This window comes from Pinus tabuliformis, chromosome 1_2 (assembly GCF_031772625.1).
Source record: "Pinus tabuliformis cultivar Carrire ecotype Pingquan chromosome 1_2, CPIR1, whole genome shotgun sequence".
Lineage (NCBI taxonomy): Eukaryota > Viridiplantae > Streptophyta > Pinopsida > Pinales > Pinaceae > Pinus > Pinus tabuliformis.
In genome coordinates, this window is record NC_142298.1 from 1171259221 (window position 1) to 1171403399 (window position 144179).

Genomic DNA, 144179 nt, shown 5'->3' on the forward strand with positions numbered 1-144179 from the left:
AAGCCAGAACCCAGAACACTGCAACAGCAAACAGAAGTAGCTAAAACATATTTTATGAGGTATACGCTACTTCCATGTGTCAAACCTGCGTGCATACACACTTTTCTCAAGGCGAACCTGCGTACAGATCTGCAAATCAAATTTAAGATGTATACGCTATTTTGATATGCAGAACCAGCGTGTATACGTGCCTTTTCTAAAGTGAACCTACGTATAGATCTGTAAATGATGATTTAAACTTTACAATAATTCCAAACTTTAATTATACCCAGATCATCATATTTACAGACTACAACATGCGCCAGTTATTCAGATAAATGATCAAAACCATATAAAGATACTTCACTTCAAGCCTTAAGATCTTGACCCATTATTAGATCTTATCCTTCATCAAGCGCTAAGGTTCATCCTTGGTTCAGATCCAACTATGCACCATAACCCAATAACCTGTATACTAGATCTTCCTCTTCATCAGATATTCAATACTTGAGTACTTTTGCCTAATGATCTTCTCGTCCTTTTATAGTCTTAGGCCTTACTCAATACCATGGACCAAAATTACTTAGGACCAATACCTTGGACCAAATACCTGGGGTCAATACTTCAGACCAGATACCTTGGACCAATACCATGGATCAAAATACCATGGACCAAATACCATGGACCAAAACTTAGTTTTCCAACATGTACGTGCCTTTCCTTCCATGAAAGTGCATGTGTACATTATACGCCCTTTTTGGTATGCAAACCCGCATGTACATGCATCTTGGTCAATGGGGAACCTGCGTATACCTCTCTTTCTTCATTTTGTGAGTCTGAACTGTGATCTGTCATCTAAGTGAGTTTCCATTAAGGACAACACCTGTGTCATAGTGCCAAATTTGTTTCATAATGCCAACAATCTCCCCCTTTGGACTTGATGGCAACCCCAAGTCACTCTCCCCCTTTGTCATCAAGGGAAAAGGGTTATGCTCCCCCTGTGCTCATGCTGAAATCTTTGATATGTTGAAGTGTACTGATTGAGCTCCATGCTCCCCCTAAATATAAGCAAGGTCTGCAAAAAGATGTTCTAAAAGAAGAACATGACTTTATATATACATCATAAATGACCGTCCTATTACCAATGACTCATACATACATCCATCTCCCAACCAAGTGGGGATATACTAAGTTTGACTCATCCACCCAACCAAGTGGGGATATACCAATTGTTTATACATGTTAAGACAAGAACATTACATCAACCATCCCATGCATAGTGGGGTAACAAAATAGGTCATTTCATGACCTTTACATTAAAAGATATACATGACATATATAACAGAGAGAAAATATCTGAAACAAGACCATGATAGTCATCAACAACTATCATTAACAGCATCTGTCAATCAGCATCAACAACCATGTTCTCCCACTGAACCTGTTCCACCTGAATCAAAAACAATTGTGTGAATTTGTACCAAGATGCCAACAATGCATTATTAGAAGTATATGCTCCCCCTGAACCTGAGCCAGATGATCACTGTTAGACCCATATCAGACTCCTTTCATCCTGAGTCTAGCCCATTTCTTTTCTTCAAACCATCATATACGCGACTGTATCCACAGAAACCAGCGTATGTACGTGACTACGCTTCATGAAACTCACGTATAACCATTTTTCTCTGAAATAGATAAGTTTTAACAGCAAGATGATGCATCAATTACTCCCAGCTTCTGTCTGAGATATTCAAATGTCTCTCTGGGCAGTGGTTTGGTGAATATATTAGCAACCTATTCTTTGGAGGGAACATACTCCAATTTGACCTTTTGTTCAAGCACTTGTTCACATAGAAAATGATATTTGATGGGCATGTGCTTGGTCTTGGAATGCATGACTGGATTCGTTGAAATACTTATGGCACTTGTATTATGACATAGAATGGAGATGGGTGGAGTACATGTGATCTGAATGTCTTGTAATGTTTGCATCATCCAAAGGAGTTGTGTGCAACAAGATGCAATAGCCACATATTTTGCTTCAGCTATAGATAATGCAATTGAACTTTGTTTCTTGCTGAACCAAGGCACTGATCTGGAACCCATATAGAATGCACCACCACTAGTGATTTTTCTGTCATCAACGCTTCCTGCCCAATCTGCATCTGTATATGCATGAAGTGTAAGATATGTATCTCTAGGATACCATAAACCAAAATTCTGTGTTCCTTGAAGATATTTGAAAATCCTTTTAACTGCCTAAAGGTGTGATTTCTTTGGATTTGCTTGGAATCTTCCAACTATTCTTACTGTATGCATGATTTCTGGTCAGGTACCTGTTAGATAAAGTAGACTGCCAATCATGGATCTGCAGGTTGGTTGATGTACTGCTGCTGATTCATCATTTGAGATGAGACTGCATCCTGTTACCATTGGGGTACATACTGGTTTAGAATATTCCATGCCGTATTTCTTCAAGATCTTCTTGAGATATTTGGTTTGTGACAGAAAAATACCATCTTTATTTTGTTGAACTTGTAGACCAAGAAAATATGTAAGCTCACCAAGCAGGGACATTTCAAATTCTTGCTACATTACCGAAGCAAAATTCTGACTCATGGCTTCTTCATTGCTACCAAAGATGAAATCATCAACATACACAACAAGTATTAGCAATTTATTATTGTCAATCTTTGTATATAGATTGCTATCAGCTGAACCTTTTGAAAAACCTTGTTGATGGAGATATTTGTCAAGACGGTAATACTAGGCCCTTGGAGCTTGTTTTACACCATAGAGAGCCTTTCTGAGTCTGCATAAAAGTTTTGCATCATTTCCAAGAATGAATCCGTCTAGTTGCTCAATATAGACTTCTTCTTCTAAGTCTCCATTAAGAAAGGTGTATTTTACATCCATTTGGTATACTTTGAATTTCTGAAAACAAGAAAGAGCAAGGAACATTTGTATGGCTTCAAGTCTAGCAACAGGTGCAAAAGTTTCTTCAAAATCTATACCTTTTTCTTGAGCATATCCCTTACAAACAAGTCTGGCCTTGTTTCTAATAACTTCTCCATTTTCATTCAGCTTGTTTTTGAATATCCATTTAGTTCCTATGATATTCTTATCATGAGTTCTAGGAACTAATTCCCAAGTATTATTCTTTTCAATTTGCTCAATTTCTTCATTCATGGCCTTGACCAAACATTCATCTTTGCATGCTTCATTTACATTTTGAGGCTCGGTGGAGGATAGCAATGCTAGATAGCTTGAAACTTCTGTAATAGTTCTTCTTGTCTGCACACCTGCCTCTTTTTGTCCCAAAATTTGAGTCTTAGGATGATTTTTCTAAACATACCTGGATGAAGTCTTTTCTTCTACTGTTATATCTTCTTTTGGTGCTTCATTGGTTTCCTCTTTAGAATTAGTCTGATTTTATGTGGAAGGATAATCCTCATCTTCTTCGCAATCTTCGGTTTTTATTTGCTTTGGATTTTTGCATGCTTCATCAACCACAGCATCAAAACTTTCAATAATTTTCCCAAGTCTTTTATTATAACATTTATATCCTTTACTTTGGGAAGAGTAACCAAGGAGAATGCCTTCATCTGCTCTGAGTTCAAACTTAGCAAGTTTTTCATCAATCCTTTTGATGTAACATTTGCTTCCAAAAACTTTGAAGTATTTTATAGTAGGAGTCTTACCGTACCAAATTTCATGTGGAGTTTGAGTGTTGTTTACCCGAGCATTTGCTTGGTTGAGAATAGTGACGACAACGAATGCAGCTTAACCCCAGAAGGTTGCAGGTGTTCCAGACTCATCTAGCATAGCACGAGCCATTTGTTGAACAGTTCTGTTCATCCTTTTTACCACTCCATTTTGCTGAGGAGTCCTTGGAGTGGAGAATTGCCTTTTTATTCCATGTTCTTCACAAAAGTCAAAGAATTCATCTGAGGTAAATTCCCCTCCTTGATCAGATCTGAGGCATTTGATTTTGTGATCTAATTCATTTCAACCAAAGCTTTGAAGGCTTTGAGTTTTTCAAATGCTTTATCTTTATGCTTTAGAAGTCCTATCCAACACATTTTGGAAAAATCATCAATGAACAATATAAAGTATTCTTCTCCACGAGGTAACTTTTCCTTGATGGTCCACATAAATCAGTATGAACAAGTTCAAGAGGATTACTAGCTGATCCTTCCTTTTCAGGGAAGTGTGCTTTGGTTTGCTTACCAAATTGACATGATTTTCATATTGTATTTTCTGGGATGCTGATATCAGGAAGATCACGAACAACCTGGAATCTCCATGCTTTTCTTATTTGAGAGAAGCTTAGATGACCCAATCCTCTGTGCCATAGCTAGTGTTCATCATTTTTGCTTAGGTAGCACTGTTGTTGTCCTCCCTTGAGTATGTATAAGTTGTTTGGAGTTCTTATACATTTGATCACGGTTTCTCCCGTATCAAGCTCACGAACAACGCATCCATTTGATCGAAATACTACTTCATTTCTTTGATCACACATTTGACTGACACTCAACAGGTTATGCTTTAGACCATCAACATCCATAACATTCCCAGCTTTAACTTTTTCTTTTAAGAGAACATAACATTTACCTTTTATGATAGCAGGAGTGTAATTTCCAAATGAGACCTCTTTTCCTTTTCTAAGGCATTATATGACTGAAGTTTTTCTTTGTCACCTATCATGTGTTTTGAGCATCCATTGTCGATGTACCACTGATTTTCTTGTCCTTCTGCGTACAAGGATATACCACATCTTTATGTTTTCGGTTCTTTATTTCTCCATATTTTGGGACTTAATGAAGTTTTCTCCTTCTGAGATGTTTGCCGAAATTTACTCCTGCATTCAGATTCTTCATAACTAAAATTGTTGCAAATATAGCATTCTATTTCATTTTCAAGAAGAGAAAAGTTATTGTAGGTCCGTTTCTTGATCCCTATCACATTCCTTTGATTTCGTGCTTCTCCAGTCATGATGGTCTTGTAAGCAACACATTGAGCAGCTTTGTGTACAAGTTATGACATGAAAAACATTGGCCATTAAAGAAGTTCTTGTGATTATCAAATCTACTAACCTGGTGATTGTAGTTTCTATTGATATTCATTCTTGAAACAGATTGAGTGTGATTTACCTGATATTGGTTGTAGCTTCTGTTCATTCTTGAAGTAAATTGAGCCAAATTTTCCTGGTGATCTCCTTTGTGCCTTTGCTGACGATTTTCAAACTATTCACTTCTCTTTGTTGCATCAAGATAGCTTTTAGTGGAGGTTGACGACTTCTGTGCTTGAGATGCTTCTTCAGTATATCCAAGACCTGTCTTTATCAGAGGAGAACATTTTACTTTGATAATTTCATTTAAGGTTTGTGATCCTTTAGCAAATCTAAGATTGAGAGCTTTTGTTTTCTCAATATCCTTTCTTAGACCCACAATTTCACATTCTAGTTTTTCATTGTGTTTTTCTCTTTCAGCAAGTTGGAATTTCAGAGTATCTATAATCATATTCTTTTCTTCTAAACAAATTTTGAGTTTAGAGAATTCTTCATAAAGGTCATCTTCATCTAAAGCATCCAAGAAATCATCATCTTCAAAAGCCATCAGAATTCTGTAATCATTATTATTTTCATCTTCATCACTAATTGATAAACCATCACTATCTTCATGCGTATAGTAGCTCTTCTTACTTACACTTTGTTTTCTATTCCATTTTGTTGATTCCTTACCTTTATCAAGTTTATCTTTATGAGGACATTTGGTAGCATAATGGCTGACTCTTCCACAAGCAAAACATTTGAAAGGTAGTTTACCTCTGAATCTTTCGGAACCCCGTTTAAGGTTCTTGACAAAGTTTGCTTCTTCCTCTCCTTCTAAAATATGTCCTGATTCATTGAGTTCTTCTCTTCCTGAAATTTTAAATGCAGCTTCTCTCATATTTGATGCACCTCCTTTTCTCATTTCGAAGGCAGTTAAGATTTCGTGCAGCTGTGTCACAGTAATAATCTGAAGATCCTGCTTTTCTTCTATGGCAAATACTTTTGATTCAAACTTAGTAGACAAGGATATTAAAAACATTTCAACTAAAGTAACTTCATTTATTTCTTAACCCAAATTCTTCATGCAATTAACAATCTCATCTATACATAAGAAGTAACTAGCTATACTTTCATCATTGTGCATTTTGAGAGTTTCATATTGAATTATGAGAGTTTGCAGTTTTGCACGTTTTACCTGATTGTCTCCTTCATATCTTAGAACGATCTTGTCCCATATTTCTTTGGTGGATTTGAGTTGCATAACAGACTCCCCAATAATGTATTGACGGCCTTGGCATTGGTTTCATATTGCTTTTTACCTGCCGCATCTGTAGGAATCGCTGATGGAAATGTATATCCTCCTTCCACGATTTCCCAGACATTTGTTCGAAGAGATTGAAGATAGGTTGTGGTTCTTACCTTCCAATAAACGAATTTGCTCCCATAAAATATTGGTGGTCTGATGGATCCCTCTCTTTCTTGATTACTCATGATGATGGATCTTCCTTCAAGAGATCAAGCTTCTTCTGAAGGACCTAGCTCTGATACCAATTGTTGGAAATAATACTAAGAGGGGGGGGGGGGGGGGGGGGGTGAGTTAGTATTAGCAAGTCAATAATTTTTCATTTCCATAATCAGATTCATATACGCTACTTCAGTTAATGGAAATCGCGTGTATACGCAACTAGTGTATATCCTGCAAACTTATGTTTCAGTTAATTCGTCATATGTTGATCTTTAATCAGTGCATTAGAACCATATAAATAGTAACCAGGTGCAGTAAAAATAGAATAGACAATCACACACATGAACACAAGATATAAGGTGGAAACCCAATGTGGGTGAAAAGCATCTACTGAAATCGTCTCTATCTTCTTTTTAAATTAGAAACTTCTTTTTACAATTTTGTACTGGTGCAGTCTTATACCAGTACGCAGGCTTCTACCTGCAGAAGCCTACAACCTTCTCTCGTTCTCTAGCTTCTCCTGGAAGGGAGCTACAACCCCCTAGCTCTTGTACTAGCTGATATGTTTACTAGTACGTAGGTGCCAGCTTAGAGAATGCTACAACCTTTTCTTTTCTTTCAGGGACCACGTTTCATAAATTTTCAGACTGGATCCATTAACATCATTCAAACATCTGCATCAACCAATCTCCTTTGCACCAACCACAACTGAATCAATCAATCACTTTTTAGAATGCTGTAACCAGAATGGAATAACCAGAACCCAAGCCAGAACCCAGAACACTGCAACAGCAAACAAAATCAGCTAAAACATATTTTATGAGGTATACGCTACTTCCATGTGTCAAACCTGTGTGCATACACACTTTTCTCAAGGCGAACCTGCGTATAGATCTCCAAATCAAATTTAAGATGTATACATTGTTTTGATATGCATAACCAACATGTGTACGCGCCTTTTCTAAATTGAACCTGCGTACAGATCTGTAAATGATTATTTAAACTTTACACTAATTCCAGACTGCAGTTATACCCAGATCATCATATTTACAGACTACAACATGCACCAGTTATTCAAATAAATGATCAAAACCATATAAAGATACTTCACTTCAAGCCTTAAGATCTTATCCTTCATCAAGCGCTAAGGTTCATCCTTGGTTCAGATCTAGCTATGCACCATAATCCAATAACTTGTATACTAGATCTTCCTCTTCATCCAAAATTCAATACTTGAGTACTTTTGCCTAATGATATTTTCCTCCTTTTATAGTCTTAGGCCTTACTCAATACCATGGACGAAAACCACCTAGGACCAAATACCTAGGGTCAATACTTTGGACCAAATGACTTGGACCAATACCATGGATCAAAATACCATGGACCAAATACCATGGGCCAAATACCATGGACGAAAACTTAGTTTTCCAACATGCATGCCCATTTCCTTCCGTGAAAGTGCATGTGTACGTTATACACCCTTTTTGGTCTGCAAACCCACATGTACACATGGCCTGGTCAATGGGGAACCTGCATATACCTCTCTTTCTTCATTATGTGAGTCTGAACTGTGATCTTTCATCTGAGTGAGTTGCCATCAAGGACAACACCTGTGTCATAGTGCCAAATCTGTGTCATAATGTCAACATACCATACTACCTTGGGTGAGACTTCAGTCCGTGCTCCACAGATTGTTTCGGAAAGGGCCAGTAGTATGGGATTTGTTTGGCTAAAACACTTCTGAACCTGGGTCAGGCCTCAATAAGCCAACAATCACACACCGACTGTACCAAGAAATATTAATTCTTATGTCTTTCCACTATTCATGCATGTTCGAGCATGTTGACGATCACATTTATTTCATTCTACTGATGTATCCCTCAACATTACCTGTCCATAATAGAAACATAGACATAATACAAGCATATAATATCAATTCATATCCACATAATATTGAACTTGTAGATCTGTTAGGGCTACTCTTCGCACTTGATTCCTCATAAGACTAGGAACCTCTTCATGTCATTCACCTGCATAAGCAATCATTCCTCCACAAGAATGATTCATGATGACCCTATCATACATACATACATACATACATACATATATATATATATATATATATATATATATATAGATATATATATATATATATAGATATATATATATAGATACATACATACATACATACATACATATATACATACATACATACCTATATATATGTATGTATGTGTATATATATATATATATATATATATATATATATATACATGTGTGTGTGTGTTTGAACACTAGCACAAAGCAATCCTAACGATCCCATGTTAGTCAATGACATACATATATACATATGTAACCATCGGAATAATCATAGCCACAACACTATTACCATATATCGTAAAGTCTAGGGTAAGAGAACTCCCTTTATCCATGCAAAACATGCATAATATTGAGAACAATCGTTCCCAAAATAACCAAGGAATCTGATATCTCAGATCCATTTACTTTACCTTTCCTACAACCTTTCTCATGATTTTCCTGCCCTTGTCCATTTACACCAATGGACATAACCAATCCATTCACTATCATACTCTTTCCTTCAACTATCCTTACTCACGCACCGAGCTTCATCTAAGTCTTGCATCACCTGTTGGGTTTCATTCAGCTCTTCCCGAGCTCCATTAACTTTCCGCTTTCCCAACTAATTCCCAAGACCCTCAAAACATAAAAGAAAAGAACAAGAAACAAAGAAGAGGAGAACCATGAAAAAACAATAGAAATATGACACCACAAACAAAGTGGTACAACCATACACTAGACATAAAAAAAGCCACAATGAAGCACATCAAATCACAAAATACCAATAGCACAAGACTAGCAATAAACACCATGACTAAATCACCATGGCTTCCCAATACTTCCAAAGGAAAGCTCAACCTGAGCCTTCTCCAAGATTCCATGGCAGTCTCTTGCCATGCAATTCCTTGTATCATACTGCCATAAACACATAACTGTTAGCACATAAATAAATATAGCAATATACCAGTTATCTTACCTTCTTGTGCCAAGCACGCTGCCTTGTAACTAAACACACATGTCAGCCACATGATCCAAGGATTAAGATAACATATCTATTAATTGGAAATAAACCTTTACCAAGTCATAATGCATAATGCAACAACTATCACCTACTTACACTCAAGTACATATAAGCTGTCTCAACACATATGTGTTAGTAAAACCATCTCAAAACAAGACCATTCCTTCATGCAATCTTATTGATACAAACTCATATCATGGAACTAATCAAACATTCAAACAAAAAATATATGACATGATAGACACCAAACATTCAAACATTAAATAGATGACATAATCAAAGATTCAAGCACCAAGTAGACGACATAAGCAAACTCATACCTTAATATATCTTAGGGGAGGATATCTTGTCTACAAAATCAGTCTAGATTAGCTCAATATAACTTCATAACATAAACAAGGTCATGATATCCATAACAGTAATTAGCTAACATCTTCACATTATAAACTCATAAACAATTTTCATTCATGCATAACGATCACATCTGCACAATCAGTCTAGATTAATATCACATAATATGACAATATGTTAACTCATACATGAATTTCTTAACCATAATCCTATGCATATGTCAATCAGAATTAGCACAAAACATAATAACATCAAGACCTCAACTTCAATGACCATAATCATAAGGAATACTATTATGCAACCAGCTCACAAAATAGAATAAAGAGATAGATCAACAGCTTAAAACGTAGCCTCTTCAAGGGGGAAACCTCCTTTACATTACACAAATTAACAATTCTTGGATGATACAAATGATAAGACCTCCTTTCTATATATAGGAGTCTAAGGGGTCACAATATAATCAGAGCCGACATAACAATAATAATGTAAGGGCACAACAATAACAATAATGGGCTTCTATGGGGCACAATAATAATAATATGGGGACAACATGGTCACAAAATTAACAATAAGGGGTACAATGAAAATAATAATAAGGGAATACACTAGTAGTATAGGGACCTAACATACCCCTCTCCTTCAAAGAACTGTTGTCCTCAACACTTGAGCAGTTCTAGATGACTATGTATAAAATTCTCTTACTCCCATGTAGAATCTTCAGCGGGTAAGTTCTTCGACTTGATGAGATACTTCGAAATTGAACAATTTCGCAGTTGTCAATCTCTTTTTTCTGTGACTGCTTTAGGTTCCAATATGATTTTTCCTTCCTCATCAAGCTTTGGCAATATTGTTTGAACTGGGAGCTTGTCACCTATAACCTTCTTTAAGCATGAAACATGGAAAATTGGGTGCACTCGGGAAGATGCAGGAAGTTCCAATTTGTATGCCATAGTACCAATCTTTTGCAACACCTTGTACAGACCATAATACTTTGGGGATAAATTATTATCCTTCTTAGTTTGCTTGAGGGACATCTGTTTATATGGTTGTATCCGTCGAAATACGCAGTCACCTACATCAAAACTTCTTTCACTGCGGTGTTAATCCGCCTATTGTTGCATTCTATTCTGTGCCAAAGTGAGGTTATTCTTTAAGAGTTGGAGAACTTTTTGTTGATGCTTGATGTGATATTCCACTACTTGAACCTTATAATTTTCTCTTAAATATGATGTGATGGACAGTGGATGATATCCATAAAGCACCATAAACGGGGTCATTTTTGCTGCTGTATGGAAGGAAGTGTTATACCACCATTCAACAAGAGGCAACCATCTGACCTGTTATGTATGTTTATCAGATATAAAGCAACATAGATATCGTTCCAAACATTTGTTCACTATCTCAGTTTTCCCATCAGATTGAGGATGATAAGATGAGCTATGAGCTAACTGAGTACACAAACAAGAAAATAACTATGTCCAAATATTTCCAGTGAAAATAGGATCTTTGTCACTAGGGAAAATTTTAAGGATGGAAAATTAGATTCAAGTTTAAAAACATTGGCGAATCTCACTAGTCCCTAATATGAAAACTACAAAGTGTTTATTGATATATTTGTAAAATTATTCAAATTTATAATGATTATATATATAGTCTCTATATAATGTTGGCAATTTTTTAGGTAAAGTAATTTTATATTGTAAAATTTGGGCGAATCCCTTTTATAAAAACTGGAAATTAGTGAATCTTTTTTGTGGGAAAATAATGGAAAATTATCCCACAAGCGAATATTAGCCCCTAAAATTTTCCATGTTTGTCACTTACAATAATCTTTGGGTTTCCATGTAGCTTTTGAATTGTTTCCATAAATGTAGTAGCAACTATATTGGATTTAAAAGGATGAGATAATGCACAAAAATGTGCATACTTGGTAAGTCTATCAACTACCACCATGATGACACTCTTTCCTTTGGACTTGGGTAAACCTGTGATAAAATCCATTGAAACCTCCTCCCAATGTTGACTTGGAATGGATAAAGGTTGTAATAGACCTGGGGTATTAATTGCCTCAACTTTATTTTGTTGGAAAACCAAACATTCCGCCACCAACTTTTGAATATCAGATTTAAGGCCATCCCAAAAAGATTCCTTCTTAACCCTATGGTAAGTTTTTAAAAAGACTGAATGCCCTCCTAAGGGAGATGTCTACAATTCCCTAAGAATCTTTTGTTTGATTTGGGAATTCTTACAGAGGTATAAGTGATCTTTGTACCATAACGAATCATTTTTCCAACTAAATGTATAAGATGTACTGGGATCTTGCTGCAACTTTTGAATGAGTGCTCACACTTCTTTGTCATTCTTCCATTCATCCCTTACTTCATTTAACCAATATGGTTGGATAATATAAATGGCACAAAGCAATGCTTCCAAATCCTCATCCTTTATTGAGATTGCATCTGCAACAACATTTTGCTTCCCTTTTTTGTAGATGATTTCTAAGCCATAACCCAACAACTTTGTGACCCATTTTTGCTGCTCTTCTGAAGATAATCTTTGTTCTAAAAAATATTTAAGACTATTATGATCTGTTTTTACCTTCAAGTGTCTTCCCATTAGGTAAGGTCGCCATTTCTTAAGTGTACATTTCCTTCTCATAAATAGCTTTATGTAAATATTTTCCTTTGATTGGATGACTTTCGAAAGAAATGGGTCTTTCTTCTTGAATTAAAACAACAACAATTCCATTTCCTAAGGAATCACATTCCACAATAAGGGTTTTCGTGAAGTCTGGCGCAGCTAAGACCGGTGCTTGGCACATTGCCTCTTTAAGATGTTCAAAGGCCTTCGTTGCTTATGGAGTCCAAGAAAATGCACCTTTCTTCAGTTATGTTGTTAGAGGTGCTGCTATTCTCCCATAATTCTTAACAAAGTTATGATAATACCCTGTCGACCCGAGAAATCCTTGCAGATGCTTTATGGATGTGTGGATTTTTCATTCCTTAATGGCTTTAATTTTTATAGGGTCTACCTTAACACCTTCATGAGATACAATATGACCCAAATATGCCACCTCTTGTACTCCAACGAAACATTTGGAGGTTTTTGCATATAATTGTTTCTCCTCCAATAGTTTGAGCACTCTGTCAACATGTTGAACATGACCCTTCCAAGACTTGTTATAGATTAGTATATCATCAAAAAAATACTAACAAAATTTTTCTAAGGAAGGGTTTGAAAATGGAATTCATCTTGAAACGTAGAAGGTTCATTGGTAAGGCCAAAAGAATGATGAAAAATTCATAATGACCCTCATGAGTTCTAAATGTTGTTTTCGGAATGTCTTCAGTCTTCATTCTAATTTGATGGTATGTTGAATGAAGGTTTAACTTGGTGAATTAAATTGCTCCATGCAATTCATCCAATAATTCATCAATGAAAGGAATGGGGAATTTATCTTTTATAGTGATCTTGTTGAGCTCCCTATAATCTAGACACATGCGTCATGATCCATCCTTCTTGTGCACCAATACCACTGGAGCAGAGAAAGAACTTTGACTAGGTTGAATTATACCAGCATCTAACATTTCTGCAACCATACGTTCAATTTCACTCTTTTGGGCATAGGAATATATGTAAGGCCTGATGTTTGGAGGAACACTTCCTGGAATCAAATGAATAGCATGATCATGATCATGAATAGGTGGGAGGCCTTTGGGAGTCTCAAATACCCTAAAATGATTGTCCAAGACTTTTTGGAGATCTGGAGAAATAAATGATTCCAATGTGGGAACCTCTAGCGAACATAATTGTGGGATTACGCCTCATTTTTCTTTCTTTAGAAGCATTGTCATGCTGCTAGAACTGATTATCTTTCTTGGTTTCCCTATGATACCCTTAATTTAACTTCCTTTCCTTCCGAAACAAATTTCATGAAAAGTTATGAAAATTAAAAGTTATCGTCCCCAAAGATTGTAGCCATTGGACTCCTAGTACAACATCAGCACCACCCATTGGAATGGAAAGCATTGCACTATTCAACATATATTCTCCCATGGATAGCTTGATATTATGGCACTTTCTAGAGCAATTTATGGTTCCTCCATTTGCAACCATCACTTGACACTCTGGTGCTGGATATAGGAAGCAATTCAATTCCTTGGCTATCTTACAATGAATATAATTATGGGTACTGCCTGAATTAATCGACAATATTACCTTTTCCTTCTTGACATGTCCTTCTATCTTGATAGCTTGAGGAGTGGTAATTCTGGGGAATGCCTTACAAGATATGGTCGGATTCATTTCTTATTTCTCTAGGGTTTGTTCCTGGTGTGTATCCTCTTCTTTTGATGTTTCTTGTTCCTTTTCTTCCTCCTCTTAACAATCTATGTAAAATAATTTCTTCTCAGCACACTTATGAATTTTAGTGTATTTTCTATCACAGCTGTAACAAATCCCTTTTGCTCTTTTTTCTTCCAATCGTTGTGGTGTCAACCTTCTAGGTTGTGGAAGGCTAGGAGAAACAACACTTCCATCTTTATAGTTGTGAGTGGTAGGCTTCCTTGTTGCCATAATTTTTCTTTCAATTTTTCTTGCCAACCTAAATGCCTTCTCCAATGAATTAGGTTCCCAGAGGTGAACCTCATGTTGGATGTTGTCCTTTAAAGTCCCTATGAACACATCAATCCTATGCTCCTCTGGAATATATTTTACCCTTATATTCAATTTTTGGAAGTCCTCATTGTGCTCCACCATTGAACCCTTTTGTTTTGGATTTATTAATTGGCTAAAAAAGGTGTTGCTTTTTGTATCCTCATAATGCACTATCATTTCTTCCTATTGAAGCCCCGAAAATCAGGTCTACAACAAGGGGTATACCCACCCGGTCTGGACCTTGGTTAGTAGCTCCTTTTCGGTTTGGTATAGTGGGTCCGACTGGCGATATGGGACTAGTTTCCCAATTTATGTGTGTGTGTGTTGAGAATTGATATTTCCTTCCTAATAATTTTTAAGTAAAATGCTTTTATTATAAATCTAATGCAATTGTATTCTAATGAACAGAAATATCTAATTCTAAAACTAACCTGGGATGTAATATTTTTGTTATGCGATCTAAAATAATTTCAAATGGAAATTGGTAATAAAGATCATTCAATTGCTATGAGAAAAGAATTCAATAAAGATAAACGATTTCGTATAAAAAGTTAGACGAAACAATTGTGAAAAACATATCGCATAATAAGTTACTCATATATTAAGCATAAATAAATAACTATCACCGTACAGAAGTTCCAAATGATAACTCAAGCATTCAAGCATTCATATATAAATAACTGAACATGAATATCACCTTAACACATAAGCAGAAATAGTTAAGAGATAAAAGTACCATTTATAACTAGTTCTACTCATGAGCTCAAGGAATAATGATTTATCTCTTCTTAATCCAACATCTACTAAGATTACAAAAGTGAAACATCAATAGTAGATATTAAATGTAGATATCAATAAATCCTGTTCCATTCATTCATCAAAACCTCCTCGGAGGGTGCAAAAGTGCATGTTCTGAGGACAAGTTTTTGACAAATTTCAGGACCCTTCTCTAAATGCATGAGAAGGGTTTAAATACTACTAGCTAAATCTAAAAATAATTTATTACAAAAATGTAAGATGCGGTTTAAATGACCATCCTCATTTCAGGCAAAAATAAAGCAAAACTAAAACTGAAACTGAATTTAAAACTAAAACTGGCAACTCACTATCTATGTATCTGTTCCTTGTAGTTGCAAGCGTTCAGCATTTGCTTGAGGAGAGTTGGCTGGCCGACTTCCGACTTTAGCTGTCCTGCAAAAACGGAATCGGCAAGTGCTGGCACCATCTTCTTGGCAGAATTAATGATACATTTGAGAGTCATGCACTGGTTGTGTGGTTTTACCAAGTACGTCCAGTAAGAATCCCAATTCAGCTTGGTTAACCTTTTGATGGACTCCACTTTTTCTTGAGCCTTCTATCTCGAGCTTGTCTGTAGATGCTATACATTTGGTAGATATTTACATACCAGTTGAGGATATCCCTGATAAATACCATTGGTTTTAGAGTTCAAGTTTTGCTTTTTGTCTTTAGCACTTTTTCCTACAAATTTACGGGCTTACAGGCGACTAAGCCATTAGAGGCTTTCCTTCTCGAGGGGTTTTTCCTAGGCACTAATCGCGCATCAGAAACTACCTCCATTTCTCGATCCAGGCTTCCTTGGTGCGATTTTTGCCTCTTGCGTGCTTTTTGTTAGAGGATATAAAGCTTAAATTTTGTGAAAATAAAGACTCTGTGAGTTCTTGGTTCTGAGCTTTAAATTCCCTATTCATGATATCAACATTATCCAGTACCCATTTGACCATGTCCGTGTATGGAAGAATCTTGGGCCTCGCCGCTATCCGGTGCAAGAACGAACATGATAGTTCTGTAATCGACGCCTCAGAAGACCCATGTGAGCCTGCAGTTGCTGTAACCTCCATTACTCTAGGATTTTCTTCCTCGAGTAGACTGTACATGCCTTCCTAAGTAGTAATACCAACATCTTTGTTACAGGTGGTGTCTGTGTACAAGGGCGTCATTTCTTTATCTTCATAACTCGGAGCTTTACCCTTCTTTCCCATAATATTTTGAACACTGGTATGTATACTTCTTTATTCTTTGCTCCTGCAGTTTACAAATGAGGCAAGAGTAATGATAAGAAAAAGGTGATGGGAAAGCTTTAAATGCTAAAAACATATAAAATATATCACCTTACGTGAAATGGCTCTTCGATCAGATCAAAACCATATTTCATTAATGATTGCCAACTAACTCATTAATTAACATTAACGCGCATAACTGGGCATCGATTTATGGAAAAAGCTTTTTTGAATGGCGAGCCCTGTAGATCTGCGATGAGGCGATTTTATGATTTGCTTCACAATATTGCAGATCGCAATATCGCTAATTTGTTGCATGTGGCAATCATCCGCTATAATGTGTTTTTTGCGAAATGCGATTTGCGAGATGCGCCATCGCATATCGGCGGTTTGAGGCATTTCAGCTTAAGTGATGTTTGAGGCATGCGATGCGATGAGGGTCTTTTAGTGCATGATTTCACAGTCTTAGGATTCCGCTTGTAGTAAGGCATGTATTACCTTTTTACGATGTGACGCTTTTTATTGAGAGAGTGGTTTTATTCGAATTTTATCATAAAACTTAAGTCTTTTTAGATACTTCGGGTATTCTCCTAGGTTTATGATGGTAAGTTTTATTCAAAAAGGGAATACAAGAACTAATTTATTTTTTTAATTTTTGAATAAGGGTCCCCACTTATTTAGTATTAGTAATAAAACTAAATAAGAAGGGGGGTTGTTGCTGGCCACAACAATTGGCGATTCACTTGGAAGAACCAGTTATCTTTTCTTTTCTTTTGAATTTTATAAACTTCCAAAATAGAAAATTTTCTAGAAAATCAAACTTTATTATGGAAAGATAAAGTACACCATGCTTTTGGCTGTCTATGATAGTTTGTTTCTTCTATGTTAACTTTGGTTATTTACTTCCTCAAGCTAGTCATTGTATCTACATCATTCACTACTTGGTTTATAAATATAAAAACAAAGCCTTCTCTGTAAATCAGTTTTAAATATGCTCATTTGTCATAGGTAGAGCCCCTACTGCCAGCAGGTGTTTATAGCCTCAACAGGGTTACCCATTGCCCATCAATGATCATGTATCCTACTTGGAGAAATATACAATTTTCAAAGAGAAATCCATAACCACACTTATTGCTTTTATTTTCTTTTAATCCTTAAAGAACAATGCCTTGGTTTGGTAGCCAAATTATGACAGTTCCACTCACTTGATTTATAACTTTGCTGAACAAGCTGGCTCGTGATGAGAACCCTTGTCTTTTGATTGTAACAATCTCGAGTCGTTGCCATGTTGTGGTATGCAGTTTTGGCAAAGTCAGCAAGCTATAATATCTATGATCATGATAAGTCGGCTCGTGATGAGACCTCTTATTCTTTAAGTTAAAGTGTATCGCTGGATTATTCCTTGAAGCTCGTAATTCCCTAGGTGGGGAGGAAGTCATTGTTTCCTTAAGAATAGCTTTGGACGACAATGGTAGAGTTTTTGGAAAGAGCTTTTCTACAAAGAATCTTCGTTTTGTTATTGATACTTTTCATTTGACTGATATAAAACAAATTCCCACTAAAGGTCGCTTTTTATCAAAATTCACAAGGTTGAAACTAGTATCATTTTCAGACTTATAGCCTTTGACTGTATCTTTCAATAATAATGACCACTTTTCTAAAACAATTCTATTTATACAAGCGAAAAGCAAAATCTAAAAGAAATACTTGTCTTTTCGTGAATTCCAAATGTAACCATTTACAACTGTTTTTATTAAATAAAGGAAAAAACTAATTTACAAAAATAGAAGAATGATCTCCTATGGAAAGTATTTTTTGAGGATCTGTCCGTTAACAGGTAAAGGCTCTCTTTTTCCTATTAAATCTTGTAACATAAAAGTAGATGGACCTATGATTTCTGTAATTTGGAAAGGGCCAAGCCACATTCGTTGAAATTTCGTATGTTTTCCCTTTTCCTCATGAGCCTTATCCCATTTTAAAACTAGATATCCTATCTGAAAGTCTTTTCTAGATATCATGTTTGAATCAAAAGAAGCTTTTACTAATGCTTGGTGATGAGCATGAGTTCTTTTAGCCTGTTCACATTGCTCTTCTAGCTTAAGGATTTGCAGTTGCCTTAGTTGTAAGGAAGAAATTGGTGTTTCGTCAATATATTGAACTAAGGCCAAAGAGGGATTCGCTTGATGAGTTGGAAGGACCACTTCTTTCCCATAAACTAAATTAAAGGGAGAAGTGCCAATGGAGGCTTTCTGGATTATTCGGTCTGCCCATAGAGCATATATTAAGGATTTGTGCCAATTCTTATGAGTTTGATCAATGGTTCGCTTAATGATTCTGATTAAGTTTTTATTCGTTGATTCAGCTAATCCATTCCCTTGTGGGTAATAATTGGCAGAGTATTTAAGCTTAAAACCTCTTTTGAGTGCAAATTCAGTCATAGCATTGCCAGAAAAATATGATGCATTATCAAACATTAAAGCAGAAGGTAAACCAAACCTGGTGATTATGAACTGATCTATGAAATCAATGATGTGTTTGGCGTTAGCTGTCCTGAGAGGAACTGCTTCTACCCATTTAGTAAAATAATCTGTAGCTATAAGGATATACCTATGTTGTTTAGAAGAGTGAGGAACAATCTCACCTATTATATCCAATCCCCATTGATCAAAAGGCTGCTCAATGTTGACTGGTTGCAAAGGCAATGATGGTTTCTTTTGTCTCCCAGCAGTAGTTTGACAAACTTGACATTTTCTTACATAGCTATGTGCGTCTTTGAATAGTGTAGGCCAATAATAACCTACACGCAGGATTTTATGTGTTGTAGCATCTCCAGCATAATGTCCACCTGTTGGCCCATCGTGGAGTTCCTGCAACACCTTTTCAGCTTCAGATTTCTCAAGACATCTAAGGAGAACAGAATCATAATTCATCCTAAAAAGTACATCATTCATGAGTTGATATTGCTTAGCTTTCAACCTTAGAGCTCTTTTCTTTGTATAATCTAGGTATGAAGGAGCATATCCGTTCTTTAGATAAAATATGATATCAGCGTATAATGATTCAACATCGTTTAGGCTTACCTCGTACATTTGTATTTCTATAGATGGTATTTCGGAAATAAGTGATGCTCTAGCCAGCATTTTGCAAAAGCCTTGACCTTTTACAATATTTTCTGGTTTAATTTCAGCGTCATATTCTTGTAAGGCAGTAACCCAATTGGCTCTTTTCTCACCCACATCTTTCTGTACCAAGAGATTTCTTACCGCTGGAAACGATACTATGATTTTTGTATGGGTTTTAAGTAGAAAGGGTCTGAAATATTAAATCGCTTTGAAAAGAGCATAAGCTTTTTTCTCAAAGTCTGAATAATTTAATTCAACCCCTTGTAGATTTGAACTAAAAAATGCAATTGGGGCTTCTGCCTTGTCTTATTTGCTTGAGTGAGTATCGCAGCATATGATCTATCAGAGGCAAATGTATATAAAATGAAAGGATCGGAAAAATTTGGAGTTGCTAAAGATGGAGCATTAACAATCACTTGTTTAATCAGATTGAATGCTTCATATTTGTCTTGGTCCCATTTGAAGGTTGAGTTCTTTTCAATCATTGCTTGTAAGGGAGACACGATCCTTGAAAAATCTGGAACAAATCTCTTAACAAAATTAATCTGGCCAAGGAAAGATTGCATAGCTTTTTTGTTGAAAGGTAAGGGTATTTTGGAAATCTTCTTGATTCTGTCGGGATCAATATGGATTCCAGATTTTGACACTATAAATCCAAGAAGCTTTTATTCACTTAATTCAAAACAGGACTTTTTTGGATTAAGTGAATTCCATGCCTTTGGCAACGTTGGAAGATCTGTTTTAAGTCTCTGAGATGATTACCTCGTTTTTTTGAGTATACAGTTATATCATCCAAGTAGATTACTACTGATTTGTTTACTAATCCCTTAAATGCGATGTCCATGGCCTTTTGAAAAGTGGCACCAGCATTTATCAGACCGAAAGGCATCTTTTGATATGCATAAGTACCCCATTTGGTTCTGAACATGGTCTTTAATTGATCGTCGGGATGGACCAAAACTTGGTTGTAGCCGGAGAAACCATCTAAAAATGACATTAATTCTGATCCTGCAACTGCTTGTAATATTTTCTCCATGGGAGGCAAAGGAAAATTATCCTTTTGGTAGGCTTTGTTAAGATTTCGAAAGTCAATGCAAATTCTAATGTCTCTGTTCTTCCTTCTTACGGGAACCATATTGGAAACCCATTTGGAATGTCGAACGTGAAAAATGATTTTGGCTTTCAATAATTTATTGAGTTTAGACTTAATCTAGTTTTCTAGATTAGGATGGATCTTTCTCAGCTTTTGCTGGACAGGTTTTTCATCGTTTATCATTAGGATGGTATGTTGAATGATAGAAGTGTCATAAGTCTTAAGTTCATCATAGTTCCAGGCAAAGACACTTTTGTATTGTTTCAAGAGACGAACATACACTAATCTTTCTTCAGGAGTTAGGCCATGACCTAGGTTGATATTCTGCAGCTTGGTATCAGTTCCTAGATTTACTAATTCATAGTTCAGAGTTGAACTTTGAAGTTTTGAATTGGTAGATCTTTTGAATCGATCTTTCAAATCATATAGGTCTTCTAATTTGACTACTGATTTTGGCATAGCATTATTAGTGCTATCTTGTTGCAATTGTCTGTCATGTTGGTCCTCATCAATTATCAGATTGGTGTAAGATCCCTTTCATGTGAGGAAGCTTACAATATCAGGATCATTGTTAAAAATTCTCCAATTGGTAATGTTATCAGGAATCGAAGGTCTAAAGATTAATTCGATTGAAAATCTATCAGGGCTATAGTCTTCTAAGGGAATGAGCTTGGAAGCTACGTTTGCCAAGAGGTCAGCACTAGCATTTTGGAGTGTGGGAATTGATGTAATATTGAACGCTATAAAATGTTCAGTTAGATCTTGTACTAAAGATTGATAATTCTTTAAATGACCTGATAGACAATGTATAGTATTTCGTACTTGTCTGAAAACAATTTTAGAATCTCTAAAGACTTGCAGATATTTGATATCTAATCCAATTGCTTTGTATAATCCTTGGACTAAAGCCTCATATTCTGCAGTATTATTGGTGCAATTGAACTCGAGTCTACAAGTTAGCATAGTTTTGTTTCCCTCTGGACTGATTAATACGCATCCTGCTCCTTCTCCTTCATTAGACTTAGAACCGTAAAAAAATAACTTCCAAAATAAAGATTTATTTACAGGACTATCTATAAAATTAATACATTTAGAACTATCTGTTTGAGAAAAAATTTCTACTTGAGATAAAACAGAATGTTCTAATTAAGGTGAAGTATGAGCATTAAAATTTCCTAAGAAATAATCAACAAAATAGTTGCCAATTATATTGTTGCTGTATGCTACAGGTTCATTTTCTCCTTCCAATTCCGTTACTATGTATTTATGATGTCTTTCTCGCTCAACCTTTATTTGATTTGGTTTACCATTGTAAGGGAGCCACATATGAGACCAATCAGTTGCAAAGTATCCATGAAGTTTTTTAGACCAATCTTTGCTAATAATTAATCCATAAAATTCTGGAATATCTACAACTAAAATGTCGATAACTTGACATATCTTTTGATTAGATGATAGCCTTATGGTAACTTGATTTAGTTCGCTGATCACTTCAACTTGCAACCGATCCAATTGAACTATGCGTACAACAGATTTTTGAGGTTGAACGTTCAACTTTGCACATATTGATTTAGGTAAGATATTAGATGAAGCTCCAGAATCAACTAAACAATTATGCAAATTTTTGTTGAAAACTTCATAAGTAAGAAGAAATGGGGGAGTATGAGATCTTGACCTTCCTCCAATTAAAGCGATATCGTTTGGATCAACTTTATTAATCACATTAGTTGGAGGTCTTCCCATCTCATGAGAAGCTTGCGAGATTACAGCGGCAGGCAGAGGTGCAACTGGTACTGCGTGTAACTCTTTCAAAAGTATCTTTCGCTGATGTTTTAACTTGATCAACTCATGAAAAGTGATGTTAGCCCTAGTCTTCTTCATGTATTCTATGATATTATACTCCATCTCATCAGAAACAATCAACGTTTTAGATGGGGTTGGTGAATCTGTTTGGACTGGGCTTTTTTGAGTCGCTTTGGGTGACGTTTTCTTAGTTGTGACTTTATCCTTAGTCATTGAGCTTGCGCTCTTTGACTTAGGAGTAGGTTGAGGAGGATCGAGTTGATTTCTACTTTTAGTACTGACTGGCGATGCCTCTTGATCCTCTTCATCTGGGAGGATGAAATCCCACATACCTTGTACTTCTACAACTTCTTCTTCATCGGTAGGCTCTTCGGTAGCAATTTCCTCTTCTTCTTCTTCTGATTCAGCATTCATAATAGCATTGGGAGGCTTTGAATCAGTCGAAGGATTTCTTATATAAGGCTTGTAGGGATTTTTAGAAGAATTCTCTGCTACTTTTTTTTTATGTCAACCATTTTGTTAGACATGGTTTTCAAAACTTTCTGCAATCCTTCTAAATCAAATGGGTCTTTTGATTGTTTTTCTTTGGATCTTCCTTAAAAGTAACCTTCTTAGATTTTCGTTCATCGACAATGTTTTTCTTTTCTAAGGCTATGATATGTTTCTCTACCACTATTGCTTCCTTCATATTGTCAGCTAAAGTTGTTTTGTTGGCTCTATCAATGAAGATTGCTATGTTTGAAGGTAGAGTGGATATGTACCATTCACTTCGCACTTGTTCGCTAGGCTTGAAAGCGGTAGGAATTTTGTTCAACAATTTATTGAAACATGAATTGAAATATTTGATAGGTTCCTTTAACTCAGCCCTCAGATTAGACATGTCATTAATCAGTGTCGCAATAGACCTGCCATCACCGAACTTAGTCAAGAATTATTCTTGGAAAATATCCCAACTAGTGATAGATCTGGATGGTAATGAGAAATACCATGATCCGGCTGCTCCTTGCAAAGTGTAAGGAAAGAGCTGGACACCAACGTCTTCATTAGTGTTACACTAAAATTTGTCACCATGACTATTTACAGTCGGTATGGATCCATCAACTGTCATACTATCCTCCTTGCTAAGTCTTATACCTCTGCTCCTCATGTCAAACTCCAAGAAAGAGAGAAAAGTCCTTAAAATCAATAAAACTCTGGTTACGCAGTTTCTCTTATCTTTACCTGCGGGTACGCACCCCAAGTTCATAAGACCTGCGTACTTGTACGCTATGTATATAAAGCCATGGGTGCGTACTCCTGTAAAGATCAAAAGGCGCAAGTTTTACTCCAAAAAGTTACTTGTGGTTGATTCTAGAGCATTCTAGAAGTTTGTTTGACGAGGATGGAGTGCCTCCAGATGGTTCATGCACCCCAATAAAAGAGGAACTTATCCCATGAAGAGGGGAGCTATCCCATTGAAAGAGGGGCTTATCCCATTCATGGTGGACCTGATTAACTTCCTCCCAAGCACTATAAATATAGGTCTTGGGCCAGAGGGAGGGGAGGTTGAAAGCTGAACATTCCTAAGGGTAGATGCTGCTGGAATTAGGACTCCCTTATAGAGCTTGAGAGGAGAGATACCCATCCTTTCTTAGCTTCATTTGGAAGTGGGTGAGCTTATCAAAGTAAAGGAGAACTCTTGCTGGACCCTAGGAGGGACCTGCACAACACCAAGGCCTGGTTGTAATGGTTTCTTTGTTTCCACTTTAATACAATTCAGTCTGTTTTTCTCAACAAGTTATTTCATATAGTTTGTTTCATATACTCCTTGGTCTGTATGATGAATATCTATTGTTTTATGAGTTATTCAGGTATTATTTAATTGTTTGCTTGTTGGTGAATGCAGGCTTCGAAGGGAAGGAGGAGCTCATCTGGATCGACGAGGCTAGACTACAACAACCAAGCGTTGGACTAAAGGTATGTTTCAAAACACCTGATTTCTTGTCTTTTAATGCATATTTAGGGAAAGATAGGATTAAATTGTCCTATTTGTCACTAGAAAGCCTTAGCTTCTAGGGAGGTCGGTTTTGCCCGCAAAATTGACTCTTTCCGCATGACAAAATGGCGACTCCGCTGGGGAATCCATGGATGTGATTGATTTCTCTTTTGATTGATACTTTGATTTGAGAAAAGTCGATTTCTTTCTGATTTTTGGCTGTTTGACTGTGAATTTGGGTGGCATAGCTTAGGGTTAAGTTAGATTTTAGTTTTTCTTGGTTTTGCTAGAAGTACGCACCCTCTGCGTTAAGCACAGTGCATACCTGTATGCACTGCAGCTTTGTGCACAGAGCGGGGCCGCACCTGTCTGAACAGGTCGCCTGCGTACCCTGTCAAAAATTGAGAAAATTCCACTTTTTTCCTCTTAGATTTTGTTTTTAATTTGTTTTTACTGCCCAGATCCACTGGTTACCTGTCAGAGATCTTCATCTAAGCTTGTTTCGTTAGCATCAAGGGTTTTAGTGAAATTCATAGAAGTTCTAGCCCTAGGATTTGATTTTTGCATTGGTCCTGTAGTGACTTTGGCTTTAAAAGTTGTAAAACCTTGGATATCCCTGGTCTTTTCAGTCTTCTTAGGAGTCAGACCTTTCATCAAATCCATCTTTGTGAGAAACCTACCATTGTGTTGTCTCTTTGCAGAATTTCGACAAGGCTTGCTGATTAAGTTGTGAATTTCATTCTTGAGAAAAAGAACAAAAGAGTTTTATTTTTGTTTTTGACTGGTTTATGATTCTGCATGAGCTGGTCCTTGGTTTGATTGTGACTGAGTAAAACAACCTGGAATCATCTTTGTAGGCTTTTGCCTTGTTAGATTTGATTTTAGGTAAATTTCCTTTTGATTTGCTTTTGAGTGAATTTTTTCATAGATTTTATAGATTTTAAGATTGATTTTTGTTAAAATAGGTTTATATGCTTTGTTTAAATAGGAAAAATACAAAAAATCTCCTTTGAAAAGTTTGTTTTAAGTAGCATTTGAAGTCGTTGGAAAGAGAAAGGAATTTTCGTGAAGTAATTAGTGGTCATGTGTTGTATGCTTGGAAAAGATAAAGAGATTGTTTCTTTGATTGTCTGTTAAGAAAGTTGCTTTTATCAATTTTGCATTCTCCAACTCTCTTAGCTAGGGAATTCATTGAAAAAGAAAAGTAGTTTAAATCATCTTAGGTGCATCTTTTTAGTGGATTTGAGTCGGGTCTACACACCATCAGTTTCATCTCCACTACCTTTTGTCCTAAAGAAAAGCCATAAAAATTAACGCTTAAAGTAAAATCGACTTAGTAACTTTTTATTTTACTAGGGCTCTGAAGCACCAATATAGATCAGGCTAGTGTCTTGGAGTAGGAGAGTAATTAACTCTCCAAGACAGCAAAACCAAACAAGTAGCTTATCTTGTGGTAGGATAAATCCAACTGTTGCATTTATACTCTGGGAAAGCTCCTCTTAAAGGAGAAGCACGAGCTCGTGTCCGAACCGGTGAGGGGATCAATCCTCCCTCGTTGGGAACGACGCCAGATACACACGTACTACAAACGGTAAACCTCAGATTAACCATTGTCGAGGAGCCTGGGGTCACTTATCGGTAAACCTTGGATTATTGTCAAGGAGCCGGTAAGGGGATTGAGCTTGATACTCTGCCATTGCGTGCTGTCGGAGCGTAGGCTATTCCCCCAGGTGTATTTGTTGCTGTTGGTGACCTTAGTGACTATTATCTTAGGATTCTACCCAAGGTGACGGTGGAGGGAAGATCCCACTATACCTGGAGCAGATGTCGGCTAGACTCACTTGGATTTTCTGGGGGGTTCACTTCACTCGAGACGGTTAAAGTGGAGGAACTTGGTCCACTCTATTCATTAAGCAGGTTGCCGGGGTAACTGTTCCACCCGCCATTTCTGTACTGAATTCTGTGAGGTTGGACTTCATCACCAACTAGTGTTTTCGGTCCGGAGAGCTTACTGTTTGTGTGTGGTTTGACGCCCTAGATTCTTTAGGCGTGTGTTTCAAATTTGTTTGGTTCTTTAGCGACTTTAGGTGGTTTGCTTTGAGATTTTACTTTGTTTGCATGTGCAGTAGTTAAAAGTTTTTAACTGTGGCTGAATTACCGAGACAGTCCCGTAGACTTCGGGGCCAGTCACCTGAGATTGTAACCGTGGCCGATTTGTTGAGGAAATCCCGTAGATTGCGGGGTGAACCTCCTGAAGACGTCCCGGGTCATTACGAAGGTTTGAAAGTCCTTATAACTCCTAGTGGCAGTAAAGTAGGTTCACCTGAAGAAGGAGAGTCTTCGTTGGTAGTCCATCCAGATTACCAAAGTCTAGAAATAGGTTATAATCCTGAAGCTGTTGCAGTTTCCGAGCTTGCTGGTAGTTTTTCATCTACTAGTGATATAGGCGAAGAACCTGAAATATCTGAACCTGTTACTCCAACTTCTAGTGCTCCTGATTCACCTAGGGTAGAACGAGTCATCACCGAAAATCTTCCTTCTGGTTTGATAGCTATTGAAGAACTTGCTCCAGAAGAAGAAATAGGCGTCCCTATCCCTGAAGATCAACCTACTATTGATCTAAGGGAGCGTGAATCCATTTTTTACAGTCCACCTAGAAGTACTACTTGGTATCTTTCGTTAACTAATTATTTAGACAACTCAGGGTCAAGTTTTTCTCCACCTCGTACTCCTTATCCACCTAGAGGTATTTATACTCCTGTAAATATGTCTGGTCAGTCGTCAATGTTTACTCAATCACCTGAATAATTTTTGTACGGCGGTCCTTCTGTTCCCTCTGGGTATCATTCATTGTCTGGTACTTTTGTGGGAGCATCTCCTCAACCCATTGAACATGGGTTATTAACTGGAAACAATGGTAATAAACCGTTAGGTGTAGGAGACATTTACATGATGTCAGGTTCAATTCCCAGTTCTCAACCTCAAGGTGGCCAGTTACCGCCTGGGGGGTAGCCTCAATTAACGCCTGGGGGGCAACCTCAAGGTACACAAGTTGCGGCTGGGGGGCAACCTCAAGGACAGTATGTACCCATGGTGCAATACATTCCTCAAGGTCAACCCCAATCTCAATATGTACCCCAAGGTCAACCTCAATATAAATTTATGCCTCAAGGTCAACCCCAGTATCAGTATTTACCTCAAGGGTATCTACCCCAAGGTCAGTACTCGAGTGAAGGTTATCAACCACCCCAAGGTCAATCTTATGTTCAAGGTACGGGAAATGTTCCTTTCAATTATCAATCCTACCCTCAATCCGGTTATGGATCTCAATACCCTCAACTTGTTATGGGTCAATACCCCGGAATGAACATAGTGTGGGATCCATCGCAAGGTCAAAAAGTGTTGCAGCCAAGCGTACAGTTGTCATCTCAAACTGGACAACCCTTAGTTTCTGGTTCACCCCAGCAACCAGTCCAGTCAAATGTTCAAACTTCTGTACCTTTGGTAGTTTCTCAGTCTGGGCCTATTGCGCCTAGTACTCCATCTCAAACGACTGCTGCAACTACCACAACATCTATTCCTTATACCACACTTACTTTTGGAGTATCGACAGCTCCGGTTTCTACTGTCTCTGCAACTACTCTTCAGACATCTTTACCACTGACTGGATCTACGATTCAAACTACAGTTCAGATGCCTGTAGGACAACTTGGTTTAAGTACGGTTGTCACTAGTCAACCACAATTCACTTATCAACCGTACCAGGGACAGTAACAATACGGGCCTGCTGTCCAGCAGCCAGTTTACCAGTATCAACCGTATCCTGGGTACACTTATCAACAACCTCAACAACCCCAGTACGGTCTGGTTAATCCTAGTTTTCCAGGAGGATACAATATCCTGAACGCGATTCCTATTCCAAGTTATCCTGGATATCCTCCTCCTGGGGCTGGTATAGTGACCCAGAGTTTTAGGGATCCTAATCGGCAATTACCGTTTATCGTAACTTTGGATTTACCAGACTTGTCGCGCCTAACGAACGATCCAATCAATTATCTTCCGTTTTGGCCGCCAATGCCGAATAAGTTGCCCAGTGACATACCCAAGTTTGAAGGTAAGTCTAGAGAGGACCCGTCGAATCATGTGATGACTTACCACCTCTGGTGTGCCTCTAATTCCATCTCGGATGATTTGATCCGCTTACGTCTTTTCCAGCGTACTCTCATTGGTCTCGCGGCCATGTGGTACATTGAGTTACCACGGGCCTCTTTTTACAATTTTAGCCAGTTAGCTACCTCGTTCTTAACTCATTTTCAGTTACCGGTCAGATATGATAATGGCACGGAGTTACTAACTTCATTAAAACAATCGACGTCCACATATATTTCCGATCATATTCATGAATGGAGACGTCGAAGAAGGTTAGTGAAAGTTTTTATCCCGGACCAAATCTTAGCTGAATGGTTTGTTAAATCATTGTTACCGAAGATTACTAAAGACGTAGCTAAGGCCGGAGTAGTTACTGAGGAGCAAGTCATTGCTCAAGCGCAGTACCTTGACTTAGTTTATACTCAGTCAGGTACGTTACACGAGAAGATCCCAGATCTTCCTAAGTCAAATCAAATCGTTGCTTCTCCTTCGGGATCTCATGCCGCTGATGGTATGATTGGTACGGTGAACACTAAAAGCAAGAAGAAATCCTCCAAGAATTCTTCTCCTATAATCACCTTGCCTGATTCCCCGACAGGAGAATCTTCTCCCGAAATTTCCGCCGATATTCACGCTGTAGAGTCATCTACGGCCAAATCAAAATCTGGTGGAAAAAATAAAGGCAAGAAGAAGAATAAAGCAGACAAAGCTCCAAAGGAGAAAACCGAAAAAGCGGAATCTAATGATGAAAAACGCAAACCTCGTTATCCGTGTCTTATTTGTGAAGAAGATCACTTTACAAGAGACTGCCCTCATCGCGCAGAGGTTGTGAAGATCGTCAAGGGTTCCCAAACTCCTGTTGTTTTGAAAGATCCATTTCCAAAGCAGGAAAGTAAAATGATAGGTTCTTCCTCGAGTGCCAGTGAAGAACCCATATTGATGATGTCACATGTGAGGATTGTGAATCGATCGCAAGATTATGGTAGTAAAAGTCCTGTTGATGGCAAGGAAGCAGAATCTTCTCGTTCTAATCCATCAACCTCAGCTCCCGGTTCCGATCCACTACAGATCGAGAAGCCTAACCCGGACTTAGTAATCAAACCGCCCGCCAAGGGTATACTTCGAAAGTCTGCTTTCAATCCACATGCGAGAGCGGCCCAGAATTATAACATCGTTGAGGACTTAGCTGTTTCACCCTCAGCGATGTCGGCTTTGGAAGTGCTGCAATCATGCCCAGCACAGCGAAAATTACTTTTGTCGGCTATCGGAGCTGTTGATGTTCAAGACCCGAACCTAATAATCTTTGATCTAAAAAATAGTACACCGCGTTTACCTCATCAAATGGCTTTCCAGATCCCAGTGATAGTAAAAAACAAGCCTATTCATCGGACTGTAATTGATGAGGGAGCTTCCACATGTATTATGTCGATTCAGTCTTGGAGATCGCTTGGTTCTCCTTCACTGAACCAATCCCCGACCATCCTTAAGGCCTTTGATGGTCGTGGGTTCCATCCGTTTGGCATTCTACAGGATTTTCCTATAGGGGTTGAAGGAAAAACCGTTAGTCTAGATGTGGAGGTGGTTGATGCCCCTCTGGACTACAACCTTCTCTTGGGTCGAAGTTGGTCTTATGCTATGACAACGGTCATTTCATCGGTCTTCCGAGTAATAAAGTTCCCATATAATGGCGAGATCGTGAAAATAGACCAGCTGGCTTACTTTTCATCTGACCCATCCTCTTCAGAGAGTATCCAGCATGTCGGTAAAATGACTATCCCTTACAGGGACGTTGGCGTAGGATTAGTTAAAGATGCCGGTTTACTGGGAACTTTTCCTTTTCCTCCAATCAACGCATCGTCTTCGTTCGCATCTATTCATATGATTACATCAGACACCATTATTTACGACGATCCTTGGATTGTTCCTTCTGAATCTGAGATAGACTCATTCGGTGATGCTATGCCTTTGAGTCCATATGAAATTGCTTATGAAGCCGTGTAGTCTTTTACCGACCCGTGTTCAACCAAAATCGACCAAATGAATGTGGTCCATGAGGAATCACTTTTCGCGTCAACCTCGAAGTTAATAGCATTTCCCGAAGTTGTGTCATCTGACGAACAACTTTGTGAAGCCCTGTGTGTAGACGATTTACCATGGGAAGATCTCCATCACAGATCTTTGTTTTTACCTGAGGATGATCGTTTTGAAAACAATTTCTCATCAATCTTTACAGCTGAATATGTCAAAGAAGCTCAGAATCCAATGAAACATCCTGATTCAGAGCTGAATTTGGGGAATATTTCTCGAACTATTCCCATTGACATTTCAGTGAAGCCTGGAATTGTTGAGAACATTCATATAGGTGCCTCGTGTACAGATGATGAAATTCAAACTTACAAGGCCCTATTCCAAGAATTCCGAGACGTGTTTGCCTGGTCCTATGAGGAAATGCCAGGAATTGACCCCGCGATTGTTGTCCATGAGATCAAGACTTACCCGGACGCTAAACCCATCCGGCAACGTTTGCATCAGATTCACCCTCGAAAAGCGGCTGCAATTAAAGCAGAAGTCGAAAAGTTGTTGAAAGCAGGTTTCATTTATCCGATCCCGTTAACGGATTGGGTATCGAATATTGTTCCAGTTAACAAGAAACAGGGAACAATAAGAATATGCTTCGACTATAGGGATATTAATCGAGCTTGTCCAAAAGAAAACTACCCAACACCCTATATCGATCAAATCATTGATGATTGTGCCGGAAGTGAAATGTTTTCCTTTATGGACGGTTTTTCGGGTTATAATCAAATCAATATTCTACCTGTCGATCAACCAAAAACGGCATTCATTTGTCCATGGGGGACGTTTGCTTATTGCAAATTACCTTTTGGGCTCAAGAATGCCGGAGCCACTTTTCAAAGGGCGATGTCTTACGCATTTCATGACATCAAACACATTGTGCAACCGTACCTCGATGATTTGCTTGCTCATTCCTTACATCAAGCTGATCACCTTGTCCATTTACGAGCAATCTTTATGAGGTGTAGGCATTATCGTATTCGGTTGAATCCACACAAGTGTGTCTTCTGTATAGAAGCGGGTCGATTGCTGGGATTTGTTGTTTCAAAAGCCAGCATTCGTGTCGATCCCTTGAAGGTCGAAGCTATCATCAAATTGCCTCCTCCTTCAAGTCTTCGCCAACTCCAAAGTTTGCAGGGGAAAGCAAACTTTTTACGTCGATTCATTCCGAACTACGCCGAGGTCACTAAGGGTTTTACCCGGTTGTTGAAACAGAACGCTCAATTCTCTTGGGATGAGATAGCTCAGAAATCTTTTGATGCACTCAAGCACGCGTTGACCCATGCACCGTTGCTGCATCCTCCCAACTACAACCAGGATTACTTCTTATACCTCGCAGCTTCGCATTCCACCATTGGAATGGTGTTAGTCCAGGAAGATGAATTCGGAATGGAACATGTGATATATTATCTTAGTCGAACCTTAAATCCAACTGAGCTCAAATATTCACATGTGGAGAAATTGGCCTTGGCAGCCGTTCAAGTTGTCCAGCGTTTCCGTCACTACATTTTACTTCGTAAAACTACAGTCATTTTGGATTGCAACCCTATGATTTACATTTTGACTAAACAACTGCTAGGGGGCAAGTACTCTAAATGGATCGTTATCCTGCAAGAGTTCGACTTGGAGTTTGAGAAATCCAAGTCTAAGAAATCCTTAGTTTTCGCGGAGTTAATGTGTGATTTCCCGCGTGCTGACACGGAGACTGTGGCAGAGGAGTCCATTGCGGACGAATCTTTGTTTCTCATCAGCACTTTAGATCCGTGGTATGGGGATATAATCATCTATCTCGAGACCCAATCCTTTCGGCCCGAAGTTTCAAAGTCGGAGCGTCGAAAAATTCGATTCCAGTCCCAACAGTTCAAAATTATTGGAGATACTCTTTATCGCCGTGGGGCAGACTTGGTTTTTCGACGTTGCTTAACTCACGAAGAGGCTGAGAGGGTTTTGAATGACTGTCACTCTAGAGCGTGTGGCGGTCATATGTCTGGGTATGCCACAGCTCAAAAGATCTTGCGCGCTGGCTACTTCTGGCCATCTTTGTTTAAAGATTGTATTACTGCGGTCCGAAAATGCCACAACTGTCAGGTGTTTGATCGAAAGATGCGCGCTCCACCTGCTCCTCTCCACCCTATAATTGCCGTTGGTCCTTTTGCCAAATGGGGTATCGATTTTATTACTTGTAACCCTCACTCGGCCGGGGGGCATGCGTATATCATCCTCGCGGTTGATTATTTTACTAAGTGGGCCGAGGCGATGCCTACATTCGAAGCAGACGGAAAGACAGCATCAATTTTCGTATTCAATCACATTATTGCTAGGTTTGGTGTCCCACAAGTGATAATCACTGACCATGGACGCCATTTTCGAAACGTTATGATGACCGAACTTATAGGCCAGCTTGGTTTGCGCCACGATAGCTCAACTTCTTATTATCCACAAGCCAACGGTCTGGTTGAATCCATCAACAAAGTTCTCGTTATCATGATCCGACGAATCATTGGTATTCATCGGTCGAATTGGCACAACATGTTATTTTCAGCGCTTTGGGCATACCGAACCTCAGTGAAAACATCAACAGGGTTCACTCCTTTCCAACTAGTTTATGGTTTGGAAGCTGTGCTACCCATTGAATGTGAAATCCCGTCACTTCAAATGGCTGTCGAATTACTTCCAGCTACTTCCGAAGAGGAAAAGCGTTTATTATACTTAGCTCAATTAGATGAGACTCGACATGATGCTGCATTGGCGATCGAGACTCACGCAAAACGAATGAAAGCTCAGTATGATCGAAATGTGACCCCTCGAAATTTTTCGGAAGGAGACCTAGTGCTATTATATGATCAAGCTAACGATAAATTAGGCACTGGAAAATTCGTTCCTATGTGGCATGGGCCCTACATTGTCAAGCGAAAGCTAGCAAAAGGGGCCTTTGAGCTGGTTGACTTTGACGGGGACTCTTTGGGTAAACCCAGAAATGGACTTTACCTAAAAAGGTATTATGCTTAAATGATGGGTATGGAGAATTCTTAGTTAGGTTAGGTTTTCTTTCTAGCTGGTGTGTTTGTTAGTTTAGACAGTGTGCTTAGCTTAGAAAGTGTGTTTTTGCCGTTATTCTGGCTTATCTTGGTTTTACTCTTGATATTGCAGATGTCGATGCCTCTCCAAACATACATTGGATTTGTTGATGGTGCTTGTCGCAGTACACAGAATATCTCTTCCGCAGCTTGGGTTATCTATTCGCCCTCTGACGAGTTAGTTTCTATGCATGGGGTGAGCCTCGGTCAAACAACAAACAACATTGCAGAATACAGTGCAGTGATTGAGTTATTGTCTGAATCTATTTCATTTGGGATTCGACATTTGATAGTGAGGTTAGATTCTGAACTCATTGTATTACAGCTTAATAGAGTGTATGCCATTAGAAATCCAGTATTATTAAGATTATTTTTGAGAGTGCGTCTCTTGGAACGTGAGTTTGATTACATTGAATATCAACATATTCCAAGGTCTTTAAATACATTGGCAGATGCAATTGCTTCTCGAATGTTAAATAGACATTTGCGATAATCATACATGTAAATTTAAAAACATTTCATCACACATGTTTAACAAGATAAGCCGATAATAATGATATATATAGATAGAAGTGTGTCAAAATACATCGTCTTCGATAATAGGTTGAAAAACACCTTATGATCGGCAAAAATGATAAGTACAAAAAACCAAAATGTCACATGTGTCTACAAAAACGACCATCCAATCACTGGTGATGATCTCTATACGACACCACTGCACGCGCCACCCTGCACAAGAACCTCCTAAAAGGACCTGGGACTCCGACTACAAAGCGCTGAAGTCTGATAGGAATATCATCTATAGTCGTCTCTGGTATGTCTGCTGTAAGGCGCTCTAGGTCATGCTCCAACTCAGCTAAGGTCTCTACGGCCGCGTCTTGTGGGGCTGGTAACGGTGCAACTGGTAGTCTCCTCTCGAAAGGCCAGAGATTGGCCGGTCAGTGTGGGCCTACATCTGCATTTTGGAAATTGTTACTGTCAGTTTTGAGACGATATAAAAACAACAAAAAAAGTAGATAATTTAAAAACTTGTGGAAAATAAAGTACCTGTGTCGTCCCATTGTTCTCCCTGTGGAAGAATCATGTCTGGATCTCCACGAAAATCCACTCCAGCATAAGGAAAATCCTGAATAGAGAAGACCTGGTCCTCCAACCAGTGAAAATACTCTGGCGTAAATCGAACAACCGCCGCTCCCTCGTCAGGATGACGGGCCATCACCGCAACCCATCGTATCAACTTAGGCTCTCGGGGAGCCCCAACACCAACAGTGAGATGCTGCGGGATCAGCATCGGAACCCTCTCTAGGGCAAAACTCACAACTAAAGGCCCATACCCAAAAGTATTCAACTGTCTGTTTTTAACCCTAGTCAGTTGGCCCTTTAAATTGGCTAGCACAACATCGCACCAATTGAAAATGGTGCCCTGATAGCAATCTATCGCCATCCGCATTTGGGACCTGGTGGCAATGTGCAAAGCGGCAGCGCCGCAAAGCCTGGTAACTATAAAGGCAATTACCATAAATTCAGGTTGGGATATGGTTTTGATATCTATCCCCTTCTCTTGGTTCTATGTGTTGCACCACTCTAGTCGGAGACTAGCGATGGACTGGCCACCCGGCCTAGTCCCGAACAGAGTCAAATGTTCGCCCCTCTTGGGAAAACCAGTGAGAAAGTAAATATCTGAGGGCTCTATCTCGAGCTGGTGCCCTCCAATGTAAAAGCATTGATCCTGAACATTCCACCTTTCGACCAGCCACTCTAAGAATCTCACCTGGGCCCTCATGCCAGGTATGGCCCAGTATTTGTAGAGGCCGCATGCCTTCAAAGCATCAATGGAAGGTTGATGATTAATGGCGGCTAAATCGACATCCTCGTGTTCTCTTTCGTGCCAATCAAGCATGGTGGGCAATCTACACACCATAAAACATCTGTTAGAGTTCATGAAATTACAAAATTTTGGTCCAAATTGGAGAATTTGAGTTTTGAAAAACCTTTCCACGGTGTACGCAGCCCACCTTTAGAGACAGAGCGTATGTACGCAGGTTCTCTTAAGGAAAGTTGTGTACGCCCGGAATTTTCCCCACTGAGAAAATGTCGGGGTACGTAGGTCACCAGTGGAGCACCTGTGTACCCCGAAAGGCGGACCTAGAAACCCCAAAGCCTCCAAAAAATGAAACTAGGGCCTAAAAATGAATTCTAAATGGATGAAAATGAAGAGCAGGATGTTGTGGAATACCTGAAAGAGACGGCGTTCGGTTTCGACGGTCGGATTCTCCGCAATGTCCACGGGAAGTTTCTTGCCAAAAGCCCTTTTTCTCTCCTCAACAGTAAAACGGTAAAAATGAATTGGTAAAAACCCTTTTTATAGGTTTTTTTGATAAATGAATGGTAAATTTGTTTATTTTTCACCATGGAAAGGTATTTTTCAACGTATTTTTATCTATCATCAACAGGTATGACTAAAGTGTTGGTTTTTGTGCAGGATAAAGGATTTACAGGGAAAATTGTCATTTTTCACAAACAAAAACATCAGAGTCATCTTTTGAGCCCTTTTCTGACTCCTAAAACATGAAAAGATTTCCGAGCATTTCTTTTACGCTCGTTAAAACGGAATTAAAAGATGGTCCTCTTATAGCCCTTTTCTGACCGTAAAAACATGAAAAGATTGCCGGATTTTTGTCGTTTCAAATTTGATATTGGAAATAAAATAACGTGTCCTTGATCGCTTTTTACTTTTCAGGTCAGAGACACTAATCATGAAAGTACTCCTTGGTCGAAAGATCAAGCGGTTCTCTCAAGTATTATTTTATACTTTTTCGGGCTTGGGAGACACAAATCTACGAAAAAGGTCAACCCTGGAGTCTTCTTAAGTTTTTCAGACTCTCTAAAATTGAAAAACGCTGAGTTTCCCCTATACTGGACTCATTAAAATTTCACAGTAAAGGACCTGTTCGATTACAAACAGGAACGAACCACTCCTTCTTAGGGTTCGAATCTAAACTAAGTTGGACTCATCCGAAGGATGAGCTTATAATCAAGCAAATGTTATCCTCCTCAAGCTTGTCAAAAATAAAGAGGTACTTGCCAGAAATGGTGGGGGAAAAGAGAGAAATATGATCCGAATTGTTATCCTTTGTCTCAGAGAAACCTTATCACCACTCTTGAACACGACACTTTTCATTCACCTGGGTTGGGAAATCTTTTGCCTCACAGTTAATCAAACCACATTGAAAGTCTTCAGCCGGGTTCCGGGTATTAACTTTGAGTCATTCGTCACCAAGCCATCTGTTGTGTCGTTATGTGTTCAAGAGGTCACTGCAAACAAAACATTCATCTGCAAAATACCTGTCATCCATCTTGACCATCCCTGAGTCAGTCCTTACAGCAACATTTCTTCAACTTGATCTGTGATTTCGTGTTGTGGGCTTGCCTGCAATGGGTCGCTTTCTATCGACATCAGCACATTATCTAGAAAGATGACCTAGAAATCGTCAGTACCTTGAAATCCGCATGCATCAATGGCAGATTTCTCGCCTTCGACGACAGTTTACATCATTGACTTTCGATCGAAGGATTCCATGGCATGTTCGACGTCAATACATTCATTCACATCTCATGGATTGTACTGGGTACTTTCAGAACCATTGACATCACTAGTGGTCTCTCTCACACTTGTTAACATTTTACATCATTGATTGGTAATCAAGTGGTTTCTACCATGCTCGACATCAACTCATTTATTCGCGTGGATAGAATCGTACTATTTCGGGAAGTAGAAATGAAGACCCTGGATCTAGTTTCCACCATCCAGGCTGCGAGGAGTTTTGTATTCATTATATAGTAGACCAATTATAAACAGATGGCTGCGTCCATACTGTGTCTACATGAGTCTATGATTATGATGTACTGCGAAATCATTCCTGTATCAGAGCAGTAGTTAGTCTGTTAGTTAAAGTTTTTGATTTGAGTATGGGAATGCCTACCTCAGCGATGATATGATCTCATACATGTATTTTGTGTTGAATACTTGCAGGTTCTGACTGGCCTCTCCACGAGATAATCCTTGAAATGATAAAGCACTTCACCCTTCCTAGATGATATGAAACCCTAATCTACTACAGGCTTCGCACTTTAGGGGGCAATCTGTTACACTAAAATTTGTCACCATGACTATTTACAGTCGGTATGGCTCCATCAACTGTCATACTATCCTCCTTGCTAAGTCTTATACCTCTGCTCCTCATGTCAAACTCCAAGAAAGAGAGAAAAGTCCTTAAAATCAATAAAACTCTGGTTACGCAGTTTCTCTTATCTTTACCTGCGGGTACGCACCCCAAGTTCATAATACCTGCGTACTTGTACGCTCTGTATGTAAAGCCATGGGTGCGTACTCCTGTAAAGATCAAAAGGCGCAAGTTTTACTCCAAAAAGTTACTTGTGGTTGATTCTAGAGCATTCTAGAAGTTTGTTTGACGAGGATGGAGCGCCTCCAGATGGTTCATGCACCCCAATAAAAGAGGAACTTATCCCATGAAGAGGGGAGCTATCCCATTGAAAGAGGGGCTTATCCCATTCATAGTGGACCTGATTAACTTCCTCCCAAGCACTATAAATATAGGTCTTGGGCCAGAGGGAGGGGAGGTTGAAAGCTGAACATTCCTAAGGGTAGATGCTGCTGGAATTAGGACTCCCTTATAGAGCTTGAGAGGAGAGATACCCATCCTTTCTTAGCTTCATTTGGAAGTGGGTGAGCTTATCAAAGTAAAGGAGAACTCTTGCTGGACCCTAGGAGGGACCTGCACAACACCAAGGCCTGGTTGTAATGGTTTCTTTGTTTCCACTTTAATACAATTCAGTCCGTTTTTCTCAACAAGTTATTTCATATAGTTTGTTTCATATGCTCCTTGGTCTGTATGATGAATATGTATTGTTTTATGAGTTATTCAGGTATTATTTAATTGTTTGCTTGTTGGTGAACGCAGGCTTCGAAGGGAAGGAGGAGCTCATCTGGATCGACGAGGCTGGACTACAACAACCAAGCGTTGGACTAAAGGTATGTTTCAAAACACCTGATTGCTTGTCTTTTAATGCATATTTAGGGAAAGATAGGATTAAATTGTCCTGTTTGTCACTAGAAAGCCTTAGCTTCTAGGGAGGTCGGTTTTGTCTGCGAAATTGACTCTTTCCGCATGACAATTAGTAACCCCATTGAGATTTATAGATAGCATAAAGTTGTTTATATGTTCTTCTGCTAGCATGCCTACTTCAGTATTGAACTTAGGCAGCCATTTTTTAGGATGGGCCGGTATTTGACTCAAGGGCGCAGGTATTAAGACTACCCCTGGGTTATTCCATGGAGATTGGGCCATCGCTAAACTACTAATAGAGGAAAGTGTAGAAGATGATCCCTGTGGTTGGGAAGATGAGCATATTACAATTCCAGATGATTGAGAAGGAGATGTGGAAATTCCAGTGGACTGGTGGACAATAATCTGAAGTGGAGGGGTGGATGCTTGACTTTGTGATGGAGAGGTTGAGATGGATGATGATGACGAAAGAGTCTCGCTATCAGACCCTTTAGGTTATTTCCTTGCTCTCTTCCTAGTAGGTAGAGGTAACTCAGTTGGTTCAATACCAAACTTTTCGCTCTTCAATCTGGTAAGAGGATGAGTAGGGTTGTATTGCGAAGTCACACTACCTTGAGATTTTTTAGATCTTTGAGGTGATATAGAAAATTGCTGAAGTTTATGGATCAAAGATTCAACTTCAAGAGGTTTAATAGTAGATTTCTCTAAAATGTTCGGGTTTGTGGCAGTGGTTGTTGTTTTTTCAACTTCTTGCTCAAGATTTAAAGATTATAAATGCGATGGAGAAGTCGGGGAAGATGGTGAGGGCGATTTACTCTCAGAATGGTATTTAGATTTAGATTTACTAGCCATTCACAATTCGGGGCCCTCCTTCTAGTGCCAAATATGTTGAAGCCCCGAAAATCGGGTCTACAACAAGGAGGATACCCACCCAGTTCGGACCTTGGTTAGCAGCTCCTTTTCCGTTTGGTATAGTGGGTCCGACTGGGGATATGGGACCAGTTTCCCAATTTATGTGTGTGTGTGTTGAGAATTGATATTTCCTTCCTAATATTTTCTAAGTAAAATGCTTTTATTCTAAATCTAATGCAATTGTATTCTAATGAACAGAAATATCTAATTCTAAAACTAACATGGGATGTAATCTTTCTGTTAAGCGATCTAAAATAATTTCAAATGGCAATTGGTAATAAAGATCATTCAACTACTATGAGAAAAGAATTCAATAAAGATAAACCATTTCGTATAAAAAGTTAGACGAAACAATTGTGAAAAAAATATCACATAATAAGTTACTCATATATTAAGCATAAATAAATAGATATCACCGTACAGAAGTGCCAAATGATAACTCAAGAATTCAAGCATTCATATATAAATAACTGAACATGAATATCACCTTAACACATAAGCAGAAATAGTTAAGAGATAAAAGTACCATTTATAACTAGTTCTACTCATGAGTTCAAGCAATAATGATTTATCTCTTCTTAATCCAACATCTACTAAGAGTACAAAAGTGCAACATCAGTAGTAGATATTAAATGCAGATATCAATAAATCATGTTCCATTCATTCATCAAAACCTCCTCGGAGGGTGCAAAAGTGCATGTTCTGAGGACAAGTTTTTGACAAATTTCAGGACCCTTCTCTAAATGCATGAGAAGGGTTTAAATACTACTAGCTAAATCTAAAAATAATTTATTACAAAAATGTAGGATGCAGTTTAAATGACCGTCCTCATTTCAGGCAAAAATAAAGCAAAACTAAAACTAAAACTGAATCTAAAACTAAAACTGGCAACTAACTATATATGTATCTATTCCTTGTAGTTGCAAGCGTTCAACATTTGCTTGAGGTGAGTTGGCTAGCTGACTTCTGACTTTATCTGTCCTGCGAAAACGGAATCAACAAGTGCTGGCGCCATCTTCTCGGCAGAATTAATGATACATTTGAGAGTCATGCACTGGCTGTGTGGTTTTACCAAGTACGTCCAGTAAGAATCCCAATTCAACTTGGTTAACCTTTTGAAGGACTCTGCTTTTTCTTGAGCCTTATGTCTCTAGCTTGTCTGTAGATGCTGTAGATTTGGTAGATATTTACATACCACTTGAGGATATCCCTGATAAGTACCACTGGTTTTAGAGTTCAAGTTTTGCTTTTCACCTTTAGCACTTTTTCCTACAAATTTCCTGGTTTATAGGCGACTAAGCGATCAGAGGCTTTCCTTCTCGAGGGTTTTTGCCTAGGCGCTAATCGCGCATCGAAAACTGCCTCCATTTCTCAATCTGAGCTTCCTTGGTGTGATTTTCACCTCTTGCATGCTTTTTGTTAGAGGATATAAAGCTTAAATTTTGTGAAAATAAAGACTCCGTGAGTTCTTGGTTCTGAGCTTTAAATTCCCTATTCGTGACATCAGCATTATCCAGTACCCATTTGACCATGTCCGTGTATGGAAGAATATTGGGCCTCGCCGCTATCCGGTGCAAGAACGAACATGATAGTTCTGTAATTGATGCCTCAGAAGACCCGTGTGAGCCTGCAGTAGCTGTAACCTCCATTACTCTAGGATTTTCTTCCTCGAGTAGACTATACATGCCTTCCCAAGTAGTAATATCGGCATGTTTGTTATAGGTGGTGTCTGTGTACAAGGGCGTCATTTCTTTATCTTCAGAACTCGGAGCTTTACCCTTCTTTCCCATAATATTTTGAACACTACTATGTATACTTCTCTATTCTTCGCTCCTGCAGTTTACAAATGAGGCAAGAGTAATGATAAGAAAAAGGTGATGGGAAAGCTTTAAATGCTGAAAACATATAAAATATATCACCTTACGTGAAATGGCTCTTCGATCAGATCAAAACCATATTTCATTAATGATTGCCAACTAACTCATTAATTAGCATTAATGCGCATAATTGGGCATCGGTTTATGGAAAAAGCTTTTTCGAATGGCGAGCCCTGTAGATCTACGATGAGGCGATTTTGTGATTTGCTTCACAATATCGCAGATCGCAATATTGCTAATCCATTGCATGTGGCAATCATCCACTATAATGTGTTTTTTGTGAAATGCGATTTGCGAGATGCGCCATCGCATATCGGTGGTTTGAGGCATGCGATGCAATGAGGGTCTTTTAGTGCGTGATTTCGCATCGCGATTTCGCAGTCTTAGGATTCCACTTGTAGGAAGGCATGTATTACCTTTTTGCGATACGACGCTTTTTATTGAGAGAGTGGTTTTATTCGAATTTTATCATAAAATTTAAGTCTTTTTAGCTTTTTTGGGTATTCTTCTAAGTTTATGATGGTAAGTTTTATTGAAAAAGGGAATACAAGCACTAATTTATTTTTTTTAATTTTTGAATAAGGGTCCCCACTTATTTAGTATTAGTAATAAAACTAAATAAGAAGGGGGGTTGTTGCTGGCCACAACACTTCCATAAAAATTTCCCAAGTGACAATTTGTTTACGAGAGCAAATCCATCGATGCCATACAAACTGATTGGGTTCCAAGTATAAAGTTTCAATGTGTATCTTTTGTGTGCTTTGCACATTATGGAGATCAAAATAGTGCTCCATCTGTAGTATCCATGTTACGAGATCCTTGCCATCAAACTTCCTCATATCGATCTTTGGAACATGGTGGGTCTTCAATCCAACGTTAGAGTCTATGAAATCATGACTAACATTTATTTTTTTCTCATCACGAGTTTCCTTTACTACCCTTTGGCCATTAGTAATCATTTCCTGTAGCAACTTTGTCAAATCTATCTTCAAATCTTCCATGTTGCCTTTAAGTTTTGCTGCTATACCATCCATCTTAGCTTCCATTACATTCTTTAAACAATCCATCTTATCTTCTGTTACTTTTTGTGAAAGCGAAATTTGTTGCAGTTGGTCTTGTAATTTTGATATATCATGTTGCATTTCTTCCTCTACTTCATGTGTCAGAGATTTTAGGTTGCTTACTAGGTGTTTCCATTTTCTTTCTTTGGGTCATAAATGAATAATAATTATGTTTCAAAATTCCATTTGAATCACTTCAAACTACTTTCTCAAACAAGGCTTATGCAAATTAAAAAAAAAAACTACAAATTTTTATTTATTTACTTATTTATTTTATTTATTTATTTATTTTTATTTATTTATTTATTTATTTTATTTGTTTGTTTGTTTTTGTTTTTTTGTTTGTTTGTTTTTTTATTTTTGTTTTGTTTTGTTTTGTTTTTCTGCTTTGTGTGAGCTCGATCTTGAAATTCCTGTAACTCTATAATTTCCGATCTCCAAGTTCTTAAATTTCGGTCTGTGATAGCCCTATAAGTCTTCTTTCCAACACTGCAAGTTTGATCGCAATTGGATTCCTGAAGAAAGAGTTCTTCCCAATCTCCCACGATGTCGTAATTATAGACTTGTTCGGTAGAGCAAACTTGTACAACGTGCCATGTGTCACTGTTTTGACCTTAGGTTATGAAAACGATACCCAACAAACTATAGTCCATTTGATTTCTGTCACTATTTATGAATTTTGATTCAGATGCTCAGAGAGAAATTTATGACGATTTTCCCTTGGTGACCTGTTTGTGATCCAATTTGGGAGCCTGCAAAAACCCTAACTTCCTCAGTTCATATCTCTGAAAATATAGTGAGACAAGATCTGAAATTTGGTCACGTGCTTCACCATGGTTTCTTCTCAAATGGGTGTTAATTTAAGCTACGGAAGCTTCATAGAAAAAATGTTATAGCGAAAATTCCATGATGACGTGTTTGAAGCAGCGAAACCCTAGAATCCAAAGCTTTAATGCCAATTGTTATGCAACCAGCTCACAAAATAGAAGAAAGAGATAGATCAACAACTTAAAATGTAGCCTCTTCGAGGTGGAAAGCTCCTTTACATTACACAAATTAACAATTCTTGGATGATAAAAATGACAAGGCCTCCTTTATATATATGAGAGTCTAAGGGGTCACAATATAATCAGAGCCGACATAACAATAATAATGTAAGGGCGCAACAATAATGATAGTGGGCTTCTATGGGGCACAGTAATAACAATATGTGGACAACATGGGCACAACAATAAAAATAAGGGGTACAATGACAATAATAATAAGGGAATGCACTAGTATTATAGGGACCTAACAAATATGACCATAATGCATACAACAACAGGTTACTATCATTTGTGACTATCCGATGCGTGTACATATGACTAAATTGATAAATAAGCATTTATCATACATGTAACCACAAAAAGAATAGAATGAAAAGATGCATATAACCCTAATTCATATAAAAATCCATTAACCAACATACCTGCATGCCCACCATACAAACCTGTATGACGAGATGCTCTTACCCTGAATTCTATTGTCGCAACCTCACTCTGATGGCCTGCATCTCCTGCTCTATCTCAGCCAACACATCAACATCATAACATACTAACAACACCATGCCGATCTACAATTCCTACAATGACCCCACAATGGATGTCTTACCTACTATACACGCTTAACTATAACCATGACAATGCATTCCTAACAACATATAAACACTGACATGCATAAAAAATGCATATACAACCGACATGTATTCATGAATAACATATTATGAAAATAAAATCATCAAATTATGATGACATCATAACAAAAACCATGACAACCACCATGCATACACAACAAGCACATAGAACATAAACATAAGGACACATATATGCAACTGACATGTATGCATGACCAACACACCGCCCATCCAGTCCATGGGGTGAACCATACTCTGATACCACTTTGTGGTATCAGATATGACACAAGGATAAAAAAAAAGCAATCATCACCCAAGGAGAATGGAACCATGCTCTGATACCACTCTGTAACACACTCCTCCCACACTTACTCAAGCTTATTGGTCTTGCGGGGTAAATATGTGATGAAAAGTTACTATGATATGCTTCAACTCCCCAAGTATAGTTGAGGAAGTGGAACCAACAAACCAACACTTTACAGGCCTCCCTCAAGTGCTACAGGACCCACATGAGCTAATCTACCACTCTAGGTGCCCAAACCCTGAGTTAACCTAGAATTTCAATGAATTGAACCCTAGATCGATCCCATGAAGAGGCATCCATGCAACTGGAACCCTCAAGTCATTCCCACAATGCTTGCAAGGGAGAGAATGTAGCTTTTTTTCTGCCAATTATGTGCCAAAGACTACGAGATTTAAGCCACTTTTTCAGGGCTAGTCTCCATACCACTACCTGGAACTTGATGAGACTTTCCAAGACAATAAATGAAACCAATACATTTGACCTAACCAAGCCTAACCGTGACATACATTTTGTCGATCACATCATGAACATGTAATTTACTGGTCATAAATACACATATGAACATAGGGGTCTCATACTTATATGAGAATCATCAAGGAGAACCAATATCTCCTCATGATAGCTACCATGTTATCTATTAGGTCATTCACTCATTAAAATTTCATATACTAATCAAAACATGATGATAGCCATAACTCAAGTTTGTCATAAACGATGCTCATAACCAACATATAACCAATAGAATAACAATGATAAAACAACCATCAAGATCACATAAAAATAAGTACATTTAACTATTAATTACAAGCAGAAAGGAGCTCTTACTGACATATGAAAAATGCAACTAGGTCTAGCACTTCTATGTACCACCCGACCATAGATTGGGCTGAACCAAACCTTTCTTTCAACCAATCATCCTCATGCCATATTCCAAGCATGAATGTGGGATCTCATGAAACAAATGCAACAAATCCGAACCAGGGCTTCCAGAGGCTAAACCACCTCAACCCTCAACCAATGATTCCACCTCATGGTTAAACATCACTAACCATCACCAGATTGGTCTCTACCCAAGTTGTCTAGGGCTACAGAGAATTTGTTCCAACCAGGGTTTTCAGGACTAGTAACTCAACCCACAATTAAACCAGGCTCCATAGAATTTATCCAACCAAGGCTTTAGGAATAGTAACTCAACCCACCAATGGCTCCAGAGAATTTTTCCAACCAAGGCTCCAGGACTAGTAACTCAACCCAAGTTTTTATAGGGCTCCAAAGCGTTCTTCCAACCAATTCTCCAAGAACTAATAAGTCAACCCACATCCAACAGAACATGAGAACCAAATAGAAAAACAAAAGGGAAGGACACCCACATCATCATTTTTATCCAAGAAATGGAAAGGCTAGGAAAACCACTGTCAATCTAGGCAATCCTACATGCCAATGACAGATCATGACCAAGAAACCACATGCATGTGCCATGCATGCCAAAACTAGCAAGGAAATCATACATGAAACTCGGTACCTGGAAAAAAACCCGCAGTATCTTCTGATCCCGATGTCCTCTTACGCTTTCCTACTTTTCCTTTGCCTTCTTGCTCCAAATCCCAAGTATTCCACACTCCTCTAAGAGTACTCCAAGGAAAACTCTAAGTGTCCAAGAGTATGAGAGAGAGAGAATAGAGAGAGCTCCAAAACTGACTCTGACAAAAATCTTACACTAAAAAAAGCTACCAATTGATCCTCAGAAGCCTTTTTATTAATGAGGACTCTATTTTCTTCATTTTCCATTATTTTCCTTCTCACATGCAACCTATGACTTTTCACCTTCCTTTTCTCCTAATTTCCAAAATAAAATGCCAATTAATGCTTCTTTTCCTTTCCAAATCCTTTTCCATTGCCTTTGCCAATTTCCTTAGCCATAATAAACCAAAATAAAACCCACTAGGATGTTTTTCCCAACATGCAGCTTAGAATACATGTCCCATGGCCTTGGTCTTATATTTTTTACATGGATTTTTAACCAGGGTTTTATAGTGTTTGGGTGACGAGGTGGAGATGGTAGATGTAATGGAGCTGGTTGAGTTCTCTTTGGTGGGGCATGCTTGAGGTAGGAAATTTGCATTGGTTACTGTTAATAAATGGTGTGATAGGGTTATTAAGCCCATGGTGTCAGTGGTTTTGGAGGTTTTTATTTTGGAAATGGGATGGATCGAACTGTCTTTCAAATAAAAGGAAGATGCAACAAGGGTGGCCGAGGAGGTTTGGTCTATTGACTCTACTTCGGTGATTTTCAAGTTTCAGATTCCCTTGTTCGACACTTGAAAATAGCAATCGTATGAGGTCCCTTTTTTGGTTCACTCTCCAAATCTTCCATCAAATATGTGGCATTTTAAGAGTTTCACTAATCTGTAAAAAAATCTAGGGCGCTTTTTGGATGTTGATTACTCTTTTTTGACAACCCATGATATGTATGTCGCTTGGGTTTTGGTGTTTTTGGACCTTTGAAAACGCTACTATAGACATAAGGAAGGGTATGCCTCATCTTTAGGATTTGTATTATGAGGGTTTATCATTTCAGTGCCAATGTTATCACAGGCTGGGAGATATGGTGGATTCATGTACCCTATCTTTCAGAGGAATTTCTCTTGAGGACTGCACATTAAGAAATTGCATCTGAATGAGTCTCAAAGGGATAGTGCATGGGTGCATCATGTGGTGTCTAATGTTTCAACCATTCCTTCATCTATGTTAGTGTCCAACACTGGCCCTATTTAGGAACATCCTCTTCCTGTGGTGGATGTTTTAGAGGCGTATTCACTCTCGGTCTCTTCTAGAAATGGTAACGTAGATTCCCTTTCTTTTAATCATTTGATCCATAGTAATTCTATTGATTATATGAGTTACCATATGAGTTATATGGATGATAGTAATTATTTCATTTGTGTTGGTGTCCAGTGTTGGCCCTGTTCTAGATCCTCCTCTTCCTGTGGTGGATGTTTCGGAGGTGCATTCACTCTCTATCTCTTTTGGCAATGGTAACTCATATTCCCTCTCTTTTATTCATTTGATCCATAGTAATTATATTGATCATACGAGTTCTAGTTCACTTTATTATGTGGGTATGCCATCGAGTTATCTTCCTGTCGATGCCTCTAAGCCTCATTTTAAATGTGACCCTTGCTATATCCCTAGAGGAACTCTTGGTTATTCTTCTCCTTGTACTTTGGTCTTCTTGGGGGGTTCTGAGGGGTTAGGAGGGAATGGAATCATTCACAATTTATGTTCTACACTTATGGTTGTAGGGGTGGTTTATCTCTGGGTGGGATGGGTTCTGTTTCCATTCTTGCTTATTTTGGGAAGGCACGAAGGAGGAAATTCCATTTTTCATGGGCCAAGGAGAAGGCTTGTTTTGAAATAGCATCGGGGCACTATTTTTCTTTAGATGGGGCACTTGGATTAGTGAAGGCCCTTTCGATGATTACCCAATGAAAATTTTATCGTTAAATTATCGAGGTTTGTTCAATCTGCCCAAAACATTGACTTTAAAATGTTTATTTATGATTGAATGGCCATATTTCATATATATTCAAGAGACCATAGGCCATGGGTCATATGTGGTTCAATATTTAAAAGCAATGCCACCCTCCTGGCATTTTGTTGCTTGTGATGCTCATGGGAAGTCAAGGGATCTCACCTTGGGGTGGGATGGTCGGAAAATTTGCTCACAAAATGTGTGGAGTTTTCATTCGGGTTTGGGGATGGAGTGGTTTTCTACGGAATTAAACAATACCTTTACTTTCGTCAATATATATGGGCCAAATTTGAATAGGGTCCCTTTTTGGGATTCACTTTTTGGAGTTTCCCTTCTTTTTTTTTGAACATCTTCTGCTGGTAGGAAATTTAAATTTGTCAATAGGTGATTCCAAATATTTGGGTGCATGTGTGAGACAAGATGGTGTTTTGGATTATTTTTCACACAAACTTATTTCACTGGAAATGGTAGCTATGGTTCCTATAAAATTGAAGCCTACTTGGTCCAATCAGAGGGTGGGAATGGATTACGTTGTGAAACACATTGATCGCTTCCTATTACATGATCATACCATTCATGTTTTCTTCCTCATTCGTTAATGGATTGGTTCGAAGGCCTTATCAGATCACTGTATGATCTTTCTAGAGACTAAATGAGTGGGTACTAAACCTGCTATTCCTTTCAAGAATAATTCTCACTGGTTAGATAATACTTCTTTTCATGATCTGGGGAGACAAAATTGGCAGCCTTATGGGAGAAATTTGAGCATCTCTGCTACTAGTCACTTTGCTCAAAATATAAATTTTTTAATGAGAGTCATCAAGAAATTAGATAGGATCATACGACTCAAGAAGATTGACGTTTTGTTTGTGGTTGTGAAAGAAAATTCAGACTTTTCCAATCTCAGTGTTAACATCAAGTTTTCACCTTCAGTTCAAGGCAATATTTATCAGTTCATTTTTGCAAAGTCATGGTTATGCAAAGGGGCTATTAAATTTTTTGTGAAATTTTATATCTAAGCCTAGGAAAATATATAACAAAATATTTTCACATAACACTAATATTATTCTAAGTTTGTTGTAGCACAATTAACCTATCACAAACCTACAGCTGGCGCTACAAAATATTTTTGTACTGCTTACCGAAAAAATTGAAAACTTGATTTTCGAGCTATCAACACCATTATTTCAAGTGCCCAACTATTTTCTCATAAAGACTTAGAGATTTTCATCCATTATTTGATAGCTATACATATTTTCAATCCTAAGAGAAACATTAAAAATAAAACCCTAATCTACCATGTTTACCTTAAAACAACATTTTCCAACAAACCCATGAGAATTTTGCATGCTTCGACTAGGGTGTTTCAAGGTTGGGAAAGGTGTTTGAAACATCAAATATTTTACAATATGGGTCGATCCAATCATGTGAAGAGGTTTGAACTTGATGGTATGCATTTTGAGGTCTATCCAAAGATGTTAATTCTTTTTAGAAAGGCAAGATGGGAGCCAGTGTTACAACGCTTCAACAAGTACAATCTCAGTTGGTGCCATGATTTCATGTACTCCTTCAATGGCTACACTACAAGAATCAAGACCCTATAGTTCCCTATCATAGAGGAATCCATTGTTGAAGCAACAGGTTTTCCAACAGAGGTTGCAGAATGTAGACTTGAATTTTTTCCTAAAGGAGGACTGTGAGAATCAAGATTGGAAGGTTGGGGTCTTCCAAAATATGTTGAATCTCGAATGGTCTACCACCCTCAAAATTGTACATCTATTATTCACTTGTAAAGGCATGTATTTTAAAGCCTACTTATATCATATGGGGTTTCTTTGTCATTTAGCAGGTTTTAACAAGATGGATTTACCATATGTCCTTCACCAAAGTTTGTTAAAGATGCGCACCAAAATAAGAACAAGACCTAAGCTACAACCCTATTATATTTTTCATCACTAACTAATTAAAATATTATAGAATCATGAGTTAAATAAGAAGGTAGAGAATTTGAGACAATTGAGACAAAGAAACAGCCAAACCCAAGCTCAGGAAATCAAGGGAGAATCTAGTCACATCCCTATTGAAAAACATTATGAAACCCCTATGAAAGAATCAAAGGTTAAGGTTTATGAAAGGATTCCTAGAAGTCAATAGAAACTGATGGTAGAAGAAGAGGAAGCAAAACAGAGAGAATCACAAATAAAAAAGGAAAATAAAAGATAAAAACAGAGGATGAAGAAGCTGAGATAAAACCTAGGGTTTATGGAAAAAGACCTCACACTCGCCCTACTAACAACCTGAGACTAAATTTCAAGGCTAAAATGAACCCTAGGCTGAAAGAAACAATGATTATTGATGTAGAGGAGGAGACTGTGCAAACTTCAAAGAGCAGAAAGAGACAGAGGAAAACAAAGCATGTTGACAGAAAGAAGGAAAAAACCCTAAAGGATGCCAAAATCACACAGAAACCTACTAGAAGGGTGACAAGGAGTCAGAAAAATCTAGACCTCCTTGCTCAGGCTATAGAATCCATGGAGAAATGATTAGTTTACTTCATGGGGCAGAGAAATACACAAACCCTAGTTTTGTTGCACAAACCCTAATGGTCCCTCAACATTTTGACCTACTAAGTTTAATATTTTTTTATAGTAAATTATTTTTTGATATGTTGTGGTAATATATTAGAGGTTTTTGTGGTTGAGGGAGTATGAGTCAACATGAGGAAATAAATCCTTAAAAGGAGCAAGCAATTACAAAGGTAGTTACACAATTTCAACATAATTTACAGGTTCATGCACCATTTTTCTACAAGGAGGGAAGATGAGTTTCAATTCAAGATATCAAGCCTATAAACAAGTGAACAACTCCAAATAATATAATGCAGCTCTGACCACATCCTTGTTCTAGGATACTAGCAAGACATACACACAACAATTCTATAAATATGTTTTGACCAATGATATGTGCTAGATAGAAATCCGAGTAGCTAAGATGATAGGATTATGATTATTTTTGTTAATTAAACTTTCATATTATGTACATATCTTGTAATTATTGCTACCAAAATTTGAGGAGCTTATCTCTATTGTATTTTTCCTATATATTACATGAGAAATATGGAAAAAATGTTCGTCTTTGAAAAAAGAATAGCCATTGTTCGTGTTGAAAACCTTATTAGCCTACAATTTTTCAAGACCAATAGATTTTGATCAGTGATATAAAGATTCATGTGATAGTATGTCTTAGTATGTATTCTTTGTATGTTTCAATGTTTCCTTCTTTGTAATCTCATTTGAATGTATGGTCTTATGAGTATTTGAATAAGAGTAATTGATTCAAAATTCATCCATGGTTTGATGCTCTGAGTTAAGATATTCAAGTATTCCCATCTTTATCCTCTAAAGCTACTCTAGGATTCATTTTATATGCCCTACTGTAGTGGATTGTTCTCCTATTTTCTCCCTCCAAATATAACAATGACAAAGGTATAGGATGTGCTATCTACCTTTGCTTTATCAATCCCAATCAGATAACCAATATCTTGGTAAATTGACATAAACCCTAGCTGCTTAACTCCATTTCCCAATGGACTATCTCCCTTAGGCCCAACCAAACCCTACATCTACATAACACAATTGAAGATCTAGCCACTGTGTAAAAGTATAGTCAGTTGTTGATTCAATGATTAGACTATCAAAGAAAGCCCTTTGTTATAGACATTTTTGTACCTTACAGCTCTGAGCATGAAATGTCCATAATCCAAGGGATCCAAAGTCCCTAAACATGTTGTTCCTGCCCCTAAAGGAACAAGGTCAGCAAATCACAGCTCCTCCCAGAAGTTCTCCACCAGAAACTACTCAGAAACAGTCAAAACAGGATCATTTCAGAGGCTACACTAGCTGCCTGCGTTGCATAGCACCCCAGTACACTGCCCAGGTGCGTTGCAACGCAGGTGAATGCACTACCAGGGTGCGTTGAGCGGGAAATGACAAGTGGCAAAGTCATCATGCGAGGTGGAAAGACACTGGAAGCTTCCAGAATCTTCTCCAATGACACTTGCCTCACTGAATTCGACCATTGATGAGTAAGAGGCTCTCAGTCTCCAAGTGGAAGGCTCTCACTCTCCAAGTGGAAGCAAGAACTGACAGAGAGAAAGGACACTAGTCAGATGACAAGCTGACTCATCCTCTTTGCAAATAACTATATATGGATCCCTCATCCAAGAGATCCAGAGGCTGGAATTTTGTACTTTGCAGAGAATTGCTGTTGGTTTGTGGATTGAGATTAGAACTATTGGGTGATTGCTTTGAAGGAGGTGAAGAAGGGATTCCTTTGCTAGGAAGGTGATGCTGGATCGGGCCTCATTTGGTTGTATCTCTTCCTGAACCTTTGTTACTCTATCAATAAAACCATTTGAGTTTCTCCTACATACTGGTGTATCTTTGATGTATGTTGCATTAGTGTGTTTTGCTTATTATCTGATCCTAAGCTTTTATGCATATGAACATCTATCTTTGTGTAGTCTCTCTCTTCTTTGATCTTGCAGGTATTGTGCTGCTGGGCCACTGAAGGAGCAAGAGGTTAAAAGCTATCAAAGAGAGAAGGAGTTGGGTCAAGGGAACTAGCGGAAGACAACGGTTAGTTCATCCCTTCCTTCTTTGTTCATCATTCATAAGGAAGAATACTCAAGTAGTTACTTTGTTTGTTGCTAAGGCACTGTCACACCTTAGGTGGATAGGGTCGTCCTGCATAGGCACTTTTCCCCACAACAAAATGGCGACTCCGCTGGGGAGCGTGTCTAGTTAGTTTATTTGTGTTTCTCTTATTGTTTATCTCATAAACTTGGAAGCTGTAAATCGAACTGCATTTGCCATTGTCAAATGCAAAGTAGGCAGCTGCTCCTTCAATCCACTCACTGGATTTGTTTATGATTTGAACAATGGATTCACAAATGATCTGATTACCCTTTGTGATAGCTCTTAGTCCTCCTTTAAATCATCCCTCTAATTGTACCTTACTGCTTGCTTGTACTCGGCCAAAAAGCCATAGATTAAACTGCAAACCGTAACCCAGAACCCGGAGAAAGTCTCGTTTCTGCCCCAGCGCAGGCTCTGTGAAGAGACTCTGCATTTCAACGCAGGTCCCGAAGGGGCTACCTGCGCTGCAATTCAGTTTCTCTGTTCTGCAGGTGCGCTGATCAGCCTTGCCCTGTGCAGCTGAGGTTCTTTGCCTCCTTTTGCTCAGTTTCATCTCTGTTTTTTGCAGCCTGTAACCAGTATAGGTACCTATCTGAAAACCCCTTTTCTCTGCCTTAATTCCACCTCCTTTGTACAAAATAACTGTGAGTGTTCTTGTGTGTTTGTGGCATCATTTACAGTTTTCCATTACAAAAGTGAAATAGTCATACTGTCGTCCTTAGATTCAGATTTGTCGTGAGTATCGACTTTGGTCTTAGGAGAAAGTTTATTTGTTGTAGACAATCGATTATACATTTGCTTTTGTCTTTTGGTTTGGATTTGTGCTTTTCTAAGTGTCGAAACGAGTATTTTCATTGTTTGTGTTAATAACTGAAAAGCGAATTCAAATTTGTACAAGAACTTTCTTTATAGGCATCAATATTAAGAAAGGAAAAAACAAATACATGCATTTGTGCATTTGCATATTGATCGTTTGTGTGGGTTGATTTTGGAAAAGTGCATTTACAGTGTGCTCATTGCTCTTTGAGAAAAGATGTTGTCTTTCTTTTCCCCTTGTAGCTAGGATTTTCATTGTCGAAAAGAGATAAAAGATTTGCTTATCATCTTTAGACTGCATTTAGGAATTTGTATCTACATCTCATGGTGATCCCAAAAGGAAAACTTCTAAGAAAGATCAACCTAAAATAAATTGAATGAATCTAACAACGCTTTGTAACTTAACGCACAACATAGAGGTCTAGGCTAGAGACGTGTTCCGGCGTCGTAAAGCCTGATATCTTACCGTCGAGTGGTTGGGTGATTCCTCCATGGTGAAGCGATAAGTATCAGTATGGATTGTGCTCCCACGTACCGTCGAGTATATATTGGGAGACCCCTATAGGCTTAAAACCTTTTATCCATAGGAAGCCGTGTCGGCCGCCCTACTGATCGCAATGCACCGAACACAGCATTCGGGAAGATCGACTGTCGTACCGTAAAACGTATTCTGCAGTTTTGTGATTGGTTTGGTACACCCTCTGCCTAGATCTCTAGAGCAGTCCCTTTTCGTCATTTTCAGACTCCTTAACGGAAAAGGTCCATCTGAGCATTTGTCACTTCGGCCTCATTAAAAATTCGAAGGAGACTAGAGTCATCTTTTGTTTTTTCTTGACTCTTTAAAATTGAAAAAACAAGTTGTGTCCAAAGCGTCTAAAAAATTATTTTAAACGAAAATCACCCCCTTTTCCTATGTTGATCTTTCGGTTGAGAAAATGGAGCCTACCAACCAAGGAATTCCCCTTGGTGGAAATCCTAGTCCCTTCTCCTCTTGGGGAGATGTTGGTGCGCCCCATATGGCCACATTGTCGCTTCCAGGACTGACAATTGGCTTGCCGGTCTGGCTCTTCTCAACCAATGTCGTTCAGAACACCACTATTCCTGAACAGTCGAATCGACAACTAGACGAGTCTAAAGTTGCCCACCAACCTTCTACCTCTTCTAACTCTTCTTCTCCTCCTTCCTCTTCGCTTGAGGGAACTGGTAAAGCTAAAAGCCAAGTTCCTAAGGAGAAGAAGGAAAAGAAGAAGAAAGAGAAGAAGAAGAAGGAGCCAAAGGCGCATGGGGGCAAACAAGTGTCGTCCAGCAAAAATCCACACACAGCACTGACCAAGCCCAAATCGCCATGTGTCATATGCAGATGAGACCACTTCCATAGAGATTGTCCCTGTATTCCCCGGATACTGAGAGACTGGTCTCCTCGTTTTCACAATCCGGTGTCGTTAACCTCTGGTGATCATGTTGAAAGCACACCGTTAACTAGCGAAAGTGAAGCGCCAGGACAAAAAGGGAAAGCTAGATTTCCCTGCAAACTGTGCGAAGGAGATCACGCCATCCACCGTTCTCCCTTCTTAGACGAAGCAAAAAGAGTTTTGGATGATCGTCCAGTTTCACCGTTACGACTTCCTCCTGGATATAAAAAACTCTTTTCGAGTCCTTCGTTAGTTGAAAATCCAGCTGGCCCGCTCAAGTGGTCGGCTGAAGCGCCTGTCATTGAAGATGAACCAACTGAATCCATACCAAACGAAAGTCAAAAGGTCGAGGCGGCAGTTGACCCGGTATTGCCTTCAGAGGTTTTATCTTCGAATGATACAGTCACTGAGGAGAATAAATATGACACCATCCAAATTCTCTTCATCAACACAGACTCCAATGAACATGAGGTTAATATACCCATCCCTTTACCGCAGGAAGGCAGTTCATCAGGGTCGTACCCGGCCGTCTACTCGGTCCCACCTCCAAGCAACCTAGTTGTCTCCTTTGACTGGAATCAACTAGGCAGACCCCGCTTACCAGCAAGCATACCATTCAGAATTATCGTTCAAATATATAGAATGGTCATGGCTAGTACCATCATTGATGAAGGGGCATCTGTGAGTATCCTTTCCTCGACTGCTTGGAAAGTGCTTGGTTCGCCATCGCTTTTGCCTGAGATGAGAAATCTGACAGGCTTTGATAAAGGAACCAGTCGACCTTTAGGGATTCTTCCCAATGTGCCCATAACATCGAGAAAGAAGACAGTTCAAATGAACGTCATGGTAGTTCAAGGACCCTTGGATTATAGCCTACTCCTTGGACGAGACTATATTTATTGCATGGGAGCCATTGTCTCCTCACTCTTTAGAGTAATGTGTTTTCCGCACGAAGGAAGAGTGGTCAAGCTCGTGGACCAGCTTTCATTTCCCGGATCACGCATAACAAATAGTCACATACCGTCCCTAAATGGTCTCTTCATGCAAGAAATGTCTCCACCCCTAGTCCATCCTCCCGATGAGCGCGAGTGATTCGGAAAGATGTAACTGGAACCCAGGGGGCATGCATCCTGGTCTGCTTCGGGCAGAGAAAACTTCGGGTATAGAGTAGGTTTCCACGGGAGAATATGACTAGTCTGTACCCCGTCCGTGATTGGAAGAGGGGTTATTCTCGAAAAAGATTCTTTTGTCAAAGTTATGTGAGTTGGCGGGCATCGTCACTCACCTTTGTTTATCTCGGTAGACATCGCCGAAGAAGTGTTTTGTTTGAAAGATTAACAGAACAATCTTTGGGTAACCTGTAAGAGGTAGGCCTCTCTTGGTAAAACTTTTGTTTTGGCGGAAGATGAAGTAGAGGTAACCTTGAAATCATATTTTATACCTGGGGGCATGCAAACCTTTTGGAGTGCAAGAAAAGAGCGGTTATTTATCCGTTTTTTGGGTTAGTCATTTCCGAACTTGCATAAAGAAAGGATTCGGGGCAAAGCTTTGTAAGGCGCAAGCTCCATAAAAAATGGAATCTTACATGAGACATTCTTATCATATGACTGGATAATCGAGCAGTTTTAGCGCATAGTTCATGCTCGTTAAAAAATAAACATAATTATCGAGCAGTTTTAGCACATAGTTCATGCTCGTTAAAAAATAAACATAAGATCGAGCAAGTGTTTCAACCCGCATTTAAGCTCGTTAAAAAATGAACTATCCTCCGGTAAATAACCACCGTGAATGTAACCTTATCAGCCATTAAAGCCTTGGTCGTGTTTGCACCGTCACCTCCACTTTTCCATTGGCCGATTATTCACCTCCATTTGATTGTTTACCCATTTTGAGGAACAGCTGCGAAGAGTGATTTCACTAGCCATCCTTGTGACACTGTCGTGATTGGAAAATTCCAAGCCTTACCTAGAATCAGCTGCTACCCTGTTTATCACTCGTTCCTCAAAAGATGAGTCTTCTTTAAGCTCTTTTCATTTGACTCGTAAAATATGAAAAGATTGTCGAGTCCTTGGCCTTCCAGCTCGTTAAAGGGACAGGAAGTGCTATCCCTCCTCTATATTTTAATCTTTTTGGACCTGAGGGATTATTGCACAAAAAGATCGAGCGCTTGTTTAGTTCGGCTGGTTAAAACTATCGAAAATTCATCCCTTCTGTATTGTTTTATACTTTTTCGGACTTAAGGGATTAGATGACGAAAAATGAATTTCGGAGTTGACTTTACGTACCTTTTCAGACTCTCTAAAATTGAAAAGGACCGAGTTATGTTTGTCGTTAGACTCGTTAAAAGCATTAATAGCGACAAACTTGTCTTTAGACGAGAACGAGTTTCACTATCGCTAGGCTCGTTAAAACATAGCGATGGGTTTACCCGAAGGGTAAATTATAGAACAAGCATATGTTATCCTCCTCAAGCTTGACAAAAATAAAGAGGTACTGGTCAGCAATGACTGTGGAAAATTGGGAAAAACTCAAAGAATCTTATTGGTAGCAAGTCGCTCTTGAACATGACACTTCCGCTTCGTGCCCGAGTCGGGTTGGGTTATTTCATTCACCGCTCACATCGCCATGGTCTCGCCATACCATCCACATTTGGGGTAAATGCTACCAATCCATCACACAAGTGTCGCCGATATGTTCAAGAGAAGTCATTCAGAAAGAGTCAACCATGTCCCATCCACTACCATACATTATACTTCATTCTTTCATGATCGCCACCCTGAATCATGTATCATCAGATTGTTTTCACCTCCATCAAAATCATTTGCTCCGTTCCGTGTCATTGATGTGGGATTCATTAAGGCCCTCCTTTGACGGATCACTTCTTGTCGACCTCAGCTCATTATCCAAGAAGTTGATCTAGGAACACCCCCCTTAGTACTTTGAAGCTTGCATGCCTCAATGGCAAGTTTCTCACTTCCGGCGACAGGTATACATCAATGACCTTCGACCGAAAGATTTTGCGTGGTGTTCGACACCAAGTCCTCTATTCACACCACATGAATTGTACTGCAGTACCTTGAGGGTCATCATCATTATCGGTGATTCCTCTCGCGCTTGTTAACAGTTTACATCATTGACTGGTAATCAAGCGATGTCTTTCCATGTTCGACTTCAACACATTTCTCGCATGGATCGACTTGTACTTAGAGTGAAGATCGGACGAGATTGAAGACCCCGGATCTAGTTTCATCCATCCGGGCTACGATATATATTCAGGAAAATAAAGACATTGAAATGTACAGCATTGCAGCACAGATAATCATCCTACCAAAAGGATGATGGCTCTATCAGAATCATCAGTCTACCATCAGACGATTGTCTGTCCTATGTACATGTAAATGAATTTATAAAGCTGAGCATGGGATATGCCTGCCTCAGCTAGATCATGAAAAGTAGTATGAAAATAATGTATTGTATTGTATCTTATTACAGGTCTCCTCCCAGCATCGGAAGAACTTCAGATCCTCCTAATAAAGCATTTCACCCGATAAACGGCCTCATACTTTAGGGGGCAACTGTTATAGACATTTTTGTACCTTACAGCTCTGAGCATGAAATGTCCATAATCCAAGGGATCCAAAGTCCCTAAACATGTTGTTCCTGCCCCTAAAGGAACAAGGTCAGCAAATCACAGCTCCTCCCAGGTGTTCTCCACCAGAAACTACTCAGAAACAGTCAAAACAGGATCATTTCAGAGGCTACACTAGTTTCCTGCGTTGCATAGCACCCTAGTACACTGCCCAGGTGCGTTGCAACGTAGGTGAATGCACTACCAGGGTGCGTTGAGCGGGAAATGACAAGTGGCAAAGTCATCATGCGAGGTGGAAAGACACTGGAAACTTCCAGAATCTTCTCCAATGACACTTGCCTCACTGAATTCGACCATTGATGAGTAAGAGGCTCTCAGTCTCCAAGTGGAAGGCTCTCACTCTCCAAGTGGAAGCAAGAACTGACAGAGAGAAAGGACACTAGTAAGATGACAAGCTGACTCATCCTCTTTCCAAATAACTATATATGGATCCCTCATCCAAGAGATCCGGAGGCTGGAATTTGTACTTTGCAGAGAATTGTTGTTGGTTTGTGGATTGAGATTAGAACTATTGGGTGATTGCTTTGAAGGAGGTGAAGAAGGGATTCCTTTGCTGGGAAGGTGATGCTGGATCGGGCCTCATTTGGTTGTATCTCTTCCTGAACCTTTGTTACTCTATCAATAAAACCATTTGAGTTTCTCCTACATACTGGTGTATCTTTGATGTATGTTGCATTAGTGTGTTTTGCTTATTATTTGATCCTAAGCTTTTATGCATATGAACATCTATCTTTGTGTAGTCTCTCTCTTCTTTGATCTTGCAGGTATTGTGCTGCTGGGCCACTGAAGGAGCGAGAGGTTAAAATCTACCAAAGAGAGAAGGAGTTGGGTCAAGGGAACTAGCGGAAGACAACGGTTAGTTCATCCCTTCCTTCTTTGTTCATCATTCATAAGGAAGAATACTCAAGTAGTTACTTTGTTTGTTGCTAAGGCACTGTCACACCTTAGGTGGATAGGGTCGTCCTGCATAGGCAATTTTCCCCACAACACCCTTTATGGATTGAAGGGCCTATCCTTCAATCTATAAGTTGGATTGCAAAGGTTACCTTAGAAAATTATCTCCTATAGCTAGGAGGACATTTCTAAGTGCTAACACTCATGCATGAAGGTTTTCTCTTACAGGATCATGGGGAACTTTATCAATCTCTTATCACTAGACATAAGGAGATACCTAGTCTTCAAAATACACAATGGAGACTCAAAGTAGGGCCATTTGGTTGGAAAACGGGGATGAAAAGACAATTTTTTTTCATGCATATGAAAAAGTTATAAGACAACATAATCATTAGAGGAAATTTTAGCCTAATAGAACCCATGAAAATTTCACCTAATTTCCATGTCATAATATGTTAACCAATCAAAATCCTTTAAATTCAAAAAGAGGTGCATGTAAATATTTTGGAGGGAAAAGAATAAAAACACATTTTTAATTGTATTTTTGGCTTATCTCCTTATAGGTTTACTCATATTTCAAGTGTAGACTCTCATTGGATGTAGAATTAAATTTCACATCCAACGAGTACCCATTATGCATACTTTTGAGAAGACCCACATTGATAAAAATTGAAGATACATTTAAAAAATGTGTTTCAACACACTTTTTTAATGTATCTTCAATTTTTATCAATTTGGGTCTTCTCAAAATTATGCATAACGGGTACTCGAATGTGGAATTTAACTCCACATCCAACGAGTGCCTACACTTGAAATCGGAGTAAACCTATAAGGAGATAAGCCAACAATACAATTAAAAAATGTAGTTTTCTTCTTTTCCCTCCTAAATTATTAACTCTTATTTTATTATTTTAATATTTCTCCTTAGGAGGAAACTTTTAGGCTGAAATTTCCTCTAATGACTATTTGGGAAATGCAAGGGGAGGGAGGTAAGAAAATATTGTGTTTTGAAGGTTTGAAAACTTTGGGTGTTCAACATTTTCGGAGCATATTCAATAAAGCTCATCGGATTAATATTGTAGAGACTATTAGGGTGGCTCAACTCTTTCCTCGTTTTGTATGGGAGGAAGAAAATGAGATTTTTATGGTGGAGGTATTTGAAACTAAATTATAATATATTCTCACTAGTTTTCAAAGAGACAAAAGCCCTGGCCTCGATGGCTGTTTATGGATTTTTTCAAGATCTTTTATGATTTTATGGGCCCGAATCTACTTAAGGTGGTCAACAAAAGCGAGGAGGGAAGGATTGATTATTACATATTTTAATTACACTTTCATGGTGTTGATTACTAAAGGGAATCAACCTTCATCATTTGAGGACTTTCGACTGATCTCCTTGTGCAACTGTGTATATAAAATGATTTTGAAGGTTGTGGCGGGTCGGATAAAGACCATATTATCTAGGGTGACATCTCATGAGAAATTTGAGTTCTTGGAAGGTCAACAAATTCATGAGGCCATTGGTGTTGCTCAAGAGGGCCTTCAAAGTAGTGAATTTATGAAACTTAAGGGGGTGGTTTTCAAAATTGAACTTTCAAAAGCTTATGATAGAGTGGACTGGTCCTTTATTCATTTGTTGCTTACTCAGGTGGGATTCGATTTCCACTTTATTAATCAGATCATGGGATGTATTACCTCAGTCTCTTTCTCTATTATGATAAGTGATGCAGCCTCACCTTTTTTCATGCGCAGTGGGGTTTGTGACAAGTTTTTCCCTTATCCCCACTTATGTTCATACTTGTCGCTGAGAGCCTAAGCTTAATGATCAAATATGTTTGTTCGACATAGAAATTTTCATGGTATTGAGATCTCCCAAATTTTTTCTATTACTCATCTATTATTTGTGGATTACATTTTAATTTTTTGTAATGGTTCGGGGAGGGACATTGATAAATTGAAGGAGCTTTTGGTGATTTTTGGCACTGCAACGGGTATGGTGGTAAATGTTCAAAAATTTATTGTGGTTGTTCAGAACATGGGTGAAGCTGAAACTTATCATATTCAAGGTGTTTCCCCATATGAGATCTATCAATTGGATGTTGGTATCAAATACCTTGGGTTTCCTTTAACACTGAATAAATATTTAACAGAATATTGGCGCTGGCTATTGGGCAAGCTAGAAAAGAGATTTCGGGTGTGGATTTTTCAATGGTTCTCTAGAATTGGGCATCTGGTTTCAATTAATTCAATGGTGGAGGCTATTCCATTTTGTTGGATGTATTTGGTGTGGATTCCTCATGGTACGTTGGACAAGGTGTGGTATTTATGTTTTTGGTTCTTATGGGCTAGAACAAAGGAACAATATCTACTACCATGGGTTAGTTGGAAATGATTAACCATCCCAAAGCTTCTTGAGGGTTGGGGACTAAAGAACATTTTTATTTTTTCAAAGGCCCTCACAACAAAAAATTCCTAGTGGTTAATCTCATCTCATAATCTTTTGACTTAGGTAATTATATGTAAATATATTGATCCTATATCCATGGAGAATTAGATTCATCTTCTAGATAAACCACATCATAAAATTTAAGTGATTTGGTGGGAAATTATTCACTGTTTTGATTGGGTGGCATCTAGTCTAGTTTGGCAGATTGAGGATGGGATGCATTTTCACATTGGTTTTGACCCAAGGCTGAGGTGCATTTAGGAGCATGTTCTATCGATCCCTATTATTACATACTTATGGGTGATGTGTATAACTTGATTGAATCATATTGCTGCTCTAGAGAGGTCCAACATTTGACGTTAGGGATGGAAATACTCTCAAGGTATTTTCTTTCCTCTCTTCCTTTAGGATGAATGGAATTAGTAAATTGGGGCATTATCTATGGTGTAACACCATCCTCCTACATCTACCCAAGTAATCAGCCAACTGAGGTAAACATGTGATGATATGTTACTATGATATGACTTCACCTCCTAAATCACCTCAAGGAAGTGGAACCGATGGAAGCACACTATACAGACCTTCCACATCAGCAACAAGACTCCCAGGAACCATCCCAACCTCTTAGGTAACTAGCCCCTATGTCCCGCTGATTTTTTAGACCAATTAACCTCTGAAAGCTCCCATGATATGGGAATGCATGTGTTTAGAAGGCTCTGGATGCTCCGATAGCATGGTATGCTAGCATCTAGGGACTTTTTTCTCGGTGTTGTGACAACATCCCCTGGATTTGAGCCATTCTTTTATGGTCAGAGCCTAGGTCATTGCCCATAACTAAATGATACCTTTAGAATAAAAAGATAACAATGGAATGATGATAGAAATGAAATTACTTAAGCAAGCCCTTGACTGGACCCCTACTAGCCATGCCAGACATTTCATCAAACATATAACAAATATGTAATATACAGGTGTAAACAACATATCTAAGCATATGGGTCTCATACTCATATGAGAATCACTAATAAGCATCGATGCCTCAAAAAATTAGTTGCGGTTTCATCCATTAGGCCATAGATACATTTTTCATTCGTTTACAAGTAAAAACATGATGAGAGCCATACATAGCTATTGTCATAATACATGTTCATAACTAGCATAACAAAAACAGAAATATCAAGGAAACAACAACTATATAATCCACATATAAACCAATATAATAATCATGAAATAACAAGGAGAAATAACCTCATATTAATGATGCATGGCCAACCAATTGTGGGACTTCAATGAACCACCAGACCGTAGACCTCACTGAGACAAAACTCTCTTCAACCAGTCACCCACTTGCCATATTCCAAGCATGAATGTGGGATCTCATAAAACTCATTAATCCAAAACCATTCAGCCCTTCTAGAGGCCAACCACCTCAACCCATCAAACAATGATTCCATCTCACGGTTGGACATCAAAAACCATCATCATATTGGCCTCTACCCAAGCATTCTAGGGCTCCACAACGTTTGTTCCAACCAAGGCTTCCAAGACTAGTAACTCAACCCACAACTTACTATGTGTTTCTAGAGTGTTTGTCCAACTAGGGCTTCCAAGAATAGTAACTAAACCCACCAAGGGCTTCCAGATTTCCCTAACCAAGGCTTCTAGGACTAGTAACTCAACCCAATCTATTACACGGATTCCAAAGTGTTTGTCCAACCATGGCTTCCAAGAACTAGTAACCCAACCCAAGCTAAATGAAACATGAGAACCAACCAGAAAAACAAAGAAATGAACCCACAAAACCATGGCTATCTAGAAAATGGATAGGATAGGAAAATCCACTGTCAATCCAGGAAATCCTCCATGCCAGGGAAATATCATGCCCAATAAACCACATGCATATGCCATGCATGCCAAAACTAGTGAGGAAAATAGACATGCAACTCAGTACCTGCAAGCAAAACCCACTGTAGCTCCTGATCTTGATTTTCTCTTATTCTTTCCTATTCTTCCTTTTCCTTCTTGCTCCAAAAATCCAAGTATGCCACACTTCTCGTAGAGTGCTCCAAGAAAACTCTAAGTGCCCAAGAGTATAAGAGAGAGAGATAATAGAGAGAGAGCTCCAAAAATGAATTGACTAAAGTATGTGTAGTGATCCTTAGAAGCATTTTTATGAATGACGCCTCTATTTTCTTCATTTTCCATTATTTTCCTTCATTTTCCTCCTCACATGCAACTTGTGACCTTTCACCTCCATTTTCTCCAAATTTCAATTGTTTTCATAAATAAATTTTTCAAAAATGCCATTTTCCTTCCCAAAGACTTTTCCATTTCCTTTGCCAATTTCCTTAGCCATTAATTAACCACAAGATCCCCATCACTATCTTTTACCAACATTCAACTTGGAATAAGTGTCCCATGAACCGTGGTTATCATTTTCCCTTTATTACTTTTATTACATGGAATTTTCACTAGGGCTGTTACACAACCCTCCCCCTTGTAGGAACAGCATCCTCGGTGTTCAACAACACCTGTAACCATAAGATTTCTGTAAGCAAAATATACTGGCCATGGAGATTTATAACTTAGCTCACTACAATATTTACAATGACCATCCTGCTGCGAATGAAACCAACATGTCAAAATAACAAGTATAACATCATAATGGCATAACATCCATACCGCTCATTAGAGGTTTATAACATAGCTCATGGTGGTATTTACATCCATATACATATGTCAATATACCAAACATCACCAAAACATGTATCAAAAGCATAAACCAAAGACATATACCAAAACATCCTCTCAACCAACGAATAAGGAAGGATACATAGTCCACTTCAAATCTACCATCTCCCATGTAGCTTCATCAGGCCTAATGTTGGGAAAAATACTGAGGGGGGGGGGGGGGGGTGTTGGGGTGAATCAGTATTTTAAAAACTCACAATAATACTTTTATTTTCTGAAATATGTACGCGACTGATGTAAAAGAAACTAGTGTATGCTTAGTAAACTTGTAAAACAACTAATTCTTTATCTGTTAAAATTAAACCAGAATGTAAGAAATTTATCAGGAATTTCATAAGCAGTAAGCAGGTGCAATAAGAAAAAAATAAAGTATCACACATAAGAAACACACATGAACACTAGGATTTAAGGTTGAAACCCAATGTGGGAGAAAACCACCACTGTTGTCATCTCAGTCTTCAAACTTATTAATATAAAAAACTTCTTACATTCTTGTACTGGTGAAAACTCATGCCAGTATGAAGACACCCACCTGGTGAAAGCTACAACCTTCACTCATTCTCCAACTCCTACTAAAAGGGAGCTCCAACCCCCTGATCTGATTACCAACTAATACTGGCGGGAAGCTTCAACTTCCTCACTGAAGGCTCCAACCCTCAACAACATCCTTGGACAACATTTCATAAATTTTCACACTGGATCCACCTAATTTAATACTTCAAAAATTTTAGATCAATTGAAGCAACCACCAACTTAATTCAAACAGAACAGTGAGATCATTATAACCAGAACACAGATGTTATGAAACTAGCTCACAAAAAGATAGAAATGATAGATCAACGACTTTAAAATCAGCCTCTTTTAGGGGGCAACCTCCTTTACATTACACAAATGAAAAATCCTTGGATGACACAAATGACAAACCTCCTTTGTATATATAGGAGTCTAAGGGGTCCCAATACAATCAGAGCCTACATAACAATAATATTGTAGGGGCACAACAATAACAATAGTGGGCTTCTATGGGGCATAATAATAACAACATGGGGACTATATGGGCACAATAATACAATAAGGGGGTTGTACTAATAACAATAAGGGGTTACACTAGTAGTATAGGGACCTAACATGCCCCTCTCCTTCAAAAATGGTTGTCCTCGATGCTTGAGTAGTTCTGGATGCTTCTGTATAAAATTCTTATCTCCCATGTGGAATCTTCAGCAGGTAAGTTCTTCCACTTTCTTAGATACTCTGAAATTGATCGATTTCATAGCTGTCGATTTCTTGTTTTTCCTTCCTCGTTAAGTTCTGAAAATATTGTTTGAATTGGGACCTTGTCACCTATAACCTTATTTAAGCATGAAACATGGGAAACTGGGGGCACTCGGGAAGATGCAGGAAGCTCCAATTTGTATGCCATAGTACCAATATTTTGCAGCACTTTATAAGGACCATAGTACTTTGGTGATAATTTATTATCCTTCTTAGCTTGCTTGAGGGACATTTATTTGTTGGTTGTAGTTGTAAAAATAAATAGTCACCTATGTCAAAACTTCTTTCGCTGCGATGTTTATCTTCTTGTTGTTTCATTCGATTCTGCGCAAAAGTGAGGTTATCCTTTTTCCTCTTGATATCTCCTTCTATCTTGAGAGTTTGAGGAGTGGTAATTCTTGCCAATGAATTACAAGATATGGTTAGATTCATTTCTTCTTTCTCTGGGGTTGGTTCCTGGTGTATATCCTCTTCCATTGACGTTTCTTGATCATTTTCTTCCTCCTCTTCACAATCAATGTAAAATAATTTCTTCTCAGCACACTTATGACTTTTAGTATATTTTCTATTACAACTATAACAAAGGTCATTTTATCCTTTTTCTTCCAATTTTTGTGGTGTCAACCTTGTAGGTTTTGGAAGGCCAGGAGCAACAACACTTCCATCTTTATAATTGTGAGTGGGAGGATTTCTTGTTGCCATAATTTTTCTTTCATTTTTTTTCCAACCTGAATGCCTTCTCCAAGGAATCAGGTTCTCAAAGACGAACCTCATGTTGAATGTTATCCTTTAAAGTCCCTATGAAGACATCAATCCTCTGCTTCTTTGGAATATAATTTACCTTTAATTTTTAATTTTTAGAAGTCCTCAATGTGCTATTCCATTGAACCCTTTTGTTTGAGATCTGTCAATTGGCTAAAGAAGGTGTTTCTCTTTGTACCCTCATAATGTGCTATCTTTTCCTCCGTAAAAATTGACCAGGTGACAAGTGGTTTACGAGAACAAAGCCATTTATACCATAAAAATTGATTCGGTTCTAAATATAAAGATGCAATACATACCTTTTGTAACAGTTGCACATCATGTAGATCAAAATATTTATCCATCTGTAGTATCCATGTTAGGGAATCCTTGCCATCAAACTTCCTCATATTGATCTTTGGAACATGGTGGGTCTTGGATCCATCATTAGAGTCTATAAATCATGATTAACATTTATTTTGTTCTCATCATGAGTTTCCTTTATTACCTTTTCGCCATTAGTAAGCATTTCTTGTAGAAAATTTGTCAAATTTGTCTTTAATTCTTCCATGCTGCCTTTAAGTTTTTATTCTAAACCATCCATATTAGCTTCCACACCATCCATCTTAGATTCCACATCATTCATCTTAGCTTCTACATCTTTCTTTAAATCATCCATCTTAGCTTCTGTTACTTTTTGTGAGAGTGAATTTTGTTGCACTTGGTCTTGTAATTTTGATATATCATGTTGCATTTCTTCCTCTTCTTCATGATTCATGCTAGATATTTCAGGTTGCTTACTAGGTGTTTCCATTTTCTTTATTCGGGCATCAATTAATGATAATTATGCTTCATTATGCCCTTTGAATTCCCTCAAACTAATTTTTCAAACCAAACTTATGCAAAAATTTTAAAAAACTACACACCTTTTTCACTTTGTAGGAGCTCAATATTGTATTTGATGTATCTCTAAAATTTCAAATCTCCAAGGTCTTAAATTACGAACTATGGTAGCCCTCTAATTCTTCTTTCCAATGCCACTAGTCTGATTGAAATCAGATTCTCCAAGAAAACATTATGTCCAGTCTCCCAAGATGACGTGATTATACACTTTTTCAGTAGATCGACCTTGTACGAAGTGCCACGTGTCACTGTGTTGACCTTCAGACCTGACAACAATACACAAAAACTTACAATCTATCCTCTTTGTGTAACGTCTTACAAAATTTTAATATGATGCTCAGAGAGAAAGTTATGATGATTTTCCCAAGGTCACCTGTTTGGGATGTAATTTGGGAGCCTAAAGAAACCCTAAATTTCTTGGACCGTATCTTTGAAAATATAGTGAAACAAGACCTGAAATTTAGGTCCGAGCTTCACCACGATTTTAGCTCAAATGGGTTTTAATTTCAGATTCTGAACCTTCGTAGCAAAAACATTATAGATAAAATTCTATGATGCCCTATTTGAGATGGAATTCTGGAGCTTGTAAAAACCCTAACTTCCTCAGATCATATATCCGAAACTATAGTGAGACAAGATCGACAATTTGGACCCAAGGTTTAGAAATCTTTCGGCTCAAATGGATTTTTTTTTTAGCTTTTGAAACTTTATAGAGAAAACGTTATAGAGAAAATTCCACAATGACATATTTGGAGTAGCGAAACCCTAGAATCCAAAGCTTTAATACCAAATGTTATGAAACCAGCTCACAAAAAGATAGAAAATATTGATCAACGACTTCAAAATTAGCCTCTTCAAGGGGAAACCTCCTTTACATTACACAAATGAACAATTCTTGGATGATACAAATGACAAGGCCTCCTTTCTATATATAGGAGTCTAAGGGGTCCCAATACAATCATAGCCTACATGAAAATAATATTGTAGGGGAACAATAATAGCAATAGTGGGCTTGAATGGGGCATAATAATAACAACATGAGGACTATATGGGAAAAATAATACAATAAGGGGGTTGCACTAATAATAATAAGGGGTTACACTAGTAGTATAGGGACCTAACTACATTATGATGAGCCCCAAAAATGGACAAATATTTGGGCTCATCCAACCTCCTAATTTGACTTAATCCACCATTCTCATTTGTTTATTGCATGTTTTTGATTATTTTTATGTTAATAGAGTGAATTTGGTTAGTCATTATGCCAACAAGTCTAATGGGTGCTTTGTGTAGCCTTGTTGGTCAACTTGGAGACAAAATTGAAGGTCTTAATGAGCACTTGGCAGCCAAATTCGTGGGAGAACAAGCTAGAGGATTTGTAGGAAGGTGTCCCCCTCATTTATGGACCCTTACCTTGAATTCTCCACCATCAGCTCGGAGTTCAAAGGCCACCAAATCAATGAGCTCAAGGGCAGCCAAGAAAGTCAAGTTGGACTGCTGTTAACTCCAAGTCTTGGGCAGCCAAGTCCCTAACTTTTAGGAGGACTGTTGGGTCCTCAAATTGTATAAATAAGAAGGCTTGGGGCCTCATTTTGGTTAGCTAGTTAGTAGACATTTTGTAGCTAGTGGTTGGTCATTTTTGGTAGCTAGTTGGTAGTCAATTCGTTTAGCTAGTTAGTCATTTTGTTTTAGCCATTAGTTAGCCATTTTGTAATTCGATTTTTATGCAATAGACTAGCTTTGCTTTCAGCTCATGTTCAAGCTCTCCTTGTGGACAGTTTTGATGTACTTTTCATTTATTGATTAATAAAGATGGATCCAGCTTTGCACCAGCTCTAAATCGTTCTTGGGAGGCTGTAGTTCTTGGGGTTGGGCCCATCTCAAGCGCCCAGTACCTCCCTTGTTTATCTTTGTGTGTTTGCTGCATTCTCATAATAAAATCTGCTCTTTAGATCTTGCTTTGTTATGGTAGTTGGTTTTGATGGGTAATGTAGCTTTTTATGCTTAGAATCGATTGGTAGGAGTTTGTTATGCATTTAGATCTTTTGGAATGCTCTTTCTCACGTGAAGTACATGGTTCTCTTTCCAAACAAAGCTGTTGTTCATTTATTTCATTGACAATTAGATTAAGTTAGCTAGGACTTGGTTTGTTTGCAAGAATTCATTGATTCGTTCAAATGAGCATTGTGCAGGGCATCTCTATCATCTTCATCACCTCCTCAAGTTCTATTTAACCTCTTTCTCACTCATTTACCCTCCAAACCTCTCATTTCCCACCTAGCTCCATCTCCTTCAACTTTCGTTGACATAGCCCTTTATCTTCCAACCTACTCCCTACACTCATTTCCCATCCTATTCCTTCACTTCTAAAGCCATCACCAGCCTTATTCCTGCCTTACACATCTCCCCCTACCATTCCATTACTCCTCCATCACTCCAAACACTCACGGTAGGTCATCCTGTAGCCATTTGTAAACATCCTGTAGAAAACAGAGTATCCTGTAGGATCCTCCACAGCCATCCTGTAGGAGGCCACTCTCTCGGTTGCTGAGCATTTGAATGCAAGGAACCTCTGTGGATGGATGCTAAGGATCCCTAGGGACCTCTCCTAGCCTCCCCAACCTGTCCCACGCTTTCCTTCCTTCTCCATCCCATCTGCAAAACCAAACCCTAGTTAGCACAAGATCACAATCATTCCATTCCCTTAAAGGAAAAATACAAAAACATAACTTTCATGATGCAAGTAGTTTAGGTCCATGCATTTTCACTTATTAGAGGTAATGACAGCATTGGTAGAAGTTGCATTTACATTCTTTGCATTATAGAGGTTAGACTAGTTAAATTAGGGTTTCCTAGGTTTACATGCTTTGATTTGCTTTCAGTTCATTTTTGTCAAGTAAAGTAGCTTTCCTTTGAGATTAGCTTTCGTCCATCAATTAGCAAGCTTCTTCTGAGAGCCTATAGAAGTTGGCTTGAGCCCTAGCGGACTTGTGCCAGCTGACCAAGTGACAGCTGCGACAAGAGCTAGTACTTGTGCATATAGCACCGCCGCTTCCAAGTTTGTACGAACTACCGGGTTGATAAAATTAAGAGACAGGAAGCCCCAGGAGTTGTAGCATTATTGCTACAATACTGGAGCTCACCATCTTTTTGGCGCCATTGCCGGGGAAGCGGCAGAGTATTGGTGATTGTTGCTATTCTTCTATTTTCCTTTACAACCTTCTGCTAGGTAGTTTATTTCATTTCCCTTATGCAATTTCATTTATGCAAAAGTAGATTAGCATTTCCTGCTTTCATAGATTAGCATTTCCTGCTTTCATAGATTAGCATTTCCTGCTTTCCTAGAATAGCCTTTCAATTCCGCATTTCAATTCTGCAAGCGTAGATTAGCATTTCAATTCCGCAAGCGTAGACTAGCATTTCATTCTTGCAATTTCATTTGAGCAAAATAGAGTAGTCCTTTCCTGCTTTCATTTCAATTTCGCAAGATAGTTAGTTGCAGTTCAATCTATTTCATGCTTTGTAGGAGTAGATATAAGTTAGAAAAATGATTGCACAACCCCCCCACTGCTTCGCACAGCCAACGTTCTTCTTCGATGGCTGTGATGAAAGAACCCCTGTTTGGACATCAAGACATATCTGAAGAACCTCTAGGGGTGAAGAAGAAAGAAACACTCCTCTGAAGCAAATGGCTACAAGCAGAAATGTTGAGAGCAACATCTTGTCCAAGGATGAATTTGAAAATCAGATCAAAGATTTCAAGAGAGATATGAGGCAGTTTCTTGCCATGCAACTGGATACCTTGCGGATCCAAAAGAAGCAAGAAGAAGCCAAGAGGGCTTTGGTCATTTTTTGTCCTAGGTGCCTTAAAAAGCATCCTAGGAACGAATGTCTAATGCACTCCCTAGAAGTGTGTTTTGTATGTGAAGAATACCATCCTACATATCAGTGCCCTTCCTTGCCCAGAATCAAAGCTGCATATCAAAGAGCCAAGGGAGCCACTGAATCACTCTATTATATGAACCAAAGGAGGCCACATGGACCTAGATCTTACCAGCAGGAACTGCAAGGGATACCCGAGACCTATTATGACCCTTATCAAGCCACTTTCATGCCTTCTTGGGATCCCCCTGCTCATCCTTCCTGGTCTACACCTCCTCCTTGGTCATATTCTCCTTGTTCCTTCACAGATCCATATTATGCCCAACCAGTTGCTCATTCATTTCACTCTTATGCTCAGCCACAGCCTCAGTGGAATGCACCTTCCCAGGAGTGGAGGCCTCAGTACAACTCTCATCCCGCTCATTTTCCTCCACCACCTGCTCATCCACAACCATCGCCTCCTCCTCCACCAAGGCAACCCCAAATGCCTACCCAACCATAATGCCATCCATCTCCATCTCAATTTCACACCTCCACTCAACCACCCGTACCACCATTTCCAAAACCATGCAATGGAGCAGCTCAACCCAATTGCAAAGCTGAGGCACAACATGTGCAAATGATTCCTCGTGAGCTCAATGATGTTCACCAAAGCTCAGGAAAAGCATTGCAAAAAAGAGATCATCTTGAAAGCATTGAAGGACCAAAAGCAAAAGAAGATTCCAAAGAGGAGATCAAAGAACCATGGGCTGCACTTAATGACGAGAAGACATCAGAATCAGAGATAAAGAAAGATCCCTCATGGTTACCATCAAATCTTCCATGTACTCAAGAAAAAGATCAACAAAAAGAGGAAGATGAGAAAGTCATGATAGAAAGTGACATGAAGAATGATCCAGATCAGCAAAGGGACCAAGGATATCAAAGCTATATTGAGATATGGTTTCAGAAGATCACTAAGTTGCAGCAGTACTTTCTTCCTCAGCTTTGTTTGATCCCTTCAATGCCAGATCATTTTGTCTCTGAGATCTGGATACTTGTCCGAGCATGCATTCCGAGCCTTCACATCATTTTGTCTCTAATCTTGATGTGCACATGGCTCCATTGGAAGTATTCTTATACTTGAAAATGATTTTGTTTTTTTCAAGTAGGGTAGGGTAGGAAAAAAGAAAAAGAAAAAAAAGAGAAAAAAGAAAAAGAGAAAAAAAAATGAAAAAAGGAAAATAGAAATCTAAGGTGAAAACCTCCTTGGAGGCGCCTCAGATTGGCTCATTGATTGAAAACCTCCATGAGGCGGTCAATGGGTTGGAAAGAAAAGAAAATAAAAGAGAAAAAGATCTTTGGGTGAAAACCTCCCTTGGAGGCGCCCAAGGCAGGCAATTAGGGTGAAAACCTCCATGAGGCGCCCTAGTTGTTTTTCAAAAAAGAGAAAAAGAAAAAGAAAAATAAAGCTAATCTCCATTTCATGTTGCAGCAATGACATTGCAGGTTAAAGGAGGACGTTTCATGATAGGAGGAGCACTCAAATCAAAGACAAAGGAGTTTTTGTGCCTTCTACAGGAAGTTTCGTATCTTCTACAGGAAGCTTACAAAAAAGCCAAATTGATCTCCAAAGAGGACATGAAGGCTTGGAATATGTCCATGAGGCCTACACTCATCTATGTTTCCACTCCTCACCCCTTTTCCATCATTCTTTTCATGTCATTATGCTTCTTTCCTCAAAACTGTGTTTTCTACAGGATGCTTTGTATTTCTACAGGAAACATCCTGTAGAACATGTGGACGAGCCAAATTCAATCTCAAAAGTGAATCTAATGGTGGGAATCTGTTGATTAGGCCTACAAGCACTTGTGTGTCCATCCCTTGCCTTTCTCCATCATTCGTCCACCTCCTTGTGCTTCTCATTGTGCTTCTACAGGATCTTCCTGTAGAAATTGTGGGAAACTAGGCAAGCATTTCAAAAAGTGGTTTGGCAAGCATGGTAGCTTCTTCAAGTGTTCAGAAGCCCTCATGCCATCTTCCAACTCCTCCTCCATCATCTCCATACCTGCATCACAAACAAAATTCATTTTGTCATCCCATGCAAGCACATGCAAAAAGCCTTGAGGCAAAAATCCATTGAACCAAATTTGTTTTTGCCATAACTTGAGAACCATGCATCTATTTGAAAAACCGTTTTATGGGGGATTGTACAAGGTCGATGACAACATGCCTGAGCAGTTTCATGCAATTCCGATGCACGGTTTCCAAGAAGTAAGCCTCCATCACCATCAGCCATTTTTGCATTTTCTCCATAACCGTGCATCCGCAAAACCTGTTTCATGTGGAGATGCACATGGATGATAGTAGCCTACCCAAGCAGTTTCAGTCGATTCCGATGCACGGTTTCCGAGAAATCGACCTCTGAATTCTTCAGCCATTTTCCATTTTTCTCGAAATCCGTGCATCCATTGATCACGAATTTGCTATGGGAGATGCATCATGATGGTAGGAGCATGCCCACCAAGTTTCAGCTCGATCCGCTTTGGCGTTTGGGAGAAATGTCGAAAACAAGTTCTAGTTTGGTGGAGATGCAGCAATAGCAGCTTGGACGTGCAGATTTGAACGTGGAAACGATTGTCTGGAGCTTGGATCCGGCCAGAGGACACCTGCACATGAAAAAAACAATCAAAGATTAGCATCCAAGCCACATGCAAGCAGGAATCCAAGCATGCATCAGCAAAGAGCTTCACAGCAGCCGGTCGACTTGAAGGTACGTGACTTAATCTTCTTCCTCTGTTGCATGAATGTAATTCGAAGCATTGCATGAACAAATGAGATGGTTGTGGTTAAGAGAATCGGTGGCCAGCCAACTGGACACCCTTATCTAGTTCAACAGCGCTCGGTGGGTGGATACGACACGTGTGCTCAGCCAACTCAAGAGAAAATTGAAAACGGGTAGTGATGGACAGTTAGACCTCAGCGTGCTTGATGGATGAGATTAACAGCAGAGAACAACTAGTTAAACACGGCAGTGGAGATAACCGTTTGCATGGCTAACACATGTATGTGCCACCTCACCCCAAAAATCACACATGTAATCTGAGCGCTCAGCTGAAATTCGAAGGCTGTTGTTCACCTGCACTTGCCATCATCAACTGAAGTCCGCACAACCTATTAACTTGTCATCCTCCACCAAGCTTTCTCGGCCATATTTTTTTAACCCACCTATGCAATCACGTTCTACAGGAAACGGGTGGGGTCTTCTACAGGAAAGTGCAGCAGAGCAGAGAAGCTTGAAGAAATGAAGTCAAGGTTGTTGCAAAACAACTACAGCCCAGGAACAAATGGATTGCTTCTCCGCGGCAGAGTTTGGACAGGCTAAACAGGGATAAAGCGCGAAGTCTTGAGCAAAAGAAGCACTTGAATGAAAGCGAGGAAAAGAGCTCAAGATTACGAAGTTTTTCCAAATAGAACATTATTTTCTGATTTGAAATGTTATGCTTCTTCATTGGTGAGTCTTCACCAGGGAATTGATTATGGGACAGAGCTGTATATTTTGAAGTGATTCATTTGAATCCTTCTTGGAGAAAGCCCCCGGCTTCATTGAACGATATGGAAATCAAAGAGTAAGAATACCTTTGGTAGGTTCTTTCATCTCTTAGGAGTTGTATGAGATTTTCTTCAAAATAATTTGAATTTATCCTGGACCAATATGGAACATGGGGAGAATTAATTGTTGAGGAAAGATGCCATCTCTGCAATATGATCATGAATTCAAAACAGAGCAGTAGAATGTTGATCACATAAATGAATTCAGCAGTGTCTATAGTTCTTATTTTCCTTGAAACACATGCAGAGCCATAAATGAAACAATTGACTGCCAATTTTATCTGAGCCTGCAAGATCTTTTCTCAGTTGAAAATGATTGCAAGGTCCTGTGCGCTGCAGTGAAAAATGAACAGATGGACTGAAACAAGGTGTAGCTGCCAGTCGGAAAGTTATGAAGATTGGCACCTGTCTTTGGTGGCAGATGACTTGGTCTATCATATTCTAAGGGGACATTATCAGAGAGCTACCTTACTGATTGAGAGTTAATACGGTTGTCTGTGGTCATGCTATTCAGCCCCAGCATCAAGTTTTGGTGCCAGGGTAAAGGAAAATAGGAGCTACAATGAGAATGCTTATAAGGGTTGGCTCGAAAATTGGTGGAGAGTCATTTCTGAGGTGGAAGTTCCTTACATATCTACAGAGAGTAAAACCCTGAAGCTGACAAGTCTTGCAAATAGGGCCAAGGAATTACAGTATGGGCTGATTGCAGCAAGATGAGGTTTTATCATTCCCCACTTAACAGATTCTTGAGTAGTTTTGATTGTGGCTATGTGCTTTATCCCGAAATGGTTTGTGCTTTACCCCGGGATGGGATATTACAGGCTTGAGTCTAGGATAGCCACAACCAAGCTGAAAGGAAAATCACCCACAGCCGAGCAAGATATAATGGTGCTGTCTGTTTCTACAGGAAGACAGAGTCTGTTTCTACAGGAAGACAGAACAGTTTCTACAGGAAAGTCTGAAAAGCGGGAAGCCAAAGGAGAAATCGGCTGAAACGCTAGCCAAGGAAGTCACCAAGGCTATCAAAGACGAGGAGAGGAATTGGTTGCTCAGAGGATGAGCAACACCTTCAGTAGGGGGGTGATGATGAGCCCCAAAAATGGACAAATATTTGGGCTCATCCAACCTCCTAATTTGACTTAATCCACCATTCTCATTTGTTTATTGCATGTTTTTGATTATTTTTATGTTAATAGAGTGAATTTGGTTAGTCATTATGCCAACAAGTCTAATGGGTGCTTTGTGTAGCCTTGTTGGTCAACTTGGAGACAAAATTGAAGGTCTTAATGAGCACTTGGCAGCCAAATTCGTGGGAGAACAAGCTAGAGGATTTGTAGGAAGGTGTCCCCCTCATTTATGGACCCTTACCTCGAATTCTCCACCATCAGCTCGGAGTTCAAAGGCCACCAAATCAATGAGCTCAAGGGCAGCCAAGAAAGTCAAGTTGGACTGCTGTTAACTCCAAGTCTTGGGCAGCCAAGTCCCTAACTTTTAGGAGGACTGTTGGGTCCTCAAATTGTATAAATAAGAAGGCTTGGGGCCTCATTTTGGTTAGCTAGTTAGTAGACATTTTGTAGCTAGTGGTTGGTCATTTTTGGTAGCTAGTTGGTAGTCAATTCGTTTAGCTAGTTAGTCATTTTGTTTTAGCCATTAGTCAGCCATTTTGTAATTCGATTTTTATGCAATAGACTAGCTTTGCTTTCAGCTCATGTTCAAGCTCTCCTTGTGGACAGTTTTGATGTACTTTTCATTTCTTGATTAATAAAGATGGATCCAGCTTTGCACCAGCTCTAAATCGTTCTTGGGAGGCTGTAGTTCTTGGGGTTGGGCCCATCTCAAGCGCCCAGTACCTCCCTTGTTTATCTTTGCGTGTTTGCTGCATTCTCATAATAAAATCTGCTCTTTAGATCTTGCTTTGTTATGGTAGTTGGTTTTGATGGGTAACGTAGCTTTTTATGCTTAGAATCGATTGGTAGGAGTTTGTTATGCATTTAGATCTTTTGGAATGCTCTTTCTCACGTGAAGTACATGGTTCTCTTTCCAAACAAAGCTGTTGTTCATTTATTTCATTGACAATTAGATTAAGTTAGCTAGGACTTGGTTTGTTTGCAAGAATTCATTGATTCGATCAAATGAGCATTGTGCAGGGCATCTCTATCATCTTCATCACCTCCTCAAGTTCTATTTAACCTCTTTCTCACTCATTTACCCTCCAAACCTCTCATTTCCCACCTAGCTCCATCTCCTTCAACTTTCGTTGACATAGCCCTTTATCTTCCAACCTACTCCCTACACTCATTTCCCATCCTATTCCTTCACTTCTAAAGCCATCACCAGCCTTATTCCTGCCTTACACATCTCCCCCTACCATTCCATTACTCCTCCATCACTCCAAACACTCACGGTAGGTCATCCTGTAGCCATTTGTAAACATCCTGTAGAAAACAGAGTATCCTGTAGGATCCTCCACAGCCATCCTGTAGGAGGCCACTCTCTCAGTTGCTGAGCATCTGAATGCGAGGAACCTCTGTGGATGGATGCTAAGGATCCCTAGGGACCTCTCCTAGCCTCCCCAACCTGTCCCACGCTTTCCTTCCTTCTCCATCCCATCTGCAAAACCAAACCCTAGTTAGCACAAGATCACAATCATTCCATTCCCTTAAAGGAAAAATACAAAAACATAACTTTCATGATGCAAGTAGTTTAGGTCCATGCATTTTCACTTATTAGAGGTAATGACAGCATTGGTAGAAGTTGCATTAACATTCTTTGCATTATAGAGGTTAGACTAGTTAAATTAGGGTTTCCTAGGTTTACATGCTTTGATTTGCTTTCAGTTCATTTTTGTCAAGTAAAGTAGCTTTCCTTTGAGATTAGCTTTCGTCCATCAATTAGCAAGCTTCTTCTGAGAGCCTATAGAAGTTGGCTTGAGCCCTAGCGGACTTGTGCCAGCTGACCAAGTGACAGCTGCGACAAGAGCTAGTACTTGTGCATATAGCACCGCCGCTTCCAAGTTTGTACGAACTACCGGGTTGATAAAATTAAGAGACAGGAAGCCCCAGGAGTTGTAGCATTATTGCTACAATACTGGAGCTCACCACATTACTAAACTCATAATATTGCATCAACATACAGAATCAATTACAATCCTAATCATTCATATGCCAACATGCATACACTACTTCACTTAAGGGAACCCATGTGTATACACGCTTTTATGTAGAGCAACCTTCATACAAATATCAATATACTAAAAAAATGTAATTCTGAATCAGACACATAGTTGACCAGAGTTATTATGAAATATTATGTTAGCTTACAAAACCCTCATATAGTTAGCAGCATCAATAATCTTTTCAACCAATCAACATGTAACCAAATTCAACTTCATCATTCAATCAGTTCTACTTCAGACATTATCACTCAACCCATATCAACATGAGGACATCATTGATAGACAACATAGATACAACAACACTGATCAGGTTGATCAATCATTTATGAACATAAACCCTTCCTTTATGTACGCAACTTTGAAGAAATGAACCTGCGTGTATATGTGACTTAACTGAGACCAACCTGTGTATAGATCTACAAATTTTGACCTAAAATTGCGCAACTCTTCAGAACTTCAGAAAGACCCATATCATAATATTTAGAGATAAAAACATGCGTCAATACTTAGATCTAGTCAATCCATGAGCATATCATACAATGGAAAGTCATTTCAGGTCTCATGATCCTGATCCATCATTGTATTCATTGGTGCATAAGTATTTTAGATCTATGTGTCAACTATGGCCCCTACAATGCAAATATACTTCAGATTGAAGTATTCATCAAAAACCCTTTCACATGCACACTTAACACTTTGATCTTCACCTCCATATATAGTTAGAGCCTTAGCCAATACCATGAGTCAAAACTACACTAGTGTCGGTGGAAATCTTGGACATGATCAAGTAATCGTTATTGCACTCAATATTGTGGGTTAATACCATGGTAAGGACCCTTGGTATTATTAAATTAGTGTGCCAGCATATACGTGACTTTTCTTCTTTGTACATGTGTGTATATGTGACTTGGCCTTTACGAACCCGCGTATAGATCTTCAAATATTCACCTTTATCAAACTTATGATTCTGATATGTAAACCTTTGTCCCATCATTATGTTATTTTGTTTTATCACTCTATCACCTTTGAAATGACCTATGGAGTCATCTAGTTATCATATACTTGTTCTGTGACAAGTAAGTTTCCATCATGGACAACATATGCATCATAATGCCAATAATCCCCCCATTTGGACTTGGTGGAAACCATGTTGGTGTTGATCTCCTCAACCTGTAGAAACCTATTAGATACATCAAATCACCATTATTCAAACAACAATATGCTCCCCCCCTTTGACATCAAGGGAAAAGGGTGGACGAAAGCACCCCCTTAGGATCTGATTTGCAATATACTGTCAATGATCCTATGCATCACATGCTGAATCTTCAAAAAGATTTTCAAATGAAGAAAATGACTCCATAACTCAACTGAGTATGACCTTCCTATCACCAAGGACTCATAATTACATCAATCACCCAACCAATTGGGGATACATATTTGACTCAACCACCCAACTAAGTGGGATTACATTTTTGACACTACCACCCAACCAAATGGGATTACATATTTAACATTACCTCCAAAGTCCATACATGAGTGAATATGACAATTATTAGATCATAGGTCTCCACATGACCTTTACATCAAATGACAAATATGACATTAATAACTGAGGCCAAAAGATCTTAAAAGTAGCATAATTTAGCAACCATAATGCCAACAATGCATTATATTCTGCAAGGCTAATGCTCCCCCTGAACTTGTTCTACCTGTTCATTGCCACCATCTCATTCATCAAATGATCTTCATCAATAAGATAAATATCAATGAGAAAAACATAACTCAATACCATATCATCAGACTATACCCATCAACACCAGACCAAGAAAAATCAAATCATAGATGTGAGTAGCATGTCAGAGGTTGATCTTGAGTCTATCCCACTATTTTTCTATTAGAGAAAAACATACGCACCTTTCTACAAAGAAACTCGCATATATAGGTGACTATACTTCATGAAACCTGCGTATAGAAATCAACCTTTTAAATTTTCACCTATAGTTTGAGCAAACTAGATTAACAACAAAATGAGGTAGAGACAACTCCCAGTTTCTATCTGAGATATTCAAATGCTTCTCTAGGAAGAGGTTTAGTAAATATATCAACAACTTGTTCTTTGGAGGGAACATACTCCAATTTAACCTTTTTCTCAAGTACTTGTTCTCGTAGAAAGTGATACTTGATTGGAATATGCTTGGTCTTGGAGTGCATAACAAGATTTTTTAAAATATTAATAGAACTTGTATTATCACATAGGATGGAGATGGGTGGAGAACATTTGATTTGTATATCTTGTAATGTTTGTATCACCCAGAGAAGTTGTGTGCAACAAGATGCATCAGTCACATATTTGTCTTCCGTTGTAGATAAGGCAATGGAACTTTGTTTCTTGCTGAACCAAGATACCAATTGGGGCCCCATGTAAAATGCACCTCCACTAGTGATTTTCCGATCATCAACATTTCCAGCCCAATCCGCATCTATGTATGCATGAAGGGTAATATATGCATCTTTAGGATACCATAGACCAAAGTCTTGGGTTCCTTGGAGATATTTGAATATTATCTTTACTACTTGAAGATGTGATTCCTTTGGATTGGCTTGGAAATTTCCAACAATCCCAATTGCATGCATGATATCTAGTTTGGTACCTATTAGATAAAGCAGACTTCTAATCATAGACCTGTACTTTGGTTGGTTTACTGCTAGAGAATCATCATTAGAGCTGAGGCTACATCCTGTTATCATGGGAGTACATATAGGTTTGCAATCTTCCATCCCATACTTCTTCAGACACTGCTTGAGATATTTTATTTGTGAGAGAAAGATGCCATCTTTTGCTTGTTACACTTTTAGACCAAGTAAATAGGTTAGTTTCCCAAGTAAAGACATTTGAAATTATTGTTGCATAACAAAAGCAATTTTTTAGCTCATAGATTCTTCATTACTGCAAAAGATGGTATCATCAACATAAACAACAATAATTAGTAGTTTATCATCCTCAATTTTTGTGTACAATTTTCCATCTGTAGATCCTTTTGTGAAACCTTGTTGTTGAAGATATTTGTCAAGATGATAATACCATGACCATGGAGCTTGTTTTAGCCCATATAAAGCCTTTTTGATTTTGCATATAAGGTTTTCATCATTCCCCAAAATGAATCCTTCTAGTTGTTCAATATATACTTCTTCTAGATCTCCATTAAGGAAAGCAGATTTTACATCCATTTGATAAACTTTGAAATGTCAAAAACTTGAAAATGCAAGAAACATTCTTATGGCTTCAAGTCTGGCTACTGGTGCAAATGTTTCTTCAAAGCCTATACCTTCTTGTTTAGCATAAACTTTATAAACAAATCTAGATTTATTCCTAATGACCTCTCCATTTTCATTCAACTTATTTTTGAATATCCATTTTCACCCAATAACATTTTTATCATGAGGCCTTGGAACCAATTCCCATGTATCATTCTTTTCGATTTGATCAATTTCTTCATTTATGGCCTTAACCCAACATTCATCTTTACTAGCTTGATTTACATTTTCTGGTTCAGTCATGGATAATAAAGCTAGATAACTAGGATATCCTACAAGGGTTCTTCTTATTTGTACCCCAGATTCCCTTTCTTCAAGAATTTGAGTTTCTCGATGATTCTTCTGAACATACCTGGATGGAGCCTTTTCTTTGTCTGATGTGTCTTCTTTTGTTGCTTTACTAGTTTCTTCTTCTATATCATTGAGATTTGATGTGGTAAAGAATTCATCATCATCATCCTCTTTTGCTAATGTTACCTTTTTGGATCTATGCATGCTTCATCAATCACAACATCAATAATTGAATTGTTAACGAAAACCATAGTGGATTGTGCTAAAATTAGTTATGTTTCATCAACCCCTCCTTTTTTATTTTTTCACATCGCTCTATTGAAAATGTAACTAATATTGGTCTTCATAATTTTTGTCTAACTCATTCTTATGTGTTTGTAAAAAGAAGAAAAGAAAAATATTATAAATATCAAAGAATAATTATTTTTATTAGCATGGATTTCATGCTCAAAATATTATGTTTATAGGTCTAAAACCCCATTATGTGCTTTTAGGTTTGTGACATGAATCATTTTCATTGTCATCTTGTATTAGACCTTTCTTGTCTCATTCTATTAAAGAAGAAATTTATTTTTGTGTCAAAATTGTAATTAGAGCCTCCTCCATCAAGTCGGCCTCATCATTTGTCAAGTCAGCATCAAAGAAGGGATTTGACAACCCTTCATCTAGGTAGATATTGGTGGCCACCCTACTAATCCACCTGGACCTCCAGTTGGTTTCATCAATTTCCTTGATTATAGCATGATTTACTATTTTTAATAGTTTTTTCGAGTCTTGAACTTCATAAGGTGTTTTAACCCCCTAAACAATGTTTTTTGAGGTCTGGAATAGGCTTGCAAACGCAGGTAAGGGTATGTTGCAAATATTGTAGTTCTCAGAGAGATGTTTCTAACAAGTTATCGTACATGCCAAACATAGATCATATGACCAAGTTAAAACCCTGATAAGTTAGTTGTCCAACTAATCCCAACGAGGCCCACAAATGCCTTGTGTTCAATCTCCCAAGGTTAGGGTTTTGGTTGTTTATGGTTTCCCTTTGTCGTTCGATAATAAAAAGGACCTTGAGCCTCATTGTAACATAGTTCAGTAGGCATGTAGCCACACATCTCTTCTCATAGATAAGATACCATCGCCCAAGCTACTATGTTTCCATTCTACATGTAAACAATTTTTCGACACTTTTTATTAATTAATCGAAGTTCTATTTTTCATTGTATCTCTATATATATTTTTTAATATGTGTTTCATTTCATTCTTGCATAAGTTCGGATTAGTGATATCCAAGAAAATTTATCTTTTTTTGTTTTTATGTGCATGTCCCCAATGAGGTCAGGGTATAAGGAGTTAGGACTTGAACTAGTTGATCCTTTACAAGACTGGCACCATCGACACCGATGACCTCCCATGGAAGAAGAAAATAAAGAAGAGGGTGAAGGATATACTATCAAACTATCGCTCAAAGAATCCCTTAAGCGACAGAGGAATGCAATGATGGACAACTTTCCCCAAATCCTCCAACATAGGCCAACCAATGATGCATCTTCATCCAACAGTCACATCTGAGGCACCGCTGCCCCCTTAAAGGTACAAGTTAATTTTGATATCCATATATTTGAAGGTACAATAGATGCAAATGTTTTATATAAATGGCTAAATCTGCTATAAGGTTATTTTTTAGTCCATAATTTCTTCGAGAGGGAGAAGATTACTTTTGCTTAACTTAAAGTCGGCCCCCATGTCAAGGACCGGTGGGAAATTTACTGTGAGATACAGGCCAAGGATCCCCCAATATTTTTAGAAAACATACACTCTTGCAACTCCTTTTGAGATGTTGTCAAGGAACAATATTACCCAGTTGGGAGTTATGACAACAAGTACGTACAATGGACTACACTATGGCAACAAAGGGATTAAGATGTGCATGAGATGATGAATATTTTCCATACCTTGCGCACAAAGTTGGGTATCAAAGATTCTAGGAAACATCTAGTACTCAAGTATTGTGGTTGTTTGCAAAAATATATTCAGGAAGAAATGGAGAAACTAGACATCTCCTCGCTTGGTGCAACATACCGATATGTTGCTAAGATTGAGCAGAAATTCAAGTAGAAGAAGTGAGACTTTGGATCTGTGAACCCAAAGCATAGCAAAGGCATACCCAAGCCATAAAGAAAAGGGTAGAGCCAGGCTGTGATTCCCCAGGACAATGCCTCGAAGCCAAAAGAAAAAAATAATGTGAAGTCAAGGAAGGAAACCAACAAGTGGTGTGAGTTCCATAAAACTACCACTCACAAGATGAATGAATCTCAAAAAAAGTAGGGATTGGTGCCCGAGCTAAAAGACTTAGAGATGGATTCATGCTCTGATTCTGATCAAAAACCTGACAAGGAAACTAACAAGGGAAATTATATCATTGACGTAGAACCCACTATGATGGTAGCCACCACCAAGATCCAAAAGGTGGAACCTAAGGATCCAAAGGAGGGGGAGTGCCTCTTCCACTCATAGATGTGGGTAAAGGGTTCGCCAGTGCAATTCATTATTGACAGTGGGAGCAGGAAGAACTTGATATTTGTCGAGGTCTTTAAGAGATCAAATCTTCCAACAACGCCACAAGCACAGGCATACACCATTGGGTGGCTCCACCAATGGTGAGATCTTTGTGTCAACCAGCAGTGCCACCTACGCTATAACATCAAGCCCTTTGTAGATGAGGTATTGTGCAATTTTTCCCCTCTAGAAGTTTGTGATGTTTTATTAGGATAGAAATACCTATGGAAGTGTCATGTTGTATATGAATCCAAACCTCATTCTATTATTACTACGTTAGGTCAGAAATTGTACAGGATACCAGAGGTAGCGCCACCTACTGCCTTGTCTTTGATCTTTGCTAAACAATGAAGTAAGATCATTTCCTAGACTAGAAAATTTTTCTTCCTTATGATTCACTTTTAGAGAAGAAATAATATTGTGGGCACATCCATAACCCTCAGACCATGGGGACTTCATTGAAAAAGCAATACCATATCACGTGCATTCATATTGGGGCATAAAAAATAAAATAATATATTAGGCATATAATAGGGGGCAAAGGGTTTTTATAGGTTGTATAGAAATATGTGTATTATAAGGTATTTTTTATACAATACATTGGCCACGTAGAGGAAAAAAATAAGTGGGCTGGAGAAATAAAGGTTCAAGAGTACTATGGGAGAAAGAAAAAAATATGGTAATAGTAGGTCCATAGTAGCCTAATATTCAGACCTATAGCCCTAGTGTTGACATGAAATTCATGGTAATGTTAAATTCATAAAGTAAAAATGGAATTCTCCTTTATCTTTCATTTTCATCATTTTGCTTAAATTTTTAACATTACTATGAAATGACTCAGGATGTTTGAGAGTGGTTCTGACCACATTAGATTTCATATGGGGAAAGTAGAATTTTAGATCTCACTCTAAATCCAACAGACTTATTAGTTTTTTAAGATTTCAAGATAGGGGGGATTGCAATGTTTCCATTGGATTTTTCATGTACTATGGTATGTAACTCGTAATTTAATCAATAAAACCAAGGCCTCTATGTACCTTGATGTTAGTTACAATGGTTTTTAAACTCCTCTATCATGACCCTACTAAAAATGTACCCGTCACTCAAACAAAATCTTGACTTGACATGCAACACTTTTTCTAACTTATGTTAATGCTTACATTAGGGGAATTTTGAGGTCTAAAATGGGCCTCCTAAGGAAATTATAAAATAATAAAATAATATTAGATTACATCATCAAATTTTAGAGGGAAAAAAGAAAAAACTATTTTTTCAACTCATATTTTCAACATATCTCCCTATGGGTTTATTCAAATTTCGAGCATAAACACTCATTGGATGCATAATTTGATTCCTCATCCAAGGAGTACTCATGTTGCATGATTTTGATGGACCCTGCTACATGAAAAATGAGAAATACATGAAAAACATTATTGCAATAATGTTTTTTCATGTATTTCTCATTTTTTGTGTATCAGGGCCCATCAAAAGTATGCAACACAGGTACTCCTTGGATGAGGAATTAAATTTTCTATCCATTGAGTAGTCTGACTCAAAACTTGACTAAAAACTTAGGGATATAAGTTTAAAATTTAGTTTTATTATTTTATTATTTTTACTTTTTAAGTCCAAAAATGGTGAAGCATCCCCCATGGTTGACATCATCATCCTAAATCCTATTGGTTCTTATAAAGTTTATTTTGGTTGTACATTTTTCTTAGGAGGACTATTTTAGACATCAAAATTCCCCTAATGGAGGGTGATATTAATGAAAGTGATCCCAAGATATGAAATTATTTTGATGATATGTAGGTATTTGTTGTAGCATGATTTTTTTGGATGCTAGAGACCATCCAAAGCCATTTTGTTGATGTATTTTTGGTTCAGAGATGGATTTCACTCGATTCTATTTTGGTTATGTGCACCCTTACATGCTATATAAATGAGAACTTGTAATTTGTGGACCTGTGGTTGATGAAGGTTATAACTACTAGATGAATGATGTTATATGGTTTAATACATGTTTTTATGTTTTTTATCAAAAATTCATCATTTTACATGCTTTTGTTGACATATATGCATCAAAATATATAAAAATAAATATTATATAAAATTCACTTCCAAAATCGCTCCCAACATGGGAGCTTCTGAAAATTCCACTCCTCCCTCTTGCTTCCACCCCCACTTCCCACTTCAACTCCCATTTCCCGCTCCCACTCCCACTCCCAAGCAACCTTGCTCCAGAACATAAATGCATCACATTACTAATACCTCTATGATCTATGTCTAATGTGCATGTCAATATTTTTTACCTGTTGCTCAGTTAGTGATCCTCCCAATTATGGGGTAGTAGAGAAGACAACAAATATGACACCTTCACCCTTTCTTACATTAGTGATGAACAGGTTGAATGAAAGTGAAGGAGAAAATGATACCAACTATTTCTTGGTAGAGGGCACATGCATGCCAAAAGAGATAGTGAAATAGAATATTGTTTGGAAGAGGGTGCATGCATGCTAATGGCATGCATGTCACACCTTCAATTAATTCCAGTTTAGATGTTGTTTCAAATTTAGTAATTTTAGTTTTGGATAGAGTTTTTCTATTAATAGAGATTTTGTTTTGTTATTTTTAGTATGCATGATCTATTCTTACTAAGAGGGTGCATATCCTTAGTCAATTAAAATACTTATGCATAAAAAAATCCCATATTAGGTAGAGGACACAAATATGAAGGAACAGATGCATGCTTGCATGCTCTAGTTCATCTTTTGATGGAGACACATGTACTTGGCACTCTTACCATGCAACTATGGTGCATTACGTGATCAGATTAGGGCTATGATTTGACAAAGTCCACCCAGATAGTATTTTGTATGTGTCCATATTCATTGTACTTTCTCTCATCTTCCAATTCTATAAGTGAGACGAAAGGTGCACCATTGTGATGGTTATTGAGGTTTTGTTTTGAAATGTTGTAGTGTATCTTTTTCAATATTCAATAGAAGATAGATGTGATTGAGAGTTCAAATATATGTATCTTCCATTCAAATTTTCCACAATATGTATTTTTAAATTAGCCAACTTATATCTGTCTCTTGTTTATTAAAACTTTCAAGTTTTCATCTACATTGTATTTAGGTTATTCTTTCTAGGTGTAGAATCTTCTTACCATTGTTAATGAAAATAAAGGGATATAAATATAAAGGGGTATAAAAAATGTTAATGAAAAAATGGATACCTGAAATATCTAGTAAAATTAGGGGCTTTTTAAATTGGGAAGGTGCATTGGGTTCATATTGGTAGGGGGTTAAGTAAAGTGATTTTTAGAGGTATGTTCCAATATGTAGTAAAATTAAGGGTATTGTTTAGTATGCCATGAACACACGTGTTATAATAGAGGTTCATCAAGTGATCCCCCATGCCTCAAACATGGCTCCTTCACAGTAGCAGCAGATGGAAAAGGTCATGGAGGAGTATGAAGACATCTTCACCTCACCCACAGAGGTACCCCTACACTGTCAACTCAAGCACTCCATCAATTTGACCCCTGGCGCACCACTACCCAATGGACCAATCTACCAACACTTTGTTCTAAAGAATGATGAAACCAAGTAATATATTTAGGAGTTGTTGCAAAAAGGGCACATTAGGTAAGCTCATGACCCTGTGGGAATCCAGTCGTGTTGGAACAGAAGAAGGACAAGACCTGTAGGCTCTGCATTGACTATCGATAATTGAATAAGATCATTATATGTCTTAGGTATCCAATCCCATAAATTGATGACCTTCTAGACTAGCTCAAGAGGGCTAAATATTTTGACAAGATTGACTTGAAGTTCGATTATGACCAAGTACCATTTGAACCCTCTAGTGTGTGGAAGACTGCCTTGAAATCCAAGGAGGGCCTTTTTGAATGGCTCGTCATACCTTTTAGGTCACCGAATGCCCCTACAACCTTCATGAGGATGATGGATGACATCTTGCAGCCCTTCAACAACTCCTTCATCATAGTGTATTTTGATGACAACTTGATATTAAGCCAGAGTTAGGAAGAGCACCTACACCATATTCGATAGGTCCTCCAAACCATGTGATAAGACAAATTATGTGCCAATTTGGAGAAATTCACTTCTGGTATGAAGTAGTTTCAATATATGGGGTACATAATTGATCAGTGGGGTGTGCATGTGAACACAGTCAAGATACAAGGTATTTGAGATTGGCCAGCTCCAACCACCCTAATAGACCTCCACAACTTTCTAGGTCTTACCAATTTCTATCACAGGTTCATGTTGGAACTATCTCATATCACTTGGCCTTTGAATCAAGTCACCAAGGTGGATCAAAATCAAAGTTCTTTTTGTTTCAATTCCCAATAGAAGAAATTTACTGAGTTGAAGCATTGCCTCTGCTCTGCACCAGTGTTCACATTACCAAACCTACCACAACCATTTCAAATTGAGACAGATGCATCTGATTATGCTATTGGTGCAGTTCTTACCTAGCAGGGGCATCCGATGACATATCATAGTGAGAAACTTTCAGATATAGTTTAAAATTATCCCACCTATGACAAAGAGATGTATTCCATTTTGCAGGCTTACTGATAATGGAAGTTCTAGGGAAGGAGACAATCATCCACACATACCACCATCCCCTTGAGTTCATGTAGACACAAGGAAAGTTGTCGAATGATAGCCATAAAAAATGGTCCACATATATGCAACAGTTCCATTTGAACATTAAGTACATGAAGGGTAGCACCAATAATGTTGCAGACTGCGTTAGCTGACCACTGGTTATGGCATTGACCACTGTGCTCAACTCTTGTGGACACGAGACTTCAAGATGCCACATCTTTAGAAGAGTGATCCATAATTCAACAGCACATACAAAAATATCCTAGAGGGCAAGCAAGTTCCAGACTTTCACCTCCAAGATGCACTATTATGCCACTTTGGACACCTATGTGTTCCTTTAGGTGAGTGTGCCAAGATGATTTCGGAGGCATACTACAGTTAGGTCGCTAGAAATTTTGGGGTAAAAACAACAGTGGTAGTACCACAAAAATATTTTTATTGGCCAAACCTTCGACAAGATGTTGGGAAGTACATCAGCTCCTACACTACCTGAGCCATTTCCAAACCTAAATTCAAGAAGCAAGGCTTGTATACTCCTCTACCTACTCCTAGTTGGCCCTAGGAATCCATCTCCATGGATTATAGGTCGAGCCTTCTTTCTACCAAGCATGGAAACGACTGTGCTTTCGTAGTAATCAATAGATTTTCTAAGATGGCCATTTTGGTGACCTGCAAGAAGAGTATCATAGCAGAAGCCGCTGCTAAACTATTCTTTGAATAATTATTGCTACAATTTCGCATCCCAGAGTCCATTATATCATATCGGGGAAATGGGTTCTTGTTGGTCATTGTTGGATACAAGGCCCATTAAGTCCATGGTCATCCACCCCCAGAATGATAGCCAAACAAAGGCTGTCAACAAGATGATTGTGCACATCCTACATATCTACGAACATGGGATGAAAGCCTCCCCTATGTACAACACAACTATAGTAGAGCTCTCCTCATCTCAACTGACCACAACCCCTTTCAGGTGGGTTTGGATTCCAACCACTATGACCCACTGATGTTGTTATACCACTTGCAACTAATCAAGCATATTGAAAACATGTCTAGTCCAAGGTTGACATAGCTACCAACTTCATTGAATGAATTCATCACATCTGCTAGCAAGTCCATGACGTAGTAGATAGAGAAAATGCTAATTATAAACAACGTCATGATCAACATCAGGTTCCACACATGTTTAAAGTGGGTGACAAAGTTTGTGTACATTTACAGAAGGAGCGCCTCATTAGGGCCCACCGAAATATTTTTCTGCTCTGATATGGGCCTTACACTATCACTAAGGTTGTAGGATACAATTATTTTGAGCTCAACATTCAATCGCTCCTTGCCTTGCACCCAATATTTAATGTGGACGATTGCGACTATACCTTCCCCCATTGTTGGACACATCACACATTGTTGAGAAGTTAACCCAATAGGGCTCAACCCAATCTATATCGAATAACCCATGACTGATAGGATCATGGACACAGATATCAAGAATACTCATCAGTAAATGATCCATCTATATCGAGTTGTCAAAGTGGGCCAACTCCTTCACTAGGGCAAGTGGCTCGCTAAGGAGCAGGTTCAACAAAAATTTCGTCACCTCATGGAGGCTATACACACAATGGGACCATTGCTTCATAAGGGGGGAGGAACGATCTAGATGGATATTGGTGGCCACCTGCCTATTCCACCTAGACCTCCAGCTAGTTTCATCAATTTCCATCATTATAGCATATTTGACTATTTTTAGTAGTTTTTAAGGTCCTCAACTTCCGAAATTGTTTTGACTCACTAAATGGCATTTTTTCGAGGTCCGCATCAGGCCCATAGTTTTAGTAGGGTCCTACCACAAATATTGTGGTACTTGGAGATCATATGACCAAGTCATGACCCTGGGAAGTTGGATGTCCAACTAACCCTAACGGGACCCACAAACTCTTGGCATTCCATCTCCCAGGGTTAGGGTTTTGGTTGTTTAGGGTTTCCCTTTGTTGTTTAGTAATAAAAAGGCCCTTGAGCCTCATTATAACACAATTTAGTAGGAATTTATTCACACATCTCTTCTTAGAGATAAGATACCATTTCCCGAGATATTATGTTTCCATTCTGTATGTAAACAATTTTTCAACACTTGTCATTAATTAATCGAAGTTATGTTTTTCACTGTATCTATTTTAAATCTATGTTTCATTTTGTTCCTACATAATTCCATATCAACCCTTGAAGACCATATATAAGTATCATATTTGACCTACTGTCATGTGAACTCAAGAAAGTTTGATCTAAAGTAAGATAACAAAGAAAATGAATGAAAGTATAGAGGAAACTATGAGACAAAATCTGAATTTGGCATCCTTCTCTCTCACATGTTCAATTATTTGTTAGGGTTATTGCAATTGTAATAAGGGTTGAGTTCAAGAGGTTTGGTCTGAAATCACAATTGAATAAAGGGAGTGTGAAAAAGCATAGAAGGAAGGTCTATACCATTGCAAATAGAAGAGAAACCATAGCAAGGAAGGAAGGAACAATTGTCAAGAAAGTTTTTTTTTTTTTTTTTCACTCCTACATCTATTGGAAGATATCATGGAAGCATTGTCCTCTAAATGTGACATCTTGACAAGGAAAAATATAGATTTGTGAATTGCTTTGAAAAAACTAAATTCATCAATATTCAGTGTGAAGGAAAGAGAATGAAGAGGAGGTCATTGTAAATGTGTAAGATTGGCATACATTCAAATAGTGGCTCCCATCATAAGGTATAACATATACAGTAAAATATACTTTGGGAATACAAATTATTTATGTTGTACTAAACTTTCAGGCTTGTCAGTGCATCATTTAAATAAATGAAATAATAATGGTGTTGATTGCATCCTCATTGGATACATAATTTCATTACATAAGTATATAATAGTTGGAAAACATTTCGCTACAATTCTTACATATTATGTTAAATTAAGGAAAAACTTTGATGAAGTTGATGTATAGTAGGAAATAGAGAATTCATTTTAAATATGTGTAAGAACTTTGTTGGGATGCATTTAGGTAAAAATGTTTTTCTTTTCATGGATGATTTCGCACACACAGTACTATGTTAGTCACTCTATTACCAACCTATCATGCATTTTGAAAATTTCCTCAGGGTCTTAATATCATGTTTTTTGGGATGGCATATATGCTTGTCCATGTTGGTCTTGTTCATCATCGCTTTCCTGTTGGGCCTATTGTTAATGTTCAATATCTTCTTAAGGTAGAAATTTCACATTAGGCTTGTTCCTAGATTCCTTATCATAGATCTATAGATCGATTCATCTATCTATGACTTACACATAGATTTATTTCCAGTAACTAATGAATCTCATACAATTTTTTTTAAATGCCACTACAGCTTCATCATGTAGACAAGTTTAATGGTGTACCATATGGTATTTTCCTTGGACCAAAAGTGAGTTTTCTTCTTCCCTTATAATTATTTGTAAGATTTTATTTCATCTAAGTTTGGAGTTATTCATGCATGATCTTAGGCGAATATATCTTGATATTTTATTAATTTTATTTTCACAGGAGTTGGAAAAGGTTGGAGGTCATAAGGAGCTAGATAAATTATATAATAGTAAAATTAAGGGCCTCCAAAAGATGTTGGGTGTGTGTTAAATTCTTTACATGTTGCGTCGGGCACGACAGGGGGGGCAATAGCCCTGGGAAAAAACATTTGGAACCTATATTAGGTGGGCAGACCTACTATATTTTTGTGCATGGATTACGAACATGGTTTTGGGCATGATGGTTTTCTGTGCATGGTATTTTGTAGATTTTGTCAAGGGAAATATGGTTATGTTCTTATCTAGGGTTAATGGATTGGGGTTTATGGATGCTTCGACATGTATATATATGTATTGTAACATTGAAAGGAATATAATGAAAAATCAATCTGGTAGTCCTAGTTTTGGGATCCAGGGGAAAATCTCTGTGTATATATGTTTTATGTTTTATGCTCTCACCATTGTTTATTTTATGTTTTTAGAAATCATATGCGGGTAAGTTCTGTACAGGATTAAATCCTACATTTGGTATCAGAGTTGTTTTGGCTTCAAGGGGACGCCTTTGTTGCTGAGGGTTTTTTCTAGAGCTTGTGGTAGACCTTGTTCAGTGGGAGATCTATGAGATCGATTCTTGTGGTGAAAGAAGATGGAGAGAAGTGGAAATATAGAGATCAAAAAATTTAACGGCTAGAGTTTTGAGTTGTGGAAGCTCAAAATGCAGGATCTGTTGGTGGATAAAGATCATTGGATCATGGTAGATATCGGTACTAAACCAACAACAATGTTAGTTGAATACTGGGAAAAGTTGGATCGGAAGGCAAAGAGAAAAATACGATTGTGTGTCTTAGATTCAGTATTGCTAAATGTATCAGGGGAAGCTTCTGCGAAGGCTTTGTGTGATAAATTAGGGACTTTGAACCAATCTAAGTCTCTGGTGAAAAAATTGTTCCTACAGAAGAAAGCTATATAACCCGAGGATGAAAGATGGAGACTTGATGATAGAGCATCTGATGCCTTTAATATTGTGGTAAGCCAGTTATTATCTATTGATATTAAAATTTCATATGAAGATAAGTGAATCAATTTGTTGTGTTCTCTACCATATTCATGGGATAGTCAAGTTGTTTCAATAGGTAGCAATGCAACTTCCTTACAGTTTGATGAAATAGTCTCATCCTTGCTGCCGGAGGAGATGTGTTTGGACCTGTGTTGGTTCCATAACTCGGTAAGTCTATGTACTATGTATCATTTATAGATGAATTCTCAAGAAATACATGGATATATTTCCTCAGGAAGAAATCTACAATCTTTGATAGGTTTAAAGAATTTAAGGCCTTGGTGGAAAACCAGATAGAGGAGAAGATAAAGGTGTTGAGGAAAGATAATGGTGGAGAGTTTTGCAAGAAGGAATTTGAAGAGTTTTGTAAGAAGTGTGGTATAGTAAAACATAAGACTACTCTATACACACCTTAGAAAAATGGAGTTGCAGAAAGAATGAACAGGACATTGATGGAAAAGGCAAGAAGCATGCCGAGTGGTGTCGGGTTAGGAGAAGAACTCTAGGTAGAGGCAGTAGAGACTGCATGTTACTTGGTCAATAGATCACCTTCATCAACGTTAGAGGATAATACTCCACAACAGGTATGGATTGGTAAGAAATCTTCTCTTTCACATATGATGGTATTTGGATGTGATGCATATGTACATGTTCCAAAGAAGAAAAGAACAAAATTGGATAGTAAATATGAAAGGTGTAGATTTATTGGGTATAAGGATGGTTTAAAAGGTTATAAGCTTTGGAACCCAGAAACATAGAAGGTTGTGTACAGCCGAGGTGTGGTGTTTAGAGAGGTGAAAGATGTTATTAAACATGAATTCCTACCAAAAGAACCTAAGAAGATATAATTTAAGATAAAGGAGGAAGAATCACACTCTACAACAGAAGAGGAATCAAAAGATGAGGAGCCACAAACTCCAGCTGTGAGAAGATCAGTTCGAGAAATAAGGCAGCCAAAAAGGTATAGTCCATCTACTTTTTGTTCAAATTTTTCTTTATCTATTACTGATGATGGTACCAGAACTATCAAGGAGGAAGTAGACTTAGAGGAAGGAAAACTCTAGATTGATGAAATGACATCTTTGCACAAAAATTAGGCTTGGGATCTAGTGGAGTTGTCGGCTGGAAGGAAACCCATTGGAAGCAAATGGATGTTTAAGAAGAAGATGAATGCAAAAGGTAAGGTGGAGAAATAAAAATCAGAGTTGGTAGAAAAAGGTTATTCCCAGGTGTCTGGAATTGATTTTGGTGATATTTTTTCTCCTCTTGCCAAGGTAGCTTCTATTAGATTAATTTTATCTGTTGTTGTTGCTTTTGATTTTGAGGTAGAATAGATGGATGTGAAAAAAACATTCCCCCACAGGGATATGGAAGAAGAGATCTACATGAAGCAACCTGAAGTCTTTGCGGTGAAGGGTAAGAAAGACCTGGTATGCATGTTAAAAATGTGTTTGTATGGGTTAAAATAGTCACCAAGGATGTGGTATCAAAAATTTGATACATATATATGGGGACTTGGCTTCACCAGAAGCAAAGCAAATCACTATGTGTATTTTAAATTAATTGGTGACTGTGTTATTTATTTAGTCTTGTATCTGGATGATATGTTGCTGATTGGAAATAAGAAAGAAATTTTCTAGGAATTGAAGACCCAATTGTCCTCCAAATTTGACATGAAATATCTTGGTGTTGCGAACTATATTTTGGGCATGGAAATTAAATGAGATCGAGAAAAGAGGAAGCTCTGGTTAAACCAAAGGAAGTATGTGGAGACAATATTGCAGAGGTTTAATATGCAATATAGTAAACCAGTGAAGGTTCCTATTCTTGTAGGTGTAAACTTATCTGCTGAACAGTGTCCCAAGACACACGAAGTAGAAGAGGACATGTCCCGTGTTCCATATGCAAGTGCAATCGGTAGCCTAATGTATGCAATGGTTTGTACTAGACCAGACATTGCACATGCAGTGGGAGTGTTGAGCAGTTTTATGTCAAAACTAGGGAAGGAGCATTGGACAACAATGAAGCGAGTTTTGAGGTATTTGTGTGGCACTAGTGATTATGGTTTGTGCTAACAAGGAAGACCAGGATTGGACATAGTTTTGGACATCCGTGGCATTGTTGATGCACATTGGGTTGGAGATCTAGATAAAAGAATATCTACAAGTGGGTATGTGTTTAACCTATTTGGAGGTGCAGTCACTTGGATGAGTAAGAGACATTTTGTAGTGGCACTTTCAACTATAGATGCAGAATACATGACAACCACTCATGCAAGCAAGGAATCATTTTGGTTGCAAAGATTGTGTTCAAGTATGGGGTTAGTATAGTGAGCTATAAGGATAGACTGTGACATCCAAAGTGAAATTTTCTTGACAAGGAACCATGCTTATCATTCAAATGCAAAGTACATTGTTGTTCAGTATCACTTTGTGAGGGATATGGTTGAGGATATAAAGGTGTTGTTGGTAAAGATGGACACTTTGAAGAATACTGTAGATGCATTGACAACGTCTGTGAGCACTGACAAGTTCTCTTTGTGTAGAGAAATAATGGGCATTGTAGGGCTAGACCAATGAATAAGCTCTCATGTGGCCCCCTGTGGAAAGAAAACAATAAGTGGTAGAATGTTGGGTGTGTGTTATTGACTACCCCACGTGCGCGGGGGCAGTAGCCCACCCTGTACGTTATGTTAGGGGCAGCAAAGGGGTCATAGGGGGGCGGTTTCCCCCCCTGTCAGGGGGTATGCAGGGGGAAAGTGCCCCGGGAAAATGTTTTTGGACCCTATATTAGGTGGGTGGACCTACCTATGGTTTTGTGCATGGATTTCCCACATGATTTTGGGCATGATGGTTTTCTGTCCATGGTATTTTTTAGATCCAGTCATGGGAACTATGGTTATATTCTAATCTAGGGTTAATGGATTGGGGTTTATGGATGGTTCAACATGTATATATATGTATTGTGACATTGAAAGGAATATAATGAAAATCAATCTGGTAGTCCCGATTTTGGGATCCAATGGAAAATATCTGTGTATGTCTATTTTATGTTTTATGCTCTCGCCATTGTTTATTTTTTGTTTTTAGAATTCGTATGTAGGTAATTTTTGTATGGGGTTAAAAAATACAAAAGATTTAGTGAAGGATTTGACTTTCCTACTTGTGTTATTTGCCACAAATTTTCCCACTTTATATGTATGTTCATAGGAAACTCTATTTTCCTTCAGAGGTAAATTTGTACACACTATGAGAGTAATCTTTGGCATGCAAATTAGTATTTGAGACGAAAGTCTTAAAATAATAGGGGACTTTATGTTTTGAAAGGGGATCCTTGACATAAGGGTTTTGGAGAAATTCTAATCATTTAGCTTATGTAGATGAGAAAAATCCCTTGCATGTATACAAGATTAAATGTATTTTTAGTAGATCACATCATGGTCCACTCCCTGTTTGTAGGGTTTGTAAACTTTGGTTGAACATGCAATAGCCAGTTCTGAAAGAATGCCACTGTATTACTAATGGGGATTTTATTATAAAGTACCTTTATAAAATGAAATCACACATTAGAAGAAAATGTTGCAGGTTGTTTGTTGAAATTAGTAATAACTTTAGAAACTATATCCATAATGAAATTAAATCATTGAAATTGAAGATGATAGATAAGGATTGGATTGGAAATCAACTCTTTCTTTGGCATCTCTTAAATTCAGGTTTTCAACTCTGGTAGTTGTTGCATGGAAGTATATATATTTGATTCCAGTGACATTACCATTCGAGTTCCAACACATGGAAAAGATGGTGAAATTATGTCAACCTTCACCAGGAGACTTTGTAAATATATTGCAACATACCATATGATAATGCAAATCAAAGGTGTTAATGTTGCCATTTTTTAAGAAATAAAAGTGGCATCTTGTGTGCACAATATATCTTAGAGTAAATACCTTCTTCATAGTAATCCTCTTGAAATTATATATATGCACTCTCTCTTTTCAAAGTGGTGAGAAGGAAATGACTTCTTCAGTTTGTGATAGCACCCTAGTCATTAAAATAATTGGATGCATAGCGAACCATCTCAAATTGGCTTCAAATACACATATACCCCATAAAAATATCCATTGAAAGCAATTGCAGTGACCATACTCCTACATCTATTGGATGGCATCATGGAAGCATTGTTTTCTAGATGTGACATCTTGACAAGGAAAAAAATATGTTTGTAAATTGTTTTGCAAAAACTAAATTCATTAATATTCACTATGAAGGAAAGAGAATGAAGAGGCGGTCATTGTAAATGTGCAAGATTGGAATACATCAAATAGTGGTTCCCATCAGAAGGTATAGCATATATAATAAAATATATTTTGGGAATACATATTTTTTATGTTGTACTGAACTTCCAGGCTTGTTGGTGCATCATTTCAGTGAATGAAATAACAATGGTGTTGAATGCATCCTCATTGGATACAAAATTTCATTAAAAAATTATATAATAGTTGGAAAATATTTCACAACAATGCTTACATCCTATGTTAAATTGAGGAAAAAATCTGATGATGTTGATGTATAGCAAGAAACGAAAATTTCATTTTAAATCTGTGTAAGTACTTTGTCAAGCTGCATCTAGGAAAAAATGTTTTTCTTGTCAAGGATAATTTTTCACATGTTAAAATTTGTTACTACAGAAAGGTATTGTATAGCCTTGAGATAGTGATTTGAAAGACTGCTACTTATTCTACATAGTTGTATCGAAACTTTGCTTGCAAAGCAAGGAAATTACATAGATGTGGCATATTGAAGGTGGACATAATACTAACAAATATGTTAAAGAATACTTCAACAAAGACACAAGAGAAAAAATTTCCACGTCGATAGAAACTATGAGAGGTGAATGGCTTATGCAGTATTTACATGAAAAAGTTTTGTTCATATAGAGTTAGCTTTGGGAGTGCACGTTATAAATGTGATGTGAAAGCATCCTCTGGCACTTTGGCATGAATTAAAGAGAATATGTGCTTTGTGGGTTCCTTTTCTTGTGTTTGTCTTTTTTATGCCTTTTCGAATGAAATTTTAATGCATCTTGAATGTCATTTTGGTTGGTGCATGTTAAATGTTAGTTTCGTGCATCTTTGTTCAGGGTTTTATAATGAGTTGACTATTAGTTTGTGATCAAGGCTTGTGTTTTTTATTTAGATTTAATAATAATAATAATTATTATTATTATTGTTGTTGTTGTTGTTATTATTATTATTATTATTATTATTACTATTATTATTATTATTATTATTATTATTATTATTATTTATTTTTTATTTTTATGTTTGTATGGAAAATACATATGTAGTTATTACTCAATTATTATCTGGAGAGAGTTCTCGTGATAACTTATTTTCAAATGAAACTGTACTACCTAGCCTTAGAGCTCAAGCGTTGATTGGAATATGTTGAGTTTATCTTTTATTTCTTTGTTGGAATGGAGCTATGTTTGTTTGTGTAAATTATAATTTACATATTTATTTTTGTGATTTAAGTATATCTTGTTGATTTGTATCACTCTAGATGGGTTTTAATGAACTTGCATAATGGAAGAAGGTAGAATTCTTCTAGAAATCAGCTAGCTCTGATACCATGTAGAAATTCCCACCTGTAGATCACCTGATAATGCAACATACTAAAGTAAAATACTTGATCTACTTCTACAACCAATTGAGTGGAATCTTAATCGAACATGAGCAACATCAATAAGAACTCATATAACTGATAATAAAGAATCAATCACACATATCACAAAAGATATAACCCGGGGAAAGCCTCAGCCTAAAACCCCACTCTTTTTATTATCATACATATGATTTATACAAAGCCTTAACTCTCACACAGCTAGCCAGCTCTTAGTACAATCCTCACAAATGAAGGTGGAAATACATCAGGATTACACAAAGCCTTAGCTCTCATAGCTAGCCAACTCTCAGTGCAATCCTCCTAGATGTTCACAAGAAATCAAGACGTCTCCTAAGCCTTCCCCTCTACCCTCCAAGCCTCCTATTTCCTTGCGCAGTTTTTCCTGGGTGATCCTCCTGTTACCAAGTGTAACATTGATCTCTCACACTGATCTCACACCTTGTAAAATTGCACAATCCTCAAGGAACCTTAATCCTTTTGCTTGGATGATTTTCCTTTATAGGAAAAGTATTCATCCCTTCTTTGATATCAACTGAGTCTTTCTCTAAACTGACATGCATGAGTTATCCGTGAGTGAATACTCAGTTATCTGAAATACAGTAGTTACATGCATGCAAGCATTAACTAACTGAACTCTCATTAATTTAACAAACTGTTAAATTAATCTAACTGGACTTGACTAAGTTAAACTAAGTCAACTGATTACAACTCAATATTACAACTCATCCTTATCTCTTTAACTGATGGATAAATTCATCAATTAATAGATAAATTGTTGCATGTCCTCACATAGACTTCAAGTTTGTTTTTCCTTAACTAATTAACTGAAGATGAATTAATTAGTTAATTTACAAACTACTGTTAATATCAAATTCGAATTTTACTTCCTAATTTTAGTCCAGGGACTGACTAAAATAGGAATCCATCATGAACTGCTAAAAATAGAACTTCTATTTTTAGCACTTCCATTTTTCATTCCTTGTTGCCCAATCCAACACTGGTACTCAAACTGCTATTTTTAGCAGTGCTATTTTTAACACTTCTATTTTTAGCATTTCTTGTTGCCATTTTCAACACATACTCTCAACAACAAAGGCTTCCTCTCGAACCTGATCCTGTACCTTCGGAATGCTCTGCATGCAACACTTCTACCAAGTGTGGTTGCTCCAACAACTCTCGGAACAAAAAAAACTCCCAACTGACCTCTCTGTTGGGCTAGAAACATACTCTAATGCTGAAGCTCTACCCGCTGCTGACAAGTGCTCCCTCTTTGACCTCTGCGCTACTGCAACATCTCCATGCATCTCGCACAGTTCCACACCTCTTTGTGTCATCTTTGTGCCATCCTACACTAGTGCAACACACTTGTGCCTCTCGCATTGCTGCAACCTACTAGCTATGCATTATCTTGGGATTCCTGCACTATAGCTCTCTCTACTGCTCCATCTGCATCTGTCTCTACCCAATCAGTTAGTCCTGCTACTCCTCATCTGGGCTCCTATATCAAAGTCAAATCAAAGAGGTTGGGTACCTTAAGGATCCTGCCCCTCCTCCTTGGGTCGATCACTCCACATCGCCCCACCTCCTACCTGGAGGTATGGCTGCATGTGATCCCTCTGTCCACCTAGCTCGAAGTTTCCCCCTACTGGAGGTCTCTACATGAGTGGATGCCTCCACTATGTCTCCTCTCGGCTTCCCCAGTTGTGGCTGCTCCATAACCTCCTGAAGCTTCTTCACCAATTGTGGCTCCTCCACAATTGTTTGAGACTTCTTCTAGCGCTACATGTTGAGAGGTAATTTACTCTTCCTCTCAACCACCAAGTATCTAAACTTTGCCTTGCTCCTCAAGGCTTTGCATGCATCTTGTACCTCAAGTGCATACAGGTTCTTGGCTAGCACACCAATCTGTTTCATATTTCCCGTCGTCACGAAATTTTTTGGAAAAAGAGCTGATTTTAAATCAGCAATATCTCCCTCCTCCGAACTTCGATTCAACCGATTTTTTTTTTTTGATTTTGGGTATTTTTCCACAAGGAATCCAAGTCTGCTATTTGTTTCTGAAAATTTTGTACATAAATGTTTATAACTGCTCTACAAACTCTCGGCCCAAAACTCAAAACTTTGAAATCTCCTCTCAATATGCTATTCTCTCCTTGATCACCTGTGCTCTGAGACCATGTAGAATTTTTCTACAAATCAGCTAGCTCTGATACCATGTAGAAATTCCCACTTGTAGATCACCTAATAATGCAATATACTAAAGCAAAATACTTGATCTACTTCTACAACCAATTGAGCGGAAGCTTAATCGAACATGAGCAACATTAATAAGAACTCATATAATTGATAAGAAAGAATCAATCACACATAACACAGAAGATATAACCCGGGGAAAGCCTCAGCCTAAAACCCCACTCTCTGTATTATCATACATAGGATTTATAAAAAGCCCTAGCTCTCACACAGCTAGCCAGCTCTCAGTATAATCCTCATAGATGAAGGTGGAAATACATCAGGATTACACAAAGCTTTAGCTCTCACAGCTAGCCAGCTCTTAGTGCAATCCTCCCGGATGCTCACAAGTAATCAAGACTTCTCCTAAGCCTTCCCCTCTACCCTCCAAGCCTCCTATTTCCTTGCGCAGTTTTTCCTGGGTGATCCTCCTGTTACCAAGTGTAACACTGATCTCTCACACTAATCTCACACCCTGTAAAACTGCACAATCCTCAAGGAACCTTAATCCTTCTGCTTGGATGATTTTCCTTTATAGGAAAAATATTCATCCAACTGATAGTACATTGTCCCTTCTTTGATCTCAACTGGGTCTTTCTCTGAACTGACATGCATGAGTTATTCATGAGTGAATACTCAGTTATCTGAAATACAATAGTTACATGCATGCAAGCATTAACTAACTGAACTCTCATTAATTTAACAAATTGTTAAATTAATCTAATTGGACTTGACTAAGTTAAACTAAGTCAACTGATTACAACTTAATATTACAAGTCATCCTTATCTCTTTAACTGATGGATAAATTCATTAATTAATAGATAAACTGTTGCATGTCCTCACATAGACTGCAAGTTTGTTTCTCCTTAACTAATTAACTCAAGATGAATTAATTAATTAATTTACAAATTGTTGTTAATATCAAATTCGAATTTTACTTCCTAATTTTAGTCCAGGGACTAACTAAAATAGGAGTCCATCCTGAACTGCTAAAAATAGAACTTCTATTTTTAGCACTTCCATTTTTCATTTGTTGTTTCCCAATCCAACACTGGTACAAAAACTACTATTTTTAGTAGTGCTATTTTTAACACTTCTATTTTTAGCATTTCTTGTTGCCATTTTCAACAAAGAAAGTTGATTTCTTTGGATTTCTAGCCTACTCTTTCAAAAATATTAAATCATGGTGAATTTCCTAGTATTTTAACATCATCTGACACGTTGAAGAGCACTAACAATGTTAATTATCTCGAGAAAATTCATGTTAAATATCAAACCATAGCCTTGTTTCCAAGAGTCATCACTATATGACCAATATATTTAATTACCAAAGTGTAAAAAACCAAGAGACATTACATATTGATTTGTATTATAACATTTTAAGCACAAAGCCTTATGAAAGTTATGAAACTAATTTCAGTACTATTTTTTCTTAAATGTGGATGGAGTGGCTACTCTAAAGCTTACCCAATTGAAATAACATGTGCTACCACAATGTGATAGATGTAACTCTATCCACATGAAGAAAGAATGAAGCTCTGTGATGAATTAAAGTTGGATGTGAGATATACGTTTCTTTGTTAATGCAGTATATTTAACTTTGAGGACATTCACAAAGTTTATTTTCCATCAAGCAAGAGAGTTCATAATTCTCTTTGTGATGCTTGCAAATTTACAAAATCACATTGAAAGTTAATATTTATTTCACAAATCAATTGCTTGTTTTCCAAAAACTGTAACTACATCCAATTGTATTTTGATGCCTTGAAGTTTAATGGCATTCATTGTTCCCTTTTTTAACTTCTTGTAAGAAACTTATATGATATCACTAGCTAACCTTAAGATTTTATATATGTTTTTGATGTCACTAGAAGGTGTTGTATGGTTCAATTAATTTTAAATAGTGTTAGAAAATGATAAAAATTTTGACACTTTGATTGGTGGCTAGACATTGACTAATGCAGTTGCATATTATCTTCCTTCTAGCATTTCAAAAAAACTATGAATATGTCTCTCCTCTTCATACCCTACAAGAGATATATATCACTAATAATGACTCAGATATATCTCACTAGTTATGACCCTGATTTGTTGCCTGAAGTCCTAAAAACCCTTTTTTTCCCTAATAAACATCAATGTAGTTGTTTGTTTGTTCCATAGAAATCAATGTATTTGTTTGTTTGTTCCATCCACATGATGAGTAAAGAATAAAACATTTTTTCACTACTTTGAGATTAAAATTATTTTTGGTCACTAGGTTTTGTAATGTCAGCAAAATGGAGATCACTTGACCGTTATCCTACAAATTTGAGGTAATTTCTGGTTTCTCTTGTTAATTTTCAAAAATATCGATGAAAAAGCGTCCATTAGAAAGGTCTTTAAAACCATTAATGGTTTTGTTGTTGGACCCATGTGTCCTTCCACTCGAAGCACTATGATTTTCATTATTGGGCCCCGCATATCATTCCTCTATTGTTTCAAATGTTATTGTATATATATTTAAAAGGTCAAAACCCGCAAAACCTTATCGGCATAGTCTTTTCACCTTTTGGTACAAATGCTAGTTTGTATTTTCAATGAATGGATTAGGCGAACACTTAGCAGAATTGTTAGGTCCCTATACTACTAATGTAGACCCTTATTGTTATTAGTGAAACACCCTTATTGTATTGGTGTGTCCATGTAGTCCCCATGTTGTTATTATTGTGCACAATTGAAGCCCATGTAGAAATTCTAACTGTAGATTAACCTGATAATGCAATATAACCAAAGAAAAATGCTTTAACCTACTTCTACAATAAATTTGCGGAAGCTTAAAAGATTTGAGCAAGATCAAGCTGAATACCTATAACCAGAAGAAGAATCAATGCACATGAAACACAGAAGATACTCAGGGGAAAGCCTCAGCTAAAAACCCCACAATCTATATTATCATACAAGTTGGAAATATATCAGAATTACACAAAGCCTTAGCTCTCATAACTAGCTAGCTCTCAGTACAATCCTCATAGGAAAAATTGAATTCTAAATAATCTTTCTCCCCTACCCTCCAAGCTCCTATTTCCTTGCGCAGTTTCTCCTGAGTGATCCTCCTATTACCAAGTGTAACACTGATCTCACACACTACTCTAACACACTGTCAGAACTACACAATCGTCAAGGAATGTTCCTTGACTTCATGCATGAGTTTTCTTTATAAGATAACACATGCAACTGATAGTACACTGTCCCTGTCTTTAATCTCAACTGGGTCTTTCTCAGAATATACATGCATGAGTTAATAATGAGAGAATCTTCAATTATTTGGAGTACACTAGTTGGATTCATGCATGCATCAACTGACTAATAACTCACAATTAGTTCCTCAAACAGTTTGGAACTAATTTAACTGGACTTAACTCAGTAAACTAAGCTAACTAATTACAACTCAAATATAACTCAATCTTATCTCCTTAATTAAGGGATAATCTCCTTAATTTATGGGATAATTGTTGCATGAATTTAAAAAGACTTCTAACTTGAATTTCTCCAACTAATTAACTCAAGATGAATTAATTAATTATTTTTCAAGCAACTGGTGGGACTAAACTCGAATTTTAATTCACAATTTTAATTCAAAGAAAAATTAAAATTTGAATATTGCCACATTTCAACACTCCCTCTCAACAAGAAAGGGTTTATCTGCCACCCTGATCTTGTCTTTATGGAACTAAAATTTACACTTTGACAGTGCCTTTGTCAAAATGTCAGCATCTTGCTCCTCAGTCGAAATATACTATAGCAACATGATCCTCCTTGCTACACAGTCTCTGAGATGATGATACTGGATATCGATGTGCTTGGACCTATCATGAAATACTAGATTTTCAGAGAGTTTGATACAACTCTAATTATCACAATAGATCATAGTTGGATCCATCCTCTGATCAAACAAACCAACTAGGATTTTCCACATCCAAATGGCCTCACATGCTACCTGACTTGCAGCCATGTATTCTGCCTCTACCGTGCTGAGTGCGACCAACCTCTATTTCCTGTTGTACCAAGAAACTTCCGTTGACCCAAGGTTGAAAATCCCTCCTGATATGCTCTTCCGATCTGCTGTACTCCCTCCCCAATTTGAATCACTGAAGCTTCACTCCCTTTCTCTGTTTGTACCATAATCCATACTGAGATGTGCCTATGAGGTATCTCAATACATGTTTTTCTGCCTTCCAAAACATCTTGGTAGGCTGAACCATCGCTTGACTAAGTTGGTTCACCGCATAGCACAAATCTAGTCGTGTGTTTACTAAGTAGATCAATGAACCCACAAGCTGCCTGTATACAGTAGCCTCTACTACTTCTCTTGAAGTAGCATCCTCCTTCCTCCAGTTACCTGCTAGAGGAGTGTGCATGGGCTTGCACTTCTCCATGTGGAATCTCCTGAGTATCTTATTGGCATACTTGCCCTGAGACACAAACAACTCCCCATCCTTCTGCCACACTTCCATGCTAAGGAAGTAATGCATGAGACCCATGTCTTTCATCTCGAATTCTCTTGCAAGGTCCTCCTTGCAAGACATGATCAAATGATCATCACCTGTCAATATGAGATCATCAACATAAAGTACAATTATCAACAGTTTACCTTTCACCATGATGTGGTCTAGGTTCGCATCCACTTCACTCTATGTGAAGCCCAACCTGGTGAAGAAGTTGTCTATCCTAGTGTACCAAGCACGAGGTGCTTGCTTCAGCCCGTACAAATCTCTCTTGAGTCGGCACACATGTGACTCGCGATCGAAGGTCTCAAAACCTTCTAACTACTCTATGTACACCTCTTCTTCAATCTTTCCATTGAGGAATGTAGTCTTCACATCCATCTGATGGATCTTCCAACCCATTTGTGCTGATATTGCCAACATTGACCTGATAGATGAGTACCTTGCGACAGGAGAAAAAGTCTCATCATAGTCAATCCCCTCGACCCGTGAAAAGCCACGGGCAAAAAATCTTTCCTTATGCTTCTCCACACTACCATTAGTAGCTTTCTTTACCTTGTAAAGCCAACGGGAACTCACAGCTGACTTGTTCTCGGGTCTCGAAACCACGTCCCAAACACTGTTATGAACTATGGAGTCATACTCCTCCACCATAGCATCAACCCAAATCGGCTGGTGCACTGCTTCCTCCAAGGAAGATGGCTCGGTGTTAACACATTCCCCAATAAGGGCCATGTATCTAGTGTAACTCTTAGGTGACCTCCTCTCTCTGCGCTGATAAGATGGTTCTCCCACATTCTCTCTCACATCCATCAACAATCTGTCAGCTCCTCTTGTGCACTTCTATCCATCTCTGGAAGACTCTGCTTGAGTGGATGTCTCCACTCTTGTAACTTCTACATGCGCCTACTTCACATTAGTCTAAGGCTCCTCCTCCTTAGGAAGTAACAGTTCCTCCACAACCTGTATTTGGAGCTCCCTCTCAAAGGAAACTCACATGGCATTCTTTTCATCAAAATTGAGATCTCTATGAACCACTATCCTCCAACTGGTAGGTAGATACACCCAATAGTTATGGGGTATATCAGTGTACCCCACAAGTATCCCCAACTCTGCTGTCAGCTCAAGGTTCTTCCATGCATCCTTTGTCACATGGCAATATACCGATGAGCCAAAGATCCTAAAGTCATCCACATCTAGTCTCTTACCGAAGAAAGCTTCCTTTAGTGTCTTCATCCCAAGTATGTGATGCGGGCTTCTATTCTGCAAATAGACCATTGTGTTGCATGCCTCAGCCCACAAGTGAAGAGGTAGGCCTTGGTCATGCAGCATTTCCCATGCTGCCCCTACAATAGTTTTATTCTTCCTCTTTGCCACCCCATTCTACTCTGGGTTATGAGGTGCCGTCAACTCTCGTTTAATTCCTTCCGCTACACAGAAGTCCTTAAACTCTTGAGAGACATATTCTCCACCGTTGTCGCTTCTCAAGGCCTTGATATTCTTCCCTGACTTTTTCTCGACCAAAGATTTGAACTCACAAAACTTTGTGAAGGTTTTGTCCTTCTTCTGCATGAAATAAATCCAGCATTTACAAGAAAAATCATCAATGAAAATCACATAATACCTTTGCTTCGCTGTGGATGCCGTCGAGAATGGTCCACACAAATTAGTATGAACTCGCTCTAAGATAGCCTCTTCTCGACTATCTCAATCATGAAAGGAAGACTCGGTGTACTTCCCCAAGGTACAACCTTTGCATGTGTCAACTTGCCCAAGTTTACCTTTTGGAAGTCCTATAGATATATGTTGCATTATCTTCAAAGCCCCATGATGCAAATGGCCCAATCACCTGTGCCACAACTCGCCAATGTCTTGGTTGTGCACCAATTCTTCTTTCGTACTCAATGTGCACAATCATCTACCTCTAGTTTATAGAGATTCTTCACTCGAATCCCAATACTCTTGGTCTGACCCATAGCTATGTGTCTTAGGAACGCCTTTCGTTTACTGAAGACAACATCGTAGCCTTTTTCCTCCAACATCGCAACCGATACCAAGTTCTTCTTCAGTCTAGGCACATACTTCATGTCTATCAAGGTGAGAGGAGCTCCATGCTCCCTCTAAAAAGCAATCGTGCCCACTCCTAAAACACTGTACTTTCTATCGTCACCCATCTCTATGCGCATCTTGAGGTATTTCTCCTCCAAGGTACTGAATAAAATTTTATCACCGGTCATGTGGAATGAGCCTCCATTGTCAAGATACCAAACACAACCCACCATCGATGACACCATGCATGCGATGAGGGTAAAGTCCATTTTGAACTGAGAGGCTAATGCCTCACCTTCTAATCCTTTTGCGGATCCCTTATTGGACTTCTTCGATGGGAAATTAGTCCCATAATGTCCCATCTCGTGACAATTAAATCATCTCACTTTACACTTGTCAACCTTCTTCCCTCCATGAGAAGAATTCAATTTGGAATGGGAAGCCTTCCCCTTCCCTTTCCATGCCTTAATCGCTAAGGCCAGATTTTCTTCATCATCATTCTTTGACAACGAACCATCTCGTGTGCTCCTCCTGATCTCGTCTTGCATGAGATCCGACCACAGTCATTCCCAATCTGGTAGTTTCTCCCTTCCATTCTGTTGATGGGTTGGAATTTATCACCAACAGTCAAGGGGATCTCTCCAGTGTAGGTTCCCAACTAGAGCCTGCACCGAGTGTGTTGGAGATCCCTTCTGGTATGTGGGCCCAGCTGCCGCTCAGTTTTGCAGAGCTAGCTTCGGATAGAGGTGTGATATAAACTTAGTAGAAAGTGTGAGTTTTAAGAAACACAAGAGAATAATTGACAAGTATCTTGTGTCATACATATATATCATGAATAGAAAGAGATAAGCCACATAGTCTCACCTGAAGTTACTATTAGCAGGACTTTAAATAAGACTTGTGCAAATTAAACAAATATTGCTTAACGATTGCAAAACCAGTTCACAATAATCAACCATTTACCAGCATACAAAATCGTGCAGTCAAAAGAAAGATTATACTAACACCTAAAGAAATAGTTCATTCGCATGTGTATAGAGTGAAATAAACCAAATAGCATTCATATATAGCAAAACTAGATTCAGGGTACAAAATAGCATGTGGAGCGACCGCACATCAAGAAGCTCTCAGTAACATTCGATCCGCCAAGTGTAGAAAAATACTCATGGTACCAACACATAGATATTTGAAGCATTCAATAGTGAAAACGTACAATTAACTCTTGTATTGACTAGAAGAACCACACTACTCTTCAGCACTGTGTCTATTTGTTATAGATATATTTGGGCATTGCAACCCCATTCATATATGTCCATAAACCAAGGGCTTCTGAGTCCCTAAAAGTGTTGTTTCACACCCTAAAGGAACAAGGTCAGTTGATTACATCATCTCCCAGAAGTTCTCCATGGAAAACTGCTCAGAACTTGTCAAAAATGGACCATACAGACTGCTCAGTGCTAAGGGTGTGATGCATCTCACTTGCCACATGCAAAAAGTACGATGCATACTGGAAAGCCCTTCTGTAGGGTGTGATGGGCGAGAGTAGACAAATGGAAGAGACAGTTTGCAAGATGGATAATCATGGAATCTTCCAAAAACTTCTCCTGTGACACTTGCCTCTCTGAATTCGCCCAGGGATGAGTAAGAGATCATGAATCTCCAAGTGGAACCAAGAACTATCAAAGAGAGGACACTAATCAAAATCCCAGAAGCTGACTCACCCCCATGCAAATATCTATATATGGATCCCTCATCACAGAGATCCAGAGGCTGGAATCTTGTATTTTGTAAGGAAGTGTTGTTGGTTTCTTAGTGGAACATCATAGTGTTGGGTGATCTAAGCTTTTCATGAGGTGAAGAAGGGCTTTCATGCTGGGAGGATGACGCTGGGTCAAATCAATGGGTTGTAATCCTCTCTTCTACTCTTTCTATCAATAAAGCTATTCGAGTTTTCCTCCACATTCTTGTATGATTGATAGTATATGCATTTGTGTGGTCAATATATATCTAGTCCTATATTGTTTATGATTGTAGATCTCTGTAATTTGATGGTGTTATGCTACTTTGACTTTATAGGTGCTCTTTGAAGTGGGGTAAGAAAGGAAGGAGCGGCAAAGATCTGTTAGAGGGGAGAGGAAACAAGCAAGGAATCAAGCAAAAGATTGAGGTTGGTACTCTGCTTCTCTCCCATCTACTTCTCATAAAGGAAAACGAAAGTAACTTTAGTTTGTTTGTTTCTAAGATAGCTACCCATCTTAGTGGGACTAGCAGCTATGCATGGACACTAGATTTCCCGATAACAAAATGGCAACTCCACTGGGGAGCGAATAGCTTGTTTGCTTGTCTATATTTGTTTGCTTTATAAACTACAGACGGAGCCTGAATTTAAGCCCGCTAGCCTTCGAACTGCATTTGCTATGCAAGTGCAAAGTAGATCAATGTTGCTTCAGTCTATCTCCAGGTTTTGTTTATAAAATGAACAATCGAATTGCAAACATCCTAATTGCCTTGGTGGTGGCTCAAGTAACCTCATTAGATCAGCCCCTATGATTTCTATTTACTGACTATCATTAGCTCGGCCTAAATCCCTGAACTAAGCTGCAAACTGTGACCAAAGACCAAGTTAAAGTCTTGTCCCTGTACCATCGCACCCTCTCTTCTAGGAAATCTGGATCCATCGCACCTCCCGTGTGTAGTAGGTGAGATGCATCCCTATTTCCCTATGTTACAGGTGCGATGATCAGAAAAGGCTAGTTTTGCCTCCAGATTTTGGTTTTTTCCTTCACTCTTTTCAGCTTTATTCAGGAGTTTTTCTATCTGTGATCAGTATACCACTGTGAAAACTCCCTTCCTTTCCATTATTCCGCCTCCATTGTACAAATAATTGTGAATGTTTTTATGTATTGTTCATCATTTACAGTTCTCTTTTACAAAGAAGTAGCTTAATCGAACTATCGTCTTTTGATTTGGAAGTGTCACAAGTGTCGTTTTCAGTCAAAGAAAAGAATCCTATTATTCTTGATGGTCGATGATACCATTACTCTTGTATTTGATTTGAATTAGTAGATTTTCAAGTGTCAAAAGCAGTTTTCAATTCAAAATCGCAAAGTGTCGTCATTGTCTTCCTTTCGTATTTTGAAGAGAAAATTGTTAGTACTGTTGCTTTGAAAAGGTAATTCAAATTTGTACTTAGCATTCTTTTTGTCATTCACACATTAAGAAAGTGGAAAACAAATACATGCATGTGCATTTGCATTTAGACTACTTGTTGGTTTGATTTAGGACAGTCCATCTAGTGTGTGCTCTCTATTCTATGTTGAAAGAATTTCGCTTCTCTTTCCTTAGTAGCTAGGATTTTCATTGCAAAAAGAAGATTAAACAATTGTTTATCATCTTAGATTGCATTTTAGGAATTGTATATCTACATCACGCGGTGAACCTTAAAGGAAAACTTCTTAAGAAAGATCAACTGTAAAATAAATTCAATGAACATAAAAACGCTTTGGAACCTAAAGCACAACATTTAGAAGTCTAGGCTAGAGACGTATTCATGCGTTGTAAAGCCTGGTAACTATCGCTTTCATCGTAGGTTGGGTGATTCCTACTCTTTGAGATGACAAGTGCCAATACAGACTTGTTCTCCCACGTACTGTCGAGTATATATTGGGAGACCATAATAGGATATATCCTTTATCCTTAGGAAGTCGTGTCTACTGCCCTATCGATCACAATGCACTGAACACAGCATTTAGGAAGATTGATTGTCGTACCGTAAAATGTATTCTGCAGTTTTTCAATTGGTTTGGTAATCCCTCTATCTAGATTTCCAGAGTAGTCTCTTTCGTTCCTTTTCAGACTCCTTAAAGGAAAAGGTCCATCTAAGCACTTGTCACTTTAGGCTAATTAAAAATCGAAGGCGACTAGAGTCATCTTTAGCTTTTTCTCGACTCTTAAAAATTGAAAAAGCAAGTTGTGTCAAAGCGTCATAAAATTTATTTTAATCGGAATAACGTCACTGTTCCCTCATTGGTCTTAGGTTGAGAAAAATGGAGTCTACCAACCAAGGATTTCCCCTTGGGGTAAATCCTAGTCTTTTCTCCTCTTGGGGAGATGTTGGTGCACCTCATATGGCTACATTGTCCCTCCCAGGACTGAAAATCGGCCTACCAATATGGCTCTTCTCGACCTCAGTCGTTCAAAACACCATGATTCCTGAGCAATCAAATCAGCAACTAGATGATACTAGAGTTACCCCCCAACCTTCTACTTCATCTATTTCTCCCTCCCTTCCTTCCTCTTCGCTTGGTGAAGCTGGTAAAGCTAAAAACCAAGTAACTGAGAAGAAGAAGAAAGGGAAGGAGAAGGAGAAGAAAAGAAGGAGCCAAAGGCAAAAAGGGGAAACCGTGCATCATCTAGCGAAAATCCACACACTGTACCATCCAAACCTAAGTCTCCATGTGTCATTTGCAAAGGAGACCACTATCATAGAGATTGTCCTTACATCCCACGGATCTTAAGGGATTGGTCTCCCCGCTTGAACAATCCAGTGTCCTCGACCTCTGGCGATCATGTTGAAAGGACACCGTCAACTAGTGAAAACAAAGTCTCTAGGCAGAAAGGAAAATATAAATTTCCTTGTAAACTGTGTGAAGGTGATCTTGCCGTCCACCGTTGCCCCTTCCTGGATGAAGCTAAAAGAGTCTTGGATAACCATCATGCTTCACCGCTACGGCTTCCTCCTGGGTACAAGAGACTCTTGCCAAGTCCATCGCTAGTTGAAAATCCGACTGACACACCTTTGTGGTCGGTCGAAGCATCTATCATTGAAGATAAACCCTCTGAGTCCACACCAGACCAAAGTCAACGGGTCGAGGTAGCAGTCGACCCAGTTTTGCCTTCGGACGGTCCATCTTCAGATGATGCAATCACCGAAGAGAATGAGAATGACACCGTTCAAATTCTTTTTGTAAACACAGACTCCGATTAACATGGGGGCAATCTTCCCGTTCCTTTATCGCAGGAAGGAAGTTCATTCGATTCATATCCGGCTGTTTATTCGGTCCCGCCTCCAAGCAACCTAGTCATTTCCTTTGACTAGAATCTACTAGGCAGACCCCGTTTACCATCTAATGTACCATTCTGAATCATTGTACAAGCTTACAAAATGGTCATGGTCAGTACTATCATAGATGAAGGGGCTTCTGTGAGTATCCTTTCCTCAAATGCTTGGAAAGTGATTGGTTCGCCATCGCTTCTGCCTGAGATGCGAAATCTGACAGGCTTCGATAAAGGAACCAGTCGACCATTAGGGATCCTTCCAAATTTGCCTATAACTTTGAGAGGGAAAACTATTTATATGAACATAATGGTAGTCCAAGGACCTTTAGACTATAATCTACTCCTTGGGCATGACTATATTTATAGCATGGGAGCCATTGTTTCCTCACTCTTTAGAGTAATGTGTTTCCTCGTAGACCAGCTTTCATTCCTTGGCTCACACATAGCTAATAGTCAAATTCCATCCCTAACTGGTCTTTTCACGCAAGGGATATCTCATCAATCTCCAGTCCATCCACCTGATGAGCGCGAGTAATTCGGGGATTATGATTGAAACCCAGGGGGAATGCACCCTGGTCTGCCTCGGCAGGAAAACTTTGGGTATAGGGTAGGTTTCCGCAAAAGATATATGACTAGTGTGACCCGTCCGTATAGGAAAATGGGATTAGACCAGAATAAGATTCCTTCATTAAGGTTAGGTGATTGGAGCTAGAGTCACCTTTGTCCGATGGACTAAGCTGAGGAAGTGTTTATGTCTGCTATGCGGATGGAACAATCTTGCAAATGCGAGAACTTTCATATGGTAACCTGGAAACTCTACTTCACTATACCTGGGGGCATGCAAACCTTTTGTACGCAAGTGAAAAGTGACCAGCGCAACGCTAACTTTATAGTTCTGTTGACTTCAACTGCTTAAGTCGGGTGAGTGGTCAAATCGACCGTTCACGTTTGCAGGGGCCAAATGGCACCAGCAAAGTAAAGGAATAATTTTCCTACCTAACCTTAGCAGTTAACTAGCCCCTAGGATAGTAGTTGGTCGTTCCTAGCTTGCATGCGAGAGGCAGTGGAGAAAAGTTTCGAATGGTGCAAGCTCCTTAAAAATTGAACCTATCGATGAGACATCCTTATTATACGACTTGCATGAGCAGTTTTACGCAAAGTTCAATCTCGTTAAAAATTAAACCTAAGAAATGAGCATATGTTCCACCAGAGTTTAAGCTCATTAAAAAAGTGAACCAATCTCCGGTAAATAACCATTTTGAATGCATTATCATCAGCTTTTGAGCCTTGGTCGTGTTCTCATCATCACCTCCACTCTATTTTAGCTGATCAACGCCTCCATTTGATTGTTTACCCCTTTTGAGGAACAGCTGTGATGAGTGATTTTGTTAGCCATCCTCTTGACACTGCCGTGATTGGAAAATTCCAAACCTCACCTGGAACCAGCTGCTACCCGAGAATATCACTCGTTCCTCAAAAAACGAGTCTCCTTTAAGCTCTTTTCATCTGACTCGTAAAATATGAAAAGATTGCCGAGCAATTGGCCTCTCCAGCTGGTTAAAATAATCGGAAGTGTTATCCCTCCTCTAGATTTTAATCTTTTTGGACTTGAGGGATCATTATAGAAAAAGATCGAGCGTTTGTCTTGTTCGGCTCGTTAAAACTATCGAAAATTCATCCCTTTTGTATTATTTTATACTTTTTCAGACTTAAGGGATTATATGATGAAAAAGGATTACTGGAGTTTCCTTTCTGTCCATTTTAGACTCTCTAAAATTGAAAAAGGACCAAGTTATCTTTGTCGTTAAACTTGTTAAAACCAATAGCGACAAACTTGTCATGTAGACAAGAACGAGTTTCACTGTCGCTAGGCTCGTTAAAACATAGCGATGGGTTTGCCCAAAGGGAAAATTATAGAACAAGCATATGTTATCCTCCTCAAGCTTGATAAAAATAAAGAGGTACTGGTCAGCAATGACTAGGGAAAAATTGGGAAGAAAACTTGAAGAAACTTTATTGGTAGCAAGTTGCTCTTGAACATGACACTTTCACTCCATGTTTGAGTTGGGTTGGGTTATTCCGTTCACTGGTCATATTACCATTGGTCCATCGTACCATCCATCTTTGGGGTTAACGCTACCAATCCATTTCAGTGTCGCCGATATGTTCAAGAGAAGTCGCCCAGAGAATTAGCCAACCCAGCTTGTGTCTCATCCACTGCAATACCTTCACGCTTCATTCTTTCATGACTACCACCCTGAACCTTGTATCATCAGATCGTTTTCACCTCCACAAAATCATTTGCTCCATTTCGTGTCGTAGATGTGGGATTCATTAAGGCCCTCCTACGATGGGTCACTTCTTGTCAACGACAACTCATTATCCAAGAAGTCGATCTAGGAACAACCCTTTCAGTACTTTGAAGCTTGCATGCCTCAATGGAAAGTTTCTCACTTCCGGCGACAGGTTTGCATCAATGGCCTTCGACCAAAAGATTTTGCGTGGTGTTCAACGCCAAGTCCCTTTTTCACACCATGTGAATTGTATTGTCGTACCTTGAGGGTCATCATCATTATCAGTGATTCCTCTCACGCCTGTTAACAACTTACATTATGGGCTGGTAATCAGGCGATGTCTTTCCATGTTCGACTCCAGAACATCTTTTCACATGGATCGACTTGTACTTCGGGTGAAGATTGAACGAGTTTGAAGACCCCGGATCTAGTTTCATCCATCTGGGCTGCGATATATTCAGGAAAATAAAGACATCAAATGTACATCATTACTGCACAGATGATCATCTGAATCAAAGGATGATGGCTCTATCAGAATCATCAGTCTGCCACACAGACAGTTGTCTGTCCTATGTACATGAAAATGAATTTATAAAGCTGAGCATGGGAATGCCCGCCTCAACTATACATGAAAATATTATGAAGATAATTTATTTTATTGTATCTTATTACAGGTCACCTTCCAGTTCGAAAAACCTTGGATCCCCATGATAAAGCATTTCACCCGACATCAAAAGATTTTCGACCTCATGCTTTAGGGGGCAACTGTTATAGACATATTTTGGCACTACAACCCCAATCATATATGTCCATAAAGCAAGGGCTTCTGAGTCCCTAAAAGTGTTGTTTCACACCCTAAAGGAACAAGGTCAGCTGATTACATCATCTCCCAGAAGTTCTCCATGGAAAACTACTCAGAACTGGTCAAAATTGGACCATACAGACTGCTCAGTGCTAAGGGTGCGATGCATCTCACCTACCACATGCAAAAAGTGTGATGCATACTGGAAAGCCCTTCTGTAGGGTGTGATGGGTGAGAGTAGACAAATGGTAGAGACATTTTGCAAGGTGGATGATCATGGAATCTTCCAGAAACTTCTCCTGTGACACTTGCCTCTCTGAATTCGCCCAGGGATGAGTAAGAGATCATGAATCTCCAAGTGGAACCAAGAACTATCAAAGAGAGGACACTAATCAAAATCCCAGAAGCTGACTCACCCCCCTGCAAATATCTATATATGGATCCTTCATCATGGAGATATAGAGGCTGGAATCTTGTATTTTGTAAGGAAGTGCTGTTGGTTTCTTGGTGGAAGATCATAGTGTTGGGTGATCTAAGCTTTTCATGAGGTGAAGAAGGGCTTTCATGCTGGGAGGATGATGTTGGGTCAGATGAATGGGTTGTAATCCTCTCTTCTACTCTTTCTATCAATAAAGCTATTCGAGTTTTCCTCCACATTCTTGTATGATTGATAGTATATGCATTTGTGTGGTCACTATATATTTGGTCCTATATTGTTTATGATTGTAGATCTTTGTACTTTGATGGTGTTATGCTGCTTTGACTTTATAGCTGCTCTTTGAAGCGGGGTAAGCAAGGAAGGAGCGGAAAAGATCTGTCAGAGGGGAGAGGAAACAAGCAAGGAACCAAGCGAAAGATTGAGGTTGGTACTCTGCTTCTCTCCCATCTACCTCTCATAAAGGAAAACGAAAGTAACTTTAGTTTTTTTGTTTCTAAGATAGCTACCCGTCTTAGTGGGACTAGCAACTCTGCATGGACACTAGATTTCCCGATAACACTATTACTATCCAAAAGTACCTCGCTCAAAAAGTCCTTTTCAAATGAGACATGAAGTTACATTTATAGGATGAGAGAGACCTTTGGTCTACTCTTGACTCTTGGACTTCCCAGTGACCTTTCGACAACCACATAACTCTTAGCATTCTATGTGACCTTTCATGTTCATAGAGTATTCTGTGTTATCATAGTACACACGCAAAAGAAAAATGAAATGGCTATCATCCTAGTTGACTAAGCTACAAATGGCAAGTTCTGGAATGCTGAGCCTGAGCTTTTCGGTCAGGTAAGTGTGCCATATAATATATTCTGCCACGATGGGAGATATTGGTGGCTGGCCTTCATTATGTCGGTGTAAGCATTCCAATGCGTCCGGGATGAGAGTATTTCTCTTGGCACATATATAACGCTTGATATTTTCCACTGAGGCCGGAATATTTCATGTGCAGGCAACTCATCTATACGTTTCTATGAATGCTTGCACATCATTGTTGGTCTCCTCCTAATTTCCGACCTGTTCAATTTATCCTATAGAAGGGGACCCATGTAGTTGGATCACTGACTCAAGACTGCTGAACAATTGCCTGTAGGAATCCAACACCCTTTCTGCATCTTTGACCAATTTTTCTCTTGACTACATTTTGATACGAAGTTGGACTCTGGTATTCTGCATAGCAATCTAATCTTTCCTGGGGACTACTGCCAGGGCTTCAAGGTACTTTTCAGACCATTCATGTATTTTATCTAGGGCAGTCATGGCCTCTTTGAGCATGGCAACCCTTTCCTTTGAGTGTGTCTGAATAGCCACTATGGGAGCTATAGTGTGGTGTGGTTTTTCCATCTCCTCATAAACTACAGCCATAGTCTCTCCTAGGATCTATGTTTATGATGCAACTACTGTTTGGAAATCAGCTAACCCTATATGTAGCAAGTGGAGTGTTATGATTTCCTCCTCCAAGCTCCTCTTCCCTTGTTCTTCTACACTGGCCCTTTGCTCGGATGCGTATAACCTGTTTTGCAAATCTACAATTTGTCTACTCATCCGGGCTACGTTGTGTTCTGTGGTAGCTACCAATGTTGTACCCATGGAGGCAATCACTAGTGGGTTTGACGTGATATTTGGCACGATATCTATTGTCATAGTTACTGATAATGGGTCATTTGGGTTTTTGTTGCAAGATCTCTTCCTCTTCTGTATAATCTGGAGGTTTAATTCATTAAATGTGATTTTAGTTAGGTCTAGAGCCTCTTCTTCTTGATCTTCTATGATGCCTAGCTCTAGGAGGGGTAGGTATCTTCCAGTGAGGGGAGGAATGGGAGGTATGTCCAAAGGAGGAAGCTCACTCTATGCTAGGCTTGGATCGACCACCCTGCTCATCTCTCCTTGTTCAATCACTACTGTTTCCTTCTCCTTGTTTGCCCTAATCTCCTCTTACTGTTGCCTCCTTTCCCTTTTTGCTAGTGCCCGTTTCCTTTCTAGCTCTTCCTCCATGTTCTTTAGCTCCTGTTCTAACCTTTGTTGTTCATCTTGTTTTTTCCTCGTAGCTTCTTCTGCTTGTCTATGCTTTTCAACCTCTTCTTCCCTCCTTTTCTCTTCCTCATCTTGTTCTCTCTTTTCCTCTTCCTACATCCTTTTCTCATCTTCTTGCCTTTTCCTCTCTATCTCGACCTGGCTTTGAGTGTCGGGTTCCTGCGATTGTTTTCTTTCTAGTTCTCTTTGTCTCTTCAGTTCTCGCTTCTTTCTTGCTAGTTTGGCATTTCTTTGTATGAGTGTAACTTCCTCTTCCTCGTTGTCGCTTAGAGGATCTTCCACTTCTTTTCCTTTTCGTTTCCCTGATGTTTCGGCTCTCTATCTCGACTTGGCTTTGAGTGTCGGGTTCCTGCGATTGTTTTCTTTCTAGTTCTCTTTGTCTCTTCAGTTCTCACTTCTTTCTTTCTAGTTTGGTGTTTCTTTGTATGAGTGTAACTTCCTCTTCCTCGCTGTCACTTAGAGGATCTTCCGCTTCTTTTCCTTTTTGTTTCCCTGATGTTTCGGCTCTCTTTGGTGTTCTTTCTCTGAGGCTTTCATCATCCTGGAAATCATCAAGGAGTTCATCTTCTATGGCTTGTTGCTCACTGGGGCTGATCTCCCTTGTGGAGTTATACCAGTTCCTAATTCCATCCTCGAGGTCCTTCCTAGTGTGGGCGTAAGACCAACTAAATTTTTCTTTCTTATAGTGGGCAGCTATGATCTTTTTGGTGTCGTACGTTCTGTAATTTAGGGTCACGAAATGGCTCCCCTCAATTTCTTCAGCTTCTGCTTCCACCTTCTTGAAGTTTTCCACTACGAATGCCCCAATAGTAAGAGGAAAAGCTGGCCATGTTTTCTTCTTACCTTTGTGCAACACTTTCGAGAAACCCTATGTCATCTGGTAGCAGACCTCTCGTAGAAGATTCCTATCTGTGGCGAACATGGGTAGAGTGTGCAGAGCTTTGTGAGTACCAAACACCCTCACTACTATTCCCTCATCAATAGGGAACTAGTGACCAACTTTAACCACAGTCCTCATGGCTCTTTTGGACATGCAAGGTGGATCTTCCCCGAACAACAACTGGTATAATGGGATGATAAATGTTTCAGATATTATATCCAACGTGGCTCTATAAGTCATGTCCCAGAAGACCTTGTAGTGCCAGTGGATAGGCAGGGGTACTGATGAGTCCCAATTGTAGCTCCAATGTTCAAAGTGGCACCTCAAACAGACAGCATCAAGGAGGTATGAAGACATATAAAATTCCGGGGGTTGTTTGGGAGCTGGGATTTGGGTGGTGGCTATGTTAGTCCTCAAAGAAAATGACAAGATGCTCACCCAACTGAAAATAATCCCCTAAGTGGCGATGGCATACATGAGTGGGACCCACGTGCCATAAAACACATCGCAGTCTGCCTTGCCATATAGTCGACACATCATTGCAACGATTAACTGATATACCTTACATAGCTCTTCGGTCTTGTATGCCTGATCTATCCTGACCCAAAACTTCACAGGTTCTTGCCACCAATCCCTTAAGATGTCTTTCATTAGGGTAGTGAATCTGACGAGTTACTTGGTGTTAAAAATCTGCTGCATTTTAGGTAATTTATAGTACGCGGTGATATTCGTGGAAGCAATGGTAGCTATAGGTGCCTCATCATGACCCCTAATCATCTAGTCTTTTGTGGTTGTACACTGCAAGACCCATTCAATTATTTTAGCGCATAGGAATATTGGTAGATGAGCCGCCACTTTATGTAACCTTGACATTTTGATGTTGATATATACGTGAAAGTCCTCTTGTGTCTCCAGGATATCCCTCCTAGCAAATTCTTCATAGATCTCATACCAGGAGATCTTGGTGGTCTTACTTATGTTGCACATTGTATCTACGAAGATAGGTGGTTGTTCGTCTCGATACATTTCCCATGTCCCACTCCCTAATGCACCTTGAGTTGTTTTAGTAGTTGGGTGACCTATCTCATCTTCAATAGAGGAAATGGATATGCACTTGAGCTTGACGTCACCTGGCATGTCAAAAATGCAATCTCACAATGAGAGAGAGGGCATAACCATAAATTGAAAATATCGAAAGAAAACTTATCCAGTGAGAGGGAGGTTGCAGGAATGAGCAAGTCATAAGGTATTTGATGTGATAGTGTGACTGAGGTCACAGTTCGAGCGCGACCGTGACGTCGAGATGCGAAGGGGCAGATTGTGGGTTGCACAGAGAATGGAGGAGTCGCGAGGTCGCTATGGTAGGAGGTCACGGGGAAAGAGAAGTCGTGAGGTCGCAACGGTAGGAGGTGTTATAGACATTTTTGTGCCTTACAGCTCTGAGCATGAAATGTCCATAAATCAAGGGATCCAAAGTCCCTAAACATGTTGTTCCGACCCCTAAAGGAACAAGGTCAACAAGCTACAGCTTCTCCCAGAAGTTCTCCACCAGAAACTGCTCAGAATCAGTCAAATCAGGATCATTTCAAAGGCTACACTAGCTAGCTGCATTTCATAGCACCCAAATGCACTGCCTAGGTGCATTGCAACGCACTTGAATGCACTACCAGGGTGCGTTGAGCGGGAAATGACAAGTGGCAGTGTCATTCCGCGAGGTGGAAAGACAATGGAAGCTTCCAGAATCTTCTCCAATGACACTTGCCTCACTGAGTTCGACCAAGGATGAGTAAGAGGATCTCAATCTCCAAGTGGAAGCAAGAACTGACAGTGAGAAGCCACTAGTCAAATAATGAGCTGACTCATCTTCCTTGCATACATCTATATATGGATCCCTCATCCAAGAGATCCAGAGGCTGGAATTTTGATATTGCAAAGAATTGCTGTTGGTATTGAGAGAGACAATTAGACTATTGGGTGATTTATGCTTTGTTGGAGGTGAGGAAAGGACTTCTCTGCTGGGAGGTTGATGCTGGATCAGGACATCGGTTGTATCTCCTCCTGAACTTTCTTGTTTTATCAATAAAACTATTTGGGTTTTCTCCTACATACTTGTGTTTCATTGATGATTGTTGCATTAGTATGTTTAGCTTATATCTGATCCTAAGCTTTTTATGAACATAAACCTATGTCTTTGTGTAGTCTCTTTCTTCTTTGATCTTGCAGGTATTGTGCTGCTGGGCAAGTGAAGGAGCAAGGGGTTGGAAGCTATCAAAGAGAAGAGGAACTGGGCCAAAGGAACTAGCGGAAGACAATGGTTAGTTCATCCTTTCCTTCTTTGTTTATAGTTCATAAAGAAGAATACACAAGTAGTTATTTCTGTTTGTTTCTAAGGTACTGTCACACCTTTGTGGGATAGGGTCTTTCCGAATGGATAGGGTCTACGAAACCAGAGATTCTGGGTTCGATCCCCAGTGGAGGAGCAAGGGGTTGGAAGCTATCAAAGAGAAGAGGAACTGGGCCAAAGGAACTAGCGGAAGACAATGGTTAGTTCATCCTTTCCTTCTTTGTTTATAGTTCATAAAGAAGAATACACAAGTAGTTATTTCTGTTTGTTTCTAAGGTACTGTCACACCTTAGTGGGATAGGGTCTTTCTGAATGGATACTTTTCCCGATAACAGGAGGTCACGGGGAAAGGGGAGTCACGTGGTCGCAATGGTAGGACATCATGGGAAAGGGGAGTCACGAGGTCATAGAGTTGCTGAGTCGCGAAGAAGGGGAGTCGCGAGGTCGTAGCATCATGAAGTCGCAAAAGGAAGGATATCGCGGCCATGGGGCATGCGACTAAGGTTCAGACTGTCCAAGAGGAGGTCTCTGAACGACTTAGGGAGACCCTGGTCACTTTCAGAAGGATAAAAACTCGGTTTCTTGATCTAATAAGGAGGATCAGGTGTAAGGAAAATTGAAAACTTGAGTGAAGGAGTAGGGGAAGGCTAGGGTGATTTATGGGGCACAACCGAGAAGGAGAGCTAAGTAAAGAGCTAAAACCTAGGGCAGGAGGTATGCCAGAAGTCAGGGGATGCAGTTTATGCCATTTCGAAGAAAATAATCATTGCAAGAGGGAGGACCATTACTTACTGGAGTCAGACGCGCAGGAAGTTAGGTTGGAGGGGTTTATGCCTTCTGGTGTGACCCACAGAGCTTTGTCAAATGCGACCACGGTGCCCTCCTATTTATAAAATCATTGCATGTGTGGAGGTCGCGGGGGTCACAAGGGGGTATATTGCGACCTTGTGACTCAAGGGTCACTTGCGACTCAGGGGTCGCGAAGTCACCTTGGAAGATGTGGATAGGAAATGCAATATTACGACCTTGCGACTTGGTGACCTTGCAAGTCGCGGAGTCTCGCATGGTCGCAAAAGTTCCTGGCTGTCACTAAGGCGAATTTGCGACTTTGCGACTCAGAAGGTCATGGGGTTGTGTGGAATATAGGTGGTTGAAAGTGCGACCTTGTGACTTTGCGACTAGTGGGTCACCGACGTCGCAAGGGTTGTCTTGGTCGTGGGTATATGCTATAGTCGCGTTGCGATTATGTGACCTGGTCTTATCTCATGGACTTGCGACTTGGCTTAACTTAGCCAAAATTTGGAATTCCCTCAGATTTACTAACACTGACGAAACTTCAGGAAGGGCATAACGGGGCTGAAGCTTAGGCTTGATGTAGGGGGTCCAAAAATTTTATGTTTACAAGGATTTTTGGAGGTGTTGTCGCAACAACTACAACAATTAGCAATTCCCTGGAAGATCCCAAGATCTCTGATGTTTACGGCCTCGCTTAAGGGGACATGAAATAGATATTTTTTGATTGGGTTGTGGGTCCCACTAATGATATTCCAGGTTCTCCTTTCGAACTTGGTCAGTTTTCCTTCTTATCTCAACATGATCTTTACACATGCAAAAAATGGGGCACTACCTTCTACTACATTGGGCCTAAAAGGGAGAATCGAAGTTACAACATGAGTTTTAGAGTATTCCCGGTATAGTGGTTATGGTACTCTGATGTTGCTCCACTGCCAATGAGCCTGAATAGTACCCTGGCCGAGTCACTACCTAGAAATCGCGAACATTGCTCCACTACCAGCGAGCCTGGTCAGTGCCCCATCGAAGTCGTTGCTTCACCTCTTTGCGCAGGAAGCCTTTCTCAGTCATTTAGCCCTTATTATGAAAGGTGTAGGTGCTCATGAGCACTTATTTTGCCTATGCGTATAACGCACTAATTTTAATGGAGGCTTTAAACCTAGGTGGATGAGGGATCCTGACTTATTTGACTTGCAAAGAGGTTGTTTCTAGCTTACAGATTCCTTATTGTTTTCCCAGGATATGTGCATACTCATGCTGGTTTCTTCGGCTCCTCTTTTGTCCCTAAGATTACAGGTGAGCTAAAACGGCTTCAAGAATTTAGATCATGCGAGCAGCATGGATAGACTGACGTAGGTGAGAATGAGGACCGGTGCATGCCATCGGGTTCCCCGTCGTTACCAAATATTTTGTACTATACTCTTGTCATACTTAAACTTTGGTCCATTAACTAATCCAGAGAGCATCTGAGGGACCTAAAGTGTAGGGTTGTTTTAAATTTGACCTTCCATCTCTACTTTATTATAGAAAAACAACAAGCAATCGTTAAACTAGTGATTGAAACTAAATGGTGGTAAATGGCAACTATCTATGAAAGCAATGGTAGACTATAGTACAAGGTGGAACTTAGCAACTCTAGGGTTGCTAGGTGAAGTAATGTTTAAGGTCGTGGCCATTCAATGGAAGGGGTTCCACCCGTCCTCCTAGGGTTTGTAATTTGAAAGTGTGATGACCAATTTTTTCTACAATCTGGAATGGGCCTATCCACAAGGCTTGAAATTTTGCATGTTTGCCTTTGTCTTCATGACCCGGTCCCATTTGAGCACTAGGTCCCCTACCTCAAATTTGTGGAACCCTGCGGCTTTCCCATCAAACCATCTTTTGATCCAAGCTTGGTGAATGGCAAACTTCTCCTTAGTTTTGAACATTTCTTCCTCTAGTTTCACAAGGGTATCGATCTGGCTTTGTATAAACAATGTAAACTTTGAAACGGGAACTATAAACTCAAACGAGAACTCTGGCCAAAAAACCCCAGAAAAACATCAAAAATAGTGCTAAAAATGAAAAGTGTGTATACTGGAACGATGTTTTTTTTTTAGGCCTTAATTTTAAAGATGTTTTAAAAATGGCAGTGACTACGAAATTTACTATGAAATTTTTGTGCAAAATATAGCTTCAAAATGAAAGTGATGATACTGGAATAGTGATTTTTTTTTTTTAGGGTCATTTTTCAAAATTTTAAAAAAATGCTAATAAAACCAAATTTTTATGTGTCAAAGAAAGCTGTTTATGAGGAAAAAAACACATTAATGTTTTTGATAGAATATCATTTTTCTTTCCTAACTATAAATTTAACATGTTTTCAACCATAACATGCTAGATACAAAAGAAATTGAAATTTTTTCAACTATAAAATTAAAAAACCATGACATTATGAACAAATTACATCACTAAATGAATTCAAAAGTCATTATTTGTATATTGAATAAAAAATACATTATATCTCTAATTTAATATTGCATTGTAGATATTTTAAAAAATAAAATTTATCATAATTAAGACATATAATCCAACAACATAAAAATGCCTCAAAACTTCTCATTTAACACCTTATGGAAAACATTAATTTTATTTGAAGATACGATGCATACATCAGTTATATAAACTGTCTTAAACAATTATTCAAAATCACTCATATTTTCTTTCACACCATCAGAATTCACATCTTCAGATGAGTGACTGGATGCTGACGAAGATGTTCCATATTCTTCTCTTTCATCAACTAGTGCCCCATCTGAGTCCACATGCATGCCCAACATTTCAGGTTTCAAAATTCTTCTAGATCTACGACTAGTTTCAGCAGACTCCCATGTCAACACTGTTCCTTCTGGTAACAACCTTTTCAAAATCTCTATCGTCTTGAAGTGAAGAGTTCCTCTCTTTGTTAAATTGAAGTCATAAACAAGTATGTCAACATCCTCCAATTTTAATATGTCTGTGCGGCGGCAATTTATATTTGTACCCTTTCCTTTTCTTTTTCCGCCATTTTTTTTGTCAAATACCATCTCTGGCTTATACACACCATTGAATGGGTGTGTATTTGTGGCATACCAATGTAATTCAACACTTGTAACATCCTCATTTTTTGTAAAGACCTTTATAACTTTAGCAACCCAAAATGGATAGCCATTGGGATCTCCATCTACTAGCACTGCAATCATGCAACCCTCCTTAATATCCTATACTGAACTCCTATAAAGGTCTTCCATGGCTTCACGTTGTGCACGAGATCTTCTGGAACCAATATACATCTCTCTTTCCGCTGCCTGTGAAGAATTAATAATACCTTGAGATTGTTGTTGTTCAACAATGTTTACTTCCTCATGTTCATTCGACACATTTTGTGGCCAAATAAATGGATTTTTCAAAGGTATATCTTCATTTGTTGTTGTTGAAATGATATCACTTTGATTATTTAAAAATGACTCCCACCAAACTGAATTAGCAATGTCAAAGTACTCATATGTATATCTAATACATTTTTTAATTTCTTCCAGGGAATCAGAATAATTTATATCTCTATTATGTCTGTGTGCATTTTGAACTTCACCAACTGATTGTAATAACAATATTTTTGATGCAAATATTGGATGATCTGGAATGAACTTCAAAAATTTCAAACCTGATGATGGTGCCCATTCTGTATTAGTTGAATACTTCTTGCCCCATATTAGTGTTTTCCCATCAATTTTTTTGATACGAAATTGATGTTGGAAGCTAATGTCATTGATTTGTTCAATGCATTTCGCCTCACCATATGATCCAAGAATAAACCTTTGCATGTAAACAGTTTCTTCCAACACATCAAAAGTAGGCTCTGGCATGTATGATTTCTTAATACATTCAATTAGTGATGGCAAGCTCCCAACTTCCTTCCTCCTCAATGTGACTGAAAAATGACTGAACATCTGATCAATATGGTCATGAGTGTGCCCAACAAGAAGGAAACCAACCTTTACCTTTTGAAAAATTCTCAATTCAACAAGCATGTTTAGATATCCAAAAACAACCTGATTTTTGTTTTCACGGCAAGTGTTGTCCAATTGTAGATACAAAACTTCAGGAAGATTACCAGACCAATGAGAAATCACATCATGAATTATGGTTATGGTCAGATTTGCATCATTATGAATATTTGGAGTTGTGAAGTACACCCTTGGCCACATTTTCCCATTGAAGACCATACAACCGACCAAGTGAAACTGAATAAAATTTTCCTCCTGTAAATTTTTGGGTGTGTGAACAAAATGTGGTAAAAGTGTTTTCTTTTGGTCCATACCATCAATTATCAAACCCAAATATTTATTCGGATTATCATAACACTTCTTTCGATGCTTGTACAACTTCTTCCTTTCATTTGTTTGTTTTTCGCGATGCCCCTGAAGTTCTTTGACAATTAAATCTACACAACATAAAAGAAATTCATTAAGAAATATGTTTTCATAGTTGATGACTATACAATTTAAAAAGTTAAAGTTATGAACGCTTACCTCTTTCTTAGCCTTCACATTTGTCCCTTTTTGATTTAAGAGAAGCACATGTACTGCAAATCCCCATCCTTGTCTTCTTAGGAATACGGACATTGTTGAATTCTTTCTTCCATACCTTCACAAAATATTGATATGTAATAAACTGGCCATGTCCCTCGGCACCTTCTGCATATTCTTTGTATGTAGATTTCTTGTCTTGAAAAATTATCTGGAATATGTATTGTCTCTCTATTTGGCATACACTCTCCATGCTTTGAAAAGAAATCTTTCATCCATGACATTGCAGTATTGGATAATGGACCAAACTGTCTTTTATGACGTACTTTTGAATAAAATGTGGGATCCTTTTCCAAATTTTCTTGAATTCTAGAGAGACGAAAATTCCCAATCGAATGAAACATTTTGAAACCTTTTCTACAAATAAATAAAGTCCCAATATGATAATCATAACCTGATAATGTATATTGCATGCACCCAACTAAATATGAATTTTGCATGCTTTTATTCATTGACAAATATCTCTTCCTGCTTTCTAATGAAAATTTGAAATCCATATGTTTCAAGCAATGTTTTTGGCAACATTCACTTGAAATGAGAGCACTGATAGAACTTCTTCTTGTCAGATATTCTGCTCTACCCCTTGTATAACTAGAACAACTTGCATTGATACGAAAAGGTCTGCTCCTACTCCTCGATACAATATTTCTTGGCAACATCTCCATCATTGGATCATCATTTGTATAAGGCTTTTCATCATCATTAAGAGGAATGTTATCCACACTATGATCAGCTCTGCTTTTCAAATATTGACTTGGAGGATATTCTTCATCTTCTGCTTCTTCAGTGCTACTGTCGTAGTCCTTAGAATTCAGACTGAATGGAAAATACGACTCGATGTTTAATGGATATTCTTCCGCATGTGCATTGTCAGTGCTACTCTCATAGTCCATAGAATTAGGACTACGTCGAAAATGTGACTATTTGCTTATTGAAGATGCTACATCCTGTCCTTTGTCACTGCTACCTTTATACTCATTAGAATTAGGACTAAGTGCATCATCCTATCCTTCATCACTGCTGCTCTTATAGTCCTTAGAATTAGGACTAAGACTGACACAGTGACACTCCATTCTTTTGAAATTCATTATCACGCTCTTCATAACTATTGCTCTCATAGTCCAAAGAATTAGGACTAAGTGGACACCGTGACACTCCAATATTTTGAAATTCATCATCCCACTCTTCATCACTGCTGCTCTCATAGTCCCTAGAATTAGGACTAACTGGACATCGTGACACTCCATACTTTTGAAATTCAACATCATGCTTTTCATCACTACTGCTCTCATAGTCCTTAAAATTAGGACTAAGTGGACACTTTGACACTCCATTCTTTTGAAATTCATTATCACGCTCTTCATCACTGCTACTCTCATAGTCCTTAGAATTAGGACTAAATGGACACTGTGACACTCCATTCTTTTGAAATTTGCCATCATGCTCTTCAAAACTGCTGCTCTCATAGTCCTCAGAATTAGGACTAAGTGGACACTGTGACACTCCATTCTTTTGAACTTCACCATCATGCTCTTCAAAACTGCTGTTCTTTTGAACTTCACCATCATGCTCTTCATCACTGCGGCTTTCATAGTCCTTAGAAGTAGGACTAAGTGGAATCTGTGACTCTTTATTTATTTGAAATTCTCCTTCCCCTCTTTCAACAGTGCTGCTCTCATAGTCCTTAGAATCAGGACTAAGTGGAAGAATTGACTTTCTATTCATAGTGGAAGAATTCCCGCTATATTCATCGATATGAATAGAGTTGTTACGTGATGAAGATGTTGATGGTGTGTAAATCGAAACTTCACTATCAGAACAATCCATCCCTTTCAAATAGAAGATGTTGAATGATACAAATGGAGAGTCTCCTAAAGATATTATATAGCTTAAATTAATAATTTTTCTGAGCCAAAATAACAATTACATCCGTCATAAGCATGGTGGGCCCGGTCAAACTCAATCGCCCAATACCCGTGGGTGGACCGCCGTGGTGTCGCAGGGTGGGCGGGGAGGTCGGGTGAGCGGGCAGAGTGTGAGGGCATGGGGGGCGGTAGGGGGTGTGGGGGCGGCCCAGCGGCTCGCCCACCTGTCATGGGGTTGGGAGATTCTCAGAATCGCCCAATCCCCGCGGCAGGCGGATGAGCTGCTAGGGTGGGTTCCATAGCCCGACTCGGCCCCTACCTCCAACCCCTCTCCCGACACCCTCACTACCTTCACCCACACCCCGCACCCCTGCCCCCTTAATCCCTACCTCACCTGCCCCCCTGCCCAGCCCAAGTGCCCTCACCCGGCCCCCCGCCCCGGTGCCCTCACCCACCTGCCCACCCAGCCCGGGGGCCCTCACAACCGCCCGCCCGCCCGCCCAGCCCGGGCACCCTCACCCGCCTCCCCGCCCGGGCGGCCTCACAAGCCCCCCACCCCGCCCGCCCGGCCGGGCACCCTCACCCGCCCCCCCGCCCGAGCGCCCTCATAACCCCCCGCGCCCCAACCCACCCCCCGACGGGGCACCCTCACCCACCCGCTCGCCCAGCCCGGGCGCCCTCACCCGCCCCCCTGCCCGGGCGGCCTCACAATCCCCCGTGCCCGCCCCCCCGGCCCGGATGCCCTCACCCGCACCCCCGGCCCGGATGCCCTCACCCGCCCCCCGCCCGGGCACCCTCACCAGCCCCCTCGCCCCGCGCACTCTCCCACCTGCCCACTCAGCTCGGGCACCCTCACCCGCCCCCCCTCCCGGGCGCCCTCACAACCGCCCACCGGGGCGCCCTCACAACCGCCCACTCGGCCCGGGCGCCCTCACCCGCCTCCCTGCCTGGCGCCTTCACCCACCCGCCCGCCTGGCCCGAGCACCCTCACTTGCCCCCCCGCCCGGGCGCCACAACCCAACCCCTCCCCCGGGCGCCGCATGCGTTGCCCTCCCCTCTCCCCTCGTGGGCGCCCCCTGCCCCGCCCTGCCATTCCCCTCCCGTGGGCGCACCCTGCCCCAAGCGCTACCCCCCACCACTCCCCGCCCCACCCCTCCTCCCCCGGGCGCCCCCCGCCCCACCCTCCCTCGGCCCCGCCACCCGGGTGACCCGCGCCCCCGCCCGGCAAGCGGCAGGGCGATTGCACGGGCCGCCCGGGCGCCGCCTACCTCGACCGGGGCCACCCGAGCGGCCCGTGCCCCCACCCGGCAAGGGGCAGGGTGATTCCCGGAATCGCCCTGCCGCCTGCCCGGCAGGGCACGGGCTGCCCGGGTGGCGGCGGACTCGGCCGGTGCCACCCGGGCAGCCCGCACCCCCGCCCGGCAAGCGGCAGGGGCGCGGGCCACCCAGGTGGCGCTAGTCAGAACCGCCCTGTCGCCTACCGGGTGGGGCACGGGCTACCCGGGTGGCGCCGAACTCGGTCGGCGCTACCCGGGCAGCCTGCGCCCGCGCCCGGCAGGCGGCAGGGGCGCGGGCCGCCCATGTGGCGCCACCAGGGCAGCCCGCGCCCCATCCCGGCAGGCGGCAGGGGCGCGGGCCGCCCGGGTGGCGGTGTAACGTCCTGCGGAAGTGCGACGCGTTTGGGCGCTGGGCGGACCGGGCGTGCGCGCGGGTAGGCGACGCGCTGGAGCGCACGGTAGTTGTGCGACGGAGCTGCAACAGGTGTGCGACGATACTTGCGACGATATGCGATACAAATGAAAAGTGCGATGGCATTTATACACCGGTTAGAGCGTTGGGCGATACACTTGAGGTCGACTTGCGATGGAGGGCGGGCCGACTCATATGTGAGGCTTTAAATGATGGCTAAGGGTGTGTGCACATAACATTGGGTGGTTGGCTGGGCAAGCCCCACCCACACTTGCAATGGCTATATATTGTAGTGCGTTGGAGCACTTGGAAACAATTCATTCGATCAACACTTCGCACAAGGAATAGTGCACAGTTCTAGTGCGTAGAAAGACAAGAGGAAGAGTGCATAGCTCATGCGCTAAGTCTTGGTTTAGCCGCACAGTGGAACGCACTTAGAGTTGGGTGAAGGCGTTGGGCAAGGTGTGCCCGTTGGTCGATTGAGGCGTGCACGGTGAACGTGTAGCGCCCATTTGTGCCAAGTCTTGGCGTGGGTGTCTTGGTGGCTCGGGTGAGCGCCCGCCCTTTGTGCAAGTGTGCACGAAGACTTGTTGGTGTGTTGGGTTGTGAATGGAAGTGTGTCTCTGTTGGAGGCGCCCGTGTGTGGCGACTTGAAGGCGCACCCAAGTTGGGCAAACAACACGATTGTGCGATGAGGTCAACGAAGGGTTGGAGAGTCGTGCGGCGACTGTGCGGAGGTGCCGACGAGCTGGGCAATCGAGTTTGCCGAAGTTGTGAAAATTGACTAAGTGTAAATTTGGGGTTTCCTAAGATTTAACTTGTACATTGTAAAAGTGAAGATTGTATAATATATTGATTCGGGCAGAATCATATTGCAGGGAGTTGCCCCTCCCTTTATACTGTTGTGCATTTCTCTTGTATAATGCTATTGGTAATGAATGTGTATGGGTATTCATTGGTATAAAGGAACACATTAATAATACTTGGTTGCGAAACACAAACTAAGTAGGAAAAGTGGAATGTTAGGCGTAGTCTACAATCGCAAGTATTGGTGAAAAGAAAACGATTGGTAGTGCCGCACCTCGTTATAAGCGGTTGAAAGACTACCGCCGGCTTGGGGGCGTGACAGTTGGTATCAGAGCTAGTCTGAAGACTTGGTGGAGTCTTGCAGGAAGCTGGGTGAAGCAAGTGTGCATACACTTGGAAGTTGATGACAGTGGAAGCAAGTACTTGCAGGTGAAGGAAGTTGGTTTCACATACAAGTGGAACAAGGGCCGGTTCATGGTTGCAGGGAACTTGGTGAAGCTGGTGAATGGTGAAACAGGTTTAGCAGGGGTGAAGCTTAGTGCTTGGGCCAAGCTGAACGACAAGACATGGCAGGTTTGGAAGAATGCGAAGGGAAGCTCTTGCTTACCTTATACAGGTTGAAGAGGTTGAAAGAAGAGAATCCTCAGATTCGAAAGGAACTTGAAGTCTTGGAAAAGAATGTTGAAGACGAACTTCTTCAACTTGGTTGGACAATGGAGCAAGGTGAAGTTGCAGATTGTGCTATCAAGGAAGAGGAAGCGGTGATAGTTGAGGATGTTGCATATGTGACAACGATGGAGGATGAACTTGAGATTGATCAAGTTGAACCAGGATCATACAGTTTGCAAACATGGATTGATGAGGATACTCACATGGAGGAGCCTCATGATGATGATGTAAGTACTATTGATACTTGTGTTTCACTTGAGCATTTTGTAGATGAACCGTATGCAGGGAAGGGCAAAGTCAGTTTGCTAATGCAAGGGAGCATCTTACCATGGATGACTATGATGAGACCTTGTATGGAGAAGCAAGGATTGTTGACTATTGCAGGACTTGTTGGGGTTGTTTGTGACCTTATGGTAGAAGGTGCAAAGGCCCGTGACAAGGGAGGAACATGATGATCGTTGCGGAGGATGGGTCATGCTTTAGCCACATGGAAAATTGGCTAAGTGCCCGGCATGACTCATGGACAGATTGGAGAAGGGCACACACTTGAGTTGCTTGGGTGGACTTCTCATGGCCGAGACCAAGAGCAAGTCTTGGTGGAACCTTTAGTGGGGGAGATATGATGGAAGGGACTCGTGATGTGATGATGATGATATAGTTGAGTGACTGAGTTCACTAGACCGAAGATTGCAGACTTGGATGAGGATGATCGATTGTTGTGATGGGTCTACCTGGTTGGACTACATGGGCAACTTAGTCATGGACATCAGGTTGGAGACATGAAGCATGGAAGTCTTATGCAGGGACATTATGCGGGAGCACTTGTAGAGGTGTCACTTATAGGCATCCAATGAAGAGTGTCAAGGCAAGGATGTTGTGCAGATGGATTTGCTAGTGTGACATGGAGACTTATTACTTATGAGCCGATGGAGAGGTTGTGCACTCTTGTACAACAAGGCCATGGACTTGGATGGAGTTGTGAGCAGACTATGGAGCATTCCTACTACATGGAGAGCTGAGGCATCTTGTAGAGACCTTTGGGCCGAGACTTGTATGCTTGCTGAGATGTTGGTTGGGGATGGTTTATGGAGCTCATGATGACATGAGATTGTTGTGACTTTTGGGGACTTCATATATGGTGGACTTAGAAGATCTGATGCATTGAGGAGCTGAGGTCAGGGACTTTGATGCAGGTGCATACTTTCAAGTACATGCATGGGTGTGGCTTGAAGGAGTGACTTGATGTGGAGGATCAATATGAGACACTTTGGAGTGATAGAGTTACAATGATGAGGATGCTTTGGTGACTACACTTGAGCATGGGTTGAGCTGAGACTCAACTACTTTTGACACATGGGTGCTGATTGATCTATGATCATGGGCAGCACATGGATAAATGAGATAGGTGTATACTTGTTTCTATGGAAAACTTGAGGGATGGCACATTGTAGATATGATAAAGGTTGCTTCATGGACCTGGATGTGGCACACCGAGAGTTGGAGATTGATGAGATGATCTCTTCATATGGAAGAGATACACATATGGATGATGTTGGGATAGATGTGGCTGCATTCATGTAGCACATTGACACCAAACATCATGGACAACATGTTGCAGATGGGATGAGGACTACTTCATGGACCTGAGCATGGCTTACACTTATATGGAGATGGATTCTTGATCGAGTTGAGGATGTGACGGGATGTTTTGAGAAACGACTGATGATGGCATGAGGATGTTCACTCTCATGGTTTGAGCGTGACAGTTGGATTAGCTACCCAACTAGTTCAGACATGGGGTCGCGAAGTGTGCAGAGATGTGTTAGCATTGTGTTGGAGTATCATGGCAGCAGTTCACATGATGACACATGATGAGGTCGACACGAGATGTTGCAGTGAGCATGTAGCTTGGATGGAGGGGCCAGCCTTCCATGATGGGGAGCAGCATGTGGAGATTGTGACAGGGTGGTCGATGATCATGGATTGAGATGATCTCTGATGTATGACATACCGATGAGGTGTATACCTTGGTATGGGGAGCTTGGTGACAGATGGTTGCTAAGGCGAGACATGGTGGAGATGGGGTTCTACATATGTTGCAGGGATGTTTGCAGTATGTGGAGGAGTTGACATCATGGATATTGATGATCTTGGTGAATGGCTACCAGGATTGTATGTTGTCGAGGACGACAACGATTTCAAGTGGAGGAGGATGTAACGTCCTACGGAAATGCGACGCGTTTGGGCGCCAGGCAGACCGGGTGCACACGCGGGTAGGCGACGAGCTGGAGCGCACAGCGGTTGTGCGACGGAGCTGCGACAGGTGTGCGACAATACTTGCGACGATATGCGATACAAATGAAAAGTGCGATGGCATTTATACACCGGTTAGAGCGTTGGGCGATACACTTGAGGCCGACTTGCGATGGAGGGCGGGCCGACTCATATGTGAGGCGTTAAACGATGGCTAAGGGTGTATGCACATAACATTGGGTGGTCGGCTGGGCAAGCCCCACCCACACTTGCGATGGCTATATATTGTAGTGCATTGGAGCACTTGGAAACAATTCATTCGATCAACACTTCGCACAAGGAATAGTGTGCAATTCTAGTGCGCAGAAAGAACAGAGGAAGAGCGCATAGCTCATGCGCTAAGTCTTGGTTTAGCGGCACGGTGGAACGCACTTAGAGTTGGGTGAAGGCGTTGGGTAAGGTGTGACCGTTGGTCGGTTGAGGCGTGCACGATGAACGTGTAGTGCCCGTTTGTGCCAAGTCTTGGCGTGGGTGTCTTGGTGGCTCGGGTGAGCGCCCGCCCATCGTGCAAGTGTGCACGAAGACTTGTTGGTGTGTTGGGTTGTGAATGGAAGTGTGTCTCGGTTGGAGGCGCCCGTGTGTGGCGACTTGAAGGCGCACCCAAGTTGGGAAAACAACACGATTGTGCGACGAGGTGAATGAAGGGTTGGAGAGTCATGCGGCGACCGTGCGGAGGTGCCGACGAGCTGGGCAACCGAGTTTGCCGAAGTTGTGAAAATTGACTAAGTGTAAATTTGGGGTTTCCCAAGATTTAACTTGTACATTGTAAAAGTGAAGATTGTATAATATATTGATTCGGGCAGACTCATATTGTAGGGAGTTGCCCCTCCCTTTATACTGTTGTGCATTTATCTTGTATAATGCTATTGGTAATGAATGTGTATGGGTATTCATTGGTATAAAGGAACACATTAATAATACTTGGTTGCGAAACACAAACTAAGTAGGAAAAGTGGAATGTTAGGCGTAGTCTACAATCGTAAGTATTGGTGAAAAGAAAACGATTGGTAGTGCCGCACCTCGCTATAAGCGGTTGAAAGACTACCGCCGGCTTGGGGGCATGACAGGCGGGGTCGAGGGAGGGTGGGGCAGGGCGCGCCCGGGGGAGGAGGGGTGGGGCGAGGGGCGCCCGGGCGGGGGAGCGGGTGAGGGCGCCGGGGCCGGGCGGGCGGGTGGGTGAGGGCGCCGGGCGGGGGTGCGGGTGAGGGCACCCGGGCTGGGTGGGTCGGTGGGTGAGCGCGCGGGGGGTGAGGGCGCTCGGGCCGGGCGGGCGGGTGGGTGAGGGCGTCGAGCGGGGGTGCGGGTGAGGGCGACCGGGTGAGTGGGCGGGCAGTTGTGAGGGCGCCTGGCAGGGCGGTGGGTGAGGGCGCCCAGGCCGGGTGGGCGGGTGGGTGAGGGTGCTGGGTGGGGGTGCAGGTGAGGGCGCCCACGCCGGGCGTGCGGGTGAGGGCACCCAGGCCGTGCGGGCGGGTGGGTGAGGGCGCCAGGCGGGGGTGCGGGTGAGGGTGCCTGGGCCGGGCGAGCAGGTGGGTGAGGGCGCCAGGCGGGGGTGCGGGTGAGGGTGCCTGGGCCGGGCGAGCGGGTGGGTGAGGGCGCCGGGCGGGGGGGCGGGTGAGGGCGCCCAGGCTCGGCGGGCGAGTAGGCTAGGGCGCGGGGCGGGGGTGCGTGAGAGGGCGCCCGAGCGGGGGGGCGGGTGAGGGCGCCCCGGTCGGGCTGGTGAGTGGGTGAGGGAGCCGAGAAGGGGGGAGGGTGAGGGCACCTAGGCCGAGCGGGCGGGTGGGTGACGGAGTCCGGGCGGGGGGGCAGGTGAGGGCGCCCGAGCCGGGCAGACGGGTGGGTGAGGGCGCCGGGCGGGGGTGTGGGTGAAGGCCCCGGGGAGGGTGGGTGGGTGAGGGCGCCGAGCGGGGGGGCAGGTGAGGGCGCCCGGGCCGGGCGGGCGGGTGGGTGAGGGCGCCTAGCGGGCGGGTGGGTGAGGGCGCCCGGGCTTGGTAGGCGGGTGGGTGAGGGCTCCCAGACGAGGGGGCGAGTGAGGGCGCCTAAGCCGAGCGAGCGGGTGGGTGAGGGCGCCCGAGCGAGGGGGCGGGTGAGGGCGCCCGAGCCGGGCGGGTGGGTGGGTGAGGGCGCCGGGCGGGGGTGCGGGTGAGGGTGCCCGGGCGGTAGGGTGGGTGAGGGTGCCAAGCGAGGGGGCGGGTTAGGGTGTCGGGTGGGTGAGGGCGCCGGGCGGGGGTGCGGGTGAGGGCGCTCGGGCGGGCAGGTGGGTGAGGGCACCGGGCGAGGGGGCAGGTGAGGGCGCTGGGTGGGGGTGGGTGAGGGTACCGGGCGGGGGGGCGGGTGGGTGAGGGCACCTAGGCTGGGGTGCGGGTGAGGGCGCCCGGGCTGGGCGAGTGGGTGGGTGAGGGCGCCGGGCAGGGGGGCGGGTGAGGGCGCCCGGGCCGGGCGGGTGGGTGGGTGAGGGCGCCAGCCGGGGGCTCGGGTGAGGGCGCTGGGGCGGGGGGGTGGGTTGGAAGGGTTGGGGCACAGGGGGTGGGTGAGGGCGCCCGGGTTGGGCGGGCAGAGGGTGGGTGAGGGCGCTCGGGCTAGGGTGGGCGGGGGGTGGGTGAGGGCGCCCGGGCCGGGCCGGAGAGGGGAGGACAGGGCGGGGGGAGAGCGGGGGTTGGGGCGCCCGGGCGGGGGGGTGGGTTGGGAGGGTTGGGGCACGGGGGGAGGGTGAGGGCGCCCAGGTAGGGGGGCAGGTGAGGGCGCCCTGGCAAGCGGGTGGGTGAGGGGGCCGGGCCAGGCAGGAGAGGGGAGGGCGGGGGTTGGGGAGCCCGGGCGGGGGCATGGGTTGGGATGGTTGGGGCGCGGGGGACAGGTGAGGGTGCCCGAGCGGGGGGGCGATTTGTGGGAGGGCGCTCGGACGGGGGCGAGGGTTGGGGCGCGGGGGGTTGGGAGGGCACCCGGGGCGGGCGAGGGGGCAGGCAAGGGCCCCCGCGGGTGCGGTGGGAGGGTTAATTTTGGAATGTTTTATTTGTGATTTACTTTTTTACACTAGAATGCTAATGCATGCCCTTTTGGAATGTGAGGGGCGATGGGTGGGGCGATTGTTGATCATAGAAATAAAAAATTTATGATATATTTTCATTGTTAATTTAAGTTAATATGTTTTTATTATTTACTGATTTATGTGTTTCTATTTTTCAGGAAAATGGCATCAAAGAAAATTTCAGTGAATCTTTCTGGACCAAAGACTCTTAAAGGTGCATCTTCAAGAAACATTGGTGAACGAACTCCACTTGAGCTCATGACTACAAATATTTCAAGTGATAAGAAGATAATTTCAGACTGGAAGAATTCGAAAGAGGTGAAATTTCCATCAAGAATCTGGTATGTGAAAGAAAGAGAAAGCACAAATGTGAATATATATCTATATATTGATATACCGAATGATAATGGAATTTTTGAGGTGATGGGAAGAGTCATAGATATGTCTTCGGTACCAGACACTGAAGTTGTTTACATACTTACAAAGGCTCCCAAGTCACATGAAAGGATTAAATACCGACTATCATATTCATTGAATGACACGAGAGAGGTATCTACAAAGTTGTGTAAACAAATCGTAAATGAGATGACACAAAACATCGTAAGTATTGTTATTTATATTTGTATTTTGTGTTCTCCAAAGTGTCTCGCTATATTTTTTAGCTTTGTTTTTTATTGACATATGATATTTTGTTTGGCAAAATTTTGTTGAAAGTTGTTCAATTAGGCTGGGAGGCATTCATTTCATAGAGCATGATATCATGAAAGTTGTCAGCATTTTTTACTCAGTGACAGAAGAAGATATGGAAAATAAGCAAAATGTAGTAATTGATGATGCTACAAAACTACATCCAAAGAATCAGAAAAAAAGGCCTCTAGTGGATAAATCTAGCAAGGGTAAACAAGTTACTTTTGAGAACGATGAAGTTGAAATTGACAGTGAAGCATATGTTGCCATTACTGAAGATGACATTGGAATTGAGAAGAGCCATAAAAAACCAAAATTAACAATGCCCAAGAATAAATCTGTTGGGAATGTTATGACCAAGAAAAGTAAAGTTGAAAATTTTGAAGCAGTCATTACCAGCAGTCAAGAACCTAGTGAAACTTCAAAAGAAAGCAGAGAAATCATTACACCAGGAGCTTATTTAGAGGATGGCATTATCAAAACAAAACAAAATGCCATTCGAGAGAATTTGACAAAGAGAATACGTTAATGACTTACTTAACGCAGTTGAATCCCAAAAAAAAACGATATCTAATATAATGCACTGCGTAAACCCCTAATAATTAAATTCAAAAAGAGTGAAGGGATCTCTACTTGAAGGGTTCATGAGGCACAATACTTGCTAAAGTTTTGCAAATGGGGTAGCAAGCTAAGTGGGCTTGATTGTGGGGAAAACTCCACAGTTAAGCGTGCTTGAGCCAGAGGAGATCTAGGATGGGTGACCTCCCGGGAAGTCCTAGTTACTGGGTGCAAGCCCCGGAAGTGACAATTGATGCTATGTGATTCATTTCACTAGTTTCAATCCCACTTCTTCACCCCTGTGAGCATCACCCGATGCGATGAGTGCTAAGTGAACAATTCAAAAAGCATGAGAAATTAGTCGGTTACGACTATCTCTCATGGAAATGGTCATACGTTAATGACTTACTTAACACAGTTGAATCCAAAAAAAAAACGATATCTAATATAATGCACTGCGTAAACCCCTAATACTTAAATTCAAAAAGAGTGAAGGGATCTCTACTTGAATGGTTCATGAGGCACAATACTTGCTAAGGTTTTGCAAATGGGGTAGCAAGCTAAGTGGGCTTGATTGTGGGGAAAACTCCACAGTTAAGCGCGCTTGAGCCAGAGGAGATCTGGGATGGGTGACCTCCCGGGAAGCCCTGGTTACTGGGTGCAAGCCCCGGTAGTGACGATTGACGCTATGTGATTCATTTCACTAGTTTCAATCCCACTTCTTCACCCCTATGAGCATCACCCGATGCAATGAGTGCTAAGTGAACAATTCAAAAATCATGAAAAATTAATCAGTTACGACTACCTCTCAAGGAAATGGTCATACGTTAATGACTTACTTAACGCAGTTGAATCCCAAAAAAAATGATATCTAATATAATGCACTGCGTAAACCCCTAATACTTAAATTCAAAAAGAGTGAAGGGATCTCTACTTGAATGGTTCATGAGGCACAATACTTGCTAAGGTTTTGCAAATGGGGTAGCAAGCTAAGTGGGCTTGATTGTGGGGAAAACTCCACAGTTAAGCGCGCTTGAGCCAGAGGAGATCTGGGATGGGTGACCTCCTTGGGAAGTCCTGGTTATCGGGTGCAAGCCCCGGAAGTGACGATTGACACTATGTGACTCATTTCACTAGTTTCAATCCCACTTCTTCACCCCTGTGAGCATCACCAGATGTAATGAGTGCTAAGCGAACAATTCAAAAATCATGAGAAATTAGTAAGTTACGACTACCTCTCATGGAAATGGTCATACGTTAATGACTTACTTAACGCAGTTGAATCCCAAAAAAAAACGATATCTAATATAATGCACTGTGTAAACCCCTAATACTTAAATTCAAAAAGAGTGAAGGGATCTCTACTTGAATGGTTCATGAGGCACAATACTTGCTAAGGTTTTGCAAATGGGGTAGCAAGCTAAGTGGGCTTGATTGTGGGGAAAACTCCACAGTTAAGCGCGCTTGAGCCAGAGGAGATCTGGGATGGGTGACCTCCCGGGAAGTCCCGGTTACCGGGTGCAAGCCCCGAAGTGACAATTGACGCTATGTGATTCATTTCACTAGTTTCAATCCCACTTATTCACCCCTGTGAGCATCACCCGATGCAATGAGTGCTAAGTGAACAATTCAAAAATCATGAGAAATTACTCAGTTACAACTACCTCTCATGGAAATGGTCATACGTTAATGACTTACTTAACGCAGTTGAATCCCAAAAAAAAAACGATATCTAAAGAGAAACTTAATTGATGGTGGTCGCACATTTTAGCTTAATGTCAGGCAAACCTATAAAGCAAGTGAAGGATAATGTTAATATCAATTTAGAAAGCCACATCATCTACATGTTCACAACTTGAAGACATTCATGAGGTACAATCCATATGCTCATGTGGTTAGTTATGTGCTTCTTGTTGATCCACTTCAAGTTCCCAACAAAGAAGCATTTGATAAGTCAAAATGTTTTGAATACAATTATTATGTGCTTGGGGGGAACCATTCTGTAGAAGCTCAAAGACAATTGATGGATGAATATCCTAATAACCCACGTTTTGAAACAATGAAATGTATCATTTACGCTGGTTTATCAGATACAGAAGCAAAGTTAGTGGCATGGGATCATAATTTAGATAATGAATATAGGATGTCTATGACTTTCATCCAAAGGGTTAGATTTATTCATAGTGAATTTGAAGAAAAATGTGGTGGGGATAGGATAAATGTTACTGCAGATTTCCGAAAGGAATGTTGTATGGAAATAGGATATCAAATTGAAGAGAAAACCAATTCAAAAGGTGGAAAAGGCAACAAAAATAGTGATTTATTCAGAGGTGTTGATAACATTTTCCAATTGGCATTTAGAACTGGAGATGTTTGGAAGTTGATTGATGAGATTTTTAGCATGTGGGAAGACATTGCCATTAAAAACCAGAAGGTCAAAAAGTCTAAGCCATTGATATGTGGCAACAGTAAATTAGCTCCTGAAATGAAGCAGCTCCCAGACGAAATGACTATCACACCTTGGAGGGCGATGCAAGGAGTGAAAGATGATAAAATTGTCAAAACAATATTATCTCGTGTGAGGTCAGGCGAATTATCATTGGAGGAAATGTCTGAAGAATTTCAAAAGTAAGTTTTTTATTTATTTCTAGATTATAATTATATTTTAAATAAAACATGTTGTTCTTGGTAGTATTTGTTATACATATCATTATATTAACTTTTTGTTACTTTATCTATGCAGTCACAAAGTTTATATGAAAATTCAAGAACAAATGGTTAGATTGTTGAATAGAGATAGTTGGGATGATGTTGTATGCAACTATCCAGATTCAAGTTCTACATCAACATTAAAAGCTTTTTATCTTGCATTTAAAAAGGTATCTTGATTTATACATTCATTTTTATTCACCTGTGTACTATTTTTAATTTATAACTTACACATATATTTGTTTATTTTATAAAATATGAGGAAAGATTATAATGGAGCGCCAGATAGTTTCAAAACCTTTATTGAAAAAATAAAGATCGAAAGACTGAGGAAGCAACGTATTAAGAATGTTCAACTTGATCCAACTCTTAATCATTTCATTTGGAATGGGCTAGACACTATTCAATATCAAGTAATACAAGGCGACTGTGAAGACATTGCTAAACTCATACCTAAAAGGGATTATGCCCTAGTCATTGCATATATTCCCCATGGTTTCAATATTCCAAACATTGACTATGATAGTGACCCTTATACTTATCAAGCTTTTAGTAAAGTGGTTGCAGGATTTGTAGAAGTCGCGTCATCACCATTATGGAGATTTGTGACATTTCATTCAGACACACAATTGGCAATGATATTGTCAAGCTTCAAGGGGAAAACAAATTCAAGGATGCAGCTTACATGGTAAAACATTTAAAATGTATATTTGATTAATGTTGAAAAATTTGTTTATGTACAAGTTAATTGAACTTTTACTATTTCATGTTACAGGAAAAACTCAAATCTTCTTAACAATGAAGATCAACAATTTATAAATGATTGTGAGTTCATTCATATTGATAGTTGGGCAAAAGATGATAGCCATATGTCTATGATTTTTAATTGGGTAGACGGAAAGTGTCATAGCCAAATACTGACTTATGATGCTGTTGTGAGAAAACTAACATATGAAGACAAAGAAGCAAAAGGAGAGATAGTTAACATTTATCAAAAACCACAATTATTGATTAACTATCTTATAGACATTTGTTCAGATGAAGGAGATTGGGTTCTGGATTTATTTTCTGGCTCAGGTAAGTTTTATTATATGGAATTGAATTTCAATATGTTATTTTTTAATTAATATGTCATTGTACTAATTTAGTTCATTATTTCCTTTGTGCTTGATAATTAGGTACAACACTAGCATGTTGCCTTCAAAAAGGAAGAAATTGCATTGCAATTGAAAAATATCCAGTACAATGCAATTTCATTCAACAAAGAATTAATTCTCTTCAATTTCTTCTAGATGCAATGCAAGAAATTGGGTTGAAGAAAGGGGACTTTAGTGAATCACGTGTGGCAAAAAAGGCAAAGAAACCCCAGCCATCATTACATGGAATGTTTGGAAAGACATACATTGGGAGATTCGCAGACATCAAAGACCCATTAGAAGAGGAAAATGAGCAAAAGGAAACAGAAAATATTGTGGAAGAAGACAATGATGAAACTCTAGAGGATGAAGAGTTTGGATTACATGACATTGTTGATTAAATTTAAGTTATGCTTGTAAATCAAGCTTTGCAATGTTTGGACTTTGACATTTTATGAGGAGAATAAACACTCAATTAGGGTTGTTATACGTTCAATATTTGTAATATGTGATTTTCGCATTGATTTTTAAGTTAATCATTATTTTTTGAAAAAAAATGATTATTATTATTTTTTTGACATGAAATTCATAAAAAAAACTATTATTTAACCATTTTTAGTTAAAATTATCGTATAAAAATTGTGATTTTGACATGTCAATTCTAGCAAAAAATTATCAAAACGTGTAGTTTTTTAGTTATATTTATGTTAAAAATGGTTATTTTTATGTCCATTGTTAAAAAATATTGTTTTTTAGAAACAATTATTTCATGTGGATTGAAAAATTAATTAAGGATGTATAAATATGTAGAATATCGAAAATTCTAAATATCGACCTCCTAATTTAAAAATGCAAAACAATAAATACCTCACTAAAAAAAAGTCAAAATTAAAATAAAAAACAAGAAAATGTGAAGAAAACGAGCACTTCAAAAATGATCAAATTTACAAAATAATTATTTACATTTTATACATTAGAAAATTT